Source organism: Somniosus microcephalus, chromosome 3 (genome assembly GCF_052327205.1).
Source record: "Somniosus microcephalus isolate GS21.2 chromosome 3, FLI_Smic_1.0, whole genome shotgun sequence".
Lineage (NCBI taxonomy): Eukaryota > Metazoa > Chordata > Chondrichthyes > Squaliformes > Somniosidae > Somniosus > Somniosus microcephalus.
In genome coordinates this window covers 40079310-40201807 of record NC_140989.1, presented here as the reverse complement: position 1 = coordinate 40201807, position 122498 = coordinate 40079310, and the positions used below count along the sequence as shown (strand labels likewise).

General features: G+C 44.2%; 2 protein-coding genes across 3 annotated transcripts in view; both read left to right on the top strand.

Moving 5' to 3' along the window:
* Nucleotides 1-21117: 21117 nt before the first annotated feature.
* mocs3 (molybdenum cofactor synthesis 3) lies at nt 21118-102887 on the top strand. Its single transcript, XM_085980201.1, has 13 exons — nt 21118-21481; nt 29493-29628; nt 31742-31834; nt 33426-33546; nt 39832-39910; nt 39993-40106; nt 45109-45217; nt 53773-53835; nt 55847-56010; nt 62955-63002; nt 63497-63593; nt 66670-66780; nt 102313-102887. The coding sequence occupies exons 1-13, from the start codon at nt 21389-21391 to the stop codon at nt 102468-102470; spliced, it is 1386 nt and encodes a 461-aa protein (XP_085836327.1). The 5' UTR covers nt 21118-21388; the 3' UTR covers nt 102471-102887.
* An 18046-nt stretch (nt 102888-120933) lies between these two features.
* The window catches only part of prkd3 (protein kinase D3), a 477301-nt gene continuing 475736 nt past the window's right edge, over nt 120934-122498 (top strand). For both annotated transcript variants that reach the window (XM_085980200.1, XM_085980197.1), the window contains exon 1: nt 120934-121194. The gene's annotated coding sequence lies outside the window, so the exon portion shown is untranslated. The remainder of the gene's footprint in view (nt 121195-122498) is intronic.

Genomic DNA, 122498 nt, shown 5'->3' with positions numbered 1-122498 from the left:
CTCCTCAAGTTGCTGACTCCCTCAGCGGGGTACTGTTCCATGGCCAATGATGGCCCTTCAGTAGCATGCCCAAGTTGCTATTATTCATGTGTTAGCCTTGACAATAAGTGCCAACAGCCTGCGGAAGAAATCACAGCTGAGCCTGATTCTGTGGTCACCTGATGCCCATATGTACACACTTCTAGTAAAGGCCACTACTCCGTCATTAATGCTGATCTCTTCCCAGCACAGACAAGGGATTAAACCTGTTGTCTTCCTGTTCTGTATGGCTAAGAGGTGTGGATGCTACCACTTAGCCATCAAGATGCCTAACACCCAGGCCGCGAAGTTGCTTGGGTCGTGATCCCAGTCAAGCTGGCATGCCTCATTCAGTGTATGCCGGCTCCTGGCTGAGGAGCAGGATCTCCCAGGGACATTTTCCCCGAAACACAGGAAAATCTTGGAATCAGCAGATTTCCTGCCAGAGTTACAGCAGAATCTTGATGGAATTTCAGACCAAAGTCTACAGCTGATATTAACATTTTCAGTCAGCACAATCACACTAAAAAGCTTTTTGTGCAGAATAATGCTCTAGAGAACACAAGGCTGACATTTTAGTATGCTGTCAGGCTCTTTTTTAAACTATTTGAATTTAAATGCAGACGGTCTTATTGGAAATTCCAACAAATAGCAAAGTTACAAAGTATCAGATTTGACACCATTTTTGATGATCTTGTTTTTCATCCATGTTGCCCCATCTCAAGGTATTTCATATATTCTGAAAACACAGCAGAATTCTACTTTTAAATTAAACTCCTCCAGGGCTGCTGTCACTTTGCAGCATTAAGATGACACTTTGTTGTTAATTGTCAAAATAACGTGAATTTAAAAAATAGCATTTTTGTGAAGGAGTGATTGGCAATCTACTTTGTATTTGTTTGCCAGCACACAATGTAATGATATGCAATGCATCATCAACTCATTTACGTGCAATGTTTTCAGGACCAAAGTTATTTTTTTTAATATTCATTCTCGGGGTGTGGGCACCGCTGGCAAGGCCGGCATTGATTGCCCATTCCTAGTAACCCAGAGAAGGGGGTGGTGGAACTTCTTGAACCACTGGGTCGGGGTTTGAGTGACTTGCTAGTCCACTTCAGAGGGCAGACAAGAGTCAACCACGCTGGTGTGGGACTGGAGTTACATATAGGCCAGACCGGATAAGGACAGCAGGTTTCCTTCCCTGAAGGACATTAGTGAACCAGTTGGGATTTTTCGACAATCCAACAGCTTCATGGTCACTGACGTAAGAAAACTACTAGGCACTTGGTCTGAGTATTAAACAAGGCTTTAATCAACTGTTTTTCAACATGGAGATCTAGTTGTGTCCTTCACTAGTTCCTGTTAAAGAATGTCCTGCACAAGCTGGGCCTATTCCAGAGTATTTATACTCTCCCTGGACAGCGCCACCAGCAGGCCACCCAGTATTACTTCATAAGTCATTTTCACATGAATGACAGATTCATGTCAGTCACTTTATGGATACCAGCTATGTATTCCCAGATTCTAAAAAAAAACAGAATTAAAATTCTCAGACAGCTGCGGTGGGATTTGAACTCACATTCTGTGAATTAGTAATCCAGGCCTCTGGACTACTACCGTAGCAAAATACTGCGGATGCTGGAAATCTGAAATAACAACAGAAAACGCTGGAAAAACTCAGCAGGCCAGGCAGCATCCGTGGAGAGAGAAGCAGAGTTAACGTTTCAGGTCTGGGACTCTTCATCAGAACTGGAAAAAGCTGGCAATGTAACAGATATTAAGCAGGTGCAGAGACAGGAGGGGATGAAGGAACATACTGTGCTTTTGTAAGAGGCAGGAAAGATAAAATGTTGCAAATGGGAATGGCAAAATCATACAGCATGAAAAATGGGGGCAGGGGTTATAGTTTGAAATTGTTGAACTCAATGTTGAGGCCAGAAGGCTGTAAAGTGCCTAATCGAAAGATGAGGTGCTGTTCCTCAAGCTTACGTTGAGTTACATTGGAATAGGCCGAGGACAGAGAGATCAGAGTGGGAGTGAAGTGGTGAATTAAAGTGACAGGCGACCGGAAGCTCAGGGTCACCCTTACGGACTGAACAGAGGTGTTCTGCGTTTGGTCTCCCCAATGTAGAGGAGACCGCATCGTGAGCAGCGAATACAGTATACTAAATTGCAAGAAGTACAAGTAAATCGCTGTTTCACCTGGAAGGGATGTTTGGGGCCCTGGACAGTGGGAAGGGAGGAGGATTTACTAGTCCAATAACATAACTACTACACTAGCATTCCCCACAATAACACATGGCTATTCTTGCTCTTCTTCATCCCCAAAGAAAAATAAATGACCAAGCCTTTTCTTTCATAAAGTTACTGCCCCTTTAAGGAATTCTGCTCTGCTCCCCGTATCTCTGATCTTTATAATATTTAGCAATAGCTGTTTACAGTAAATTACTTTTTCAGCTGTTATGTGATAGAAACCAGATGTGCATTGTGAAAACTGCATAAGCCATTTCATATTCGAAGGACTATGCTCATGAAATGTTTAACCAGCCAGTTTTGAAGTGCTCAAAAGGCCCCCAGTTCTAGTTTTTGTGAGGGTAGATTTTGTGAATTTGTGCTGACGAGGAGCTTGGCTTGCTGGAAGGGCATATTGGGAGTTCGGACAAGCAGCTCACAATTTTCCATCCATAATTTATGACTTTGACTGGGGTGGACTCAGTTCTGTAAACAGTGCAGGCTGGGAGATGGTCGGGAGAAGGGGCCAGCAGAGGCAGATACATGGATGCTCTCAACCTGAGAGATAAAGGCCTAGAAATTGGTTTGAACGATCCATGCACTGCAACAGGTAGGCCTGAGGCACACCCAATATTCGACTCAGGCCTCATTTACATGAGGCTGGTGTACTGCAGATGCCTGCTAGGCATTCCCAGGCAGCTTGCCGGTGACGAGAATTGGGAAGTGATTGGGAGGGAGAGATGGGGTGAAACGGGAGGGAGGGAGGGGGAAGGAAGAAGCTGATCGAGGGCCATCAACGGTGTCAGTGGATTTCCAGTATTTGCTTACGATACAACAACTTCCATTTGTATAATGGTTTTATTGGAGGAAATCATCCCAAAGTGCTTATCAGAGCCATATTTTTTTAAGTACTTTATTTATTTATCTTCCTTCCTCCCCTCCCAAAATCTTCCTCCTTTTTCCTCAGTAAAAACATATTTTTTCCTCTCCCTTGCTTCCCATGGTGGATCTGTAGTTCTTAATAATGCTGCAGCAGGAAAGTTTCCCTTACCATTTAGACTTCAATCTTGAACTGGTGGTCAGATGCCATGCTCCAAACTTGACCAACTTCAGCCACAGTGTCTGAACTCCGCATCGGAGTGCCACATAAATATTATCCTCCGCCCCGTGCAAACTCAGTCCTCCTTAGCAACACCAAAAAAACCTTCATCTCAAACAACACCATTAACTTAGAATTTTCATTTAATGGCTTAAATTGTAAAAAAAAAACGTACTGAAGATTGATTTTTGGTTTTTTTCCACCATCCCCTGCACCTCTTATTTGTGATTTGTAAATGTCTGTCTGGTTGTCCTGTGACACAGATAATTGTGATAAACTCTGGGTATTGAAGTTCCACAGAAGCAGGGTGAAAATTACAACTCCCGTGATGCAACACACACGCACACACACATTCTCAACCGGAGCTGAAAATACTCAGCACCCAAGGTCCAAGTGAAACTTCCCCAGGCCCCAGAGGGACAGGTCTGTTTGGAGAAAATCTCTTGCAGGACTTTCTAACATTTAATTTTTAGTTTTATGGGCAAGATTAATGATTTTGTTTCAAAATTGTGTATCTTTTATGTGTTTGTTTCCACACTCTGGCTACCATATACATTTAAAACAATTTAAAAATGTTATTAGTTGGTTTTTCGATGCTTCACGCAGAAGCATAGCTTAGTAATGTCATCCCCACATGCACTCTTCCTTCCTCTAACACCAGGCTTCTCCTTGTACTCCCTCTACTCCATTATTGGTGGCCACTTGTTCAGCCACTGTGCTCCTATCCTCTGGAACTACTGACCCAGTTCCTTCTACCTTGCCACCTTTCTCCCTTTTCTCAGGACCCTTCTCATCCCTTGACACTCTCCCCTTTTCCTGTTTCCTCTCTGCTCGGTGTCCATTGTTTGGTCTTCATAATGTTAAGTGCTTTGAGACATCTTCCTGCATGTGAAGAGTGTTACAGAAACGCAAGTTATTGCTTGCTCATTGTTGATTAGTAGTTTTCCTACCTATCTGAAGGAAAGAAGTGAATATTTATTTCTTGGCATTTGGGATAATGGGATATTTTGAATCAATTAGCATGTTAACAACAGTGGTTATTTTCCCATTTGTTTTGAGAGTTAACATTCACTTTGAGATTTGATGATTTACAAAGCATTGACATTGGCCAAGTACTTCTGCTAGACATTCTTCCCAATTTAAACACACGACTTCCTTTTGTACTCACTGGGTTGATGTTATAAGACAATAATTTAAGTAATTGTTGAACAAGGTGGTCCTGTTCTATAACAACAACAACTTGATTTTATATTGCACCTTTAATGTAGAAAATGTACCAAGGAGCTTTACAGATATAAATCAGGACAGGGGTGATAGGCGAGTGGGCCCTGGTGGAGGATAGGATACGGAAAGCACAGTTTTGCTGAGCTGAAGTTTACGAAGGATGAAGGATGGGAGGTTAGCCAGGGGAGCATTGCATTAGAGTCTGGAGCTGACGATAAGGTTTTCAGCAGCAGATGGACTGAGGTAGGGATGGAGGCAGGTGATATGGAGGTGGAAATAGATGTCTATGTGATAAGAACATAAGAATTTGGAGCAGAAGTAAGCCATTTGGCCCTTCGAGCCTGCTCCGCCGTTCACCAAGATCATGGCTGACCTTCTACCTCATCTCCACTTTCTTGCCCTATCCCCATATCCCTTAATTCCTCTGGAGTCTAAAAATCTATCTATCTCAGCCTTGAATATACTGAATGACTCAGCATCCACAGCACTTTGGGGCAAAGAATTTCAAAGATTCACAACCCTCTGAGTGAAAAAATTCCTCCTCATCTCAGTCTTAAAAGGCCGGCTCATTATCCTGAGACTAGCGGCTCGATTTTCATTGAGCCATGGAGTCGGGCTTGGAGGCGTGCGGGGGGTTAAAATCGCAAAAACTGGCGGGCGGGACCCCCCCCCCCCCGCCTGGATCCCGACTCCGAGCAATTTTAACTCAGGCTTGTCTGATGATCCCGACTCCGTCCCGAATCCAACAGGCAGGACTGGTCTTTAAGGCCCTTAACAACCACTAAATGGCCTCTATAATCCTATTTTGAAAGGCCCTTGTGAATTTAACCCTTTTCCCACATGAAACACGCCTGGTGGGAAACACGAATGTGAAACCTGGTGGGAGCACTATTGGATTGCTGACTATCAACTGCAGGTCAACCATTAAAGAGGCGATTTGATCAGCCATGATTTGCAGGTGCCAGGACTTAGTGGTCTCCGGTTTGGGGCAACTTTTAGAAGGCTTAACCACACCTGTGGAAGGTTGGAGCCTCACACCCATCTCCAGTGTGACCTGGGAAACCTCTCTCGCCACCTTCACTCAGCGCTTCCTCAACGGAGACATATACCAGAAGCATGGGAGCCATTTATTTCCTTCCCATCTGGGCATTAGAGGAGCTCGAGCACCAACCGAACCATGAGCAACAGCAGCACCAACAGCAGGAGCATCAGCAGGAGTGGCAAGCTGCTAGTCACCCACCTGAAGATGCATAGGTCAGAAGGCGCCAGCGCGTGACAACATTGCTGCCTGGGATGCAAGGGATGCACTCATCCTGGCCAGATTTGCTTAGCCTAGTCAAACAAACACTTTTGCCTCGCAGCTTCTTACCAGAGCATTGACAATGGCCAAGAACCAGAGGATTCCCAGCACTCTGACCACCATACTGACAGTTGCAAGTATGCCTAAGCCCTCAATGTGGAAGTCCCACTAGCGAAATGACAGACGATACAACTGCACCATTTGCCATCAGAAATTTTATGTACATTACCGAAGTGATGGCATTTTTGCAGTAAACACAAAATTGCACCCAAGTGACTACCCTTGTGACTATTTGTGCAGAATTTTCCTCTTACGCGTGCTCCTATGTGGTGCCTCCCCTGTGGCTTCAGCAGATGTGGAGGCCCCTTGCTCACTTTGCTGCTGCTCCTGTCTCGACACCTTTGGCAGGCGTCCTCTGGGGTGGCGAGCCTGTGAGGGTTCGTCAACAGTCTGCTGCTCCTGCGGCTGTGTAGGGGTTGAGACGCCTATCTCACTTGGGTGTGGACTCTGGTGGGGCTCTGACCGAGGGCTCTGCAGTGGCATGGAAGTGTGAGCGCTTGGAGAGGAGCCCCCACTTCCTTGAGGTCTGCCACCAACCTCCCTCTCATGGGTCAGGTCCCCCTCAGCGCCTGCAAGTGGCTGGAGAGCACCTTGCTGCACATCAGGGGGGCCATGGGGACCCATACCTGCAATGGCAGTCCTACTCAGAAGGACTTCCATGAAGGTCTGGTTTCTCTGTTCAATAGATGCCCATCGCTCCTCAAGAGATATCATTCTATTCTGAACAATGACCATGTTTTCCATACCCTGGCGACTAAGCTCCTCCATGGCCGTAGCCATCCTCTCCTCTACGGTAGCCATCCTTTCCACGGAGGTTGCCATCCTTTCCATGGTGATGCGTTCATGCACCAATGACTCCAGAAAGGCTCTGGTCATGGTCGCTATGGACTCCTCCATTCGCTCCACACTCGCAGCGACCCTAGAGACAAACCCTGCCAGAGACTCCTGCATCTGTTCCTGGAGTTCCATCACTGCTGATCTCATGGATGGACCCAGAGGCAGAGGGTCGACATGCTGCTGAGCCGAGCTGGCAGAGTCCTGCGCCCTCCGACTAAGACTCTCCACTGCTGTCCCTATCTCCACAATCTGCTGATGCTCACTTGTGAGCTGTGATACACCAGGTGACAACACTAGTCTATGTCCCGAAGGTCCCACCGAGGTGTGAGTGTCTGCGCTGGTGCTGGGTGTGTTGAATTCTGGTGATGTTGCGCCCTCAGAGGTTGCAGCTTCCTCTGAGGAGTCTGGCTGCTCAGCCTCTTCTTCCTGGCTAGGGGGGACGGATGCTTGTAATGGTCCTGTGGGGGAGTAAAGGAAAGAGTCAGAGATGTGATGCAAAGGCTACATGCACATAGCTTTTTGCAGATGCTCATAAGTGTATCTGTTACAGCTTCACAATCATTATCAGCGACTCTTGCAATGTCAAAGAGAGAAATGGGAAACTTTTCTGTCACCAGCTTGATGTGTTGCACCCATCTGTCCATCCCCCACGCGCGAATCATCCTCAATGCCCATAATTTCCAGGACGGCCTCCTCCCAGGGGGTCAGGTGGGCTATTGCGGCTGTCCCTCCTCCTGTCCTGGCTCGCTCTCTTTTGTTGTGAGCTCTCTTTTCCTGCAATGAGGGAGACAAGTGGAGGTTGAGTGAGAATGAAGGAGTGAGTGCAGAGATTGCATAGCATAGATACTTAGAAGGAGACAAAGATGGAGTGAGGTTGCAAGACCAAGGGCCCTCCCTGTGTGTTGTCAGTTGTGTTCAAAGCATCAGAGTGATAGGGAGTGTGAGGGCTGCATGGTGGAATAGTTATGTGAATGTGAGCATAGAGAGAGAGGGAATGGGTAAGGGTGCATGGATGTCAGTGTCAAGTGGGATGTGGAGGAAGAGATTGCTAAAGCTGAGTGCTGGTGAGGAAAGGCAATGGGGATCAGATTGAGGGTGATGGGAAATTCATACTCACTTTTCCAGTGCGCTGAAGGTCATGAAATCTTTTCCTGCACTGTATCCAGGTTCTGCGGGTGACTCCCAAGGAGTTGACCTCCTCAGCCACCTGCATCCACACTGCCTTGGTCTGAGTGGGAGGCCTCTTCCTCCCTGATGAAGGGAACAGCACCCCCCTGTTGGCCCTAGCCCCATCGACTAATGCCTGCAGTGCTGCCTTGTCAAAGCGAGGAGCTGATCTTGCCCTCCCGCTTGTCACTTTTGCTGCAGCTCCCTCACACTGCACAGTCAAGAAGCTTGGCAGTCTGCAGAAGAAGCAAGGCTTGCTGTGGACCTTAAATGCAGCAGCAATGATGACATCATCGGAGGGGACTTTCAGTCATGGAAAACCCATTTGCAAAGGCTTCCCACACGCTGGAAATCAATTGGCCACTAAAGTTAAAATTGCATCAATCTCCCACATCCATTTAGATTCGTGTGGGAAACACAAAATTCGGATAACACGACACCATCCCGCACCCGAGTTAAAATCCCCCCCTATGCTTCCTAGTTCTAGATTCTCCAGCCAAGGGAAACAACCTCTCAGCATCTACCCTGTCAGTCCCCCTCAGAATCTTATATGTTTCAATGAGATCACCTCTCATTCTTCTAAACCCCAGAGAGTATCGTCCCAATCTACTCAATCTCTCCTCATAGGACAACCCTCTCATCCCATGGATCAATCCAGTGAACTTTCATTGCACTGCCTCTAAGGCATGCATATCCTCCCTTAAATAGAGACCAAAACTGTGCACAGTACTTCAGGTGTGGTCTCACCAGAGCCCTGTACAATTGTAGTAAGACATAAGAACATAAGAAATAGGAGCAGGAGTCGGCCATTTGGCCCTTCGAGCCTGCTCCACCATTCAATAAGATCATGGCTGATCATCTACCTCATTTCCACTTTCTTGCACTATCCCCATATCCCTTGATTCCCTTAATATTCAAAAATCTATTGATCTCTGTCTTGAATATACTCAACGACTGAGCCTCCACAGCTCTATGGGGTAAAGAATTCCAAAGATTCACCACCCTCTGAGTGAAGAAATTTCTCCTAATCTTAGCCCTAAATGGCCGACCCCTTATTCTGAGACTGTGACACCTGGTTCTGGACTCCCCAGCCAGGGGAAACATCCTCCCTGCATCTACCCTGTCAAGCCCTGTAAGAATTTTGTATGTTTCAATGAGATCACCTCTCATTCTTCTAAACTCTAGAGAATATAGGCCTAGTCTACTCAATTTCTCCTCATAGGACAATCCCCCCATCCCAGGAATCAGTCTGGTGAACCTTCATTGCACTTCCTTACTCTTGTACTCCAACCCTCTAGCAATAAAGGCTAACATGGCATTTGCCTTCCTAATTGCTTGCTGTACGTACATGCTAACTCTGTGTTTCTTGTACTAGGACACCCAAATCTTTCTGAACACCAACATTTAATAGTTTCAAACCATTTAAAAAATATTCTTTTTTTCTATTCTTCCTACCAAAGTGAATAACCTCACATTTCCATACATTATACTCCATCTGCCACCTTATTGCCCACTCACTCAATCTCTCTATATCCCTTTGCAGGCTCTTTGCATCCTCCTCACATCTTACTTTTCCACCTAGCTTTGTATCGTCAGCAAACTTGGACACATTGCACTCGGTCCCTTCATCTAATTCATTAATATACATTGTAAATAGCTGTGGCCCTAGCACTGATCCTTGCGGCACCCCACTAGTTACAGCCTGCCAATCTGAAAATGACCAGTTTATCCCTATCTCTGTTTTCTGTCTGTTAACCAATCCTTTATCCATGCTAATATATTACTCCCAACCCCATGTGCCCTTGCTCAACAGCCTTTTATGAGGCACCTTATCGAATGCCTTTTGGAAATCCAAATATATTACACCCAATGGTTCCCCTTTATCTACCCTGCTAGTTACATCCTCAAAAAACTGTAATAAATTTGTCAAACACAATTTATCTTTCATAAAACCATGTTGAATCTGCCTAATCATATGATTTTATAAATGCACTGTTACCACTTCCTTAATAATGGATTCCAGGGGATGAAGGGGTTGGAAGCAGAACTTGAGGTCAAATAGGATGCCAAGGCTATGAACAGTCTGGTTCAGCCTAAGACAATAGCAAGGAAGGGGGTGGAAACCCAATGGTTAACTGGAGGAAACTGCAGTTCATCCAAAACTGGATGTCAGGCAAGCAGCATGGCAACAAATAAGCATTGGAGGGGTCAAGCGAGACGGTGGAGATGTAGGGCTGGTTGTTGTCAGCGTATATGTGGAATCTGACCCCACATCTTGCGATGTTGTCATCAAGGGGTAGCAGGTGGCTGAGGAAGAGGAGTGGGCAAAAGATCTAAGTAATTGTTAAACAAATTGATCTTATTCTAGTTCGTAGGAAAATCTGTAATCTTTGTCAATGATGTCACAGTGTTATGCATTGTTACTATTTCATGCTTTTTGGGTCACTCTGTGCTGCTAAAGGATACAAAGAAAGAAGAGAAAATCCCAGTTATAACAGATAGCATACAGTACCTGCCGAAACGGGGAGAATAGTCGTCATGTGTTGCGCACTGTTCATATTACAAAGATAAATGCAAAAGTAGAAGAGTAACTGCATAGTTTCAGTTACTATGTTGTGTTTTAGTTAGGTAAGCATCAATGTATGTTTTAAAGTGACGTGCTGCTATGTTTCCCGTTGTGAAATGTGTACGAAAGAGAAAAGAAAGAACCAGCATTTAAGTTTTACATTCTCAAGACATTCCAAAGTGCTTCACAGTCAGTGGACTACTTCTGATGTGTATTCCCTGTTGTTATGTAGACAAATTGCTCACAGCAAGAGTTCACAAACAGCAAATTAGATCAAACTATTTTTGATGGTGTTGGTTGAGGGAGAAATATTGACCAGGACACAGGGAGACATCCCTGTCCTTTTTCCAATACAACAACAATAACCTGTATTTATACAGCACCTTTAATGTAGTAAAATGTCCCAAGGTGCTTCACAGGACTATTATAAGACAAAAAATTTGACACCGACCTACATAAGGAGAAATTAGGTCCGATGACCAAAAGCTTGGTGCAAGAGGTAGGTTTTAAGGAGCATTTTAAAGGAGGAAAGAGAAGTAGAGAGGCGGAGAGGTTTAGGCAGGGAATTCCAAAGCTCAGGGCCTAGGCAACAGAAGGCACGGTCACCAATTGGTGAGAGATTATAATCGGGGATGCTCAAGAGGGCAGAATTAGAGGAGCACAGATATCTCGGGGGCGGGGGGGGGTGGCGGTAAGAACATAACATAAGAAATAGGAGCAGGAGTAGGCCATTCGGCTCTTCAAGCCTGCTCCACCACGCAATGAGATCATGGCTGATCTTCTGCCTCAACTCCATTCACCGTCCCTATCGCCATATCCCTTGATGCCCTTACCAGTCAGAAATCTATCGACTACTGTTTTGAATATACCCAATGACTGAGCCTCTGGAGTAGAGAATTCCAAAGATTCACCACCCTCTGTGTGAAGAAATTTCTTCTTATCTCAGTCCTGAATGGCCTACCCTTTATCTTGAGGCTGTGGCCCCTGGTTCTAGACTCCCCATCCAAAGGAAACATTCTCCCAGCATCCACCCTAGCAAGCCCTGTAATAATTTTGTATGCTTCAATGAGATCCCCTCTCATTCTTCTGAATTCAAGAGAATACAGGCCTAGTTTACTCAATCTCTTCTCATACGACAGTCCTGCCATCCCAGGAATCAATCTTGTGAACCTTTGTTGCACTCCCTCTATGGCAGGTATATCCTTCCTTAGGTAAGGAGACCAAAATTGTACACAGTACTCCAGGTGTGGTCTCACCAAGGCCCTATATAATTGGAGTAAGACTTCTTTACTCTTGTACTCAAATCCTCTTGTAATGTAGGCCAGCATACCATTTGCCTTCTTAATGGCTTGCTGCACCTGCCCATTTACTTTCAGTGACTCATGTACAAGGACACCCAGGTCCCTTTGAACATTTGCATTCCCAAATCTTTCACCATTTAGGAAATACTCTGCCTTTCTGTTTTTTCTACCAAAGTGGATAACTTCACATTTATCCACGTTATATTCCATCTGCCATGTTCTCACCCACCCACTGAGCCTGTCGAGATCCCCTTGAAGCCTCTTCACAGCCTCTTCGCAACTGACACTGCCACATAGCTTTGTATCATCAGCAAATTTGGAAATGTTACCTTTAGTCCCCTCATCCAAATCATTGATATAGATTGTAAATAGCTGGGGCCCAAGCACCGATCCTTGCGGTACCCCACTAGTCACAGCCTGCCATCCAGAAAAAGACCCGTTTATCCCTACTCTTTGTTTTCTGTCTGTTAACCAATTCTCAATCCATGCTAGTATATTACTCCCAATTCCATGTGCCCTAATTTTGTTTACCAACCTCTTATGTGGGACCTTTTTGAATGCCTTCTGAAAATCCAAATACACCACATCTACCGGTTCCCCTTTGTCTACTCCACTAGTTACATCCTCAAAGAACTCCAACAGGTTTGTCAAACAGGATTTCCCTTTCATAAATCCATGTTGACTCTGCCCAATCTTACTATTAGTTTCTAAGTGCCCAGTTATTGCATCCTTTATAATAGATTCCAGCATTTTCCCAACTACTGATGTGAGGCTAACAGGTCTGTAGTTCCCCGTTTTCTCTCTCCCTCCTTTCTTAAATAGCGGGGTTACATTTGCTATCCTCCAATCTGCAGGAACAGTTCCAGAATCTATAGAATTTTGGAAGATGACAACCAATGCGTCCACTATCCCAATGGCCACCCCTTTCAAAACCCTAGGATGTAGGTCATCCGGTCCTTGGGATTTATCGACTTTTAGTCCCATTAATTTTGCTAGTACTGTTTTTTACTAATAATAATATCTTTAAGTTCCTCATTCTCACCACACCCTTGGTTTTCTCGTATTTCTGGGAGGTTTTTGTGTCTTCTTCCGTGAAGACAGGAACAAAGTATTTATTTAATTTCTCTGCCATTGTATGTCCACCTTCATACCTTTTAGTGTAGTCTCCCAATCTACCATGGCCAACTTGTCCCTCACACCCTTGTAGTTTCCTCTGTTTAGATTAAAGACCTTAGTTTCAAATTGGACTACATCACTCTCAAACTTAATGTAAAATTCAATCATATTATGGTCACTTGTCCCTAAAGGCCCCTTTACCACAAGATTATTGATTAGCCCTTTCTCATTACACAGTACCAGATCCAGAATAGCTTGTTCCCTGGTTGGTTCCTCCACATACTGATCCAGGAAACCATCTCGCATGCATTCCAAGAATTCGTCCTCCACACCATTAGTGGTACTGTAATTTGATTTGCCAAGTCAATATGTAGATTAAAGTCTCCCATGATTACCGTATTGCCCTTGTTACAAGCACTTCTAATTTCTTGATTGATACTGTGCCCTACATTACCACTACTGTTTGGTGGCCTATACACAACTCCCACCAATGTTTTCCACCCTTTGCTGTTTCTTAGCTCCACCCAAACTGATTCCAGTTCTACTTCACGATCTGCTGAGCCAAGATCTTTTATCTCTACCGTACTGATCTCATCCCTTATTAAGGTGGTTGTCGTGGGGCTGGAGGAGATTACAGAGATAGGGAAGGGCGAGGCCATGGAGGGATTTGAAAACAAGGATGAGAATTTTGAAATCGAGGCATTGCTTAACCGGGAGCCAATCTAGGTTAGTGAGCACAAGGGTGATGGGTGAACGGGACTTGGTGCGAGTTAGGACATGGGCAGCTGAATTTTGGATGACCTCAAGCTTACGTAGGGTAGAATGTGGGAGGCCAGCCAGGAGTGCATTGGAATAGTCAAGTCTAGAGACAACAAAGGCATGGATGAGGGTTTCAGCAGCGGATGAGCTGAGGCAAGAACAGAGACGGGCGATTTTACGGAGGTGGAAATAGGCGGTCTTAGTTATGCCAAGGATATGTGGTCGGAAGCTTATTTCAGGGTCAAATATGACACCAAGGTTGCGAGCAGTGTGGCTCAGCCTCAGACAGATGTTAGGGAGAGGGATGGAGTCAGTGGCTGGGGAACGGAGTTTGTGGCGGGGACTGAAAACAATGGCTTCGGTCTTCCCAATATTTAATTATGTAGGATGCCATAGGATCTTTCACATCACCTGAAAAGGCAGACAGGGCTTCAATTCAACGTCTCGTTCAAAAGACATCACCTCCAACACTACAGCAGTCTCTCAGTTATTAGCTGCTTGAGTCCAGAAATGGGGCTTGAACTCAGAATCTTCTGACTCCGAGGCAAGAGTGCTAGCAATTTAGTGAATAATACGAGTAATAAGCTTTTTGTTTACCAATAAAATATTGCAAATAAATGATCATACTGTCTGGTAATTTTCCTGTTTCCTTTCTTATTTTCAATCAAGATATTTACCAAGCAGCCACCTCAAAACCAGACTTTGCTTTTCCAGACTGTGCATAGCTGGTTATTCTCCCTTATTTTAATACTTTGATCATTGCAATCAGCGTAATAGATTAGTATTCAAATCGATTGCAAGCCACATTTTTCCTCAGCATCTGCCAATTCTTTAAACTTATAAAAAAATCAAATGCAGAATCACTCCCCCTCCCCCGAGATTGAGGGGTAAAAGTGGAATGCTCCAGCGGCTTAAATCATGTTAAAAGAAAGCAATGAACCCACACTGTGCAGCAGCAGAACCTGGCTTCCCCATCATCCTGTCCTATAATAGCCTTGTTTTAAAAATGGCAGAGACAGATTTCAACCTATTTCTGTACCTGGCACATTTATCAAGGGAAGGGTAGAAACAGAAATAACCTTATCTTACGATAGCAAAATACTGCGGATGCTGGAAATCCGAAATAACAGCAGAAAACGCTGGAAAAACTCAGCAGGCCAGGGCAGCATCTGTGGAGAGAGAAACAGAGTTAACGTTTCAGGTCGATGACCTTTCGTCAGAACTGGAAAAAAGCAGGAAATGGAAAGTAAGTTTGGGGGCTGGGAAAAGGGGAAGGGGATGAAAGAACAAAAGGGAAGGTCAGTGATAGGATAGAAAGCAGGAGAGATTAAGAGACATTGAGAGACATTAAGAGATATTCAAGGCGAGAGGAGGTGGTAATGGGACAGGTTAAGGAACATACGATGGCTCGAGATGGGGTGTGAATTGCGCTGGCAGAATGAAGGACAGCTGCCATGTGGGAGGGGGAAAAAAAAGGGCCAAACAAATGTGATAAGGGCCGAGGTTAGGATCTGAAATTGTTGAACTCTATGTTGAGACCAGAGGGCTGTAGAGTGCCCAATCAAAAGATGAGGTGCTGTTCCACGAGCTTACGCTGAGCTTCCGTGGAACAGTGCAAGAGGCTGAGGACAGTGAGGTCCGAGTGGGAATGGAGCGGTGAATTAAAGTGACAGGCCACCGGGAGCTCGGGGTCCCCCTTACGGACTGAACAGAGGTGTTCCGCAAAGCGGTCACCCAATCTGCGTTTGGTCTCCCCAATGTAGAGGAGACCACATCGTGAGCATCATTGCAATCAGTGTAATAGATTGGTATTCAAATCTTATCTTAATGTTTTAACACAGGGTCCACAGCCAAAACATCAACTCCTCTGTACTCTCCACAGGTGCTGCATGACTTGAGTATTTTTAGCATTTTCTGTTTTAGTTTCTTATCTCGGTGTGATCAATAATGTCCATTTTCTGTAACCAATTTAATTGATCATTTTTATAAATTAAAGTGAAAATTGCACATTTTTTTATTCCAACATACACATAGCATTTCCTTATTTTTTATGAATTTAAAGCTGGAATTTCTTTCCCCTTCCCCACGAAAATGAGACTGATGAGAGTGAGATTGTGAGGGAACAAAACAGAAGGCTGACAGAACAGACTTGAGATTGGGGACTGAACAATCAGTCAGAATAGTGTTTTTTTTTGCAAAAAGCTCCTGAAAATTTTTACTTTTTTCCCCCCAGCTTTTAATCAAATGAATCAATGGTAGCCAATACCAAAACTGGATGGTGGTGTTCAAAACCAGACCAGTACTGGTCACCTTAGGCTCACTGCAAAATAATAAAGCAAAAAGCAAATTACTGCAGAAGATGGAAATTTAACATAAAAATAGAAAATGCTGGAAATACTCAGCAGATCAGGCAGCATCTGTGGAGAGAAACATAGGGTTGACTTTTCAGGTCAATGAACTGTTGTTCATCAGCAATGGAAAAGCTAATGGATGAATTCATTTCTTGACAGTTACTGAAAGAAAGTGATGTACCTGATAATGTATGGAAAAAGGCTGCAGTAATCCTTGGTGATTCTTACAATCAGGAAAAGCAAACACCTACGCAATGGACACTGTAAGGAAATACCTTGGCACCAGGAGTAATGCAGATGGCAAACCCCCATTTTTTTTGTTTGGTCAGGTTGCTCAACTAGTTTTAACTAGGACGCATTTCAATGCTGTTGAAGAATGTCTGTTTTCCATGATTAGGAAAAACAAAAACCCCCTTCAGGACAAATCTGGACACTGAAGAAATACTGGATGGGTAAAAAAAAAAGCAAGGGAATATAGTCAAACTCACAAGAGTGGCAGCTAGTGAACATGTAAGGATGAAAGCAGGCATCAGTTGGTACCCATATAGAGCAGCATCATAACTTCTATGTAGAATTGTAACCAGCATTGTTCTTAAAAAAAATAATTCAGGAACGCATTAGAAGAATAAAGAAAGACTTGCATTTATATAGCGCCTTTCACGACCTCAGGACGTCCCAAAGCACTTTACAACCAATTATGTACTTTTGAAGTGTAGTCACTGTTGTAATGTTCAAATAAACACATTATCTTATGTTCAAACAAACACATTATCTTATGTTCCAAGAGCGCATGAGGGCTCCACCCCGTAGACCCCCAACTCCCGCCTCCAACTGCCACAGTCCTTCCATTGGTTGCCCAAAGCATCCATCCTCATGGATCACCGCCTTTCCACGCCAATTGGAAAGCAAACAGACTCTTAGTTAGCTGAATGGGTGATTCTTCACTGTCAGTCAATCTGCCTTCCCCCTCCCATCTCTGATATTTTTATAACTAATAAACAAATAGAATCATAGAATGGTTACAGCATGGAAGGCCATTCGGCCCATCGAGTTCATGCCGACTCTCAGCTAGTCCCACTCCCCTGCCCTATCCCCGTAGCCCTGCAATTTATTTTCCATACTTATCCAACTCCCTTTTGAAAGATAAGATTGAGTCTGCCTCCACCACCCTTTCAGGCAGTGCACTCAAGATCTTCACCACTCGCTACGTAAAAAAGTTTTTTCTTATGTCGCCTTTGGTTCTTTTGCCAATCACCTTAAATCTGTGTCCTATAGTTCTCGACCCTTCTGCCAATGGGAACATTTTCTCTCTATCTACTCTGTCCAGACCCCTCATGATTTTGAACACCTCTATCAAATCTCCTCTCAACCTTCTCTGCAAGGAGAACAATCCCAACTTCTCCACTCTATCAACGTAACTGAAGTCCCTCATTCCTGGAATCATTCTAATAAATCTCTTCTACACCTTCTCTAAGGCCTTCACATCCTTCCTAAAGTGTGGTGCCCAGAATTGGATACAGTACTCCAGTTGGGGCCGAACCAGTGTTTTATACAGGTTCATCATAATTTCTACACTTTTGTACTCAATACCTCTATTTATGAAACCCAGGATCCCGTAAGCCTTTTTAACTGCTTTCTCAACCTGCCCTGCCACCTTCAACAATTTGTGCACATATACCCCCAGGTCTCCCTGTTCGTGCCCCCCTTTAGGATTGTACCATTTAGTTTATATGTCCTCTCCTCATTCTTTCTACCAAAATGTATCCCTTCACGCTTTTAGAACATAAGAACATAAGACATTTTCTGCGTTAAATGTCATCTGCTACGTGTCCATCCATTTCACCAGCCTGTTTATGTCTTCCTGAAGTCTATCACTCTCTTCCTCACTGTTCACTATACTTCCAAGTTTTATGTCATCTGCATATTTTGAAATTGTGCTCTGTACACCCACGTCCAACTCATTAATATATATCAAGAAAAGCAGTGGTCCTAGAACCGACCCCTGGGGAGTACCACTGTATACCTTCCTCCAGTCCAAAAAACAACCGTTCACCACTACTCTCTGTTTCCTGTCACTTAGCTAATTTTGTATCCATGCTGCCACTGTCCCTTTTATTCCATGGGCTTCAACTTTGCTGGCGAGCCTATTACATGGCACTTTGTCAAACGCCTTTTGGAAATCCATGTACACTTGTCAACCGCATTACCCTCATCAACCCTCGCTGTTACCTCATCAAAAAACTATCAATTTGGTTAAATACGATTTGCCTTTAACAAATCTGTGCTGGCTTTCCTTAATTAATCCACACCTATCCAAGTACTGTTAAATTTCTCCCTGATTACTGTTTCTAAAAGCTTCCCCACTACCGAGGTCAAACTGACTGGCCTGTAGTTGCTGGGTTTATCTTTACACCCTTTTTTGAACAATGGTGCAACATTTGCAATTCTCCAGTCTTCTAGCACCACCCCCGTATCTATGGAGGATTGGAATATTATGGCCAGTACCTTCGCGATTTCTGCACTCAATTCCCTCAGCATCCTAGGATGCATCCTTTTCTGCAACGTATGAGGTAGACAACGTTGGCCGAGTCACATGAGTATGTACCATGTACCTGGTGGGTGGTGTCCTCACGTGTGATGATGGTATCTGTGTTGATGATCTGGCATGTCTTGCAGAGGTTGCTGTGGCAGGGTTGTGTGGTGTCGTGGTCGCTGTTCTCCTGAAAGCTGGGTAATTTGCTGCGAACGATGGTCTGTTTGAGGTTAGGCGGCTGTTTGAAAGCGAGTAGTGGAGGCGTGGGGATGTCCTTAACGAGGTGTTCGTCGTCATCGATGACATGTTGAAGGCTGCGAAGAACATGGCGTAGTTTCTCCGCTCCGGGGAAGTACTGGACGACGAAGGGTACTCTGTTGCTTGTGTCCCGTGTTTGTCTTCTGAGGAGGTCTATGCGATTTTTCGCTGTGGCCCGTCGGAACTGTCGATCGACGAGTCGAGCGTCATATCCCGTTCTTACAAGGGCGTCTTTCAGTGTCTGTAGGTGTCCATCGCGTTCCTCCTCGTCTGAGCAGATCCTGTGTATTCGCAGGGCTTGTCCATAGGGGATGGCTTCTTTAACGTGGTTAGGGTGGAAGCTGGAGAAGTGAAGCATCGTGAGGTTGTCCGTGGGCTTGCGGTAGAGGATGCCCCGGAGCATGGTACATCGGCGAGACCATGCAGACACTGCGACAACGGATGAACGGACACCGTGCAACAATCACCAGGCAGGAGTGTTCCCTCCCAGTCGGGGAACACTTCAGCAGTCAAGGACATTCAGCCTCCGATCTTCGGGTAAGCATTCTCCAAGGTGGCCTTCGAGACACACGACAACGCAAAATCGTCGAGCAGAAACTGATAGCCAAGTTCCGCACCCATGAGGACGGCCTCAACCGAGATCTTGGGTTCATGTCACGCTACATGTAACCCCACCTGATGCAGGGTCATCCAGACTCGAGTCGACATTGGCTTGTTCTCTCTACACAGATGCGGCCGGACCTGCTGTGATTTCCAGCCAAAAAAAATGTTTTTTGTCTTTTTTTGTTTTTCGTACAGACCCCAGCATCTGCAATATTTGACCCCTTGTGACCCCACCTCATTGTTCTTTGATGTAATGTTTCCCTGACTGACCTGTTTGGGCACCATTCACACCTTTGACTGCTGTGATTATCTCTCTGCCGAGGTGTGATAAATGGCAGTTGGAAAGGTTACCTGTAAACATCTGACATGATTCTCTGACTATATAAGCTGTGTCTTTATGCATTTCTCCACTTCACCTGAAGAAGGAGCAGCGCTCCGAAAGCTTGTGATTTCAAATAAAGCTGTTGGACTATAACCTGGTGTTGTGTGACTTCTTACATTTGTCCACCCCAGTCCAACTCCGGCATCTCCACACCATGGCCACTATGTCTATGGCAGCATCCTCTTCCTTGGTGAAGACAGATGCAAAATATTCATTTTGTACCTCAGCCATACCCTCTGCCTCCATGCATAGGTCTTTTTGGTCCCTAATCGGACCCACCCCTCCTCTTACTACCCTTTTACTATTTATATGCCTATAGAAGACGACTTTTGGATTACTTTTTATGTTGGCTGCCATTCTATTCTCATACCCTTTTTTTGCGCCTCTTATTTTCTTTTCACTTCTCCTCTGACCTTTCTATATATAGCCTGATTTTCAGATGTATTTGCAACCTGACATCTATCATATACGCTCCTTTTCTGCTTCAAGTGTCTAAAAAAATAATGAAAAAAAACTTTTTTAATGCCCTTCTTATTTTTCTCCTGGGTTGCTTGCAGGAGATTAATCTTTAATTACTGGAGACTCCAGGACAATCCTGGAGGGTTGGCAACCCTAACTAGCTCCTGTGGATAGGCACCTGAACCCGGGCAAGTTTTTAATAGGGATATCTCACTGATTTCAAAACTTGAAGGTTGACATCTCTGTTGAATTGCAGTGCTGCTGTGTAGACAATCAGTGTGCAATTTTTCACAAAAGTCAGACAACGGGTAAATTGTGCCACTTGTTAAGAGACGAACAATGGACAATATGACGACAACCCTTTTATATCAACACAGGGTGGCAGCCATCTTCGTAAAGGAATTATTAGCCGGAGGGCGGCCACGTTGGCAAATGAATCGACACGCGGGTCGGCCATCTTTGTAAAGGACTCAGCAGACGGACGGCGGCCACCTTGGCAAATAAATTAACGGGGCGGGGCGGGGTGGAATCTTGGTAAAGGAATCAGCTCCAGGTCTGCCAGCCATATTGGTAAAGGAGCCAGTTCCAGGTCCGCCGGTTATATTGGTAAAGGCAGCATCTGTGAAGAGGGAAACAGTTAACGTTTCAGGTCGATGACCTTTCGCCAGTTCTGATGAAAGGTCATCGACCTGTAACATTAACGCTGTTTCTCTTTTCGCAGATGCTGCCTGACCTGCTGAGTATCTCCAACATTTTCTGTTTTTATTTCAGATTTCCAGCATCTGCAGTATTTTCTTTATAGGAATCGGTTCCAGGCCTGTCGGCCATGTTGGTAAATGAATCGGTTCCAGGCCTGTCGGCCATGTTGGTAAAGCAATCGGCTCCAGGCTTGCCGGCCATATTGGTCATCATTTTCGCAGAGGCCGGCCGTATTAGCAAAGAAGACCGCGGAACGAAGCAGCAGCGGCCCCGCTTGTTTTATACAATTCGCTGGCGGAACACGGAGCTCAGTGTGTTGTACTGTTTCTGGTCCTTCGGCTGAGTTCTGGGTTAAGGCCGGAGTGGCACGTGGAGCTGCGCGAGTTAAGCGCCCGTTTGTTGAAACCAAATCAAACCCCCCACCATGGAGGCGGAGGTGGCGAGGCTGAGGGACGAACTGTCCAGGAAAGAGCAGGAGGTGGAGAGGTTGAGGGCAGCGGCCGCATATCTGCAGCAGGTACACCGTGTGTCCGCTCCCAGACACCGCACCTGTCCGCTGTCACTGTTAGCAGCTTTTATTGCAGCTCAGACATCAGTGTCCTTATCCTAGGGAAAATTAAATGCAACATGTCGATTTAAATTGTTTTTAAACTTGCATATATATAGCGCCTTTTGCGACCACCGGACGTTCCAAAGCGCTTTGCAGCCAATGAAGTACTTTTTTTTTAAGTGTAGTCACTGGTACTTAAGGAAGTGGCCCTAGAAATAGTAGATGCATTGATGGTCATCTTCCAACATTCGATAGACTCTGGAACTGTACCCATGGATTGGAGGGTAGCTAATGTTACCCCACTATTCAAAAAAGGTGGTAGAGAAAAAATGGGGAATTATAGACCGGTAAGCCTGACATCGGTAGTGGGGAAAATGCTAGAGTCCATTATAAAAGAAAGTAATAGCAGAGCACTTGGAAAACAGTGACAGGATCGGATAAAGTCAACATGGATTTATAAAAGGTAAATCGTGCTTGACTAATCTACTGGAATTTTTTGAGGATGTAACTGGTAAAATAGATAAGGGAGAACCAGTGGATGTGGTGTATTTGGACTTTCAGAAGGCTTTCGATAAGGTCCCGCATAAGAGATTAGCGTGTAAAGTTAAGGCACATGGGATTGGGGGCAAGGTATTGACTTGGATAGAGAACTGGTTGGCAGACAGAAAGCAAAGAGTTGGAATAAACGGGTCTTTTTCCGAGTGGCAGGCAGTGACTAGCGGGGTACCGCAGGGATCGGTCCTTGGACCCCAGCTATTCACAATATATATTAATGATCTAGACAAGGGAACTAGATGTAATATCTCCAAGTTTGCAGACAACACAAAGCTGGGTGGGCGTGTGTGCTGAGGAGGATGCCGAGAAACTCCAGTATGATTTGGACAGGTTGGGTGATTGGGCAGAAACATGGCAGATGCAATATAACGTGGATAAATGCGAGGTTATCCACTTTGGTGTCAAAAACAGGAAGGCAGATTATTATCTGAATGGCAATAGATTGGGAGAAGGGGAAGTGCAATGAGACCTGGGTGTCCTTGTGCACCAGTTGCTGAAGGTAAGCATGCAGGTGCAGCAGGCGGTTAAGAAGGCAAATGGTATGTTGGCCTTCGTAGCAAGAGGGTTCGAGTACAGGAACAAGGATGTGTTGCTGCAGTTGTACAGGGCCTTGATGAGACCACACCTTGAGTATTGTGTGCAGTTTTGGTCGCCTTATCTGAGGAAGGATGTTCTTGCCATGGAGGGAGTGCAGCGAAGATTCACCAGACTGATACCTGGGATGGCAGGAATGACGTATGAGGAGAGATTGGGCTTATACTTGCTGGAGTTTAGAAGAATGAGAGGGGATCTCATTGAAACTTATAAAATTCTAACAGGACTAGACAGACTAGATGCAGGAAGGATGTTCCCAATGGCAGGGGAGTCCAGAACCAGGGGTCACAGTCTAAGGATAAGGGGTAAGCCATTTAGGACAGAGATGAGGAATTTCTTCACCTAGAGAGTGGTGAACCTGTGGAATTCTCTACCACAGAAGGCAGTAGAGGCCAATTCATTAAATATATTCAAGAAGGAGTTAGATATATTTCTTAAGGCTAAAGGGATATGGGGAGAAAGCAGGGACAGGGTACTGAATTTGGATGATCAGCCATGATCTCATTGAATGGCGGTGCAGGCTTGAGGGGCCGAATGGCCTATTCCTGCTCCTATCTTCTATGTATGTATGTATCTATGTTGCAATGTAGGAAATGCCAATTTGCACACAAGAAGCTCCCACAAATAGCAAAGTGATAATGACCAGATAATCTGATGTTGATTGATAAATATTGGCCAGGACACCAGGGATAACGCCCCTGCTCTTCTGCAAAGTGTGCCACAGGATCTCTTATGTCCACCCGAGAGAGCAGACGGGGGCCTTGGTTTAATGTCTCATCCGAAAGACAGCAACTCCGACAGTGTAGCACTTCCTCAGTACCGCAATGGTATGTCAGTCTGGATTTTTGTGCTCAAGTCTCTGGAGTGGGACTTGAACCCACAACCTTCTGACGTGAAGGTGCCACGGCTGACACGAATAAAGACTGGCAAGATACCACCCCCCCCAAAAAAACTGTTGAGACTAGGTCAATTGAAAATTTCAAAACAGATTGATAAGATTTTTAGGTAAGGGTATTAAGGATTACAGGCAGGTAGATGGAGTGAAGTTACAGATCAGCCATGATTTAATCTAATGGCAGAACAAGCTCAAGGAGCTGAATGGCCTACTCCTGTTCCTAGATTCCTTCCACTGTGCTGCCTATTCTTTACCGCTATCAGGCCGTGGATAAACAGGAACTTAATTTATCAGCAAGACCAAAGCAATCCTGTTCTGCTCCCACCTAAAACACCTGACCCTCTCTCTCTCGGGCCCGTTCCTCAGACTGAACTCAACGGTGCCTGTTTGATTCTCAGCTAAATTTAAAACCGAACATCTTTACCACCATCGAAATTGCCTATTTTCAACCTCAGCATCGCCCTGCCTTACTCGTACTACTGCTAAATGTTTATCCACACTGTTGTCACCTGCAAAGTTGGCCTTCTGAGTTCTTCCCTTCACAAATTGCAATTCATCCAGAACTTGACTGTCTGCATCCTCTTAAAGACATCTCCTCTGGGCTGGAAAGAAACTTGCAGTGGGAGGGGGTGGATCCAGTTGTCGTGGTCCATGTTGGTACAAACGACGTAGATAGGACTAGGAAGCCGGTTCTGTGAAAGGAGTATGAGCAGCTAGGGGTCAAATTAAAAAACAGAACCTCAAGGGTAATAATCTCTATTACCTGAGCCACGAGCGAATTTGGCTAGGACAAATAAAATTAGAGAGTTAAATGCGTGGCTCAAAGACTGGTGTGGGAGAAATGGGTTTTGCTTCCTGGGACACTGGCACCAGTACTGGGGCAGGAGGGAGCTGTTCCGTTGGGACGGGCTTCACTTGGCCAGTGCTGGGACTAGAGTCCTGGCCGATCATATAACTAGGGCTGTAGAGAGGGCTTTAAACTAACTAGTTGGGGGGAGGTTCCTAGAGAGCAAATAATAAAAATGACAACAGAGAAGGTCATAGACTTAGGTAGCAGTGGGGAAATTAAAAACCAGAGCGTGTCAGGAAGGGGCAGAAGGTATGGAGTAAAAGGTAAAGTAATAAAAAGGGCAAAAGCAGGAACTAAGTGTCACAAAGCATATTTGAAAGTTCTCTATCTGAATGCACGTAGCATTCGTAACAAAATAGACGAGTTAATGGCACAAATAACTACATATGGGTATGATCTTGTGGCCATTACAGAAACATGGCTGCAGGGTGACAATGCCTGGGAATTAAACATACCAGGTTATTTAACGATCAGGAAGGACAGGCAGGAAGGAAGGGGAGGTGGGGTGGCTATGTTAATAAAGGAAGGAATCACTAATACAGAGAAATGATATTGGGTCAAAAGATCAGGATAATGAAACAGTTTGGGTGGAGGTAAGGAATAATAAGGGGAAAAAAACACTAGTGGGCGTAGTCTATAGGCCTCCGAACAGTTGCAACTATGTTGGACGGAGTATCAATCAGGAAATAGTTGAGGCTTGTAATAAGGGAACATCTATAATTATGGGGGATTTTAACTATCATATTAATTGGACAAATCAAATTGGGCAGGGCTGCCTTGAGGATGAGTTCATTGAGTGTATTAGGGATGGGTTTCTTGAGCAGTATGTAACTGAACCGACCAGGGGGCAAGCAACCTTAGATCTGGTCCTGTGTAACGAGACAGGATTAATTAAAAATGTCCTAGTAAAGGATCCCCTTGGAATGAGTGACCATAACATGGTTGAATTCCATATTCAATTAGAGGGTGAGAAGGTTGGATCTCAAACAAGCGTGCTAAGCTTGAATAAAGGAGACTATGAAGGTATGAGAGCGGAATTGAGTAGAGTGGATTGGTAAAATAGATTAAAGGGTGTGACGATACATGATCAGTGGTGTACATTTAAGGAGTTATTTTACAACTTCCAAAAAATATATATTCCACTGAGAAAAAAAGGGTGTAAAAGAAAAGACAGCCATCTGTGGCTAAGTAAAGAAATTAAGGATAGTATTCAACTAAAAACAAGGGCATATAAGGTAGCCAAATCTAGTGGGAGGATAGAGGATTGGGAAAACTTTAAAAGACAGCAAAAAATAACAAAAAGATTGATAAAGAAAGGGAAGATAGATTATGAAAGTAAATCAGCAAAAAATATAAAAACTGATAGTAAGAGTTTTTATAGTTATATAAAAAGAAAAAGGGTGGCTGAAGTAAATGTTGGTCCCTTAGATGATGAGACCGGGAAATTAATGGTGGGAAATATGGAGATGGCAAAAACACTGAATGAATATTTTGTATCAGTCTTTACAGTAGAGGACACTAAGAATATCCCAACACTGGACAAACAGGGGGCTATAGGGGGGGAGGAGCTAAACACGATCAAAATCACTAAGGAAGTGGTACTCGGTAAAATAATGGGACTCAAGGCGGATAAATCACCTGGACCTGATGGCTTACATCCTAGGGTCTTGAGGGAAGTGGCGGTAGGGATTGTGGATGCATTGGTAATAATTTTCCAAAACTCCCTGGACTCGGCAAAGGTCCCGGCAGACTGGAAAACTGCAAATGTAACACCCTTATTTAAAAAGGGCAGTAGACAGAAGGCTGGAAACTATAGACCGGTTAGCCTAACATCTGTGGTAGGTAAAATTTTGGAGTCCATTATTAAGGAGACAGTAACAGGACATTTGGATAATCATAATTTAATAGGGCAAAGTCAGCATGGTTTTATGAAGGGGAAGTCATGTTTGCCAAATTTGCTGGAGTTCTTTGAGGAAGTAACATATAGGGTGGATAAAGGGGAACCAGTGGATGTAGTGTATTTAGACTTCCAAAAGGCACTTGACAAGGTGCCACACAAAAGATTATTGCTTAAGATAAAAAATCACGGGATTGGGAGTAATATTCTGGCATGGATAGAGGATTGGCGATCTAACAGAAGGCAGAGAGTTGGGATAAATGGTTCATTCTCAGACTGGCAATCAGTAACTAGTGGTGTTCCGCAGGGGTCAGTGCTGGGTCCCCAACTCTTTACAATCTATATTAACGATTTGGAGGAGGGGACCGAGTGTAACGTATCAAAGTTTGCAGATGATACTAAGATGGGAGGGAAAGTAGTGAGTGAGGAGGACATAAAAAACCTGCAAGGGGACATAGACAGGCTAAGTAAATGGGCAGAGATTTGACAGATGGAATACAATACTGGAAAGTGTGAGGTTATGCACTTTGGCAGGAAAAATCGTAGAGCAAGTTATTATCTTAATGGCAAGAAACTGGAAAGTACTGAAGTACAAAGGGATCTGGGGGTCCTGGTGCACGAAACTCAAAAGGTTAGTATGCAGGTGCAGCAAGTGATTAAGAAGGCCAATGGAATGTTGGCTTTCATTGCTAGGGGGATAGAATATAAAAATAGGGAGGAATTGTTTCAGTTGTACAAGGTATTGGTGAGACCGCACCTGGAATACTGCATACAGTTTTGGTGTCCATACTTAAGAAAAGACATACTTGCTCTCGAGTCAGTACAAAGAAAGTTCACTCGGTTAATCCCGGGGATGAGGGGATGGACATATGAGGAGAGGTTGAGTAGATTGGGACTCTACTCATTGGAGTTCAGAAGAATGAGAGGCGATCTTATTGAAACATGTAAGATTGTGAAGGGGTTGGATCGGGTGGATGCGGGGAGGGTGTTCCCGATGATGGGTGAAACTAGAACTAGGGGGCATAGTCTTAGAATAAGGGGCTGCTCTTTCAAAACTGAGATGAGGAGGAACTACTTCACTCAGAGGGTGGTAGGTTCATGGAATATGCTGCCCCAAAAAGCTGTAGAAGCTACATCATTACATAAATTTAAAACAGAAATAGACAGTTTCCTAGAAGTAAAGGGAACTAAGGGTTACGGGGAGCGGGCAGGAATTTGGACATGAGTCTAGGTTTGGATCGGACATGGCCCTGTGGGTAGCGGAGCGGGCTCAGGGGCCGTGTAGCCTGATCCTGCTCCTATTTCGTGTGTCTAATTCTGTTAGATGCAGGAGATGGTTTTGTGATAGCAGATTGGCGGTTAGGATCAGATCAGCCATGATCTTATTGAATGGCGGAGCAGGCTCGAGGGGCCGATTGGCCTACTCCTGCTCCTATTTCTTATGTTCTTCTTATGTTTTTATCCCACACTAAGTCCCATTAGTGTTGTCCAATACATTAGCCACTAACCACATGTGGCTAATTGGGAATCCAGATGCGGCCAATTGCATTTTTGATTAGTAGCTAAAAAGAGTAATAGGCACTGTTGTTGAGCATGTGATCTCAATGCTCATTTGCATTGTGTGTACATGTGTACTTTAACCGTTTGGGGGATTTGTTGGTCAAATGATAAGACAAAAGTAGTGTGTGCAAGTGTTTCTGATTGTTGTTTGTGCTTTACTTCCCTTGTTACTGCTTATTGGTTATTTGCTAAAATAGTGTGTAACATGGTTGACAATGTCAGACTTCAGCACCGTGTAAACACCAGCAACATTGCATGGAGGTGGAGCTGTCCATGTGGTCAACTTACCCAATCGGAATAACTGTTCCAAGCCAATAACGAGCAGCTTTAACAGGGCATGCTTTGGCCAAGGCCATCCAACCGCTTTTTGATGGTGCACAGGGGTCGGTCTGACAGATCTTGTGAGAGTCAACATTCTCAGCAATCACTCTGATGAAGTCGAAATACTGCTTGCAACTGCTGGACAAAGACCTAGAGCTATACAAAGATGTGCTGTGTCTAATAAATTCATGCCAGAACTCCAAACTTTGGTGACAGAGAAAGTCTGCAAAGATTGTCACTGAATGGTGGTAGATGTTAAGTAAATATACAAGTGAGTGAAGTACATGTAACTGTATTTCGTGTAAAGCGTTTTTGCTAAATTAGGGAATGTGGCAAGAGTGGTGCCTGTGGCTAGTCAGCAATTTATATTGGACAGTACTGCCCTATTACCCCTGTGCTCGCCCTGCAGCGGGTAGTCAAAACTGCACAACGCATTACCGGCACCCGGCTACCGACCATAGAGCACATATACCAGAAACGCTGTTTACGGAGGTCACGGTCCATCATCAAAGACCCTACCCACCCCAGCCACAGTCTGTTCGCCCTCCTGCCATCTGGGAGACGCTACAGATGCATTCGCACCCGTACGACCAGATTTAGGAACAGCTTCTTTCCCAGGGCTGTCATCCTACTGAACTCCACAAATAAACTCTAAAGCCTGCACATCTGCCAATGCACTTTATTATGGTTATGTTTATGTTAATGTATTACAAGCCAAATGTATGTTGAATGTTTAAATGTCTTAATCTAAATGTACACTCTCGGGAGCCGCAAGCCTACATTTCGTTGTACTGCACTTGTGCACTAACAATGACAATAAAAGTTGATTTGATTTGATATCTGCCTACAGATCAGTTTAAAAACCCATATCCTTTCCAAGGACTCGTAAAAATCAACATTTCATTGTGCAGTACACATGTCTGCTGCATATATGACAAATAAAATTGAATTGAATTGAATTTAAATCTCTCTATGGTCTTGCCCCTCTCTACCTCTGCAACTTCATTTTGCTGTATATTCCTGCATATGTATTTCAGTTCTTTGACTGGCCTTCTTTCCGGTTCACTCTTGGCTGTTGGCGAAGCATTGCAGCGGGATCCATTGTTTTAAAATCTTTGTGTGCTTTTTTTTCTGTCCAGATTTTATTATGACTGAAAACATCAAATCAAGTGGGTTTAGAGGTGTTAAATTGACTCATTTTGGTCATTTAAATTTTGTCTACGATGGATATTAAAAGATTGATGTGCTAGGGTAGGCTACATTTTTTTTGTTCTCCCAGTTTGGTAAATGTCTGTTTCCTTTTCAGAATTCTCATTCTGGAAATATGTTTGTATTAGTTAAGCAACTGACAGAGGTGCCTCCATTGGAAGAAAAATCTCTCTCAAAAGAAGAGATCATGAGGTACAGCAGACAGCTTATCATTCCAGAGATTGGAGTCAAAGGTATTGATAGAAACATTAGAATGAATGTATAAATTGTATAGTTTTGCACAGAAAACTCTTTTAACCGGCACCTAAATATCCGGAAATCTCTCTTAACCGGCAAAATTCAGGAGTAGGTTCAGGTAAGTTTTACTGTATATTAGTGGCCGTGTAACCGGGGTTCCTGCACCTGTGGCCGTGTAACCGGGGTTCCTGCACCTGTGGCCGTGTACGAGGCTCTCGTACCTTGGTAAGTATACCTCTCTGTAATCCGGACTTTTTGATCAACCGGCACCATGCTGGTCCCGTCGGTGCCGGATGAAAAAGAGTTTCCTGTATTATATAATTATACTAAGGCTATGGTAGCCCAGTGGTTATAGTACTGGACCAGTAACCCCAGAGTCATGAGTTCATGACAAGTTGTGAAATTGAACTTAATAAATCTAATAATTTGTGGGCTAGCAAGTGAGATTGGAATTCAGTTTGGGGAACATTGCAGGCTCAAACTACTTCCTACAACTCTGGTAGAACACGTCGGTGCTCCAACATGCAATGTTCCCCATTTGTTAGCTATCTGAATTAACGTAGTGTATAGACCACATCTAACTGACCTCCTTACCATTAACAAATTTGTTTTCTCAGTTAACAATTATGTTGTAACTAGTAAATTGTCCCTCTCTGCAAAATATGTTTAAATTAACTTTTAATATTGGATGGTGTAACAAAGTGCTGCCGAAAAGCTTGTCGTGAGGAGCTTCAACCTGCTCCCGTGCATGCTTGAACAACCCTATTTCAGAAAGTGCTAGTGCATTTGCACTTCTGCGTGCGAGGGGCAGCGTTCTTGCTGATGCCTTAACCAGGGAAAGAGTTCCATGGGCAAAAGCGCCATATGTAGCATTGCTGCTTTTACTCGTTAAGTACTTTTTGGTTTAAAACACAATTCGGAGGTACAGCTGCTGAAACGTTCCTATGAGGACGACAGACCTAGCGATTTTGATTAAGCACTGGCTGTTATGGTGATTTCCTTCTGGAGGACGGACTGACTGCTTGGCCACGTTTCTGATGTTATAGAGTTCGGACTATTGCCCCAAATTATTGGTGGATTTTATTCAAGCAATAACTGCCAATGTTTTCCAAAGAAGAAATTCCCGTCCATCTCCTTATCAGTATTGCAAAACTGCAGTTCTGTGTTTCACAGTATATTAAAGATTATTTCCACATACTGGAAGTCTCAGCAAGAGAAATAAACCCAGCAATTAATTCATAGCATTAGTGCAATATTCTGTATATTGTACATTTGAAATGCAATTTAGTTTTAGGTCTCCATAAACATTTTTTTGAGCCATCCGCACAGAAGTGTTAAAATATAGTCGGGGTGGAGGAAGCACCTAGCATCAGATTAGCACATTCCCAAATCAGGAGCTGAGTGAAGAAAGCACTACGTGATGCAAGAAGAAATGTTAAAAAATGACTTAACCTTGAAGCTTACATACCTCAAACCGGAAAAACAACATGGAAACCTAGCACAAAGGAACACATGAGATTTTCTCCACAGTTCCACCCAGTGACCAGGGCCTGCATTCAGATTCGAGGCAACTTTTAAAAAAAAAAAAAAGAAAATCCTGTACCTTTACCCTCACTATAAAATAGCAGCTATTGTGTGACACTCAGCATTATGTGACAGGGAAGCCATGACCGCATCAACATTGAAAACACCAATCATAACACCACTTAGAGTTATAACATATATTTCAGGTAAATGTGCAAACTTTTATAATGCGATTTCCTATTGGAGAAATTGCATAGTATTACATGGAAATTAGAACACAGAAGCAGACTGTTCAGTCCAAGTTGGTGTTTATTTTATTTTCCTTTACTCGCCTATCTAACCTATTCTTCAATGTTGACAGGGTCTCTGTTTCAGTCACCAATGCTAGTAGTGTATCCCACATCCTTACAACCCTCTGTGTAAAAACAAATAGGAACATTCAGTGTAATGCGTGCCCCCTGAACCGAATTAATATATAAACTATTGGCTCCATAATCTGCACAGTGTAGTTAAGTGCTTAAAATGTTTCAAACTTTTACTTTAAATTAAAATTAAAATTAAAAAAAAATGTTTTAATGCTTCTAGGTCAACTGAATCTGTCCAAGAAAGCTGTTCTGATTGTGGGATGTGGAGGACTAGGCTGCCCTGCAGCACAGTACTTGGCTGCCGCAGGCATTGGTAAGATTATAATCTAAGTTTTAAATGTTGTTTTCTTTGACCTTTTTTTTCTCCAATAGGCTTTGTTATTGAGGCTTGAGAGAGACTTGACCTGAGCCTGCTATGGGTCAAGAAAACAAAAAAAAACTTGGATGACTGTGACCAGAATAAATATTGCTTGCATGAGTTGTACTGTCACTCAAGAGTAGGGATGAAGAGTTTGTTCTCGAGGTGTTCCCCAGGGATCCATTCTGGGGCCTCAGTTTTTCACTACATATATTAGTAACTTGGATGAAGGAATAGAGAGTTGGTCTATCCAAGTTTGCAGAAAACGCCAAGTTAGAAGGCTCAGTAAGTTGTGTAGATGGGAGGAGGAAAGGGACGTAGGTAGACTAAATGAGTGGGCAAAACTGGCAGACGGAGTTCAATATAGAGAAAGTGAGGTCATCTGAGAGACAAATTGGAATATTTTCTTAATGGTGAGAGACTAGGAGCTGTGGTCGAGCAGAGGGATTTAGGTGCCATTGTACACAAATCACTAAAAACTAGTGCACAGGTACAAAAAGTAATCAAAAAGGCTAATCAAGAATGTTGCCCTTTATCTCAAGGGGGTGGGAATTCAAAAGTGAGGAAGCGATGGTTCAGTTGTACAGATTCTAAGTCGGAACCCATCTGGAATGCTGCGTTCAGTTTTGGGCACGCAACTTCAGGAAAGATATACTGGCCTTGGAAGTGGTACAGCCCAGATTCACCAGAATGGTATCGGGGCTTAAAGGGTTAAATTAAGATAGTTTGCAGAAACTTGTCCTATAGTCCCTTGAGTTCAGGCAGTTGAGGGGTAATCTAAATGAGGTATTTAAAATGATGATTAAGAAATTCGATACACAAAGACTAATGGAAATCTGGAACTCTCGCCCTCAAAAGACTGTGGATGTTAGGACAGTTGAAATTTTCAAGACTGAGCGATAGATTTTTGTTCGGTAAGGGTATCAAGGGAGGGTAACCAAGGCGGGTGAATGGAGTCAATGTACAGATCAGCCTTGATCTAATTGAATGGCGGAACATGCTCGAGGGGCTGAATAGCCTACTCCTGTTCCTATGTTCCATTTTCATTTGGATTTATAATTTGCTGACAATATTGACATCTGGGAGTAGACTACATGCCCATTTCTGATCGCGTCCTTGTTCGTGCATTGGAACAGTGTTTGGATCATGTGTATAGTAACATTTTATTCCCCCTTTATTTTCCTTTGATATGCTGGAGTTCCTGGTCCTGTGGAACACAGTCCATTTACATTGCAGGGCAGATTTCACAGCATGTATAGCAACAGCAACAATTGTGCATTAATAATTTAAAAAAAAAATTAATCACTAGTCTCATCAGTTACAACAGCCCTCCCTGAACTCTTGGATGTTCTGTAGAGGCCAACGATATGAAAACGCTTATCACTGGCCTTGTTGTAGGGTGACTCTTGTTTTGAGCATCTTTTGCAAATTGGATCTGCTATAAGCAAAACTAAGTTCAGCAACATATTTAAATAAAACTGAGGGATGGGGAGAGATTGGCAAAGCTTTTGTGGGAATATGTTGTAATGTGCGAATGTCCGTTTAGGTCGATTGGGACTTCTTGATTATGATGATGTGGAGCTTAGTAACCTACAGAGACAGGTTCTCCATGCAGAAGATAAGGTGGGCATGTCAAAAGCATTGTCTGCAGCAACCACAATAAATCGGTAAGTATAGTTGTTTATGTCTCAGTTTCTTTTCGGAGAGTGCCAAAATGAACAGTTTGTTTCTTCTCGGGTGCAACACAACAACAACTTGTATTTATATGGCGTCTTTAACGTAGTAAAATGTCCAAGGCACTTCACAGGAGTATTATAAGACAAAAAATTTGGCACCGAGCCACAAAGGGGAAATTGGGGCAGATGAAGATGTAGGCTTTAAGGAGTGTCTTAAAGGAGGAAAGAGAGGTAGTGAGGCAGAGAGGTTTAGGGAGGGAATTCCAGAACTTAGGGCCTAGGCAACATAAGGCACGGCCACCAATGGTTGAGCGATTATAATCAGGGATGCTCAAGAGGGCAGAATTAGAGGAGCGTAGATATCTCGGGGGGTTGTGGGGCTGGAGGAGATTAGAGATAGGGAGGGGGGCGGCAAGGCCACGGAGGGATTTGAAAACAAGGATGAGAATTTTGAAATCGAGGCATTGCTTAACTGGGAGCCAATGTAAGTCAGCGAGCACAGGGGTGATGGGTGAAAGAAACGAGTTAGGACACGGGCAGCCGAGTTTTGGACGACCTCAAGTTTACATAGGGTAGGACGTGGGAGGCCAGCCAGGAGTGCATTCGAATAGTCAAGTCTAGAGGTAACAAAGGCATGGGCAGCAGATGAGCTGAGGCAAGGATGGAGATGGAATTAGGCGGTCTTCGTTATGCCAAGGATGGGTTGCGTAATATGACACCAAGGTTGCAAACAGTGTGGTTCAGCCTCAGACAGATGTTAGGGAGAGGGATGGAGTCGGTGGCTAGGGAATGGAGTTTGTGACGGGGACCGAAAACAATGGCTTCGGTCTTCACAATATTTAATTGGAGAAAACTTCTGCTGATGTCGGACAAGCAGTCTGACAATTAAGGCAGCAGCTTCCATAGCTGACCGATTTTGGCAACAGAATATAACATTTTTAATTTAAGAGCTTTCCTCTAACTTTTTTTCCTCAACGGTTTTCTCCCTTTATTAAATCTTCTTAAGGTGTTCTTTTAAGGTATACAGTTCCACGGGTGTAGGTCACCTTCTGCAAGCTCACCAAAGTGGCCATTATTCATGTGTGAGTGTTGGCATGCTATTCAAATGTTACAGGTTTCATCTTGTCCCTGCCAGATGGCCGCACTTCCAGCAAAATTGCTGGATAGTGATCAAGCCCTGACCATTTTTTTCTCCTCTGTAAACTGGGGGCATTGAGATTTCATTGTAGTACCCTACTGCTGTCCTGACTGAGATTCGCTAATTTAACACAGATAGAAAATGGAATCTAGGACCTTCTGGGTGTCTATGGCTCAGCTGCTCGTTAGATAAACTTACTGAAGCATAAATGGAGCCCACCAAATTAATCTTCGTCTGGAGAGGAGAAGAAATCGTTATGATAGAACAAATATTTGTTGACTATGGAAAGAAAGAACAAACTTGCATTTATATTGCACTTTTTATGTCCTTGGGACTTTCCAAAATGTTTTTCAGCCAACAAATTATTTTTTTGAAGTGTTGTCACTGTTGTGTAGCCAAATGTAGCAGTCAATTTGTGCAATATATATTTAAAGTGGTCATTCTATCATTGACATTTAAATAGGTGCGTGTGCCCTCTCAGGTGGATGTAAAAGATCCCATGGCATTATTCAGAGAAGAACAGGGAAATTCTCCTCGGTGTCCTAGCCAATATTTATCCCTCAACAAACATCACCAACAAACTAATTCTTCTTCTTCTTAGGCAGTCCCTCGGAACTGAGGATGACTTGCTTCCACATTAAAAATGAGTTCTCGGGTGACTGATTAGTCCAATGCGGGACCTACAGTCTCTGCCACAGGTGGGGCAGACGGTGGTTGAAGGGGCCGGTGGGTGGGGCGGGTTGGGTTGACGTGCGCTCCTTCTGCTGTTTGCACTTGGCTTCCGCTTGCTCCCGGCGAAGAGACTCGAGGTGTTCGGTGCCTCCCCGGATGCTTCTCTTCCACTTTGTGCTGTCCTGGGCAAGGGATTCCCAGGTGTCGTTGGGGATGTTGCATTTTTTCAAGGAGGCTTTGAGGGTGTCCTTGAAGCGTTTCCTCTGCCAACCTGGGGCTCTCTTGCCGTGTCTGAGCTCCGAGTAGCGCTTCTTTTGGGAGTATCGCATCGGGCATGCGGACGATGTGACCCGTCCATCGGAGCTGATCGAGCGTGGTCAAAGCTTCAATGCTGGGGATGTTGGCCTGAGCGAGAACACTGACGTTGGTGTGCCTATCCTCCCAATGGATTTGCAGGATCTTGCGGAGGCAGCGTTGGTGGTACACCTCCAGTGCTTTGAGGTGCCTGCTGTACATGGTCCATGTCTCTGAAGCATACACTAGTGCTCTGTAGACCATGAGCTTGGTGCTGGGTATGAGGCCCTGGTCTTCAAACCCTCTCTTCCTCAGGCGACCGAAGGCTGCACTGGCACATTGAAGGCGGTGTTGGACTTCGTTATCGACGTCTGCCCTTGTTGACAGTAGGCTCCCGAGGTATGGAAAGTGGTCCACGTTGTCTAAGGCTTCGTCGTGGATTTTGATAATCGGGGAGCAGTACTGTGTGGCGGAGACAGGTTGGTAGAGGACCTTTGTCTTACAGATGTCTAGTGTAAGGTAGTGTAAAGTAGTCATTCTATCATTGACATTTAAATCGGTGCATGTGCCCTCTCAGGTGGATGTAAAAGATCCCATGGCATTATTCAGGGAAGAACAGGGGAATTCTCTCCGGTGTCCTAGCCAATATTTATCCCTCAACAAACATCACCAACAAACTAATTACCCAGTCATTATCTCATTGCTGTTTGTGGGACCTTGCTGTGTGCAAATTGGCTGCCGTGTCTCCTATATTACAACAGTGACTGCACTTCAAAAAGGACCTCATTGGCTGTAAAGCATTTTGGAATGTCCTGAGGTTGTGAAAGGTGTGTTTAATATATTCTTTGTTTTCTTTCACTGCTCCGTGGAATAGTAAAGGTGCATTCTCTCCTGTGATACTCCCACATGAAGGTTACTGTCTGACTCTGATGGTTTGGTTGGTGTCAAACAGGTATAATGTTCCCTTCCCTCTGCTGAGGGAAAGGTTTGTGGGGAATTTGTTCTGCTTGTTCTCCTCCAAAAAGCATAATTGTTAGGGTAGGAGCCTGCAGATGAGTTTTTTTACACACACTCTTTAATTATCTCTTTCGTTCTCTCCCTTCCACTCTCGCACCGAGGAGAATGGTGTGTGGCATGGGGTAGAAGGGATATATGTACAAACAGACGTGAAAATTTATTTTTCAGTGAAGTGCTGAAGGCACCAGCAAATTCGAAGTACAGTAATTATATTGGTTAAATGCTTATGATCTGAATAGTTAAAACAGTTTTATTATGGGAGAACATAACGAGGATGTGAGGCACATGAATGATTTAGTAACAAACCTAATGTTTTAGAAACAAAACTCTCAGGAGTGCAGATTTTAAATGTTGTTAACATTCATCATCTGGGACTATCCTGTGAAACATGGGCATGCTGTTAAATTTTAACAACATGCACCGTAGGAAAAACAATATTCTTAAAATGGAGTTCCTTGTTTTCGGACATTCTGTTCCCACAGCATCTTTAAAAAGCTGCATAATTGTTGCACACAATTCTAGATAATGTTCATTGGGGAGACCAAATGCAGATTGGGTGACCGCTTTGCGGAACACCTCTTCAGTCCGTAAGGGTGATCCCGAGCTTCCGGTCGCCTGTCATTTTAATTCACTGCTCCATTCCTACTCGGACCTCACCGTCCTTGGCCTCTTGTATTGTTCCACGGAAGCTCAACGTAAACTCGAGGAACAGCACCTCATCTTCCGATTAGGCACTTTGCAGCCTTCCGGACTCAATATCGAGTTCAACAATTTCAGATCATAACCTCGGCCCCTATTACTTCTTTACTTATATTTTTTTCCACCCCTTTGTTTTGGGTCCTCCTTCCCCCCCCCCCCCACCCCTTTCCTTTTTTTTCTCTCTCCCACCTGGCAGCTGTCTCTTATCCTGCCAGTACACTTCACACCTCATCTCAGCTGTCTTTTATCTCCACTGGCCTATTACCATCTCGTCTGGTTTCGAATACCTTTTAATGTCTCTTTTACTTCTTTTGTTCGATCGCAGCCCTGCCTTCGATCTATTTTATTTCCTTTCCAGTTTTGAAAAAGGGTTTCAACCCGAAACGTCAACTCCAATTTCTCTCCACGGATGTTGCCTGATCTGCTGAGTTTTTCCAGCATTTTCTGTTGTTATTCTAGATAATGTTCAGTCAGACAAGGGAAAACATTTACAGGACTATGGGGAACGAGCAGGGGAGTGGGATTAATTGGATAGCTCTACCAAAGATCCGGTACAGGCACGATGGGCTGAATGGCCAGCCTTTGTGCTGTATGATTCTGTGATCCTGGTTCCTGTATTGATCAACAATGTCTCTCCCAAGTAGATTGCTGTGCAAACCAGAATACCAATGGTACAACACGCGTGGAATAGAGGTGTGTCTACCAACACCCCTAGGGGAACAAACCCCATTTCAAGATTGCTTTATAATAAATTGCAAATGGTTAATGTTGTTAAAACCTTAGCATTACTAATTTATTTTTTAAAATGTAACTATAAAACACCAAAATTGCTGAGTGCTTAAAGTCCAGTGGTTTAATAGTAATTAACATATTATAAATTGTGTCTAAAAACAAAGCAAAAATCTCTTCAAAACATCTTTTTGCTGACCTGGTTGGAAAGTCTGCATGCATAGTTTCGTAATATGATGCCGTGGATAAGATACATCATTTAGCTTTATCTTCTCGCACAGATTGCTGACTTAGAGCTCTACTTTCAGTTTTTTTTGTAATCAAAATAGTAGATGTTGAAATTTCAAATAACTCTGCTTTAGAATCACTTGCTTTTATTAAGCTTTCTTGCTCCTGTTTCCTTGCCAATTTTCTCTCCACTCCCCCATCTCATTAAAATGTTGTCTACCTGTTGGGTTAGGGTTCCATAGTCACTAGTCACCTTCTAGTACTGTGCCCAGGTGGCCATTGTTCATGTGTAAGTCTCGACAGTGAGTGCCAGCAGGCAAAGCCATCTAGATTACAATATCGAGCGCTCGATTGATGTCCTCCTGAGGGGCGTGCTTGTCCTGGTTTGATGTAGCTATGGTAGCCCATTGGGTGCCCCCTGGTAGGGTTGTGAAGGTTTTAACTTCCTTTGACCAGATCACCCAATTTCTCAATTTATGCCATGCTAGTGCCACCCCCTCCATTATTAAGGAGGTTTTAATTGGAGCTGTTCGTCCTTTTCCTTGTGATGTTGAGATTCCATTCAGCAGTTGCTCTACTTTTTTTTTTAGGTCCTTCCCTTAACTTTGCATATCTTTCCTTAGTCCAGATTGATGATGGGGATATCCCAATCATTGAACGTTTTAATTTTAAAGTTTTATTTTTAAATTATATTGGAGAATGGGCATTTTGGGGCCATTAAGGTAAAGAATGCCAATGCTGCAAATGGATGTTCAATATTTCTTATCTGGCAGTCAGTGTCAGCAGCAAGGTCAGCTATGGGGCCGGTGGAGAATAAAGCTTTCTCTACACTAACCCTTTAATGTGCATTAATTCCAACTTCCAACTCCCTACCACACCAGTGTAAATCCTTTCCGTTTCTTACACTGGCCATGTGCATCCCTGTGAGAAAGATTGACAGTTTTGTGCCAATTAATGCTAAACCATGGCAGTTTTCTGCTTTGGACCAATGCACATCGTGGAACTACCCAGGCATATTTCACACAGGAGTCCTACAGCCAACTGAGAGAGGAGGTTTACACGGCATCAGTTTGGGCTGCATTCAAAACCTCATCAGAGATGAAAGGATTGTGCGAAACTGTGTCACACAGCCCTTCAAAACATTTCAGTTTGTATTGCCTTCCACTCTCTGGCCACAGAAATAACCTACTTTCTGCCCTCGACTGTACTACTGGCCTACTATAGGCCATTAAAGGATGTGCAAGGGATTTAAAAATAACTATTTGCCTTCTGATCACATGGAGAAGCAACAGATCTCTGCTGGGTATCTCACTGACAACTGAGATCAGTAATTGTACACACTAACAAGTATTGTACCATTTTAGCAGTAACCACTTTGTCCTCTTATATCATTGTTCCAGGTCTGCCCAGCTGTCAGTTTAGAAAGGTGACAAACAAAAGTGGTTAATTTTTTTTTACCTACCCTGTATTAATTTTCAACTACTATTTCTGGTCTGCAGGTTAAATTCAAATGTTGAATGCATACCATACCACTTTCAATTGAACTTCAAGAATGCAAAACAGCTTATTCAACAATATCCTTTTTCATGTTTTATTTGTGATTAGAATTAAACTGTATTTTTGATCATCTCGATTTTTCTTAACTCATTTCTTCAAATATGACATTGTAGTAGATTGTTCTGACAATGTCCCCACACGGTTTCTTGTCAATGATGCCTGTGTTCTGAGTGGGAAGCCGCTGGTATCAGCTAGTGCTCTAAGAATGGAGGGACAGGTAAAGAAGACATAACAAAATAGTCATTTTAAACGTTTATTATGTTGCAAATGTTTTCGTTAAAGGTGTAAGATCGACGTAGATTGAATTGAGTGATTGCTGGAAATTCCTCAATGTATGTCCCCATTGAGAGACTATACAAGTTCTGATTGTTGTACAGTTTACTATTAAAATACAAAACTTTGAACAACCAGAATGATGGATACCAGGGGTGTATTATAAGAAAGAAATTTGATTGAGGGATTCAAATCACATTATAAATGTCTTGGTTTGCTACTGTCAACTGAACTCCAATGTAAGAGAGAATTGTTTGTTTAAACTTGTGCTTGGGATGTGTGGCACTTTCAAGACTGCATTTATTGCCCATCTCTCGTTTCGCTGAGAGACGGTCGCGAGCTACCTTCTTGACACCCAATTGTTTTTACAACTGAGTAGCCTCTTAGGCCACTTCAGAGAGCACTAAAGAGTCAATCATGTAGTGAGATTGGAGGAACATGTAATGGTGGAAGGTTCCCTTCTCGTAACCATTACACAATGATTCCTGTCTGTGTGATATTATTGCTGCAGGTTTGTTGAGTGAGCAACAAGAACAATTTACATTTATATAGTGTTCCTCAGATAAAAGAACACATCAAGTGGGAGAAGTTGATATGAGCAGGAAGTAAATGTATGGGGGTAGGGGAAAGAGACTGAGGATTTAGTTGAAGATAGTAGAGAGTGATGACAAGACAAAGTGGTTCCAGAAGGTAGGGACGTAACTGCTGAAGGATTGGCGTATGTTTGTGGAATGGCGGGCAGCAGATTAGCAGTAAACTGGAGTCAGAGGAAAGGAGGGTGCAGGCTAGGGCATATAACTAGATGAATGTATCCAAATGTGTTCGGAAAGACCATGGGGTAATTTGAATACTAGGAGGAGAATTTTGATCCTCTGGGGTGTGCGCCAGTGGAGCTTGGTTAGGTACATTGGTGGTGGGAGTGATGGTTGTGTGGAACCTTATGCAAGAGAGGACTCCGGCTGTAAAATTCTGGATTAGCTGAAGTTTTTGGAGGGTGGAGGTGGGGAGGCTGATGAGAACATTGGAGATCCTTAGGTGATGAAAGCATGAGTGAGTTTTGGCAATACAAACTTTGAAGTAAGGGCACAAGTGGACATTGTCCAGAGGTGAACAAAAGTGGTTTTAGTGACTGACTGGATGTGAGATAGAACGCTCAGCTCAGGGTCAAACAAAACGCCAGGAATGTGGACCACTGGGCTTAGCCTGAGAGAATAGCCAGGGAGATTGATGGAGGAATGTAGGTGTAGTTGGAGCTGAATGGGATGCCTTCAATTTTATTGATGAGCTTTAGTAAGTTACAAATCATCCAGGACATGATGTCTAACAAGAATTCAGATAGTAACAGGCAGTTGCTTAGAGAGCAGTATAGTTTGTATATGTATGTAGTATTCATAGTGTAACCTGGGGGAATTTGAAGCCTGCCTTTTCCTATCTGGCTGGAAGATATAATGGCTTTATAAATTTGTTTAACTGCCTGTTTAGAAAGGATCTTGGGCTTTTTCGTAGAAACTTTCTTGACTCTCCCATCTGGATGAGGAAAAGTTGCTTTGAATCAATGTATGAGAAACTGCCTGAACCAGGTGTAATTGTTGTCGTGTTTTTGTCATGTATTTAGCCCACTCCATTCCTTTGTATTAGGCAAGACAGAACTTGAAGCTCAGAGGCAAGTGCTTACTTTGAACAACTCTGAGAATTTATAGCACTGACTATTTTGGTCTCAGAAAGTATTAGGGACAATTAAGTACTGTTTTGCTGTTTTAACTGCTGATTTAACTTGGCTCTTTGTATATTACTTTCTTATAATAAACTTGATTAGTAATTTTAGCCTGACCTGTAAGCATGGTGTTTTCCCTCCTATCCGAGAGATAGGCCTATAGTCGGCAACCCCTATGGTGCATACCCCATTGGTACAAAAGTGGTTGTTAATCCTGAAGCATGCTTTTTCATTTACTTCACACATAGGATTGAGTTTCGATTCTTGAAGTTGCAGGTCTACCTATGGAAACTGCTTTTTACAGTGAGCACAAATACAGTGTTGGAATAAAATCACAGAGATGCATGAGGTAGAAGCAAATAGAGATTCTCCAATCCTTAACCACACTGCAATCTCCCTCGATCATTAGCATGAAAAAAACAGCTGAACTATAAAAGAACTGCTGAGCAGAAATAATTATGTGCGCTCTCAGGCTAAACCAAACAATTAGTCCAGTTGTTCACTGCTTCATGATCTTAACATTTAGTTGCATCAGTGTCTGTCTGCTGTTCCTTAGCATATTATCTGATAACAAAATCAAGAAAATTTCAGAGCACATGGATATTAACTGCCTCAAAATATTGTTTTATTTTTCTTGAAAAAACATAGATTAAGTCCAGCCTAGATTTGTAATAGGCACATTTTGTCTGACAAATGTAATAGACAGGGTAGCACTCCCTGTGTATTGCACTGAAGTATGAGTTCAGACCATGGTTTTTGAGACATGCACCAATAACTTCTGACTCCGAGGTGAGAGTCCTTCCAACCAACGAAACTGCACAATAAAAAAATGGTCCTGAATGGGTTTGATGGAGTAAATAAGGAGAAGTTGTTTCCAGTGGCAGAAGGGTCGGTAACCAGAGGACACGGATTTAAGGTGGTTGGCAAAAGAACCAGAGGTGACATAAGGAAACATTTTTTTTACACAGCGAGTTGTTGTGATCTGGAATGTACTGCCTGAAGCAGTTCCTGATGGTGGAAGCAGATTCAATATTAACATTCAAAAGAGAATTGAATAAACACTTGAAGGGAAAACATTTACAGGGCTATGGGGAAAGAGCAGGAGAGTAGGATTAATTGGATAGCTCTTCCAAATCCGGCACAGGCATGATGGGCTGAATGGCCTCTTTCTGTGCTGTATCATTCTGTGATTCTAAATGTAGGATAATGAGTAGATTTGAGTGTTACAAGATAGTAACACATCAAACGATCGAGATGATATCTGTGTCATTCAACACTAAGATAAGTTGTGTCCTTGAAACACATTTCAGCTGACGTGTTGTCCTATATATAAGTAGAAGTAAGGGATTGATTATTCTTTTGCGTAAAAGTATTTTTGCTGGTATTTTTGCAACAATGGATGCAAGCTTATGCAATTAAAATGCATTATGTGACGTGAAGTGATACTGGATTTTATTTGCTAAGTTTGGCTGGACCGAGTGGTGGCTGGGCAAGGGGAAGGTGATTGAGACTGGTTCTGCTTTTCAGTTTTTAGTATGGGTTCCATGGCTTTCAGAACATGCAGTGCGTTCAGTGGCGTCAGTCCCATGTTACTGACCGCATTGACTAAAGAAAAACACAGTGGGCCAGATATTCCGATCCCTACGGGTGGGTACGCGCTGTGTACCCACCCGTAGGGACATCGGAAATGCTGGTTTTAGGCATGCACTGTGCATGCGCTGGAAACCGGCATTTCCAATCTGTCAAGAAAGCTCTTGACAGATCCTCCGGCTGCCCAGGAGATGGGCCTCTGCGGGCGGCGAGTTCTGCTTTTTGGAGACCCTCTGCCCACAGGAAACACTTAAAATTCTTGCGCCTGGTAAAAGCAGGCGTAAGGCCTGCTTTTACTAGGATAAGAGTTGAAAAAAGTTTTTAAAACATTTTTCCACTGGTTTATCATTTAAAATACTTTTTTAAAAAATGGTAAGTTTATTTTTAGCCCCGTAAAAAACTTAAATTTTTTTCAAAAATTTAAAGTTTTGTTTAAAATAGTTAATTTATTGGACTTTCAAGTCATTTTAAAAATGTGATTTAAAAAAAAAATGTATTTAAAGTTTTACTATGTTTTGGGGGTGATCTCCATTCATATATTTGACAGGTCTTCCTGTCAAATGTATGAAGGGAGATTCCCTTCTTTGATTGGCTCCCCATGGCCCACGTGATCCCAGGGACGCTGCGAACTACCTGCGCCTCTGGGATAGGTGGGCCCTGCACACCGGCAGTTTGGAGAGGCCCAGCATCGGAATTGTGCGCCTCCCGGGAGCCCTCCGGCCAGGGCGCAGATTTTTTCAGATCGCAGTCCTCCACCTGCGATCGGAATACCTGGGCCAACATGTTGACTGTTATAGCAGTGGTGCTAAATTTAAATGGTTCCATTATAGGTTACACATTTGTATAGAATATGTGGAACTGCTGGAAGATGTCTGCTTAGAATAGTACAGCACAGAAGGAGGCCATTCGGCCCATTGAGTCTGCGCCGGCTCCTTCTAAGAGCATTCCAGTTAGTCTCACTCTCCGCCCTTTCCCCATATGCCTGCAATTTTTTCTCCTTCAAGAATTTATCCAATTCCCTTTAGAAGGCTACTAATGAATCTGTATCCATCACCCTATCAGGCAGTGCATTCCAAATCCTAACTACTCGTTGTGTGAAAAAGGTTTTCTCACGTCGCCTTTTGGTTCTTTTGCCAATTACCTTAATTTTGTGCCCTCTGGTCATCGACCCTTCAGCCATTGGAAACAGTTTCTCTTTTATTTATTCTATCTAAACGCTTCATGATTTTGAACACCTCCATCAAATCTCCTCTGAGCCTTCTCTGCTCCAAGGAGAACAACCTCAGCTTCTCCAGTCTATCCACGCAACTGTAATCCCTCATCCATGGAACTATTCTAGAAAATCTCTTCTGTACCAGCTCCAAAGCCTTCACGACCTTCCTAAAGTGTGGTGGCCAGAAATGGACACAATACTCAGAGAAATCGAGGTGAAGGGTCAACTCGTAGACTAGTGCAGGATACCACCATGAAAAGAGTAGGAGAAAAGATGAGGTAAATCAACAAGTAGTGATTTAGGGGCCAAAATTACAGTCTGGGTTGGTGGTGGTGGTGGTGGTTAAAGTATTCATAATAACTTTTATGTTTATTTTTGTCATTTCTATGAGAGAGTTTTAAAATGTAACTTTTTGTGTTAACTTCTCAGCTAACAGTATATAACTACAATGGTGGCCCCTGTTACAGATGTCTCTATCCAAAACCACCTCCAGCAGAGACCGTAACTAACTGTTCAGATGGAGGAGTCTTGGGAGTAGGTGAGTCTTGTATTGACAACTATTGATTTTAACTACATAAATTCAATGTTATGCACTCTGGTGAGAAAACTCTATTAGACCCATATGTGCTTGCCCCACTTCATAGTGGACTCATCCCCATGACCCCGACCTTCCTTGCGTCCTACGAGAGGCAAACAGAACCCTGTTAGCAGTTAAGGAAGCCTCTGTGGGAAAAATTCCCCTCTCAGCCCTCAAAAGCGATAGGCAAGTCCTAGGAGGCACTCTTATTTATTACCCAAAATCTTCTGTTGTGATCTTGTAGTTTTCCAAAAATACACTTAACACCTTCTTGAAGGGACTGCAAGGAGTCAGTCCTCACTACCACCTTTGAAATGCTGTTCCATAGGTGGATCACACTCTGAGAAAAATAAAACTTACATACATCCAACCACACTCTAATTTTAAATGGCTGGTCCCTATTTCTACCCAGCACCATCGCCTCAAAGCAATCTATCCACTTGTATATTATAGATGCCCTTAATAATTTTAAAGACCCGAATCAGATCCTCTCTAAGTCTGTGCACCTCCAGCAAATCCAAACCTAAGACAAAGTCTATCTCCATAGCCCATGTACTTGGGCCGGGATCATGCTTGTTGCCCTTCTCTGGGCCAAGTGCCCTCCTTGAAGTGAGGGGACACACCAAAAGGCTACACAATACTTCAGATGAGATCTCCTTAAAGCCTTATATAAATAACTCTTATTATAATGGCCCTAGTTTTTTGCTGGACAATAAAGCCCAGGACCCTGTTCTCTGGCAATCGACATAGCTTGAACCTTTATGGAGCGATTTAAAGACTACTCTCAAATCTCCTTCCTTTTCTGTCACCATTCATGCTATACACTATACCTGAATTCTGTGTACCTGTATATACGACAATGACAGACAGGAAAAGACCCACTGGTTCATCCAACCTGTCCCGCACAACTGCAGTGCCTTGGCCTGTACTCCCAGGTTCTTGTCTTTGGTGCTTTGTGATTGGCTAGAATGGAGGTGTACGAGAGTGATGTTGATTGACTCTTGCTTGGCACTTCCTCATGACCTGTCATTTTGGTACACTGGTGTGCTTCTATACCAAGTTCCCCCTTGCCCCCCCACCCCTGCCTACCCCCACCCTCAGCAGAGTTGAAACATATTGTACCCCAGTCATTTCTGCAATCCACAACTTGTCCTTCCCCTTGAATGGCAAAACATCACTCACTTTGATAAAACTGTCTTAACCCCAGATACATAGGTGCTTAAGAAACTGCATGAACGTTCAGTTTGTGTGTACTGGATTTTACGTTAAGGATGAAGGAAAATACTTCATGTTCAAATTACTCCCCGATGTCTATTTAAAAAAATATATAGATATAATTGAAACTAACAGATCATCATGGTACTTGTCATATTGAGTCAGAGTATATGCTGTTTTTATAACAATAGGAGTATTATCAGCAAAGTGTGACAGGAAGTAAATGTCACATAGGAAGTGCATGCTATATACAAGACTTTTAATATTTTATAGATATTATTCCATTCTGTTGAAAGAAAACTTCTAATTTCTCACCAGGGAAAAGCCTTTCTTCCAAGCCATTCCATTGATATCATTGATTGGGAAGAACTGCCTACTTTCCCGCGTGGCTCCACTCATTTTTATAGGGATTGCCAGTATCCAAACTATCACCGTATTTTCCAGGGTTTAGGTAGATCTGGATCAGCTCCCAGGCCGGTCGGATATTGTGGTCCCCATGAAATGAATAGAGCTGTAAAACTGACAGCAACCTCTGACGTCCACACATACGTAGTTAGGCGGATGTTGCTGTCGGTGATACCCTGCTCCTCCACAGGGTGCGCTGTTGCAGTCTTTGCAGATGGACTCATTTAGAAATCACTGATTTGTTGTGAATTTCAACTATTCTTGCTGTAAAGAGCAATGATGAAGTTAAAAATAAAAACCGAAAATGCTGGAAATACTCAGCAGGTCAGGCAGTATCTGTAGAGAGAGAAACAGAGTTAACGTTTTAGGTCACTGACCCTTCGTTAGAACATTTCCAGCATCTGCAGTATTTTGCTTTTGTATTAATGATAAAGTTAAGCCTTGTTCAATCAGGAGTAACTGAGTTTTTAACGACGTACTAAGCCATAATTACCGCTAAAGAACCTCTCTGGCCCTGAAAAACTAATTTTACAAATGTGGCGTCTCGTTCCCTCAGAAGAACTTTTAAAAATGGCAGATTTTTAATAAAATAAAGTTTTTGTTCTGATATTTACTTTTCTCCCTTAACCCCATGTGTATGTCCCAATCCTTATTTCGCTTTATGATTTAAATGTGATTTATATTCCCTGCTTTTTACTTCCTGCTTTGCTTTTTGTGAGAATTCATCATAGAATCATAGAAATTTACAGCACAGAAGGAGGCCATTTGGCGCATCTTGTCCGTGCCAGCCGACAAAGAGCTGTCCACCCTAATCCCACTTTCCAGCACTTGGTCTGTAGCCTTGTAGGTTATGGCACTTCAAGTGCATATCCAAGTACTTTTTAAATGTGATGAGGGTCCCTGCCTCTACCATCCTTTCAGGCAGTGAGTTCCAGACCCCAACCTCTGGGTGAAAACATTTCTCCTCAAATCCCCTCTAAACTTCCGACCAATTACTTTAAATCTATGCTCCCTGGTTATTGATCTCTCTGCTAGGTCCTTCCTATCCACTCTATCTAGGCCCATCATAATTTTATACACCTCAATTAGGTCTCCCCTCAGACTCCTCTGTTCCAAAGAAAACAACCCAGCCTATCCAATCTTTCCTCATAGCTAAAATTCCCCAGCCCAGGCAGCATCCTTGTAAATCTCCTCTACACCCCCTCTAGTGCAATCACATCCTTCCTGTAATGTGCTGACCAGAACTGCACACAGTATTCTAGCTGCGGCCTAACTAGTGTTTTATACAGTTCAAGCAGAACCTCCCTGCTCTTATATTCTATGCCTTGGCTAATAAAGGCAAGTATCCCGTATGCCGCCTTAACCACCTTATCTACTTGTCCTGCTACCTTCAGGGATCTGTGGACATGCACTCCAAGGTCCCTCTGATCTTCTGCGCTTTCAGTATCCTACCATTTATAGTGTATTCCCTTGCCTTGTTAGCCCTCCCCAAATGCATTACTTCACACTTCTCCAGATTGAATTCCATTTGCCACTTTTCTGCCCACCTGACCAGTCCATTGATATCTTCGTGCAGTCTGCAGCTTTCTTCTTCATTATCAACCACACGGCCAATTTGTTTCGTCTGCAAATTTCTTAATCATACTTCCTACATTCAAGTCCAAATCATTGATATATACCACAAAAAGCAAAGGCCCCAGTACTGAGCCCTGCGGAACCCGCATTAGAAACAGCCTTCGTCACAAAAACACCCTTCGACCATTACCCTTTGTCTCCTGCCTCTGAGCCAATTTTGGATCCAACTTGCCACTTTGCCTAGGATCCCATGGGCTTTTACTTTCATGACCAGTCTGCCTTGCGGGACCTTATCAAAAGCCTTGCTAAAATCCATATAGACTATATCAAACGCACTACCCTCATCGACCCTCCTTGTTACCTCCTCAAAAAATTCAGTCAAGTTAGTCAGACATGACCTTCCCTTAACAAATCCATGCTGACTGTCCCTGATTAATCCGTGCCTTTCTAAAAGAAGATTTATCCTGTCCCTCAGAATTTTTTCCAATAATTTTCCCATCATCGAGGTTAGGCTGACTGGCCTGTAATTACTCTGTCTATCCCTTTCTCCCTTTTTAAGCAAGGGTACCACGTCAGCAGTTCTCCAGTCCTTTGGCACCACACCTGTAGCCAGAGAGGATTGGAAAATGATGGTCAGAGCCTCTGCTATTTCTTCTCTTCTCTTAACAGTCTGGGATACATTTCATCCATGCCTGGGGATTTATCCACTTTCAAAGATGCTAAACCCCTTAATCTCCCTCTTTCACTATGTTTATTTCATCTAATATTTCACACTCCTCCCTGATTGCAATGTCTGCATCGTCCCTCTCTTTTTTGTGAAAACAGACACAAAGTATTCATTAACAACCATACCCATGTCTCCCGCTTCCATACACAGGTTACCTTTATGGTCCCCAATAGGCCCACTTTAGTTATCCTCTTGCTCGTAATGTATTTATAAAACATCTTTGGGTTTTCCTTGATTTTATTTGTAAGTTTTTTTCGTATCCTCTCTTTGCTTTCCTTCCCCCCCCTGCACTTTCTATACTCCTGTAGGCATTCTGCAGTATTTAGCTCTTGGTATCTGACATAAGCTTCCCTTTCTTGCCTTATCCTATCCTGTATGCCCCTTGACATCCAGGGGGCTCTAGATTTGTGAGTCCCACCCTTTTTCTTTGTGGGAACATATTTGCTCTGAACCCTCACTATCTCCTCCTTGAATGCCTCCCACTGCCAGATTTACCTTCAAGTAGTCATTTCTAGTCCACTTTTGCTAAATCACATCTCAGCTTAGTAAAATTGGCCTTTCTCCAATCGAGAACTTTAACTTCTGATCAATCTTTGTCCTTTTCCATAACTACAGTATTGAGTCCTCGGTATCTGTAATTGGCTTCCCTTTTTATCTTTATCCTACCCTGTATGCCCCTTGACTTCCAGGGAGCTCTAGATTTGTTAGTCCCTCCCTTTTTCTTTAAGGGAACATGCTTGCTCTGAACCCTCACTATCTCCTCCTTGAATGCCTCTCACTGCTCTGACACTGATTTACCTTCAAGTTTCTGTCTTCAGTCCACCTTGGCTAAATCACCTCTGCGCTTATTAAAATGAGCTTTTCCCAAATGAGAACTTTTACTTCTGATCAATCTTTTTCCTTTTCCATAACTACCCTAAATCTAACTGAATTATGATCACTACCACCAATATGCTCTGATATCCACTGATACTCTTTCCACCTGCCCAGCTTCATTCCCTAAAACTAGGTTCAGAACCGCCCCCTCTGTTGTTGGGCTTACTACATACTGGCTAAAAAAGTTCTCCTGAATGCATTTTAAGACTTCTGCTCCCTCTATGCCTTTCACACTAATTTTATCCCAGTTAATATTAGGGAAGTTGAAATCTCCTACTATTACTGCCCTATTTTTTCACGTCTCAGAAATTTGCCTACATATTTGCTCTTCTCTCTCCCTCTGATGGTTCGGAGGTCTACAGTACACTCCCAGCAGTGTGATTTCCCCTTGTTTCTTTTTCAGTTCAACCCATATGGCCTCATTGGATGTTCCTTCTAAGATATCCTCCCTCCTCACAGCTGTAATTGATTCTTTAATCAATATTGCGACCCCCCACTCCTTTTTTATTCCCCTCTCGATCTCGTCTGCAAACCCTGTAACCAGGAATGTTGAGCTGCCATTCCTGCCCTTCTTTCAGCCATGTCTCAGTAATAATAGCTATAATATCATACTCCCACGTGTCCATCTGTGCCCTCAGCTCATCTGCTTTATTCCCTAGACTCTGTGTTGAAGTATATACCATTTAGCACTGCCAAACTCCCCTGTTGTCTATTTTCTAGCCTTTGTTTCCTCTGCCTACCAAACTCGCTTACTAATTTTCTGCCTTCCATTTCCAGCTTTCCTTCTCTCCCTTCTGAATCCACTCTCAGGTTCCCATCCCCCTGCCAAGCTAGTTTAAACCCTCCCCAACAGCACTAGCAAACCCCGCTGCGAGAATATTGGTTCCAGTCCTGTTGAGGTACAACCTGTCCGGCTTGTACAGGTCCCACCTCCCCCAGAAACGGTCCCAATGCCTCAGCAATCTAAAGCCCTCCCTCCTGCACCATCTCTCCAGCCACGCATTCATCTGGTCTATCCTCTTTCTACCTATGTTGTTGGTACCGATGTGGACCACGACCTCTGGCTGTTCACCCTCCCCCTTCAGAATGCCCTGCAGCCATTCAGTGACATCTTTGACCCTGGCACCAGGGAGGCAACATACCATCCTGGAGTCACGTCTGCGTCTGCAGAAACACCTGTCTATCCCCCTAACTATCGAATCCTCTACCACTTTTGCTCTTCCACTCTTCTTCCTCCCCACCTGTGCAGCTGAGCCACCCATGGTGCTGTGGACTTGGTTCTGGCTGCACTCCCCAGAGGAACCATCGTCCTCCCTAGTATCCAGAACTGAATACTGGTTAGCGAGTGAGATGCACTCGGGGGACTCCTGCAGTACCTGCCTGGTCGGAAAAGAGGAAATCTATAATCCAGAACCTGCTAACTCTTTGTGGGCAGCTTTTTTTGAGGTTGGTGACATTTGCTGCTGACTGAAAAATCTGGGCCATTAGGTTTCCATTAGGGTGAGAAGTTTTGAAATTGGCTTTTGAATGGAATTTATTTCTAATTTTTATTATACATAATATATTTACTCATTAGGGGAGAATTTTGAACAAAATTCCTAAAATGTTGTTCTTGGGTTAGAGAAGTGAAAGTGCAATTATTCCAAGATGGAAGCATACATGAAAGTTGTGGAACAGCATCAGTCTCAACCTTCAGTTGAGGAAGAAATCATTGATCCTGTGTACTGCTCTCCTAGGTGGCCTTTATAACATAATTATAACAGTCCAAGAACAATAGTTTTCAAAATGTCAAAGCTGTAGTTTAATGGAAGAGAAATTACTTGATTGATGTTTGCAATGTAAAATCACATGTTTGCCTTTTTCACTGCCAAGCTGGTTTATTTTTTTTTTGAAACAAAATGCCTCTGGTATTATCAAGTGCTCCACCTAGTGGTCAGGTCAAAATGGAGAATTGTTTACAATTTTTCAAGAATTAATTTGAAGAATACTCTTGTCGGCAGAAATACAAAGCAACAGTTTCCAGTTGCAGCATTAATAGAACAGCTTGTTCTTTATCAGGGTGCAAATAAAATTCTGAGCTGTTTCCTGTCTTGTGAAATGGCAATCTACTGATACAATATCTGAATTTATTACCTATCGTGCTTTGCAGTTACTGTATTATGTTTACTGTACTTTCCTTTGTGCTCCTCAAATCTATTGTACATTATACTTGCCAGACCTGGGTATCACTAGGAGGAGCAGAATGGAAAAAGGTTATGTTGCACTGGGGATGTACTTTGTAGAAGGTGAAGAACAGTGGGGTGGTGTGAGGGGCTGAACAGTTACACGGTATATTTTACATGTGTTTAACATCACTCTCGGGATGAGAACTCCTTCAGCAGGTATTCTCTTGTGAATCTAATGAACGTAATTTCTGTGATTATTCATTAATTGGTCGAGAAACCACTTTTTTAAAACTTATAATTGTGTTAACTCTATCTCTGTCACCTCTTTGCCCACAGGTTATTTGAAGTGTGTATATACACATGCCACTCTCGCTCTTTGTTTCCTCTTCTCCCCACACCTCTCTTTCTCTTTAAATATATAAAATTAATGCAGATTCTGTTATAGTATCAACAGTCAGGAAGTATTTGTCTTTAGTATAATATGAACTTCACAATGAAGGAATTTCAACCCAGATGGTTGTGGTTGTTGGAGGCCAATCATCTTAGCCCCAGGACATCGCTGCAGGAGCTCCTCAGGGCAGTGTCCTAGGCCCAACCATCTTCAGCTGCTTCATCAATGACCTTCCCTCCATCATAAGGTCAGAAGTGGGGATGTTTGCTGATGATTGCCCAGTGTTCAGTTCCATTCGCAACTGCTCGTAATGAAGCAGTCCATGCCCACATGCAGCAAGACCAGGACAACATCCAGGCTTGGGCTGATAAGTTGCAAGTAACATTCGCGCCACACAAGTACCAGGCAATCTCCAACAAGAGTGTCTAACCACCTCTCTTTAACGTTCAGTGGCATTACCATCATTGAATCCCCCACCGGCAACATCCGGTGGGGGGCGGAGGTCACCATTGACCAGAAACTTAACTGGACCAGCCACATGAATACTGTGGCTACAAGAGCAGGTCAGAGGCTGGGTATTCTGCAGCGAGTGACATGTCTTCTAACTCCAAAGCCTTTCTACCACCTACAAGGCACAAGTCAGGAGTGTGATGGAATACTCTCCACTTGCCTGGATGAGTGCAGCTCCAACAACACTTGAAGCTCATCATCCAGGACAAAGCAGCCCGCTTGATTGGCACCCCATGCACCACCTTAAACAATCACTCCCTCCACCACCGCAACATGGCTGCAGTGTGTACCATCTAAAAGGCTTCTTTGAAAGCAACTCCCAAACCCATGACCTCTACCACCTAGAAGGACAAGGACAGCAGGCGCATAAGAATGCCACTACCTCCAAGTCACACACAATCCTGACTTGGAAATATATCGCCATTCCTTCATCGTTGCTGGGTCAAAATTCTGGAACTCCCTACCTAATAGCACTGTGGGAGTACCTTCACCACACGAACTTCAACGGTTCAAGAATGCAGCTCATCGCCCCCTTCTCGAGGGCAATTAGGGATGGGCAATAAATGCTGGTTTTGCCAGCGATGCCCACATCCCGTGAATGAATAAATTAAAAAAAATCAAGTGTAAGCCTAATTTTTTTTTCATGTTGTAGTGCCTGGAATCCTGGGATGTATTCAGGCCCTGGAGGTGCTGAAGATTGCGTCAGGAATAGGATGTATCTTTTTATTTCCTTACCAGTCTGTATTTATTTTTGGGAAACATAAACCAAATGTTAGTTCCTCAGCTGCAAAAGTCAGCATTTGAGAAAACCGAAAAGTACCTATGGAATGTTCCGCATTGGGGGAAGCCAATGGCTAACAGCAACTGCTAAACTTCAAAGTGCTGGTTGTAATCTTCACCAATTGCAAGGGTGAATGAATTCCAGTAGATTTTGAAAATCTAGCATTTTGAGTTAAATTACACCAAAGACAGAATAACAGCAAAAGGGTGATTCAGGGCAATACTGCCACCATGTGGCAGTTGTCAGCTTTTGGTTGTAGCGTCCCATCAGCTTTCCACCTTTAAAATTTTTGTACAATATTTAAACACTAAGTGAGGGATTAACCTTTTTTCACTTTTTTTTCTCCCCTTTTCCCCCCTCTCTTCCCAATGTGCTGGTTTGATGTGTAAAAATGCATCAAAGGTTGATCTGGTCACAGCTGTGTCCATAACAGTCCTTAGATTTGTGGCAAAAGCAAAATACTGTGGATACTGGACATCTGAAATAAAAACAGACAATGCTAGAAACACTCGCAGGCCACGTAGCATCTGTGGCGAGAGAAAGAGAATTCACGTTTCAGATCGATGAACTTTCATTTGTGGCACTTGAATGACTCCAAAGAACACTTTTCCAGCCAGGTTGGTGGCGATTTCTTTGGACGTTATTCCCACCTTAAATATGGGAGGCAAGAACGACGGGAAAGCAAAATGCTTTTACTTATAGCAACTTTTCTCCAGCCCCTTCCCATCTCTCCTGAAGGCACTGACTCCTTGCTGCCTTACAGTTGCACAGATGCCAGTTGCCCTCTACTACCTTATCCAGTTGGCCACTGTGTGAAGCCGTGACATGGACTGACATGTATTTGAACTTGTATTCTTTTTCTTAAAATAGCTAAATAGATAGAATAGATTCTGAGATAACATGAAGGCTAACCCAATATTACTAATGCTACTTCTGATATTTGAGTACTTTAATCACCATAAATGATATTATTTGTTGCAGCATTGGGATACATTAGAGTGGTTAGTCCAAGGAACCTGGAATTTCCTTGAACCTGCAGGAAGTCTCTGGGCAAACACACCTTGAAAATGTCCTACATTATTTACCAAGTCAGGTAGTAATATCAAGTGGTGAAAAGTAGATTCCCCAGCCACTTTTAATTTTATTTCCACCTACTGCGGTCTGTTCAGATAAAGTTTACTTTATATATTTCTCCCCTGCTTTTTGCTGGGCACAAACCATTCCCTGGCCATGAGGTTGGGCTGCAATTGTGGGCAGAATCTGTATTCTACAGCTCCATACCACCAACAGCTGCACATTGTACTTTATTTGTGTGATTTTGATTTGTGCTGATCAAGATGAAAGATGTTAATGTTAAGCAATAGAATGCCTTCAGTATCATGCAGTTTTAGGTTAAGCATAGCATACCAAACGATAGAGTAAAGCATTTTATCATGCATTCACGTGTCATTTCCTGTACCGGCCATTCCAAAGCTGTCTGAGCTAGATTGTGAATTGATGTCAAATTATGCTAAATTTTGTGATGTGGATCTACATCCATTAATGATGAACTAGGCTGAGATGGCCCAAACTTAGCTCATGTGAGAACCTTTGCAGCGAGCAGGGAGGAAGATTTTCATCCCATTGTCAGGTTGCATTCCAAATCAAGTCCCAGAGTGAAAGGAAATGTGCTAGCTCAATGCACCACCCAGTCCCTGTACACCTTGTACTATCTTATTAAATCCTATTCGAAGACAAAAGATTCCCTAGCAGATAAGAATTGATCTTATGAGGGCTCTTGTGTATTGCTAAATCAAACAGCTTTCTTGTTTAAGTAGCTGAGGGATGCATTTTATCAGCTACCAGCTGTCTACACAGCTGGAGTCTTTCGCTGGGAATAAGTTAACCTGTTTCCTGTGACAGAAATATGTTTTCCCAGCATGGTCCTTAACGATAACCTCTTCAGCATCTTACAGCCAACAGATGTTAGTATTTGATGCTCTGGAAGCTCGATTTCGCACCATTAAGCTTCGACCCAAGCAACCAACATGTGCGGTTTGTGGTGAGAATCCAACAGTGAAAGATCTGATCGACTACGAGAGATTTTGTGGCTCAGCAGCAACAGATCAGGTCAGAGCACTGTATTGTCAGACCATAGAATGCATTAAAGAGGTCCAGCTGTGAAACAGCTTTTGTTTTTAAGCAACATTCAAAACCAAATGAAAACATTGACTGCAGATGGGCCGTTTGCTATAATTGCAATTTATTTCTCAATAAGATAAACTAACTTTTGTTTTCACTTTCATATTTGAATCTGCTGCAGCATTTGTGGATGATAGTCATAAATAGTTTAATGCTTTCTTTCCCGATATCTTTAATCTCCTGCCTCCAGTCATTTCTTTTATTTCCTCCTTTCAGTTTTCACCTCTGTTATGTCCCTTTTTTTGGGTTCTCCAGCACTGGCACCATTTTTCAGCTGAAATCAAAAGAAGGTAACCGATTCCCAGGTCTCTGGCAGTGCTGTTCTGTAACTGTCTGGGTGGGTGCGTGGAAGGGGGAAAACGGGGATGGGGAAGTGTAATAATTTCTTTTTGGGGAGAAAGAAAAATAGGAAAGTCTTCCTCCCTCCGTGTAAATACCATGTTTAGTGCCTCGCCTTGATGGAACACAGGAAGATCAAAACAGGAGTAGATCATTCAGCTCCACGAGCCTGTTCCGCCATTCTATTAGATCATGGCTGATCTGTACTTCAAAACCATTTACCTGCCTTTTCTCCACATCCCTTGTTGCCAGTCTTGAAAATTTTAACCGACTCAGCATCCACACACTTTTGGAGGCGAGAGTTGCAGATTTCCCCTACCCTTTATGTGGGGAAAAAATGCTTCCTGATTTTGCTCCTAACTGGCTTGATCTAATTTTAAGATTATACTTCCTTGTTCTGGATTCTCCCACCAGAGGAAATTGTTTCTTTGTATCTACCCTATTGAACCCCTTTATCATTTTAAATACCTTGATTAGATCACCTTTCAACCTTCTAATCTCAAGGGAATACAAACCAAGTTTATGCAATCTGACCTAATTTAACCCTGGTATCATTCGAGTGAATCTGCTCTGCACCCCCTCCAAGGCCAATTTATCTTGCCTGAGGTGCGGTGCCCAAAACTGAACAAACTCTTCCAGATAGGCTCTGTACAACTGAACCATCGCTTCTTCACTTTTGAATTCTAACCTCCTTGAGATAAAGGCCAACATTCTATTAACCTTTTCGATTACTTTTTGTACCTGTGCACTAACTTTTAGTGATTCGTGTACATGGACACCTAAATCCCTTTGCTTTTCCACAGCTCCGAGTCTTTCACCATTAAGAAAATATTCCGACTTGTACTTCTCAGATCCAAAGTGGATGACCTCACACTTCCCCACATTCAACTCCATCTGCCATTACTTAGTTTTTTTAGCTTCCTGCTCCCATCTACACAACTTACTGTGTATCCTAACTTAGTGTCATTTGCAAACTTGGATATATAGCTCTTTATTCCTTCATCCAAGTCATTAATATATATACCGGGGTTTAAAATATATTAATGATCTAGACGAGGGAACTAGATGTGATATCTCCAAGTTTGCAGACGACACAAAGCTGGGTGGGCGTGTGTGCTGTGAGGAGGATGCCAAGAAACTCTTTGAACAGGTTGGGTGATTGGGCAGATGCATGGCAGATGCAGTATAATGTGGATAAATGCGAAGTTATCCACTTTGGTGGCAAAAACAGGAAAGCAAATTATTATCTGAACGGCAATAGATTGGGAGAAGGGGAAGTGCAAAGAGACCTGGGTGTCCTTGTGCACCAGTCGCTGAAGGTAAGCATGCAGGTGCAGCAGGCGGTTAAGAAGGCAAATGGTATGTTGGCCTTCATAGCGAGAGGGTTCGAGTACAGGAACAAGGATGTGTTGCTACAGTTGTACAGGGCCTTGGTGAGACCACACCTTGAGTATTGTGTGCAGTTTTGGTCGCCTTATCTGAGGAAGGATGTTCTTGCCATGGAGGGAGTGCAGCGAAGATTCACCAGACTGATACCTGGGATGGCAGGAATGACGTATGAGGAGAAATTGGGTCGATTGGGCTTGTACTCGCTGGAGTTTAGAAGAATGAGAGGGGATCTCATTGAAATTTATAAAATTCTAACAGGACTAGACAGACTAGATGCAGGAAGGATGTTCCCGATGGCCGGGGAGTCCAGAACCAGGGGTCACAGTCTAAGGATAAGGGGTAAGCCATTTAGGACAGAAATGAGGAGGAATTTCTTCACCCAGAAAGTGGTGAACCTGTGGAATTCTCTACCACAGAAGGCAGTTGAGGCCAATTCATTAAATATATTCAAGAAGGAGTTAGATATATTTCTTAAGGCTAAAGGGATCAAGGGATATGGGGAGAAAGCAGGAACAGGGTACTGAATTTGGATGATCAGCCATGATCTCATTGAATGGCGGAGCAGGCTCGAGGGGCCGAATGGCCTACTCCTGCTCCTATCTTCTATGTTTCTAAAAGCTGAGGCCCCAGTGCAGATATCTGAAGAACACTACTTGCAACCTTCCTCTAATCAATCAGAGAATGTTCCCTCTATCCCAATTCGCCATCTCCAACAATCCCAACCATTTACCAACCAATGTCACAAAGTTATCTCCAATTCGGTGCGCTTTCATTTTTTGGTAATAATCTCTTGTGCGGAACCTTATCAAATGTCTTCTCAAAGTCCAATTGAGAACATCCATAGACAGTGGCTGGGATTAGAAACTATTACTTAGATAATTGTGGTTGGGAACTCGCCCTACCACACAGTGATGCAATCTTTTGATACATCAGTGCACTGTACCCCCACTAAATATTGTCCCTGCCTAATCTGTGTGGAGGGGGGGCGGGGAGTTTTCCTCGATTTGGTATTTGTAATTAATTCATAATACATTTTTTATATAAAAGGTTAAGATTTTATTATAAATAGTGACGAGAAGAAATCATCCACTGCCTTCCAAGTGGCTTAATGAGATGCAGCTGGAGGCCGCTCCGTCAAATATACTGTCTTAGAAATTTGACCCTGATGCTTGCTGAGAGGATAGAAATATATTCAGAAATTATAGCTGGCTACCTTGTGGGCAAGTCACACGTGCTGATCCAGTCACAATCTTAGAGGATTAAAAGCTCAAACACATCACTCTAATGGGTAGAGAATGAAATTTGAAATCTGCCAGAGTACACCACTGTTCTCATATCACTTGGTTTCCATCACTTTGGCCTGTCCTGAGCCCAGGGACAAAACCAATCTCCTCAAATTTTTTGAGGGACACCCAGACTAATCTTGATTTTTTTTTAAGAAAGTAACAGCCTAAGTGAATGCTGGAAAGCCCTATGATATAGTGTACTTAGACTTCCTTGTGAGAGGCTGGTTCACAAGCTTACGGCAGTAGTTTTCTAGATAAAATTTAGAAGTGGATAAGGAGCTGGCTGAAAGAGAGGTAGCAGTTGGTACTAGTTAGGGGAATGATTTTGGGGTATAGAGATGGACTGAGCGAATTACTCCAAATATCAGTGTTTCTCATTTGCATGAACAGCCCGGATTCAGAAATGCAGTGGAAGGTAGTCAAATTTGCAGATGCAACTAAACTAAACTAGCGGGGGACACTCGTAGTGGTGTAGTGAATCAATCAAGGAATTACAGAAGCACCTAGATAAAATTTCCAAGTGTGCAGAACTAGAGCAGACCGTTAACTGCAAGGTGTTACACATTGAATGAAAAAACGCAGGGGCATACTTAATGGCCCGGATTTTGCGGTATGACGGCATACTCTGAGTATGCCGTCATACCACCTTTGAAATCCAACGCAAGTTCAGGATTTCCGCATGCATTTGTGCATGCACTAAATCCCGAACTTGCGGTCTGTCAACATACGCGTTGACAGGCCATCCGCACCGCCACTGAAAACCTAATTGCTAGCGCAGAATTGAGCTATTTGCCCACCAACTGCCCAGCAATTATGTACGGAAATTTTATGGCTGGTGGAAACAGGCGCAGGGCATAGTTGCACATAGTAAGGGGATACCCGAAATGAAAAAAATGCTTTTTAAAAAAATTAAATAACACCAAGAAACATTAAGAGCTTCAATGAGAAGCAATCCGAGTGTATGTTAAAGCTGCCGGTTTAAAAAAAAAAAATAACGTTTACATTTCATAACTTTCTGCACAGTTCACAGAATTTGTTTAGAAGTGGGAATTATGAATAATGAATTTGATTCCCACGATAAAAGTTAAATCTTATGTATTTTAAAAGCTGTAGTAATGAAGTAATTTAAATGAATGAAAGACAATCTGTTTTCTGATTGGAGGACCAGGCCCACGTGGTCCCAGTACGCTTCCGCACAGGCTGCATCCCTGGGATCTGTGGGCCATTATGTTCCCCTCGCATTGTCGGAGCACAAGTTTACGCAGGAGGGTGTGTATTCTTTTTGCAGTACCTCTGGCAATTTTTGGCTCAATGATTGGCATTCAGTGAGTTAGAGGGGATGTTGGGAAAGATCTGAGCATTATTTCAAGTTAAACCACAAAGGCAGGACAAGACAATACAGATACAAAGCAGTGAAAGGAATGCTCAGGATTGATGTCATGAAGCACTTAAGAACATAAGAAATAGGAGTGGGCCATTCACCCCTTCAAGCCTGCTCTGCCATTCAGTAAGATCATGGCTGATCTTCTACCTCAACTCCACCTTCCCACACTATCACCATATCCCTTGAGCCCCTTAGTATCCAAAAATTTCTCTCTCTCTCTCTTGAATATACTCAACTACCGAGCATCCACAGCTCTCTGAGGTAGAGAATTCCAAATATTCACAACCCTCTGGGTGAAGAAATTTCTCCTCATCTCAGTCCTAAATGGCTGACCCCTTATTCTGAGACTGTGACCCCTAGTTCTTCTACACATATCATCAAAATTAGAAGCTCAATGATTCCTCCAGCAAAACAATGTGATCAAAAGTGTAGGAAATATTCAAAAATTCTATTTATACAAAATGTACTCAAACTGCCATGATCGCTTTGTGTCACCCTAGCCTTCCCTGGTGCTTATGTTTACCAGTGCTAGCTGGAGGCAGTTCAACACACACATTTGTATAGCCTTGTCCTGTCAATATCGTGATGCTCTATTCCAGTGGTATTATGAATAAGGAGTGCTGCTGTGGCCTTCAGTCTCATTCATTACCACTGTGGGATTTAAATAACATAATGGTGGCCAAGGCTAATGGAGTTGTCAGCAGTGCAACTGATATTTTCAAACCTCTACAGAGTCCTCTGGGTTCACCTGAGATTTCTTTTATTCTACACAAAGTCATGGTTAGTACAGAGATTTCAAGAAAATCAGTGCAGTTTATTGTCCACAGTTTCTCTTAATTAGTTTGAATTGAACAGATTGTTAAAGATGATAAAATAATTGATATGTGGAGAATAACTCGGGAGATGCATGGATTTACAACAACTTGGGGTGACGCACATGAACCCACTTAAAGTGAGCACTTTATTTATAGCAGGAAACTTTTTTTTATCCGGCACGGACGGGACCGACGTGGTGCCGGTTCATCAAAAATTCCAGATAACCAAAAGCTGTAGTAAAAGATACGGAGCTGAGAGCTCCGTATAAAGCAACAAACCCTGTTGCTTAGCAACAGCTTCAGAACAATGGCCACAAGTTGCAAGCGTCTCTGTAGCTTAGCAACAGCTGCAGCCACACCCTTGCACAGCAACAAATGGAGGAAGGCAAGTAATAAAAGTTACCTGAACCTACTCCTGAATTTTGCCGGTTAACCGAGATTTCCGGTTATTTAGGTGCCGATAAATCGAAAGTTTCCTGTACTCTCATTTCGAGATCGATGGTCAACTTGCAATGCAAGCTGGATTTCCTATGGACTTAAATTTATACAAGGCATCTTTGTGAAGGAAATTCTTAAGTAATTTTAAATGTGATGAATTAAAAGATCATGGCCCGGATTTTGTGTAGATAATAAAGGTAAGGCTATCGGCGCTCACCATTGTAATGGAGCAACCTCTAGCATCTGCACATGCGCAGTTAAATGTGAAAATCCAGAAGTTGCTGTCAGAGATACCCTGCTCCTCCACAAAGTGCACTGTAACAGTCCTCGCTGATAGACTTGGCACTTAAATCAATGCAATGGCGTGAAGTTGGGGTACTTGCCCACTAGTTCCCCTCTAAAGATGCCAGAAAAAGATAGGGCTGGTGCATTCAGAAGTAAGCGAATTTTGAACGGCGTGATAATTACTGGCAAACAACCTCCCTGGCCCTGAAAATTTAATTTTACAAACATGGAGTCTCATTCCTTCAGAAGTTAATTTGTATTGGAGATTTTTTTTTTTTTTTTTCTGTCTATCTCTCTCAATCTCATCTGTTGTTCCCAATCTTTATTTCGCTTTCTGCACATGATTTAACTGTAATTTATATTTCCTGCGTTATACTTCCTGGTTTAGACTCTGCGTGTCTCAGTGAGGATTCTTCAATCTGATTGGTTGAAGAGCCTCGCTGTTGCTTTGCCTGCTCCCAGGTGCCCACCGTACTGGTTCAGACACTGGATTAGAGCAAGTCTCCACTCAAAAGCCTGTGAAAACTTTGTGGGCACCTGTTAGCAAGGTGAACGGAGAGCACTGTTCCTTTGCCACTAACCACAAAATCCGTTTTTGTAGCATATATTTGAGGATGACTGCTTTGGATACTTTCTTTCTAAAACACAAGGATATATTACATTAGGCCCTTTATGTGATCAGATGACTGTGGGTAGTACTTTATGGAGAGCATTTCTATTGGAGATGACAGCACATCCTAGTCTAATTTTAGTTGGTTCTCATAAGTAGAGAAGGTGGTTGCAATGAAAGTGTCTGGCCCATGGTTATGTTGCATACCATTTGAAGAAGCAGCATTTAATAGCTCTCAATTCATAAGTTATATGTGTGGTGCCCCATTAACCTGTTAATTATTCTGACTCCTGACCTCTTCCATTGCCTGTGCTTTCCAATTCTAGTGTAGGACACTTCATTTGCTAACTGGAGAACAAAGAGTAACTGTACAGGTAAGATTGCTCATTTTTATTTCCATACCGAGGATGTATTTTTTCCTTAGTTTTATATGTATTTTATATGTATCCCACATTCCACCCTACGTAAACTTGAGGTCATCCAAAACTCGGCTGCCCGTGTCCTAACTTGCACCAAGTTCCGTTCGCCCATCACCCCTGTGCTCGCTGACCTACATTGAATCCCGGTTAAGCAGTGCCTCGATTTCAAAATTCTCATCCTTGTTTTCAGATCCCTCCATGGCCTCGCTCCATTCTATCTCTGTAATCTCCTTCAGCCCCACAACCCCTGAGATATCTGCGCTCCTATAATTCTGCCCTCCTGAGCATCCCTGATTATAATCGCTCAACCATTGGTGGCCGTGCCTTGTTGCCTAGGCCCTAAGCTCTGGAATTCCCTGCCTCCTTACCTCTCTTTCCTCCATTAAGACGCTCCTTAAAACCTACCTCTTTGACCAAGCTGTTACAATTTTTCTACCCCATCATTATAGGAATATAAACAAATACTGGATCGAGATGTTCCTCATGTCCTAGTAGATGTTCGTCCACAAGTGGAAGTTGACATTTGCCACCTACCTCATTCTATTTGTATCCTTTGTTGGTCTTGTTTTGTTTTGATCACCATTTATACATTGGGTAGGCTCCATGATGGAACAAAATGAGCGTGATTCGTAAAAGGAATGGAGAAGACAAATAGCCTTCCAATTTGTGTTTCATGTTTATATAAACTTTCAAAACTTTGCTCTCAAGCAGCACTATTCTTTTTCTTAGGTTTTTTTACAGACCGATGTTTAAAAGTGCAACCAAATAAAACCATGCTGTCAACTGGTTAAAGTTTCTGTATTCCATTTCATCCTAATTTGTTTGTCTTCCAGTGTAATTTATACCTAATTGCATTAATCTCTTTACTGACAGTTCTATATTGTAAATCAGCCCAGCTGTCCAAAATCTACCTTTTGATGACTTGCAGGGATTGTAAGGGTTAGGGGAGGTCCTATTTTTCCCATGGTGATGATCTGTTGGGACTGCAGTGACGTTCTGAGCAAGAGTTCAATTGTGATCATTTAATAATTAATCTGACTGCTGTAATCCATTAAATCCATTTTATAAATTACTAAAACAACAACAGAAAATGCTGGAAACACTCAGCAGGTCAGGCAGCCTCATGGAGAGAGAAACAGAGTTAACATTTCAGGTCGATGATCCTTTGTCAGAACTGAAACGTTAACTCTGTTTCTCTCTCCACGATGCTGCCTGACCTGCGGAGTGTTTCCAGCATTTTCTGTTGTTGTTTCAGATTTCCAGCATCGGCAATACTTTGCGATTATAAATTACTAATTTGATTGTAAAGGAAAAATAAATTGCATTTGAAGATAAAACTAGAAAATTAAAACAGTAAGACTGCATAACATTTGAATTTGCAATGCTTTCATATTTTACAGTGTTATCTGACTTTTTATATATAGTGATTCTTCTTTAGCTAGTTTTCTCATTTTTTTAATGATGTATCCAACCTGAACATGGTGATTCTGGGCAACCATCTAATTTTGCAGAATAGAATTTATTCATGTAGTGATTCTAAAGCAGCAATTTAATTGATGACTTCAAGGGACGTCAAACAGTAAGCGTGAAGCAATGTCAGCTTTTAGTTGAACATTCATTACTGTTTCCAGTGCTAGATTAAAGAAATCAGGTGACAGTGTACATCCTTGTCTCACCCCAACTGTTGATCTAAACTATTCCATCAGTTTCCTATCCACTTTAACAGTGTTCAGGGACTTGTTATAGATGTTTTCTATCAGTCTGACAAGTCTCTCGGGAATACCATACATCTTCAAGACATGCCATATCACTACTCGCCACACACTGTCAAAGACCTGCTTAAAATCTATGTTGTACAATGGATGTTGTGTTCTAAAAATTTCTCCGAAATCTGTCTTAACATAGACGGTTGATCTATCGTACTTCATCCTGGTGTAAAACTAGCTTGTTCATCATGTACCACTTCTACATATCTTTTCATTCTCCTCTGCAGTGTCTTAGTAAATACTTTTCCGGGTATACTCAGAAAGCTGATTGCTTTGTAACTGCTGCAATCTCTCTTGTCTGCTTTTTTGAAGATTGGTATTATTATTGCCTTTCCGCGGTCTTCACCTACTTACTCTTCACAAATTTTGTTAAACAACCTTTGCATCACTTTCACAGTATGTTCCTCACCCGCCTTCAACAACTCTGCACTTATATTATCGATGTCAGCAACCTTGTTCTTTTTCAAACTATCGATAGAAATCTTTACTTTGTCTTCCAAGAAATCCAGCATCAACACCCCTATATTCCTACAGGGCAGTTTCTCCAGAACTGATTAATTCACCATGCTCTGTACAGGAAACTTTGTGTTATCCAGAGGCTAGCTCAAGCCACTGGCAAAAAATCAGGAGCCGTTTTTTTTTCTTTTCGTTGCTTTTTTCTCAACAGTCAAGTTCTGCAAGGTCTGTAGCTAAGCAACAGCTTCAGCTAGAGACGCTACAGAGACGCTTGCCGACTGTTTAGAAGCTGTTGCTAAGCAACAGGGTTTGTTGATTCACACGGAGCTGAAAATCTCCGTATGCTTCAACATTAACTCTGGAGTGTCTGGCAGTTTTGAGGGAACGGCAACAGCTCGGTCCCGTCGGTGCCGGATAGCACAAAGTTTCCTGTACATTGTATAGATCTTCAAAATATCCTTTCCACCGCTTGCTGATCACCTGTTCGGCCCTGTGTTTCATTTCTTTTGGCGTAATCCTCTGCTTCTTTGCACTGGTCGTTTATCCAGATTTTCTTATCTTGGTTTTAAGTTTTATTTCTCTGGTTAACCTGTTGTATTCAGTCCTCATTATTAAGATCTGCTTTTATGCTCGCCATAAGCTTAATTTGTTGTTGACTCAATTCCAGGACTTTTACCGTTATTCATGTATGCTTTTTGGTGTTGTTTTTGAGACCCAATTCTTCTTCTGCATTTCTTAATATTCAATTTTTGATGTTCCACATCTCTTCTACATCCATTATTGCAAGTATAATGTTACTTTCAACAACACCTTTGTAGTTGTTCCTGATGTCGGGTTCTTTCAATTTGTGTCGATCGCAGATTTTTGTTTCAAATGCTTTTCTAGCAGCTCTCATTCTTAGCTTTACCAATGCCAAAACATACTTCTGGTCAAAGCCGATATCAGCTGTAAAAGATCTGCATATGACAGAACGCTTGATTGGAGTTCATTAACCTACCTTAATTTTGTATCCTGGATTAAGACCTGATTTAGTCTGGTTCTAATTTGGATTAGATTGGATTGTGTTAACATGAATTATGTTAGATGCTTACCTTTCATTAAGCCTGCTGTGCCTCGTATTTGAGGAAGCTTACATGTTGAAACAATTTCACTGCCATATATTGTAGTGGTTGCACTAAATTAAAATCTACTTTTATCTTTGTTATTTCAGTTTATTTATTACTTTACCATTAAAATTTATAAAAGTTTGTGTGTGGAGGGGAGGAATGTCGGCAACAAGGCAGTGACTTTAAAGGCAGCCATTTAGTTTGAGCAGGAAATCTGTTTAATTTTTGTATCAATTTATATTCTTGTTTTCAAATGAAAAGACCACAGTAATTGTTTCCTATGCACAATGTCAGATTTTCCATTGGCTAAATTAGAGGAAAAGACTGCTGAATACGTGACGCTTTTACAGAATAACATCAACACGAGTAGAAAGGAGACAGCGGCGGATATAGTCACCTTCCCAGGTACATAGGATATACGGCACAGAAACAGGCCATTCGGCCCAACCAGTCTCTGCTGGCATTTATGCTCCATTCGAGCCTCCTCCCGTCTTTCCTCTTCTAACTCTGTCAGCATAACCCTCTATTCCCTTCTCCCTCATTAGAGTCATAGAGTTATACAGCACAGAAAGAGGCCCTTTGGCCCATCGTGTCAGCACCAGCCATCAAGCCCTATCTATTCTAATCCCATTTTCCGGCACTTGGTCCGTAGCCTTGTATGCTATGGCGTTTCAAGTGCTCATCTAAATGCTTCTTGAATGTTGAGGGTTCCTCCCTCTACCACCCTTTCAGGCAGTGAGTTCTAGATTCCAACCACCCTCTGGGTGCAAAAGTTTTTCCTCCAATCCCCTCTAAACCTCCTGCCCCTTACCTTGAAACTATGCCCCCTGGTTATTGACCCCTTGACTAAGGGGAAAAGTTCCTTTCTATCTACCCTATCTATGCCCCTCACAATTTTGTACACCTCAATCAGGTCCCCCCTTGGCCTTCTCTGCTCTAAGGAAAACAACCCCAGCCTGTCCAGTCTCTCTTCATAGCTGAAGCGCTCCAGGCCAGGTAACATCCTGGTGAATCTCCTCTGCACCCTCTCCAATGCAATCACATCCTTCCTATAGTGTGGCGACCAGAACTGCACACACTATTCCAGCTGTGGCCTAACTAGCGTTTTGTACAGCTCCATCATAACCTCCCTGCTCTTGCCTTCATTAGCCGAGGCATAGAATATAAGTATCCCATATGCCTTTTTAACCACCTTATCTACCTGCCCTGCTGCCTTCAGGGATCTATGTACATGCACACCAAGGTCCCTCTGATCCTCTGTCCTTTCTAGGGTCTTACCATTCATTGTGTATTCCCTTGCCTTGTTGGTCTCCCAAAATGCATCACCTCACACTTTTCAGGGTTAAATTCCATTTGCCACTGTTCTGCCCATCTAACCAACCCGTCTACATCGCCCTGTAGCCTGAGGCTTCCCTCCTCGCTATTTACCACTCCACCAATTTTCGTGTCATCTGTGAACTTACTGATCAGACCAGCACCGATCCCTGTGGTACACCACTGGACACAGGCTTCCAGTCACAAAAACAACCTTCGACCATCACCCTGTGCCTCCTGCCACTAAGCCAATTTTGGATCCAATGTGCCAGATTGCTCTGGATCCCATGGGCTCTTACCTTCTTGACCATAAGAACATAAGAAATAGGAGCAGGAGTAGGCCAATCGGCCCCTCGAGCCTGCTTCGCCATTCAATAAGATCATGGCTGATCTGATCCTAACCGCCAATCTACTATCACAGAACCATCTCCTGAATCTAACAGAATTAGACACACGAACTAGGAGCAGGATCAGACTACACGGCCCCTGGGCCCGCTCCGCTACCCACAGGGCCATGACCGATCCGAACCTAGACTCATGTCCAAATTCCTGCCCGCTCCCCGTAACCCTTAATTCCCTTTACTTCTAGGAAACTGTCTATTTCTGTTTTAAATTTATGTAATGATGTAGCTTCTACAGCTTTTTGGGGCAGCATATTCCATGGACCTACCACCCTCTGAGTGAAGTAGTTCCTCCTCATCTCAGTTTTGAAAGAGCAGCCCCTTATTCTAAGACTATGCCCCCTAGTTCTAGTTTCACCCATCATCGGGAACATCCTCCCCGCATCCACCCGATCCAACCCCTTCACAATCTTAAATGTTTCAATAAGATCGCCTCTCATTCTTCTGAACTCCAATGAGTAGAGTCCCAATCTACTCAACCTCTCCTCATATATCCATCCCCTCATCCCCGGGATTAACCGAGTGAACCTTCTTTGTACTGACTCGAGAGCAAGTATGTCTTTTCTTAAGTATGGACACCAAAACTGTATGCAGTATTCCAGGTGCGGTCTCACCAATACCTTGTACAACTGAAGCAATACCTCCCTATTTTTATATTCTATCCCCCTAGCAATGAAAGCCAACATTCCATTGGCCTTCTTAATCACTTGCTGCACCTGCATACTAACCTTTTGAGTTTCGTGCACCAGGACCCCCAGATCCCTTTGTACTACAGTACTTTCCAGTTTCTTGCCATTAAGATAATAACTTGCTCTACGATTTTTCCTGCCAAAGTGCATAACCTCACACTTTCCAGTATTGTATTTCATCTGCCAAATCTCTGCCCACTTACTTAGCCTGTCTATGTCCCCTTGCAGGTTTTTTATGTCCTCCTCACTCACTACTTTCCCCCCCCATCTTAGTATCATTGCAAACTTTGATATGTTACACTCGGTCCCCTCCTCCAAATCGTTAATATAGATTGTAAAGAGTTGGGGACCCAGCACTGACCCCTGCGGAACACCACTAGTTACTGATTGCCAGTCTGAGAATGAACCATTTATCCCAACTCTCTGCCTTCTGTTAGATAGCCAATCCTCTATCCATGCCAGAATATTACCCCCAATCCTTTGATTTTTTATCTTAAGCAATAATCTTTTGTGTGGCACCTTGTCAAATGCCTTTTGGAAGTCTAAATACACTACATCCACTGGTTCCCCTTTATCCACCCTATATGTTACTTCCTCAAAGAACTCCAGCAAATTTGTCAAACATGACTTCCCCTTCATAAAACCATGCTGACTTTGTCCTATTAAATTACGATTATCCAAATGTCTTGTTACTGTCTCCTTAATAATGGACTCCAAAATTTTACCTACCACAGATGTTAGGCTAACTGGTCTATAGTTTCCAGCCTTCTGCCTACTGCCCTTTTTAAAGTCTCAACTACCACCTGTGGTAGCGAGTTCCACATTGTCACCACTCTCTGGGTAAAGAAGTTTCTTCTGAATTCCCTATTTGATATCTTGGTGACTATCTTATATTGATGTCCTCTAGTTATGCTCTTCCCCACAAGTGGAAACACTCCCTCTGTATCCACTCTATCAAAACCTTTCATAATTTTAAAGACCTCAATTAGGTCACCCTTCAGCCTTTTTTCAAGAGAAAAGAACCCAGCCTGTTCATCCTTTCCTGATATGTATACCCTCGCATTTCTGGTATTATCCTTGTAAATCTTCTCTGCACCCTCTCCAGTGCCTCTATGTCCTTTTTATAATATTGTGACCAGAATTGTACGCAGTACTCCAAGTGTGGTCTAATCAAGGTTTGATACAAGTTTAGCATAACTTCACTACTTTTCAATTCTATCCCTCTAGGAATAAACCCTTGTACCTGGTTTGCTTTTGTATGGTCTTGTTAGGGTTGAGCTGAGAAATACCAAGGGACAGAAAACATTAGTGGGAGTTGTATACAGACCCCCAAACAGTAATGCTGAAGTTGGGGATGGCATTAAACAGGAAATTAGAGATGCGTGCAATAAGGGCACAGCAGTTATCATGGGTGACTAATCTACATATAGATTGGTCTAACCAAATTAGTAACAATACTGTGGAAGAGGAATTCCTAGAGTGTATACGGGATGGTTTCCTGGACCAATATGTTAAGGAACCAACTAGAGATCAGGCCATCTTAGGCTGGGTATTATGTAATGAGAAAGGATTAGTTAGCAATTTTGTGCGAGGCCCCTTGGGGAGGAGCGATCATAATATGATAGAAGTCTTCATTAAGATGGAGTGTGAAGTCGTTGATTCAGAGACTTGGGTACTGAATTTAAATAAAGGAAACTACGATGCTAGTTGGCTAGGATAGATTGGGGAATGTTACTTAAAGGGTTGACGGTGGATAGGCAATGGCAAACATTAAAAGATCGCATGGATGAACTACAGAATTTGTTCATCCCTGTTTGGCATCAAAATAAAACAAAAAAGGTGACTCAACATTGGCTAACAAGGGAAATTAGGGATAGCATAAGATCCAAGGAGAGGACATATAAATTGGCCAGAAAAAGCAGCAAACCTGAGGATTGGGAGCATAAGAACATAAGAAATAGGAGCAGGAGTAGGCCAATCGGCCCCTCGAGCCTGCTCCGCCATTCAATAAGATCATGGCTGATCTGATCCTAACCGCCAATCTACTATCACTGAACCATCTCCTGAATCTAACAGAATTATGTGGTAAACCACTGTTTGTATTCCTGTTTGTCCTGTTTGTATTCCACTGTGTACATGCCTGGACATGCCTCGGCTGACTCCTCCCACAGGTCCTAGTATAAAGGTGACTGCTCCCCAGCCCTTAGTATCATGGACCGGTCGACCACGCGAGGCAGACCTCCATTCTGTTGTTAATAAAAGCCTTTAGTTACTCTTCTAACTCTCAGTCTTTTATGAGTAATTGATAGCGCATCAAATTAGACACACGAAATAGGAGCAGGATCAGGCTACATGGCCCCTGGGCCCGCTCCGCTACCCACAGGGCCATGACCGATCCGAACCTAGACTCATGTCCAAATTCTTGCCCGTTCCCCATAACCCTTTATTCCCTTTACTTCTAGGAAACTGTCTATTTCAGTTTTAAATTTATGTAATGATGTAGCTTCTACAGCTTTTTGGGGCAGCATATTCCATGGACCTACCACCCTCTGAGTGAAGTAGTTCCTCCTCATCTCAGTTTTGAAAGAGCAGCCCCTTATTCTAAGACTATGCCCCCTAGTTCTAGTTTCACCCATCATCGGGAACATCCACCCGATCCAACCCCTTCACAATCTTATATGTTTCAATAAGATCGCCTCTCCTTCTTCTGAACTCCAATGAGTAGAGTCCCAATCTACTCAACCTCTCCTCATATATCCATCCCCTCATCCCCGGGATTAACCGAGTGAACCTTCTTTGTACTGACTCGAGAGCAAGTATGTCTTTTCTTAAGTATGGACACCAAAACTGTATGCAGTATTCCAGGTGCGGTCTCACCAATACCTTGTACAACTGAAGCAATACCTCCCTATTTTTATATTCTATCCCCCTAGCAATGAAAGCCAACATTCCATTGGCCTTCTTAATCACTTGCTGCACCTGCATACTAACCTTTTGAGTTTCGTGCACCAGGACCCCCAGATCCCTTTGTACTTCAGTACTTTCCAGTTTCTTGCCATTAAGATAATAACTTGCTCTATGATTTTTCCTGCCAAAGTGCATAACCTCACACTTTCCAGTATTGTATTCCATCTGCCAAATCTCTGCCCACTTACTTAGCCTGTCTATGTCCCCTTGCAGGTTTTTAATGTTCTCCTCACCCACTACTTTCCCTCCCATCTTAGTATCATCTGCAAACTTTGATATGTTACACTCGGTCCCCTCCTCCAAATCGTTAATATAGATTGTAAAGAGTTGGGGACCCAGCACTGACCCCTGTGGAACACCACTAGTTACTGAGGGATTAATTAAGAGGGGGAAAATAGAGTATGTGAGTAACCTTGCAGGGAACATAAAAACTGACTGTAAAAGCTTCTATAGATATGTGAAGAGAAAAAGATTGGTAAAGTCAAGCGTAGGTCCCTTGCAGTCAGAATCAGGGGAATTTATAATGGGGAACAAAGACATGGCAGACCAATTAAATACATACTTTGGTTCTGTCTTCACAAAAGAGGACACAAATAAACTCCCAGAGATGTCGGGCAACATAGGGTCTAATGAGAGGGAGTAACTGAATGAAATCAGTATTTGTAGGGAAATGGTGTTCGGGAAATTGACGGGATTGAAGGCCGATAAATCCCCAGGGCCTGATAATCTACATCCTAGGGTACTTAAGGAAGTGGCCCTAGAAATAGTAGATGCATTGCTGGTCATCTTCCAAAATTCTATAGACTCTGGAACAGTTCCCATGGATTGGAGGGTAGCTAATGTAACCCCACTATTTTAAAAAGGTGGCAGAGAGAAAACAGGGAATTATAGACCGGTAAGCCTGACATCGGTAGTGGGGAAAATGCTAGAGTCCATTATAAAAGATGTAATAGCAGAGCACTTGTGACAGGATCGGACAAAGTCAACATGGATTTACAAAAGGTAAATCATGCTTGTCTAATCTACTGGAATTTTTTTGAGGATGTAACTGGTAGAATAGATCAGGGAGAACCAGTGGATGTGGTGTATTTGGACTTTCAGAAGACTTTCGATAAGGTCCCGCATAAGAGACTAGCGTGCAAAGTTAAAGCACATGGGATTGGGGGTAAGGTACTGACTTGGATAGAAAACTGGTTGGCAGACAGGAAGCAAAGAGTTGGAATAAACGGGTCTTTTTCCGAGTGGAAGGCAGTGACCAGTGGGGTACCGCAGGGATCGGTGATAGGACTCCAGTTATTCACAATATATATTAATGATTTAAACGATGGAACTAGATGTAATATCTCCAAGACACAAAGCTGGGTGGGCGTGTGTGCTGTGAGGAGGACGCCGAGAAACTCCAGTATGATTTGGACAGGTTGGGCGATTGGGCAGAGGCATGGCAGATGCAGTATAATGTGGATAAATGCGAGGTTATTCACTTTGGTGGCAAAAACAGGAAGGCAGATTATTATCTGAACGGCAATAGATTGGGAAAAGGGGAAGTGCAAAGAGACCTGGGTGTCCTTGTGCACCAGTCGCTGAAGGTAAGCATGCAGGTGCAGCAGGCAGTTAAGAAGGCAAATGGTATGCTGGCCTTCATAGCGAGAGGATTCGAGTACAGGAGCAAGGATGTCTTGCTGCAGTTGTACAGGGCCTTGGTGAGACCACACCTTGAGTATTGTGTGCAGTTTTGGTTGCCTTATCAGAGGAAGGATGTTCTTGCCATGGAGGGAGTGCAGCGAAGATTCACCAGACTGATACCTGGGCTGGCAGGAATGACGTATGAGGAGATATTGGGTCGATTAGGCTTATATTCGCTGGAGTTTAGAAGAATGAGGGGGATCTCATCAAAACTTATAAAATTCTAACGGGACTAGACAGACTAGATGCAGGAAGGATGTTCCCGATGGCGGGGGAGTCCAGAACCAGGGGTCACAGTTAAAGGATAAGGGGTAAGCCATTTAGGACAGAGATGAGGAGGAATTTCTTCACCCAGAGAGTGGTGAACTTGTGGAATTCTCTACCACAGAAGATAGTTGAGGCCAATTCATTAAATATATTCAAGAAAGAGTTAGATATATTTCTTATGGCTAAGGGGATCAAGGGATATGGGGAGAAAGCAGGGACAGGGTACTGAATTTGGATGGTCAGCCATGATCGCATTGAACGGCGGAGCAGGCTCGAGGAGCCGAATGGCCTATTCCTGCTCCTATCTTCTATGTTAACATATGTCGCTACTTTTAGTGATTTGTGTGTTTGTACTCGGAGATCCCGTTGCTCCTCTACCCCACCCAGACTCGCACCCTCCAAGTAATAAGTAATCTCCCTATTCTTCCTACCGAAATGTAATACCTCACATTTATCTGTGTTGATTTCATTTGCCAATTATATGCCCATTCTGCAAGTTTATTAATGTCCTCCTGTAATTTGTTGCAGTCCTCCTCAGTATTAACTATCCCCCCAGTTTGGTGTCATCTGCAAATTTAGAAATTGTGTTTTTGATCCCAGTCTAAATCGTTAATATAAATAAATTGTAAACAACAGTGGTCCCAGCACTGATCCTTGAGGAACACTACTACCCACCTTCTGCCACTGTGAATAGCTACCCTTAACCCCTACTCTCTGCTTTCTGTCTTGAAGCCAGCTAGCTATCCAATCTACTACTTGTCCCCTGACTTCCCATTCTCTAACCTTACTCATTAGTCTATTATGGGGTACCTTATCGAAGGACTTTTGGAAAATCTAGATAAATTACATCTACTGCATTACCCTTATCTATTCTCTCTGTTACCTCTTCCAAAAATTCAATGAGATTGGTCAAGCAAGACTTTCCCTTTTGAAATCCATGCTGACTATTCATTATATTTTTGGCTTCTAGATGTTCTTCTATTTTCTCCTTTAGTAGGGATTCCATTATTTTTCCTACCACCGATGTTAAACTGACTGGTCTATAGTTCCCTGGACATGTTCTATCTCCCTTCTTAAATAGAGGTATTATGTTAGCTACCCGCCAGTCCTCTGGGACTACACCTTTTTCCTAATGAATTATTAAATATAGAAAGAAAGACTTGCATTTATATCGTGCCTTTCACAACCACCGGATGTCTCTTACCGCTTTACAGCCAATGAAGTACTTTTGAAGTGGAGTCACTGTTGTAATGAGAGAAACGTGGCAGCCAAGTTGCGCACAGCAAGCTCCCACAAACAGCAATGTGAATATGACCAGATAATCTGTTTTTGTTTTGTTGGTTGAGGGAGAAACATTGGCTAGGACACCGGGGATAACTCCCCTACTCTTCGAAATAGTGTCATTGGATCTTTTACGTCCACCTGAGAGAGCAGACGGGGCCTCAGTTTGACGTCTCATCTGAAAGATGGCACCTCTGACAGTGCAGCACTCCCTCAGCACTGCACTGGAGTGTCAGCCTAGCTTTACGTGCACAAGTCCCTGGAGTGGGACTTGAATCCACAACTTTCTGACTCTGAGGCGAGCGTGCTACCAACTGAGCCACAGCAGACACTGTAGTATATGTAGCAATGCCTCTGCTATCTCTTCCCTAGATTCTTTTAAACTGCATGGATGTAATCCATCCGGACCAGAGTTTTTTTTTCTTCTTTGAACTTGATTTAGTTTATTTAATATATCTACTCTTATTTTAAATGCAGTTATTTCATTACTAATCTCATGATCCAATGTCATGTCCACCTGTTCTATCTCCCTGGTAAATACTGAGGCAAAGTAATTATTTAATATTTCTGCCATCTCTCAATCACTGCCTGTGGTATTTTACTGTTCATCCTTTCGTGGCCCTATTCACATCCCAACATTTTTTTATTGATGTGCCTATAAAATATTTTACTGTTTTGTTTTATGTTCCTTGATAATTTAATTTCATAGTTTCTCTCTGCCTTCCTAATTGTTTTTTTTTTACTTTTTTCCTAATCATGCTCTCCCCTGCTGTCCCGTGTACTTAATGTATGCCTCTTTCCTTACCCTCAATTTTTCCCTTATGGCTTTATTCATCCATGTTCTTACTACATGTAAAAATACATTGGTGACTATTGTAAAGGACAACTGTGGAAAATGTATCTCCCTTTTAAAGCTGAAAGCTTCATATGAGGGAGCTGCTGCACAAACCCTTTCAGTTCTTTTATCCACAAGAGGTGTGTAGCATAAGATTCAGCAACACAAAGTCTAAATGTGCCATTTCTGTTATCATGGGAAAGGGAGAGTTTTCTTTGTTCGCAGTGGCTAAATCTGTCCTTACACACTCCAGGCTCTCTCTTGTTTACTTTTGCAGCCAAGATGTACAGAGACTTATTACATTGTTTATAATTAGGCAGCAAGTTCAGTGTGCAGTAGCAAGGGAAGTTACAATTATATATTTTGAAGTATGAGTACATTGGAGCAATTAAATCATCAAAAACATTTCTTGGTACAGTACACAATGTCACATGTGCATAAACACTCATTAGGTTTTACATGGGCCAGAGGACTGGAGAATTGCAAAAGTTACACCCTTGTTCAAAAAGGGGTGTAAGGATAAACCCAGCAACTACAGGCCAGTCAGTTTAACCTTGGTAATGGGGAAGCTTTTAGAAACGATAATCCAGGACAAAATTAAGTCACTTGGACAAGTGTTGATTAATTAAGGGAAGCCAGCATGGATTTGTTAAAGGCAAATCGGGTTTAACTAACTTGATCGAGTTTTCTGATGAGGTAACAGAGAGGGGTTGATGAGGGCAATGTGGTTGATGTGGTGTACGTGGACTTCCAAAAGGCGTTTGATAAAGTGCCACATAATAGGCTTGCCAGCAAAGTTGAAGCCCATGGAATAAAAGGGACAGTGGCAGCATGGATACGAAATTGGCAAAGTGACAGGAAACAGAGAGTAATGGTGAACGGTTGTTCATCGGACTGGAGGAAGGTACACAGTGGTGTTCCCCAGGGGTCAGTACTCGGACCACTGCTTTTCTTGATATATATTAATGACTTGGACTATGGTATACAGGACACAATTTCAAAATTTGCAGATGACACAAAACTTGGAAGTATAGTGAACAGTGAGGAGGATAATGATAGACTTCAAGAGGACATAGGCTGGTGGAATGGACAGACATGTGGCAGATGAAATTTAATGCAGAAAAGTGCGAAGTGATACATTTTGTTAGGAAGAACGAGGAGAGGCAATATAAACTAAAGGGTACAATTCTAAAGGGGGTGCATGAACAGAGAGCTGGGGGTATATGTGCACAACTCATTGAAGGTGGCAGGGCAAGTTGAGAAAGCAGTTAAAAAAGCATACGGGATCCTGGGCTTCATAAATAAAGGCATAGAGTACAAAAGCAAGGAAGTTATGATGAACCATTATAAAACACTGGTTCGGTCTCAACTGGAGTATTGTGTCCAATTCTGGGCACTGCACTTTAGGAAGGATGTGAAGGCCTTGGAGAGGGTGCAGAAAAGATTTCCAAGAATGGTTCCAGGGATGAGGGACTTCAGTTATGTGGATAGAAGCGGTGGTTGTTCTCCTTAGAGCAGAGAAGGTTGAGAGGAGATTTGATAGAGGTGTTCAAAATCATGAGGGATCTAGACAGTAGATAGAGAGAAGCTGTTCCCATTGGCAGAAGGGTCGAGAACCAGAGGACAAGATTTAAGGTGATTGGCAGAAGAACCAAAGGCAACATGAGGAAAAACATTTTTACGCAGCGAGTGGTTAGGATCTGGAATGCACTGCCTGAAAGGGTGGCGGAGCCAGATTCAATCGTGGCTTTCAAAAGGGAATTGGATAAGGGGGAAAAAAAATTGCAGGGATACAGTGAAAGGGCGGGGGAGTTGGGACTAGCTGAAGTGTTCTTGCAGAAAGCCGGCATGGGCTCAATGGGCCGAATGGCCTCCTTTGTGCTGTAACCATTCTATGATTCTATGACGCTATTTAAGCACATGCTTCTGCATCCCATTCTGTACTTTTAAATTAGCTTCTGATGTTCTTTTCAAAATCAATTCTAAATCATGCTGCTCAAAATGAACCAGGATTCTTAACAAAATACAACTCTTGATTACACTGCACTCAATATTTTTTAGCAGATAAAATATTTGTAACTCGAGCAGTTTTGACAATTTTTAGCATTTTCTTACTTTCTGACTGCAGGCGTTATGCAGCACTGATAACTCAAAAATTAGATTTTCCTTTTCATACCAGCAAAATTACATCATTTTAACTGTTCTAAATTAGCTGGGTACTAAACTGTTCTGTATTTATTATGCACTTAAGTGTTACAAAACTGTTTTGGTAAGGAATTACGTGTTCACTGTTCTCTGCTTGCAAAATACATTGTACATAAAGCTGTAGCTTTTTATACAAAACTAAATTTAAACAACAATTTCATAGAAATCATAGAAATTTATGGCACAGAAGGAAACCATTCGGCCCATCGTGTCTGCTGATTGATAAAGAGCTATCCAGCCTGATCCCACTTTCCAGCTCTTGGTCTGTAGCCCTGTGCATATCAAGTGCATATCCAAGTACTTTTTAAATGCGATGAAGGTTTCTGCCTCTACCATCCTTTCAAACAGTGAGTTCCAGACCCCCACCACCCTCTGGGTGAAAATGTTCTCCTCAACTCGACTCTAAACCTTCTACCAGTGACTTTAAATCTATGCCCCCTGGTTATTGACCTCTCTGCTAAGGGAAATAGGTCCTTTCTATCCACTCGATCTAGGCTCCTCATCATTTTATACTCCTCAATTAAATCTCCCCTCAGCCTCCTTTGTTCCAAAGAAAACAACCCCAGCCTATCCAATCTTTCCTCACAGCTAAAATTCTCCAGTCCTGGCAACATCCTCGTAAATCTCCTCTGTACCCTCATCACGTCTTTCCTGTAATGTGGTAACCAGAACTGTACACAGTACTCTAGCTATGGCCTAACTAGTGTTTTATACAGTTCAAGCACAACCTCCCTGCTCTTATATTCTATGCCTCAGCTAATAAAGGAAGATATCCCGTATGCCTTCTTAACTGCGATGTCCACCTGTTCTGCTACGTTCAGGGATCTGTGGACATGCACTCCAAAGTCCCTCTGTTCCTCTGAACTTCTCGGTATCCTACCATTTAATGTGTATTCCCTTGCCTTGTTAGGCCTCCCCAAATGCATTAACCTCACACTTCTCCGGATTGAATTCCATTTGCCACTTTTCTGCCCACCTAACCAGTCCATTGTCTTCCTGTAGTCTACAGCTTTCTTCCTCACTATCAACCACACAGACAATTTTTGTATCATCTGCAAACTTCTAATTTATGCCCCCTAAATTGAAGTCTAAATCATTGCTATATACCACAAAAAGCAAGGGACCTAGTACTGAGCCCTGCGGAACCCCACTGGAAACAGCCTTCCAGTCACAAAAACACCCGTCGACCATTACCCTTTGATTCCTGCCACTGAGCCAATTTTGGATCCAGCTTGCCACTTTCCCTTGGATCCCATGGGCTTTTACTTTTCTGATCAGTCTGCCATGAGGGACCTTGTCAAATGCCTTGCTAAAATCCACATAGACTACATCAAATGTGCCACCCTCATCGACCCACTTTGTTATCTCCTTAAAAAAAAATTCAATCAAGTTAGTCAGACACAACCTTCTCTTAACAAATCCATGCTGACTGTCCTTGATTACTCCGTGCCTTTCTAAATGACGAATTTCAATAGAGAAACTGTTTGAAAACTCACATTACTGTGTGACATTTACATTTACACAATAATCTATGTTTTAAACCACTTTTAATGATTATAAAACATTGTGGAAGCCTGCCCCCATTCAAAGAATGAGGAGATCGAGATCTAAAAGTTAACCGTACTTCACATTCATGAGCAGTTTCTCCCACGGAGAGCAGTACATTCATCCAATCTACTATGTTGCTTTTTGGAAATGGCCACTAAAGTTCTAGTTCCAAAAGACACCAATTGTTGAAGGAAAATTACAAAAATTGCTTGTCTAATCAGTTAGCACAAGAGCTTTTTACATTCATATTGAAGATATATATTTGTTGTCCATTTGGGTTGACTTAAGTTGTAATTTATATTTCTTAATGATTTAAAGAATTTGAGCTCCAAGCAAAGAAGCAACCTGTCTTTATGCCAAAAAAGGTATGGAGGCCCAGCTTAAAAAAAGTGCAATTTTTTTTTAATAGCATGCTCCTGAGCCAAAGGAGAGATGTCTTCATGACAGTTTTGAAATCTTCGGTAGACATGTTGAAAGGGAAGCTGCGTGCAGTTGTGAAGTAGCAGATTTATGCTTCATGCAAGAATTAGAAGAGTTTAGTTTGCCAAGTCCCTTTTCATAAAGTGGGAGATCAGAGTGCAGCCCTAAGTTCCCATTCATGGGTGTGTTTAAAGTTCGGATCACAGCTGCATACATGCTGAGTGAACTTAGTTTTAGCCCTTCATCTGGCATCCTTGCAAATAATACTGAACTTAATCAACTTCACAAATTAAAGAAGTCGAGTCCTTGATACAAGCAGCACAGGGTGAACCTATTTCATTGGTTATTTAATTCCTGAACAACTGGAGAACAGGACAGCACCTTCAATCTAGAGAAATAGCTCATGCGAGGCTGGATTTTCATGTTTTAAAATTCAGCCTGTCAAGCAAGCTGGTTTGAACCTGATGTCAAAACTCTCCTTGCATTTAGGAGAGAAAATATCAAATAATGCACATCTATTGACAGTTCTTGAATTCTGGCTCACAACATTTGATTTAATGCCAATTCATAAGGCTTTGAAATGTATGTAGAGTGCAGCAATGTGTTTTCTATCACAGGTCACAACTCATAGTGCCTCCAATGCCTTCTGATGGTTTAACAACTTTGCAACAAATAAATTCTACCAGAAACTTCAGAGCAGGTCTAAGGAAGGCAGGCTGTGGGGTTGTGCAGAAATGAAATAGTGGAGGATGGTTGAAACTGAGATTCCTTTGTAGTTACAGCCAAGAATTGCACAAAATTGTTTTCTCTCCTACAAGAGAAAACTACAGAAAGAGCATCTGGGTAATTGCATTGATCAAAGTGTTTTTGCTCAAGTGCTTAGTGGATGCCTACTTCAAGCGTAATGAGCGCATGTGGTAGACATAAACCTAAAACGAAGTACTTAGAGTTTAATTTCTTTAAAAAAATATACCGTTTTACACTCTTAGAATCATGCATTACTCATGTATGCATCACTGGCCATGAGGGCAAGTCAATGTTCTGCTTCTAGGTGTGAGTCTGAGTCTTGTCACTCCACTGCACAGTGTTGGTCTTCCAACTTGATGCACCACCATGCTTGAGATTAAATCTTACATCCAGATCAAAGTTTCCCCTGACAAATAAGTATTAATCTTGGTGACTGTGATGTATTGCCAAATTCAAAAGTCATGTAAATAAAGTGTTGTTGCTATTGGAGTGTTTCGCTGGGAAATGGTTAACAAATATTTTCCCAGCAAGCTCAGATTAACATCAAGCATAATTGGCAACAATTATTGGGAAGCTAATGGCCCTCATCATCTCACTCAGAAACTGAAAAAATGGATAAATCTTCGAATTTCTGCAATATTAATCACTGTCTGACTTAATAACACTATAAGACTGTTTTGCGTAAAGCTGAACTTTGTGTAAATGTCATTAGGAGATTGTTGGAGATCTGCGTTGAAATTCAAGACATGCAGTACTCATTTTAATATTCTCTGATCTGTATATGTACAGTAACAAAGTTTGCACGCCATTATTAAAAGTATATTTCAGAGTTCATGTTCACTAAGGTGATTTCTTTTATTCTAGGAGACAATATTGTTATGTTTATCTGGGAAATTAAAAACATGATGGCTTAGAAATTACTGTTGACATTATTAGCCAGCGAACACTGACATTTCTTTGTCCACTATATTACTGTAGGGGTGAACTTATTTTATTCTATATATCAGATAGCGGATTGTCATATAACTATGCTAAACATTTGCCGACTAATATTGTCAACAGTAACTTCTAGGCCTCTGCATTAATTAGGACATGGATCAGATCTAATTCCTAGTGGGAGCAAAATTAATGCATGATTTAACTCAGTCACTTTTGAATATTGCAAATGCCAGAAAGCCACTTTAAAAAGACAGATGCATTGGAACATGATTTCACAAGACAGGTTCAGATGAAGAAGGTTCTTTGGCTCATGTAATTTTATTCTTCTAGATTACCGATCCTATTTTTTCCCATTATAGCATATGAACGAACAGCTGAATCTCATCTGTAGGATATCGCCTATCAGTCTCTCCCAAGGATTGGGAGACACAGATAGTACTAGAGTAAGAAATAATACGGTATTAGGTGGGGTCAGACTAAAAGAGAACTTAAGAAGGTCTAAGATAGGTTTACAGTGCGTGTGTGTGAATGCACGAAGTGTGGTGAACAAGGTTGGTGAGCTGATAGCCACATGGGAACATGATGTCGTGGCGATAATGGAGATCTGGCTCAAAAAAGGGCAGGATTGGGTACTAAATATTTCTGGATGTAAGGTATTTAGGAATGATAGGGAAGGAAAGAAAGGAGGTGGGGTGGCAGTATTGATTAAGGAGAATATTACAGTGCTGAAGAGAGAGGATGTCCTGGAGGGGTCAAGGACAGAATCTATTTGATTAGAGTTAAGAAACAATAGAGGTGCCATTACTCTAGTCGGTGTATTCTATAGGCCACCAACTAGTGGGAAGGATATAGATGTGCAAATTTACAGGGAAATTACAAAGAGATGCAAGAACTATAGAGTAGTGATAATGGGGGACTTCAACTATCCTAATATAGACGAGGATAGTAATAGTCTAAAGGGCAGAGAGGGGGAAGAATTTCTGAAGTGTGTTCAGGAGAACTTTCTTGATCAGTATGTTTCTGGCCCAACAAGGGAGGAGGTGTGGACCACTTTCCGTACCTCGGGAGCCTACTGTCAACAAGGGTAGACGTCGATGATGAAGTCCAACACCGCCTTCAGTGGGCCAGTGCAGCCTTCGGTCGCCTGAGGAAGAGAGTGTTCGAAAACCAGGACCCCATACCCAGCACCAAGCTCATGGTCTACAGCGCAGTAGTGATTCCCGCCCTCCTGTATGCTTCAGAGACATGGACCATGTACAGCAGGCACCTCAAAGCATTGGAGAGGTACCACCAACGCTGCCTCCGCAAGATCCTGCAAATCCATTGGCAGGATAGGTGCACCAACGTCTGTGTTCTTGCTCAGGCCAATATTCCCAGCATTGAAGCTTTGACCACGCTCAATCAGCTCCGATTCCACATTGTCCGCATGCCCGATAAGATACGTTGTCCAAGGCCTCGTGGATTTTGATAATCGGGGAGCAGTACTGTGTGGCTGGGGCAGGTTGGTAGAGGACCTTTGTCTTACAGATGTTTAGTGTAAGGCCCATGCTTTCGTATGCTTCGGTGAAGATGATGATGGTTTGGAGTTCGACCTCCGAGTGTGCGCAAATGCAAGCGTCATCTGCATACTGTAATTCGATGACAGAGGGTGGGACGACCTTGGAGCTGGACTGGAGGCGACGGAGATTGAACAGTTTCCCGTTTGTTCTGTAGATTAACCCCACTCCAGTGGGGAGCTTACTGAGGGTGAGATGGAGCATTGCAGCAAGGAATATCGAGAAGAGCGTTGGTGTGATGATACAGCCTTACTTGACCCTGGTCCATACGTGAATTGGGTCTGTGGTGGATCTGTTGGTCAGGATCACAGCTTGCATGTCATCGTGAAGCAGGTGGAAGATGGTGACAAACTTTTGAAGGCAGCCGAATTTGACGAGGACACTCCATAATCCCTCACGGTTGACAGTGTCAAAGAAGGCCATGTACAGCGGTTGGTACTGTTCCCTGCATTTCTCTTGTATTTTAAAATGGACTGGGATCAGCTACTTGTAGGAAAATCCACATCCGAGCAATGGGTGTCTTTCAGAAAGGAAATAGAGAGAGTACAACGCCAACATGTTCCCATGAAGGTCAAGGGTGGGACCAACAAGCCCAGGGAACCCTGGATGTCAAAGGATATACAAGAATGGATTAGGAAAAAAAAAGGAGGCTTTTGACAGATACAAAGGACTAAAAACAGTGGAAGCCCTAGAGGAGTATAGAAAGTGCAGGGGAGTACTTAAAGAAGAAATTAGGAGAGTGTGGTAAACCACGTTCACTATCGTATCACTGTTAGTAGTTAGCACTGTTCACCACTGTTCGTTATAACTGTATCACTGACCACTATTGTATCACGGTACGAGGTCGCCTCTTGCCACACTGCTATACCTGGGATGACCACTGCCGACTCCGCCTTGGCTCCACCCACCAGGCCAGGTATAAAGGTGAGCGACTGGCTGGTATTCCTCCTGCTTGGATCGGATCACCCACGAGAGTGGGCTGTTATTTAGTCAATAAAAACCTTTAGTCACCTTCGTAACTCTTCGCCTTTTATTGGAGGAATTGATAGGTATATCAATTTTATTGACTAAATTTAATGATGTCCGACAACGAGTCACAACCGGCGGAGGAGCCACCAGCGCAGCTCCCAGGAGCACAGCCACACCAGCCAGCTTGGCTGCGAGCCCTCAGACCGCCGTACCTGGACCTGAACCCACGAGCAGCAAACTCAGCCGCAGACTTTAAACACTGGCTGGTCTGCTTCGAATCATACCTGAGAGAATCCAGCGTCCCTCAGGCATCCAAACTAAGTGTCCTGCAGGCACAACTGAGCCCGAGAGTATACACTCTCATCGAGGACATGACTACCTACGAGACCGCCATCAACCTGCTGAAACAGAAGTACCGGACCCCGGTAAACTACATGTACGCTAGGCACCTCCTAAGATCACGGCCGCAACAGCCAGGAGAATCAGTAGCCGAATTCTCACAGGCGCTATATGCACTCGCCAGGAACTGTGACTTTAAATCGGTGTCGGCAGCCGAAAATACTGAAGATAATATCCGCGACGCATTCCTGAAAGGCCTACGGTCCGAGTACTCACGGCAAAGACTGCTGGAAGCTAAAGACCTCAGCATGGAAAAAGCTGAAGCCCTCGCTATCTCCCTGGAAGTGGCCCACCAAGATCAGGAAGCATTCACCAGGTACTGCTCGCGACCCTGGGACTCGGGCCCGACCCCTACCACAGCACCCTTCCCAGCGCCGCCCCCGGGACCTACCTCTGCGTCGGCGTCCCGGACCCGACCGGCCCCGCCACCCCCGGCACCGGCCCCGACATCGGGCATCCGCGATCGGGCCGCCGGCTGTTTTTTTTGTGGCCAGGAGAAGCACCCGAGGTCGCGCTGCCCAGCCAAGAACTCCATATGTAAAACCTGCCTGAAGAAAGGCCACTTCTCCAAGGCCTGCAGGAGCGGATCCTCAGAGGCCAGCAGTGCCGCATGCGAACTATGGGGGCGGCCATCTTCGTTTAGGGCAACTGAGGCCAGCATCCCCACACATGAGTCATGGGGGCGGCCATCTTTGTTTAGGGCAACTGAGGCCAGCATCCCCACACATGAGTCATGGGGGCGGCCATCTTTGATTAAGGCAACCGACCCCAATAGTGCCTCATGGGGCCCTACCTCGTGGGAGACGCCATTTTACTCACCACGCCCGACCGCCTCGCCCGCAGATGACAACGACTCGCTCAGCTACACACTAGCTTCCGTCACCCTGGACCAAGCCCGCCCGCACCATCTGTCCAAGTCAATGATGGACATCAAAGTGAACGGCCACGCCACGACCTGCCTGTTCGACAGCGGAAGCACGGAGAGCTTCATCCACCCAGACACGGTGAGCCACTACTCCCTCTCTGTCCTACCAACGCGCAGCCGAATCTCGATGGCATCGAGGTCCCACGCCACGGACATCAGCGGCTACTGTGTCGTGACCCTGTCGGTTAAGGGCACGGAGTATAAAAACTTTAAACTCCTCGTCCTCCCCCATCTCTGCGCTGCCGTCCTACTAGGGCTGGACTTCCAATCCCACCTCCAAAGCGTAACCCTAGCATACGGTGGACCCCTCCCCCCACTCACAGTCAACAACCAGCAAACGTTAAACCGCCCACCGCGTAACACCTGCAGCCTCTCCACCCTCAAGGTCCCGCCACCCTCTCTGTTTGCTAACCTTACCCCTGACTGCAAACCCGTCGCTACCAAAAGCAGGCGGTATAGCGCCGGGGACAGAGCCTTCATTAGCTCTGAGGTGCGGCGCCTCCTGAAAGAGGGCATTATCGAGGGGAGCAGCAGCCCCTGGCGTGCCCAGGTCGTAGTCGTAAAGACCGGCGATAAAAACCGCCTGGTCATCGACTACAGCCAGACCATAAACAGATATACCCAGCTGGACGCATACCCCCTCCCCCGCATATCTGACATGGTCAATCAGATTGCACAGTATAAAGTATTCTCGACCATCGACCTGAAGTCGGCCTACCACCAACTCCCTATCCACCCTGAGGACCGCCAGTATACCGCCTTCGAGGCGAATGGGCGCCTATACCACTTCCTTAGGGTCCCCTTCGGTGTCACTAATGGGGTCTCGGTCTTCCAAAGGGAGATGGACCAGATGGTTGACCAGAACGAACTGCAGGCTACATTCCCCTACCTAGATAACGTCACTATCTGCGGCCGCGACCAGCAGGAACATGACGCGAATCTGGAGAAATTCCTCCGTACGGCCCAACGGCTGAACCTCACCTACAATAAGGAGAAATGCGTGTTTAACACCACGCGCCTTGCCATCCTCGGCTGCGTAGTGGAGAACGGAATCATCGGCCCCGACCCAGAAAGAATGCGCCCCCTCATGGAGCTACCCCTCCCCCACTGCCCTAAAGCACTTAGGAGAACCCTGGGGCTTTTCGCCTACTATGCCCAATGGGTACCCAATTACGCGGACAAAGCCAGACCCCTCCTGAAAGCCACTTCCTTCCCCCTCACGGAGGAGGCGTGCGCGGCCTTCTCCCTCATTAAGGGAGACATAGCCAAGGCCACGATGCACGCAGTGGACGAGTCCATCCCCTTTCAGGTGGAGAGCGACGCATCCGACTTCGCCTTAGCCGCCACCCTAAACCAGGAGGGGAGGCCAGTGGCCTTCTTCTCAAGGACCCTACAGGGCCCCGAGATCCGACATTCGTCGGTCGAGAAAGAGGCCCAGGCGATCGTGGAGGCAGTACGGCGCTGGAGGCACTACCTGGCAGGCAAACGATTTACCCTCCTCACCGACCAGCGTTCGGTGGCTTTCATGTTTAATAACAAGCTGAAGGGCAAAATCAAGAATGACAAGATTTTGAGATGGAGAATCGAGCTCTCCACCTACGATTATGAGATCTTGTACCGGCCAGGCAAGCTGAACGAATCCCCTGATGCCCTTTCACGAATGACATGCGCCAGCGCGCATATCGATAGGCTTCAGACCCTCCACGACCAGCTCTGCCACCCCGGAGTCACCAGACTCTACCATTTCATTAAGGCCCGCAACCTGACCTACTCCATCGAGGAGGTCAGGACCATGACCAGGAACTGCCAGACCTGTGCGGAGTGCAAACCGCACTTCTATAGGCCGGACCGAGCAAGCCTGATCAAGGCCACCCGCCCCTTCGAGCGCCTGAGCATCGACTTTAAGGGGCCCCTCCCGTCCTCTGACCGTAATGTGTACTTCCTCAACATCGTTGATGAGTACTCCCGTTTCCCCTTTGCCTTCCCCTGCCCCGACATGACCAGTAGCACGGTCATTAAGTGCCTGAATGCCCTCTTCGCCTTGTTCGGGTTCCCGAACTATATACACAGCGACCGGGGCTCCTCCTTCATGAGCGAGGAACTCCGGCAATTCCTCCTAGAGAGAGGTATTGCAGCAAGCAGGACCACCAGCTACAACCCCAGAGGTAACGGTCAGGTGGAAAGAGAGAACGCGACGGTATGGAAGGCCGTCCTCTTAGCCTTAAAGTCTAAGGGCCTCCCAACCTCCCGCTGGCAAGAAGTCCTCCCGACAGCGCTGCACTCCATCCGGTCATTACTTTGCACGGCCACTAACACCACCCCCCATGAACGAATGTTCGTTTTCCCCAGGAAGTCGACTACGGGAACCACTCTACCAACCTGGCTGACCGCCCCGGGGCCGGTCTGGCTGCGGAAACACGTGAGGACCCATAAAACGGACCCCCTGGTCGAGAGGGTGAACCTCCTGCACGCCAACCCCCAGTACGCCTACGTGGCGTACCCAGACGGGCGGGAGGACACTGTCTCCCTACGAGACCTCGCACCCTCAGCCGATCCGGAAACACCGCCACCACCCCCCCCAACCTCAGTCCAGGTAGACGGCATGCCGGAACCCCACGAGCCCTCGCCGACCACGCAAACACCAGCATCAACACCGGATAAGGCACCAGCACCGGATAAGGCAACACCACCGCTGCGGCGATCGGAGAGGCTTACGAAGCCTCCGGACAGACTGACCTACCAGAATTAGTAGTACACTTCACCCCGCCGGACTTAATTCTAAACAAGGGGTGAATGTGGTAAACCACGTTCACTATCGTATCACTGTTAGTAGTTAGCACTGTTCACCACTGTTCGTTATAACTGTATCACTGACCACTATTGTATCACGGTACGAGGTCGCCTCTTGCCACACTGCTATACCTGGGATGACCACTGCCGACTCCGCCTTGGCTCCACCCACCAGGCCAGGTATAAAGGTGAGCGACTGGCTGGTATTCCTCCTGCTTGGATCGGATCACCCACGAGAGTGGGCTGTTATTTAGTCAATAAAAACCTTTAGTCACCTTCGTAACTCTTCGCCTTTTATTGGAGGAATTGATAGGTATATCAGAGAGCGAAGAGGGGGCATGAAAAAACACTGGCGGGCAAAATAAAGGAAAATCCCAAGGTGTTTTATAAGTATATTAAGGGCAAGAGGATAAACAAACAGGGAACGAGTAGGGCCCATTAGGGACCAAAGTGGCAATCTGTGTGTAGAGCTGGAAGATGTAGGTGAGGGACTGAGATGAGGATAAATTTCTTCACTCAGGGTGGTGAACCTGTGGAATTCTCTAACACAGAAGGCTGTGGAAGCCAAGTCACTGAATATATTTAAGAAGGAGATAGATAGATTTCTAGACGCAAAAGGCGTCAAGGGGTATGGGGAGAGCGCGGGAATATGGTATTGAGATAGAGGATCAGCCATGATCATGTTAAATGGCGGAGCAGGCTCGAAGGGCCGAATGGCCTACTCCTGCTCCTATGTTTCTATGTTTTAAATTAATATTTTGCATCTGTGGGCATAGAATATAAGAGCAGGGAGGTTATGATGGAGCTGTACAAAATGCTAGTTAGGCCACAGCTGGAATACTGTGTGCAGTTCTGGTCGCCACACGATAGGAAGGATGTGATTGCATTGGAGAGGGTGCAGAGGAGATTCACCAGGATGTTACCTGGCCTGGAGCGCTTCAGCTATGAAGAGGGACTGGACAGGCTGGGGTTGTTTTCCTTAGAGCAGAGAAGGCTGAGGGGGGACCTGATTGAGGGGTACAAAATTATGAGGGGCATAGATAGGGTAGATAGAAAGGAACTTTTTCCCTTAGTAGAGGGGTCAATAACCAGGGGCATAGTTTCAAGGTAAGGGGCAGGAGGTTTAGAGGGGATTTGAGAAAAAACTTTCACCCAGAGGGTGATTGGAATCTGGAACTCACTGCCTGAAAGGGTGGTAGAGGCAGGAACAACATTCAAGAAGCATTTAGATGAGCACTTGAAACACCATAGCATACAAGGCTACGGACCAAGTGCTGGAAAATTAGATTAGAATAGACAGGGCTTGATGGCCGGCGCAGACACGATTGGGCCGAAGGGCCTCTTTCTGTGCTGTATGACTCTGCGCAGTGAAGATCATGTCCATTGTGCACCTTAGTGGACGGAATCCGCATTGCGACTCTGGGAGGAGCTCTTCAGCCATTGGGAGAAGGCGATTGAGGACGATTCTTGCGATGACTTTCCCTGTGGCAGACAGCAGGGAAACTCCTCTGTAATTACCGCCAATCGGACTTGTCACCTTTCTTGAAGATGGTCACGATTACGGCATCTCCGAGATCCCCTGCCATTCTCTCCTCCTTCCAAATAAGAGAAATGAGTTCATGTATTCACACCAACAGTGCTTCTCCGCCATGCTTTAGTGCCTCGGCAGGGATTCCATCTGCTCTTGAGGCCTTGTTGTTTTTCAGTTGTCGGATAGCCTTTTCAACCTCATGCCGGGCTGGGTTTGTGCTGAGGTGGTGGCGGGTAGCATGCTGCGGGATGGAGTTGAGGACACTCGCGTCGAAGACGGAGTCTCGGTTAAGGAGATCTTCGAAGTGCTTCTTCCAGCGGGCACTGACTGCCTCTCTGTCCTTGATGAGTACCTCTCTGTTCTTGGCCTGCAGTGGGGTAGGACATTGGGTGCTTGGGCTGTAGGTGGTCTTGACTGCGCTAAAGAATCCACGCACGTTGTGGTTGTCGGCTAGCTGCTGGATCTCCTGCGCTTTCTCCACCCACCATCTGTTCTTTAGGTAGCGAGTTTTTTGTTGGACCTCGGCCTTCAGGCGTCTGTAGAGCTACTTTCTTGCTCTCGAGTTCTGTTGCTGTTTCCAGATCAGGAATGCCTTGCACTTGTGGCTTATTAGCTCCTGGATCTCCTGGTCGTTCTCGTCGAACCAGTCTTGGTGTTTCCTGGTCGAGTGACCGAGCGTCTCGTCACAGGTGCTGATTATGGAGGCCTTGAGTGCAGATCAGGTGCTGTGGACACTCTGTATCTCTGAATCACTGGGAGTCGTCAGGTTGATTGTGAGGCGCAGGCTGAATAGAGCTTTCTTAGCAGGGTCTTTGAATGCTCCAGCGTTGATTTTCCTGCGACATTGTTTCTGTTGCCGCTGCTGTTTTGTGGCTACATAGATGGAGATGACCGAGCGGATTGGCGGTAGTCTGTCCAGCCACCAATCCGCCTCCATGCCATCTTCCCAGGAGGCAGGTACCCGACCTGCGCCGGCTCCTGGGTCCTGGAGGCGGGAAGGGGATTACAGCCACTTAACTGCCTGTTAACAGGTAGTTAACAGGCAGTTAAGAGGATTATCACCATTTTTCCAACAGAGGTGCAGGCTTCCCGACGTCAGGTAACCCCGCCAGGGTCAACGAGGTGAGCAGTAAGTCTGCGGGGGTGAGAGGGGTCCAAAAGTGCGCTGTGGAGGTGAGTGATGGGTGCAAGTGTGGAGAAGTAAGTATGTGAGGTGAGTAAAAAGTGTTAGAAAAAGTTTACTTACCTTTGTTTCTTCCGGCAGGCTTCAATCGTTGGGGATCTGGAGGCTCCGTCATCTCCACGGCACAGATGACACAATGGCTGCTGCACTCTCCGATGCAACAGCCATCTGCTTTCTGCTCAGGAAATAGGTTTGGTGAGCCTTGAGTACAAGAACTCACCAAACAACAGAGAATGTCAGTGTTTGACAGCTTGTCAAAGCTGTCAAACTATGACAATTCATCTGTCAAAAATTTTTGACAGATGAAACGTCATACGCTGATGTTCTCTGTCACCAGCTTTCCCTTAATTAGCCTGCTAAGCCCGCTGGGCGGACTTAACGAGATCAATCAAGGGAAAATAGCGTGGGTTGGTTCGACATCGATGGAGGCGGGGCTGAAACCCGACAAGCAGCAGTCCCGCCTCCTAAATGGCGAAGTCACCCCCAAAGTATTCATTAAGAACCATACCCACGTCTTCCGCTTCCACACACAAGCTTCCTCTTTGGTCTCTAATAGGCCCTACTCTTTCTTTAGTTATCCTCTTGCTCTTTATGTATTTATAAAGCACCTTTGGGTTTTCCTTGATTTCACTTGTCAGTATTTTTTTCATACCCTCTCTGCTTTTCTAATTTCCTTTTTAATTTCACCCTTGCACTTTCTATACTGTAGGCTTTCTGCGGTATTTAGCTCTTGGTATCTGACATAAACTTCCCTTTTTTGCCTTATCCTAACCTGTATGCCCCTTGATATCCAGGGGGCTTTAGATTTGTGAGTCCCACCCTTTTTCTTTGTGGGAACATATTTGCTCTGAATCCTCACTATCTCCTCCTTGAATGCCTCCCACTGCCAGAATTACCTTCAAGTAGTCGTTTCCAGTCCACTTTTGCTAAATCACATCTCTGCTTAGTAAAATTGGCCTTTCCCCAATCGAGAACTTTTACTTCTGATCAATCTTTGTCCTTTTCCATAACTACGCTAAATCTAACTGAATTATGATCACTACCACCAAAATGCTCTCCCACTGATACCCCTTCCACCTGCCTAGCTTCATTCCCTAAAACTAAGTCCAGAATCACCACCTCTTTTGTTGGGCTTGCTATGTACTGGCTAAAAAAGTTCTCCTGAATGCATTTTAAGAATTCTGCGCCCACTATACCTTTTACACTGATTCTATCACAGTTAATGTTAGGGTAGTTGAAATCCCCTACTATTACTGCCCTATTGTTTTTGCACTTCTCAGAAATTTGCCTCCATATTTGTTGTTCTATCTCCCCTCTGGCTATTTTGGGGTCTATAGTACACTCCCAGCAGTGTAATTGCCCATTACAAGCATAAAATGTTAAAGGATACTCAAAGAAGGGGTGGGCAACTTCGAGACAAAGGGGGTTCATCTTGTACTTGAGAGTGGAAGAATAACAGTGATGTACAATGAGTGGTTTGCCACAGTTTTTGCATAAGACAAAAGTAGGATTGTGGTACTACCTGAGTATAATGTGGAAAGGGCACTCCTGGAAATCAATATTCAAAAGGAAACTGCAATAAAAAGTTAATGGAACTAAAAGTAGAAAAGTCACCAGACCCAGATGGCATGCCAACAAAAAAAGTTAGGTAACCATTATTTTCTTAAAAAATCTTTGGCACAATTCCTGTTTTTAAAGGACTGGAGGGTGGCAAATGTTACATCCCTGTTCATAAAAGGGAAAGGGATAAGCCAGGAAATTATTAGCTTATTGGTTTTACCTTGTTTGTGGGTCACCTCCAAACTGAATTAGACTATTGAACGTTTAGAAAGCCAAGAGCTGATGAGTGATAAGGACAGGTTGTGCTTGACTAATTGAATTGAATTACTTGAGTAAATCACAAGTGTCTATAGATACAGGGAATACAATGGGTGTTGTATATATCGATTTTCAGAGGTTGTTCGATAAGGTGCCACCCAAGAGACTAGTTATAACAATGAATGTGCATGGTATTGAGAGAATGTAGCCTCTTGGATAGAAATATAGCCAAGGATCAAAAGGTAGAAAAAGGGATTAAAAGATTTGGGGGGGATTTCTGGGCTGTGGGTAATGGTATCCCTCAGGAATATATGTTGGGACCTCTTTTGTTTGCCATTAATATAAATAATTTAGACAGACACGAGAAATTATATTGAAGTTTGCTGCTGCTATTCAATAAGGAGCCGTAGCCAAAATGAAGAAGAATGCAGGAGGATATGGACAGGCTAATGTAGTGGGCAGTAGATGTCAGATGCAGTTCAATGCAGATAAATATGAAGCAGTATTTTGGGGACAAGCAGTGAAAGGAAGTATGCCCTTATTGGTAAAATTATTAAAAGTGGAAGGACAGAGATTTAGGGGTACAGATAAGTATGTTCTTAAAGATGAGAGTTTAAGTAGAAAAGCCATAACAGGCAAATGGGATTCTGCATTTTATACATGAATATAAAAGCAAGGAAGTGATATTGAATTTGTCCAAGACATTGGTTAGACTACAGTTAGAGTATTAAAGAAAATAATTTGCATTTACAAAATGCTTTACAGCCAATTAATTACTTTTGTAGTTACTGTTGTTTTGTAGGCAGACATAGCAATCAGTTTGTGTGTGACAAGGTCCCACACACAGCAGTGAGATAAATGATTAGACTGACTCAGCCTTCTGACTCGGGCGAGAGTGCTCAATTGGATGCAATTCTGGGAAACCCATATAAAGGATATTAGAAAACTGGAAAAGGTATAGTAAAGCTTCATTAGAACTATGCCAGGAATGAGAGGTTATAGTTATGAAGAAAGCCTTTGGGGGAAAAATTCAGTTGCTTTGCAACTAGCGCCCAGGCACGGCGCGGCGCCACTAACACCCCCCGCGAAATTCAGCGGGAGGTTAGTGGCGGCGGTAGCTGGTAGCGCCCCACGGCGCTACCTCCGGCGATGACGTCATTGCCGTGCGCAGCACCCCGCTCACGTCCCGGCCGCAAACTTGGCTCACGCCCCCTGACCTACCGCTGGATGCTATGTCCAACAGGGTCAGGGGGGGTGTTCTTGCGGCTGGGGCGACGATAATTAAAGGGCAGGTGCCGGGCGGCCATTTGTTTTTTGGGCCGCCTGGCAGCACCTGCCCCCTCTGGCCTCCTGCTGCGGGGTGCTGACCACGATCCGTCGGCCCGGTACTCCTCTTGAGTGCCTGGCTCTTTTGCCGGCTCCCTGGTGGCCCAGCAGGGCCCCGGTGCATGCTGCGCTAGGCCCCTCCCCTTTAATCAGGGGAGGGAGGCCTGCAGTACTGCGGCGCTACGTGCTGGCACACGTGTCACTGCTGCATGTAGCGCCGGGAGGGGGAGTGCTTTCAGTGCGCTACCATTGAATTTTGGGCGCGGGGGCACTAACTTTTTTGGGGCACTAAAAGTAGCACCCCAAAGTGGGCGGGAGCCAATTTCCCCCTCTTTGGAAATGTTTTTTTTTCCAATGGAACAGAGAAAGTTAAAGTATGATCCAATAGAGGTTTAAAAAAATGATGAAAGGTTTTGAGTAGATAACTGGTGAAAGGTTGTTGCCACTGGTGGGTGAACAAGAGGCACAAACTCAGGACTGTCACTGGAAGAACAAAGGAGGAAGTTAGAATACATCTATTCACACAGTGGCTTAATAGAATATGCAGTGCTTTGTAATTTCAAGTGATGTATGATAAATATGGTATGACTGCATTTTGAAGGTGAATTTTGTTTTAAATATAATAATTTCTGTCTTTTCCTTTCGTGTGTTGCAGTCACAGGTCCAAACCCATATTCATTGTACCATCTAGCTCGGACTTTTGTAATGAACATAAATTGTTTGTGCACTTTTAATGTGGGAGATAGTCCATATATGCTCACTTTATTATCTGTTTGTTTTCATCCTTTAAACTCCCCTCCACCACCACACTATTTATTGGCTATTTCCTAGCCTCTGACAATAATACCTTGTAATGACCTGCCAGAGAAATACTCGAGTGATTGGGGCAACATACTTTATGGTCTTTTTTAAAAAAAAACTGAGTGCATGCAGGCACAGCAACTGGCACCACATAGTTTAAAATAGCAACAACTTGCATTTATATAATGCCTTTAACATCGAGAAATGTCCCAAAGTGCGTCATAGAGCCATGACCATACAAAATTGGACAGTAAGCCAAAGAAAGCGGGGTGATGAAAAGCTTGGTCAAAGAGGTGGATTTTAAGGAGGGTCTTAAAGGAGAGGGAGGTGGAGTGATTTAGGGAGGGAATTCCAGAGCATGGGGCCTGTGGTAAACCACTTTTATCGTTACACTATAGTTATCACTGTTGTATTGTTATCACCGTTATCACTGTTGTATCACGATACGAGGTCGCCTCTTGTCGCGCTGTTATACCTGGGCTGACCACCTCCGACTCCGCCCATGGCTCCACCTACCTGCCCAGGTATAAAGGTAGTCGACTGGCTGGTATTCCTCCTTGTTGGACCCGATCACCCACGAGGGTGGGCTCTGTTATTTAGTCAATAAAAACCTTTAGTTACGTTCCTAACTCGTCGCTTTTTATTGGACGAATTGATAGGTATATCAATTTTATTGACTAAATTTTAAAGATGTCTACTACTGGCCAGCCAGAAGCCCTCCCAGAAGCACAGCCACACCAGCCGGCTTGGCTGCAAGCCCTCAAACCACCGTACCTGGATCTAAACCCACAGGCAGCAAACGCAGCCCTCAACTTCAAACACTGGCTGGACTGCTTCGAATCCTACCTGGAAGAATCCGGCGCCCCGCAGAGATCCAAACTAAGACTTCTGAACGCCCAAGCGAGCCCGAGAGTATACGCACTCATACAGGACACGACTACGTACGAGGCCGCTATCAACCTACTGAAACAGCAGTACCGCAGCCCGGTAAATTACATGTACACCAGGCACCTCCTAAGATCCCGCCCGCAACAGCCAGGAGAGTCTGTAGCTGAATTTTTACGGGCGCTAAGAGCACTCGGCAGGAACTGTGACTTTAAAGCGGTGACGGCTGTTGAAAATACGGAAGATAATATCCGCGATGCCTTTGTGAAAGGCCTACGGTCCGACTACTCACGGCAAAGACTGCTTGAAGCTAAAGACCTCGACCTGGACAAAGCTGAAGCCCTCGCTCTCTCCATGGAGGTGGCCCATCAGGACCAGGAGGCGTTTTCCAGGTACTGCTCGCGACCCTGGGACTCGGGCCCGACCCCTACCGCAATACCCTTCGCAGCGCCGCCCCCGGGACCTACCCCGACCCCTACCGCAATACCCTTCGCAGCGCCGCCCCCGGGACCTACCTCAGCGTCGGCGTCCCGGACCCGACCGGGCCCGCCACCCCCGGTACCGGCTCCGACATCGGGCACCCGCGATCGGGCCGCCGGCTGCTTCTTTTGCGGCCAGGAGAAGCACCCGAGGTCGCGCTGCCCAGCCAGGAACTCTACCTGCACAACCTGCAGGAAGAAAGGCCATTTCTCTAAGGCCTGCAGGAGCGGATCTTCAGAGGCCAGCAGTGCCTCATGCGAACTGTGGGGGCGGCCATCTTCTTTCACGGCAACTGAGGCCAGTATCCCCACACGTGAGTCATGGGGCGGCCATCTTTGATCAAGGCAACCGACCCCAATAGTGCCTCATGTGAGTTATGGGGGCAGCCATCTTCTCCGCCATTTTGTCCTACCTCGTGGGAGACGCCATTTTACCCACCACGCCCGACTGCCACCGGGCCCCCGGACCCGACGACCGCCTCGCCCGCAGACGACAACGACTCGCTTACCTACACGCTAGCCTCCGTCACTCTGGATCAAGCCCGCCCACACCACCTGTCCAAGTCGATGATGGACATCAAAGTAAACGGCCACGCCACGACCTGCCTGTTCGACAGCGGAAGCACGGAGAGCTTCATCCACCCAGACACGGTGAGCCACTACTCCCTCCCTGTCCTGCCAACGCGCAACCGAATCTCGATGGCATCGAGGTCCCACGCCACGGACATTAGCGGCTACTGTGCTGTGACCTTGTCGGTTAAGGGTACAGAGTATAAAAACTTTAAACTCCTCGTCCTCCCCCAGCTCTGCGCTGCCGTCCTACTAGGGCTGGACTTCCAATCCCACCTCCAAAGTGTAACCCTAGCATACGGTGGACCCCTCCCCCCACTCACAGTCGACAACCAGCGAAGGTTAAACCGCCCACCGCGTAACACCTGCAGCCTATCCACCCTCAAGGTGCCGCCACCTTCCCTGTTCGCTAACCTCACCCCCGACTGCAAACCCGTCGCTACCAAGAGCAGGCGGTACAGCGCTGGGGACAGAGCTTTCATTAGCTCTGAGGTGCAGCGTCTCCTGAAGGAGGGCATCATCGAGGGGAGCAACAGCTCCTGGCGTGCCCAGGTCGTGGTCGTTAAGACCGGCGATAAAAATCGCCTGGTCATCGACTACAGCCAGACCATAAACAGATACACCCAGCTGGACGCATACCCCCTTCCCCGCATATCTGACATGGTCAATCAGATTGCACAATACCGCGTATTCTCGACCATCGACCTTAAGTCGGCCTACCACCAACTCCCTATCCACCCCGAGGACCGCCAGTACACCGCCTTCGAGGCGAATGGGCGCCTATACCACTTCCTTAGGGTCCCCTTCGGTGTCACCAACGGGGTCTCGGTCTTCCAAAGGGAGATGGACCGGATGGTTGACCAGAACGGACTGCAGGCCACATTCCCCTACCTAGATAACGTCACCATCTGCGGCCGCGACCGGCAGGACCACGACGTGAATCTGGAGAAATTCCTCCGTACAGCCCAACGGCTGAACCTCACCTACAATAAGGAGAAATGTGTGTTTAACACCTCGCGCCTTGCCATCCTTGGCTGTGTAGTAGAGAACGGACTCATCGGCCCCGACCCCGAAAGAATGCGCCCCCTCATGGAGCTACCCCTCCCCCACTGCCCTAAGGCACTTAAGAGAACCCTGGGGCTCTTCGCCTACTATGCCCAATGGGTGCCCAATTATGCGGACAAAGCCAGACCCCTCATGAAGTCCACATCCTTCCCCCTTACGGAGGAAGCGTGCGCAGCCTTCTCCCTCATTAAGGGAGACATTGCCAAGGCCACTATGCACGCAGTGGATGAGTCCATCCCCTTCCAAGTCGAGAGCGATGCATCCGACTTCGCCCTAGCCGCCACCCTTAACCAGGAGGGGAGACCGGTGGCCTTCTTCTCAAGGACCCTACAGGGCCCTGAGATCCGACACTCGTCGGTCGAGAAGGAGGCCCAGGCGATTGTGGAGGCGGTACGACGCTGGAGGCACTACCTGGCAGGCAAACGATTTACCCTCCTTACCGACCAACGTTCGGTCGCTTTTATGTTTAATAACAAGCTGAGGGGCAAAATCAAGAATGACAAGATCTTGAGGTGGAGAATCGAGCTCTCCACCTACGATTATGATATCTTGTACCGGCCAGGTAAGCTGAACGAACCCCCCGATGCTCTGTCACGAATTACATGCGCCAGCGCGCAAAGTGATAGACTTCAGACCCTCCACAACGACCTCTGCCACCCCGGGGTCACCAGACTTTACCACTTCATTAAGGCCCGCAACCTGCCCTACTCCATCGAGGAGGTCAGGACCATAACCAGGAACTGCCAGACCTGCGCCGAGTGCAAACCGCACTTCTTTAGGCCGGACAGAGCAAGCCTGATCAAGGCCACCCGCCCCTTCGAGCGCCTGAGCATCGACTTTAAGGGGCCCCTCCCGTCCTCTGACCGTAATGTGTACTTCCTCAACATTGTTGATGAGTACTCCCGTTTCCCCTTTGCCTTCCCCTGCCCAGACATGACCAGTACCACGGTCATTAAATGCCTGAACGACCTCTTCGCCTTGTTCGGGTTCCCAAACTATATACATAGTGACCGGGGCTCCTCTTTCATGAGCGAGGAACTCCGTCAGTTCCTACTAGCGAGAGGTATTGCAGCAAGTAGGACCACCAGCTACAACCCCCAAGGGAACGGCCAGGTGGAAAGAGAGAACGCGACGGTATGGAAGGCCGTCCTCTTAGCCTTAAAGTCTAAGGGCCTCCCAACCTCCCGCTGGCAGGAAGTCCTCCCGACAGCGCTGCACTCCATCCGGTCACTACTTTGCACTGCCGTTAACGCCACCCCCCATGAACGAATGTTTGTTTTCCCCAGGAAGTCGACTACGGGAACCACTCTACCAACCTGGCTGACCTCTCCGGGGCCCGTCTTGCTGCGAAAGCACGTGAGGGCCCATAAAACAGACCCCCTGGTCGAAAGGGTGAACCTCCTGCACGCCAACCCCCAGTACGCCTACGTGGCTTACCCAGACGGGCGGGAGGACACTGTCTCCTTACGAGACCTCGCACCCTCGGGCACTCCGGAGACACCACCTTTACCCCCCCCCCACCACCCCCCCAATTCCAGCCCAGGTAGACGGCATGCCGGAACCCCACGAGCCTTCGCCGACCACGCAGACACCAGCACTAACACCGGATAATGCAGCACCGCCGCTGCGACGATCGGAGAGGCTTACGAGGCCTCCGGACAGACTGACATACCAGAACTGGTAGTACACTTCACCCCGCCGGACTCAAATCTAAACAAGGGGTGAATGTGGTAAACCACTTTTATCGTTACACTATAGTTATCACTGTTGTATTGTTATCACCGTTATCACTGTTGTATCACGATACGAGGTCGCCTCTTGTCGCGCTGTTATACCTGGGCTGACCACCTCCGACTCCGCCCATGGCTCCACCTACCTGCCCAGGTATAAAGGTAGTCGACTGGCTGGTATTCCTCCTTGTTGGACCCGATCACCCACGAGGGTGGGCTCTGTTATTTAGTCAATAAAAACCTTTAGTTACGTTCCTAACTCGTCGCTTTTTATTGGACGAATTGATAGGTATATCAGGGCCGAAATGGCTAAAGGCACTGACTGGTGGGGCAAAGGGAGGGAAGGATGCACAAGAGGCCAAGAGCGGAGAGTTGGGGGTGGGGTTTTAGGGCTGGTTGAGGTTACAGAGATGGGGAGGGGTGAGTCCATGAAGGGATTTAAACACAAGGTTTAGAATTTGGAGAAAACGTGATGGAATGAGCAAAAAAGTGGCAGATGGAATTCAATGTCAGTAAGTATGAGGTGGTATATTTTTGTTAAAAAAAAAAGTAATAATTATACTTTGAATGGGGGAAGGTTTGGTAATGTAGAACGGCGAGATTTAAGGGTTCAGCTTTACAAGACATGAAAAAACAGCACCGCAAGTGGATAAGGCCCTAAAATCTCTAATGGAATATTTGGTTTCATAGCAAGGGCTATAAACTATAGAAATGGCGAATTGATATATAAAACCTTTAGTAGGACCACAGATGAACTACTGCGTGCAGTTGGGAGTTTTTAGTGCACCCATAGAACAACCGATTTAAATGCTATTTATGCTGCAGTTGATGGCAGGAAGACTCCTTTTTAATTTTTAAAAAGAGTTGTTTTGGGTTCACTATATGCGAGTTGACCCATTATTGCAGAACCATAATAAATATTTAGCTTGCTCTTTGAGGATTACTGTTTCATTTTGTTATGCATGGAGCTTAGTGTAGTCAGTCACCAGTGCTTCAGTACAAGTAATCTGATCTCTCAAATCCATGTGACTTGATAGGACTACAATGCAATCATGTCTGAATAAACTGAATACTTGCTTCTGTTTGATTAGCAGAGCTACATAGGGATAAAATTAAGATTTTCTTTGGAGCATCTTTATGGGTAACCTGAGCACTAAATTCAATCTACTGTAATTAATATTGAACACTTTGTGGCTAAAAATCTTTCTCCAAGCTCGGAGGTCAGAGTGAACTGATTGTTAGATAATTAATGCCTTTGAAATAAAGACATACAGAGAAAGCAATATTGTGACACATTCTAATTTACCACATATCTGACTGATAATTAGAGTGCCAAAAGTTGTGTTTTCATAACTAGATAAAAAATATTTTAGTACAGGTGAGGATAAAAATGGCATTTTTTGGAAATTTCTATATTAAGATAAAAACATAATATATACTGCCTATCTACTGACTCCATCCTCCTCGCTGGCCATGTCTGAGGCTGAACCAGACTATTCGCAACCTCGGCATCCTATTTGACCCTGAGCAGAGCTTCTGACCCCATATCCTCTCCATTACCAAGACCGCCCGTCTCTGTCACTGCCTCAGCCCATCTGCCGCTGAAACCCTCATCCATGCCCTTGTTGTCTCCAGACTCGATTATTCCAATGCTCTCCTGGCCGGCCTACCACCCTCCGTACACTTAAGCTCATCCAAAACTCTTGCCTGTATCCTAACTCGCACCAAGTCGCCTTCACCCATCACCCCTGTGCTTGCTGACCTACTATGGCTCCTGGTCTGGCAATGCCTCAATTTTAAAACTCTGATCCTTGTGTTTAAATCCCTCCATGGCGTCGCCCCTCCCCATCCTTGTAACCTCCTCCAGCCTTACAACCCTGCGTGATGTCTGTACTCCCCTAATTCTGGCCTCTTCCTCATCCCCGAGTTCCATCGCTCCACCATTGGCGACCGTGCCTTCAGCCTCCGAGGCCCTAACCTCTGGAATTCCCTCCCTAAACCTCTTGCCTCTCTACCGCTCTTTCCTCCTTTAAGACGCTCCTTAAAACCTACCTCTTTGACCAACCTGTCCTACTATCTCTTTGTGGTTCAGCATCAAATTTTGTCTGATAACACCCCTGTGAAGCATCTTGGAACGTTTTACTGCATAAGAGGCGCTACAGAAGTGCAAGTTGTTGTTGCCAAGTGCGTGTCATATCTTGCTTTCTGTCTTGGATAAATCAGTTTGAACTTTCCTCACCAGAGGGCGCCCCTGATTTACCTTGCTGCAGTGCATTTTGGGTAGAATTTCAATCTGCCAGGAACACAGTAAAAAAAAAGTATAATCTTACTGATGAAAAATAATCTACATTTTATTTTTTCACTACAACAGAACATTCTTCAGAACACTTAAATGTCAACTGACTATATACAGCATTACGTTATCATCCTAAGAAAGGGCTGCTGGTCCCTTGCAAATGCTGCAGTGTAGTAGCCCTGGCAATAAATTGTGTGCTGAGTTTCAAATGATACCTCCTAACTCTTGAGCCACCATTAATAATGGTACTCTGTAATAATATAGTGCCTTGTTCCAACAGGTGAAACAGCCTAATTTCATTCTTTTTTTTACTTCCAGTGTATGTTATCTGTAAACAAGGAAATGATTCCCAGAAGGCTGTTAAAATCCTGCAGGAGATACTAGACAATGAGCTCTGCTCGTTATCGGTGAAGGATATCCAGGGTGGACTAATGGCCTGGGCTCGTAAGATTGATCCAACCTTCCCACAGTATTGATTGCTGGAAAGGGGAGGAAGGGAAGAAAGAAAATCATTTAACATAATTTTTCAAAAAGTAGTGCTTAAAATGTATTAATTGTTCAATGTGCTGCTAATTCTTTGTATATGTCAATAAACGCAAGTGGAAAGTTATTCTGTCAGGGTTGCTCAGTAACTGGAAAGGAAACCTCTCGCACATTGTTTCAATTGAAGTGCTAGCCATTTAAGGGCAGATAATGTGCATGCTAATTTCTGTATTGCATACATTTATACTGGTTAATAAGGGCACAAGCAACTAGTAACTAAATACAAGTGTATGGAAAATCTCTCTGCTTATTGAGTTGATTCATTTTATTAAGTATCTTATGTTACAGACCAAATACTATGCTACTGAATTACTAATAGTGGAATATTGTGAGAACTAAAAGATTAACCTTTAAGTGGCAATTGATATGGCATCACAAATAAATGAAGCAAATGACCCGTGCAGAAATTCTGGCAATAGAAGTTTGCAGTAATCTGCTGCCAAGTAAACTCGTATCTTTTAACAGTCATGATGTTGGTACAAGTATAGCAAATCTCCTGATATTGGGACAGTTAGTGTACACTATACCATAACCATCAAGCCAGGGGACCAACCCTGGTTCAATAAGGAGTGTAGAAGAGCATGCCAGGAGCAGCACCAGGCGTACCTAAAAATGAGGTGCCAACTTGGGAAAGCTGCAACACAGGTCTACATGCATGCTAAAAAGCGGAAGAAGCATGCTAAGCATCCCACAGTCAACGGATCAGATCAAAGCTCTGCAGTCCTGCCACATCCAGTCGTGAATGGTGGTGGACCATTAAACAACTAACGGGGAGAGGAGGAGGCTCCATGAATATCCCCATCCTCTATGATGGTGGAGTCCAGCACGTGAGTGCAAAAGAGAAGGCTGAAGTTACAACACTGGCATCTATCTGACAATGTGGAAAACTGCCCAGGTATGGCCTGGCCACAAAAATCAGGACAAATCCAACCCGGCCAATTACCGCCCCATCAGTCTACTCTCAATCATCAGCAAAGTGATGGAAGGTGTCATCGACAATGCTATCAAGCGGCATTTACCAATAACCTGCTCACTGAGGCCCAGTTTGGTTTCCGCCAAGACCACTCGGCTCCCAATCTCATTACAGCCTTGGTCCAAACATGGAACTGAATTCCAGAGGTGAGGTGAGAGTGATTGCCCTTGACATCAAGGCAGCATTTGATCGAGTGTGGCATCAAGGAGTCCTAGTAAAACTGAAGTCAATGGGAATCGGGGGGAAAACTCTCCACTGGCTGGAGTCATACCTAGCACAAAGGAAGATGGTTGTGGTGGTTGAAGGTCAACCATCACAGCCCCAGGACATCGCTGTAGGAGTTCCTCAGAGCAGTGTCCTAGGCCCAACCATCTTCAGCTGCTTCACCAATGACCTTCCCTCCAACATAAGGTCAGAAATGGGGATGTTCGCTGATGACTCTGCAGTGTTCAACGCCATTCACAACTCCTCAGATAATGAAGCAGTCCATGCCCGCATGCAACAAGACCTGTTGCAGGTAACATTCGTGCCACAGAAGTGCCAAGCAATGACTATCTCCAACAAGCGAGAATCTCACCACCTCCCCATGACATTCAACGGCATTACCATCGTCTAATCCCCCACCATCAATATCCTGGGGGTCACCATTGACCAGAACCTTAACTGGACCAGCCACATAAATACAGTGGCGACAAGAGCAGGTCAGAGCCTGGGTATTCTGCGGCGAGTGTCTCACCTCCTGACTCCCCGAAGCCTTTCCACCATCTACAAGGCACAAGTCAGGAGTGTGATGGAATACTCTCCACTTGTCTGGATGAATGCAGCTCCAACAACACTCAAGAAGCTCGACGCCATCCAGGACAAAGCAGCTCGCTTGATTGGCACCCCATCCACCACCTTAAACATTCACTCCCTCCACCACCGGCGTACCCTCACTGCAGTGTGTACCATCTACAAGATGCACTGCAGCAACTCGCCAAGGCTTCTTTGGTAGCACCTCCCAAACCTGCGGCCTCTTTCACCTAGAAGGACAAGGGCAGCAGGCGCATGGGAACACCACCACCTCCAAGTCACACACCATCCTGACTTAGAAATATATCGCCGATCCTTCATTGTCGCTGGGTCAAAATCCTGGAACTCCCTTCCTAACAGCACTGTGGGAGTACCTTCACCACACGGACTGCAGCGGTTCAAGAAGGCAGCTCACCACCACCTTCTCATGGGCATTAGGGATGGGCAATAAATGCTGGCCTTGACAGCGATGCCCACACCCCATAAACAAATTTTTTTTTTTTAATTTCAATTTGTATTTCCAATAATGGCCCAGATTTATTAACCCTGTTTATCTTGGTGTGTAACCTAAGTGCTGTCTTTAGGTTTTCCACAAAAACAAAAACGAATACCATGGATTCCATTAATGTAGACAATGACTCGGCACTTGTTTGATATAATTTTGTCTGTTATGGTAACCTCTGTGTTTCAAATCACCCAGCCAGACTGGTTGGCTACATTGTGTTTTTTTTTTATTTAAAAATTCTTTTTAAATATGTACGTGCAGAATGAATTATATCTTCACCAGCATAACATCACAGTGGCAAAGTCACTTCCAAAGCACTTTCATCTTTTTATGGTGTGGATCATTTGGAAAACCTACTGAAAGTGTTAAAATAGAATATTGATGCATTATAATAATTTCATTTTTGAGGCTGGCTGTGACTCTCATGACTCTGTTACTTTTGATTGACACTATTTAATCACATTTGGAAATATCTGTTGCAATGCTGGCCATGGTATGAATAGTGGATAGAGGTTGAGTAGCCCTTGTGTAAGATTTATCCAGTGAGAGACCTAATGTCATAAAACATGTAATTCTATCAGGTCTTCTTGTCATACCCACTGATTTCACAATATATGTCTCTACACCACAGATGATGTCATGTATATGAAATAAAATTTCCATTCACATGACCACATTGTAATCCTTGTATTACCTGTGTAAAGTGTACATTATATTTTTTTATCAATCAAGCCTTTGATCAGTCATTGGTGATTTTGGAATTCTAATAGTTGACGTAGACTTCATGTATAGAAAAGATAGAACAAAAACACTCCTTCCAGTAACTGCTATGCTTTCTGTTTCTTTCTAAGGGAAAATATACATCCATCCTTCAAAATAATCTAGATTTTTTTTTAAATCAAAAAGGCTCAAAATAAATCTTCAGGCCTAGTGCCCAACATATCCCTTGCAGCTCTTCTGAAGGTGTCTCTACTCATTATCTTCAATCATGGACTTAATTTGTGTTGAAGGCCCTAGTACTGAGTGATATTACAAAATAATTCTGTACAATGAACCTTACAATTATGGTTTCTATTACTGTATAAGGAAATATTCTGTGATGAGCAGTATACTGTATTTGTAAGAAAAGGGGATTTGAGAAACAGTTTTATGGTCTCTGTTATGGATTAGTTATCCACACTGGTGAAATATATGGCCCCTTGCCCCACAGTTTCCTCTTGTATTTGTGCTACTCCATACTGTATGTGTGTCTCTGATATATAAGTTAATTCTAGATGGTAGCCAAGTTGCAGTAAAGAACTGTTATTTGTTGGCCTGCTATAAATGCCTTGAAAATTGTAATTTTGTTTTCATATGCTACAATATTAAAAACTGGATAAAAAGTAAAATTGCAAAACTAATGGGTAGTAAATGTTAGCTGATTTTTAAAGCTATTATCTACTTGAAGATTTTCATTTGTTTCAATTTCCTGAATCACTATATAAAATCATTAGTTTTCTGAAATAAAATGACAATGTATATTGACTCAGCTGTCTTTTGCTCATCAATGCAAATCTGTTACACTTAAATACATTTTTTTTTTAAAGTTGAACAACTGAATGTTATTAAATTTATCATTTGTTTATATTGCACAGTGAAAAAGCTGAGCCTGGATCTCCCATTTGGGTGGAATAGAACTAAATACAATGCAAGCAAAAAAGGTGGGTAAATGTATTTAAAATCTGCCCCATGGATGTTTGCACTGGTTAGTCATTTGCCTAGGAAATGATAATGGAATATAATTTAATAATGGAGATAAAGTTGATGATGGAACATAAAGACTAGAAAGAAACTGGTTCCACACTGAGGATTGAGAGAGATGGTGAGCAAAAGACACATCCTCTGGTGTCAAGAGTAGAATTATGCTTAACATTCTGAACCATTCTGGTAACTCTTTAAAGTGGCATTTACAGAAGCCTGGGAGCAGAATGTCAACTCATTCTGACATGAGTACTGGTGCATAGTATTGGAGGGAAGGAGGTCTGAATAATAGCCAAGATACATCTGACTTTGTTAGGATCGCCAACCCTCAGCGATTGTCCTGGAGTCTCCAGAAATAAAGATTAATCTCTTGGAAACTGTTGAGAAACCCAGGAGAAAAATCAGAGGGGCATTAAAAAAAAGTTTGTTTTTTTCATTTTCTTCAAACACTTTTGTTTATTAGTTATAAAAATATTGGAAATGAAATAAAAGATTGTTTGACTGACGGAGTAGCTGGAGGCCATATGATGAAACTTCCAGGAATACGTCCAACTAGAGTTGGCAACTCTAGACTTTATAGTAGCTTTTCACTCTGAGCAAGTTTGATGAACTTACTCAGATACTGTGTGTATGTGTGATAAGGAAACGGCGCCATGGCTGTATCTTACCATAATGGCCTACAGCAGCCTAGATTTCTCGCCTGTTCCTCACTTTTTTTGGTAGATCTGAGGTGACTGGGATTAAAAGGTGCTTGTGAACATGCTCCTTCACTTCCCAGCATTCTGTAGCGCACTCCCCTCTCCACTTCCCGCTTCCCAGACTCGGCATTATTCAGTACACCCACCTATAGCTAGGCTGGTTAAGATAGCATGCAAATGAGGGAACTGAGTTAGCCAGCGTATTTCCTGCAATGTCATGTTTGAATGCGGAAGCAAGTTACAGCTATTAGATGCAGATGTCCAGCATTCTAAGGTTGGCAGAGAAGGCCCAGAATTGTTTTATTAAGCTGGGGCCTATGCAAGTGAGGCCTCACACAACCCGAAGTTATAAAATTTTCAAGAATTTTTTTTGCCTTTCGCAGGCAGCGTAGAGGCTGCTTATGTCCCGCTCAGGCATGCCATAGCAAAACTCCACTCCCAATCAGATGCACCTCCCTGGTTTGAAATATGAATGACTGCAAGGCTGGAAGATTGGCTGGGCTTGGTGCATCACTGTAGCACGCATAATTACTATTCTCCACCCACAGCGATGCATCTTGATCAAGAGAGTGCAAGATCCTGTCCAACATGTTTTGGAGGCTAACACTTTTAGTATTTGGCTTTAAGCAAGTTCCTATTAGTGGGCTGTCCTTTTGGTCCTTTATTTTAAAAGATCCAATTTCAACAACAACAACTTGTATTTTTATATAGCGCCTTTAACCTAGTAAAACATCCCAAGGCACTGCACAGGAGTATTTTAAGACAAAAAAATTGACACCGATCCACATAAGGATAAATTAGGGAAGGTGACCAAAAGCTTGGTCAAAGAGGTAGGTTTTAAGGAGCGTCTTAAAGGAGGAAAGCGAGGTAGCGAGGCGGAGAGGTTTAGGCAGGGAATTACAGAGCTTAGGGCCCAGGCAACAGAAGGCACCAAAAAGGAAAGCTTACGTTATCATCTTTCAGCACTTTGCACAAATTATGGAAGCAAATGTAGTAGCCATTTTGCATGTCATAAAACCCCAGAGACAGAAAATAAATGATCAATCTGTTTTGGGTGATGTTGGTTGAAAGAAGATTTACGGCAGGATGCAGAGAGAACTCCCTGCCACAGGATCTTTAATGTTCACGAACGATAAGCACCTCTGTTTAAAGTGACATCGTCCAAGGCATGGGGTCAACTTCCACATATAATTTTGATGACATCCAACTCTACTTCTCTATCACTTCCCTTGATTGCCTTTGTGCTGCTAGAGTGCTTGTCCAACATCCAGGGGTTGATTTTGACTCCAGGTGGGTTTCGGGGGGCGCGAATGCAAAACGCACCAGCTGCAGAAAATTTGAGACGCGGGTTATTTTGAATCCAGGGCCTCATTAATATGCTGTTGGTCCACTTTTGGAAAATTGGGTGGTTCTTTGCTGCCTGCCAGCATAAAGGTAGATGTGAGGAAGGGGGTTCCGAGAGGAAAGGAGAAGGGGTGAGGAGGCTGTGACTGCCTTGTGGGGCCCGGAGGAGCATCCCTGTTCCCCCGATTGCACAAAGAACAGCTGTTTGAACCTCTTCACCTTCCTCAACGTCCCGATGCTCTTCTGCCTAGTGGGAACGCCGCTCAGGCCTTAGTTAAAATCAGTCAGCGCCCAGTGATGTCATCAGACCTCAATCTGAATATGTAAAGCACCATGTACTCTGCTCCCAAAATGTAGGTGGATGCCCTTTTATGGTTACTCGGTTTAACTGATTTTTAGTAAGCACTGGTAAGTTCATTCAAACGTTAATTGCCAGTCATTAGAACCCTGGCTTTGTGGAAGAAGAACTTGCATTTATATAGCAAGTGATCGCATCCTCAGGACTTTCCAAAGTGTTTCCAGTCGATTGCTTATTTTTGAAGTCACTGTTAAGTAGACAAATACAGTGGACAATTTGTGTACAGCAACATCTCAAACAACAAATGATATAAAAATCAGTTACTGTTTTGGTGATGGTGGAGAAGGAAGAAAATTTGACCAAGACTCCCTGTTGTTCTTCAAAAAGTGTCATTGGATTGTTGATGCCCTCAACGAGCAGACTGGTTTAACGAATCATCCAAAGGACTGTGCCTCTTCAGTGCGACACTCCCTCAGTCAGGGAAAATCAATAAAAAGGCTTTGATATTTTCTGTTCCTGGAGAGTGTTTCTGTGCTTTCAAATTAATTGCGTGAGTTTTGTCGAGTGTAATGCCTAAGTGTGACATAGGAACTGTGATACACGACAAGAAACTACACAGATATACCTGTTTTATATTACTAACTGTTCTCCTGTGGCATTGCTCATTAGGTTGAGGGATACACTTTTATAATAATAGATGTATTAATGTAGCACATTTCAGAACATCCCAAAGCGTTCACAACCAATTAATTTTAAAAGTCAAAGTGTGGACAAACTCGACAGACAACTTGTGCACAGCTATATCCCACAAACAGCAAATGTGATTAAACAACCAGATAATTTGTTTTTGGTGGTGTTCGTGGGAAGATGAATATTGGCCAGGATACCAGGAAAACTCCCTATTGTTCTTTGAGTAGTGTTATGACGTGGTCGAAGAGATAGGTTTTCTAAAGGAAGGTGGAAAGGTTTAGTGACGGAGCTCCAGTAGGGTGGCGACAGCTTGAAGGTTCTGCCACTGACGGTGGAACACAGAATGGGTGTGGGGTTTTGCATGAGAGAGTAAAGTCAGAGGAAAGGGCACGGGTTAGGACATAGGATAGGAGTAGGTTGCGGAGGAAGGATGAGGCAGGCCCGCGGAGGAATTTATAAACAAGAATGAGGATTTTGAATTCAGTGCTTTGGGGAATAGGCAGCCAATGCAGACTGGTGAGGAGGACTTAGTGCAAGACAAGATTATACAGTGGACTTTTGGTTGAGTTTGAATGTATGTAGGGTGGAGCTTTAGAAGACAGGGAGGAGGGCCTCAGAGACACTGAGTCTGGACAAAAGTTTCAGCTGTAGCAGGGGTGAGGTGCAGGTAGAGGCGGTTGATGCTGCGGAGTTGGAAATAAGTGATCTTGGTGATGGGTGGGTTGCACCCGATCTGGTTCATTCAGTGCAAGCAGGAAGGGAGTAAAATGCAATCAGAGGCCAGGGGAAGGAGTTTTGGTGGGACTGAACAAGATTACTTTGGATTAACCAGTGTTCAATTGGAGAAAGATATTTATGACTTGATGTCAGACAAACAACACGAGATAATTATGAAGTTGAAACTGGTGAAGAGGCAGAGCTGGGTAATGCCGCCATACAAATGGAAATGGACCTCCTGCCTACAGACAAGGTAATCATGGGTTATTAATGCATTGCTTCAGCATAATGACAGTATTTGTACTATGCGACTGTTATGTAGGATCAAGCCACCTTTATTTGTAACCTTTAATACCCTATTTACGTCGCAGCACTGCCTCTGAAGGCAGAACTGCAATATAGAAACATAGAAGATAGGAGCAGGAGTAGGCCATTCGGCCCCTTGAGCCTGCTTCGCCATTCAATGAGATCATGGCTGATCATCTAAATTCAGTACCTTGTCCCCATATCCCTTGATCCCTTTAGCCTTAAGAAATATATCTATAGGCCTCAACTGCCTTCTGTGGTAGAGAATTCCACAGGTTCACCACTCTCTGGGTGAAGAAATTTCTCCTCATCACAGTCCTAAATGGCTTACCCCTTATCCTTAGCCTGTGACCCCTGGTTCTGGACTCTCCCGCCATCGGGAACATCCTTCCTGCATCTAGTCTGTCTAGTCCTGTTAGAATTTTATAAGTTTCAATGAGATCCCCTCTCATTCTTCTAAACTCTAGCGAATATAAGCCTAATCGACCCAATCTCTCTTCAAACATCATTCCTGCCATCCCAGGTATCAGTCTGGTGAATCTTCGCTGCACTCCCTCCATGGCAAGAACATCCTTCCTCAGATAAGGTGACCAAAACTCCACATAATACTCAAGGTGTGGTCTCACCAAGGCCCTGTACAACTGCAGCAAGACATCCTTGCTCCTGTACTCGAATCCTCTCGCTATGAAGGCCAACATACCATTTGCCTTCTTAACCGCCTGCCGCACCTGCATGCTTACCTTCAGCGACTGGTGCACAATAACACCCAGGTCTCGTTGCACTTCCCCTTTTCCCAATCTATTGCCGTTCAGATAATAATCTGCCTTCCTGTTTTTGCCACCAAAGTGGATAACCTCGCATTTATCCACATTGGGCAGATGCATAGCAGATGCAGTATAATCACCCAACTTGTCCAAATCATACTGGAGTTTCTCTGCATCCTCCTCACAGCACACACGCCCACCCAGCTTTGTGTCATCTGCAAACTTGGAGATATTACATCTAGCTCCCTTGTCTAGATCATTAATATATTGTGAATAGCTGGGGTCCTAGCACCGATCCCTGCGGTACCCCACTAGTCACTGCCTGCCACTCGGAAAAAGACCCGTTTATTCCAACTCTTTGCTTCCTGTCTACCAACCAGTTCTCTATCCAAGTCAGTACCTAGCCCCCAATCCCATGTGCCTTAATTTTGCACGCTAATCTCTTATGCGGGAGCTTATCGAAAGTCTTCTGAAAGTCCAAATACACCACATCCACTGGTTCTCCCTTATCTATTCTACCAGTCACATCCTCAAAAAATTCCAGTAGATTAGTCAAGCATGATTTACCTTTCGTAAATCCATGTTGACTTTGTCTGATCCTATCGCTGTTTTCCAAGTGCTCTGCTATTACATCTTTTATAAAGGACTCTAGCATTTTCCCCACTACCGATGTCAGGCTTACCGGTCTATAATTGCCCGTTTTCTCTCTACTACCTTTTTTAAATAGTGGGGTTACATTAGCTACCCTCCAATCCATGGGAACTGTTCCACAGTCTATAGAATTTTGGAAGATGACCAGCACTGCATCTACTATTTCTAGGGCCACTTCCTTAAGTACCCTTGGATGTAGATCATCAGGCCCTGGGGATTTATCGGCCTTCAATCCCGTTAATTTCCCCAACACCATTTCCCTACAAATACTGATTTCATTTACTTCCTCACTCATTAGACCCTATGTTCCCCGACATCTCTGGGAGGTTATTTGTGTCCTCCTTTGTGAAGACAGATCCAAAGTATTTATTTAATTGGTCAGCCATTTCTTTGTTACCCATTATAAATTCCCCTGATTCTGACTGCAAGGGACCTACGCTTGACTTCACCAATCTTTTTCTCTTCACATATCTATAGAAGCTTTTACAGTCAGTTTTTATGTTCCCTGCAAGCTTACTCACATACTCTATTTTCCCCCTCTTAATTAATCACTTTGTCCTCCTTTGCTGAATCCTAAATTGCTCCCAATCCTCAGGTTTGCTGCTTTTTCTGGCCAATTTATATGTCCTCTCCTTGGATCTTATGCTATCCCTAATTTCCCTTGCCACCTTTTTTGTTTTATTTTTATGCCAAATAGGGATGAACAAATTCTGTAGTTCATCCATGTGATCTTTAAATGTTTGCCATTGCCTATCCACCGTCAACCCTTTAAGTAACATTCCCCAATCCATCCTAGCTAACTCACACCTCATACCATCATAGTTTCCTTTATTTAAATTCAGGACCCTAGTCTCTGAGTCAACTACTTCACTCTCCATCTTAAAGAATTCTATCATATTATGATCGCTCCTCCCCAAGGGGCCTCAGACAAGAAGATTGCTAATTAATTATTTCTCATTACATAATACCCAGTCTAAGATGGCCTGATCTCTAGTTGGTTCCTCGACATATTGGTCGAGGAAACCATCCCGTATACACTCTAGGAAGTCCTCCTCCACGGTAGTGTTACTAATTTGGTTAGCCCAATCTATATGTAGATTAAAGTCACCCATGATAACTGCTGTGCCCTTATTGCACGTGTCTCTAATTTCCCGTTTAATGTCATCCCCAACCTCAACATTACTGTTTGGGGGTCTGTATACAACTCCCACTAACGTTTTCTGCCCCTTGGTATTTCTCAGCTCTACCCATACAGATTCCAGATCATCAGAGCTAATATCCTTCCTGACTATTGTGTTAATCTCCTCTTTAACCAGCAATGCTACCCCACCTCCTTTTCCTTTTTGCCTGTCCTTCCTGAATATTGAATACCCCTGGATGTTGAATTCCCAGCCTTTATCACCCTGGAGCCATGTCTCCGTAATCTCAATAATATCATATCCGTTTACTAATTCATCCACCTTATTACGAATGTTCCTTGCATTAAGACACAAAGTCTTCAGGCTTGTTTTTTTAACACACTTAGGCCTAGAAATTGGGTATAGCCCCGCTTGGGGCATTAGAATTGGCACAGCACAAAGTTTATAGCCAGACGCAACTTATCGCCACCTGGCGCGATATTGGGTTGCATCACCCCTAAAGGTGATTGAGGCGCGAATTCAGGCATTACACGGGACTCCTAAGGCACTAAACTTCCGGCGCAACCCAATATCGGAGCGGATGGGCGCAGCGCAGGTGCTCTCAATTACCGATGACCATGAGACTTCCAGGCGCCGGCCAGCTCTTAAAGGGGTAGGTCAGTCAGCTTCAGCATCCACACTCTGCGCCTTGCAGGCCTCAGAATCAGCGCAGGCCCTTCTCTGGCGCTAAAAACTTGGACCAGATGGAGAAGGTGAGACAGAGAGCAGAGCGCTTCGCCAATGAGGCTCTGGAGCAATTGGTGGCCGCAGTGGAGCGCCGGCGAGATGTTCTCTACCCAGACAATGGCAGGAGGCTGAATCATAAGGACTACCGATGAGCTTGGAGGGATGTATGCCAGAGGGTCAACTCCAGCAGCATAGTGACCAGGAGCCCTGTCCAATGCAGAAAGAAATTCAACGACCTCACTCGGGTCGTGAGGGTGGGTGTTGTTTCTGCAAACTTCTGCATCCCTTCATTTGCACCTGACTTTATGGCTACAGGGTGGCCTGTGTCCCATTGGCCATCTGCCAGCAAGCACCCATGGCCCTTTCTGGGCACACATGCACATTTGACTCAAGGCGTCATGTAAGGGCTCTTGTACCATGGGGGGCATGAGATGATAACTCAGGGCATCAGGTAACATAACTTCCCCTCCTTTCCCCTGCAGTCCAAGCTGGCGAGGATTGGCAAAGACCAGCTTCGCACCGGTGGAGGACCTCCACAAGTGGTCACTCTCACGGATCTCGAGGAGAGAGTCCACCAGATTCTTGGAGGACGTCTGAGTGGTCCTGTAACCACTGCAGCTGCCGACCCCATTGTCGACAGCGATGGTAAGGTTCTCACCTTTTACAACTGCCTCCTTCCACTTGTTCCCCCCGCCAGCATGCTTTCTCACTGTGGACCCATGTCATAGCCTTGCCACAATCTGGCATCCCTTGCTGCCAAGCTGTCCTTTTGCTAAAGCCACTCTTCCACCTCCCTGCTTTCAGATGCTGCATCACCAGCTCGGGAGCCGGGCCCTCAAGCTGCCAGTGCCAGTGCCTCCAAAGACTCAATGAAAAAAGTACTGTCCAACAGAAGGTCAGCAACTCTCTCCAGCAACAATCAGAATGGCCAGCCCAAATGGCTGCAGCTTTTATACTAGTGCTGTCCCCTTTAAATAGCGCCCCCCAAGTCCGAGAAGGGCCTGGGAACGCTCCATCCAACTGTCACTAATAGCGCCAGGCAGAAAGGTTGCGGGCGCTACCGAATATCCGGTCTGGGGCGCCAAAAAGGCATTGCACACTGAAATTACGTCATGATCTGCCTGCGCCTGCACGCAAAGAGTTAGCGCCGGCGCTAAAAGGATACTCAATATGGGAGGTGGCGCTATATTCACTGCGCCTGCCTGAAAATTGGGTAACGCCCCAATTCTCGGGCTCTTTAGGCGCTATTCGCTGGCGCTACCAACCGAATTTCTAGGCCTTAGTCCTTTTAGAATTATTATTTACTGTGGCCCTGATTGATTTACACCCTTGATTTCTCTGCCTTCCACTTTTGCTTTTCTCATTCCTGTCTTTTGCTTCTATCCTTGCTTCCCTTTCCTCTGTCTCCCTATACAGGTTCCCAACCCCCTGCCATTTTAGTTTAAACCCTCCCCAACAGCACTAGCAAACACTCCCCCTAGGACATCGATCCTGCTGCTGGCCAGGTGCAAACCGTCCAGTTTGTACTGGTCCCACCTCCCCCAGAACCGGTTCCAATGTCCCAGGAATTTGAAAAAGCAGAAGTGGAAGGCAGAGAAATCAAGGGTGTAAATCAATTTTTTGAGAATGTAACTGGTAAAATAGATAAGGGAGAACCAGTGGATGTGGTGTATTTGGACTTTCAGAAGGCTTTCGATAAGGTCCCGCATAAGAGGTTAGCGTGCAAAATTAAGGCACATGGGATTGGGGGCAAGGTATTGACTTGGATAGAGAACTGGTTGGCGGACAGAAAGCAAAGAGTTGGAATAAACGGGTTGTTTTCCGAGTGGCAGGCAGTGACTAGTGGGGTACCACAAGGATCGGTCCTAGGACCCCAGCTGTTCACAATATATATTAGTGATCTGGACGAGGGAATTGGATGTAATATCTCCAAATTTGCAGACGACACAAAGTTGGGTGGGAGGGTAAGCTGTGAGGAGGATGTTGTGAAACTCCAGTACGATTGGACAGAAACATGGCAAATGCACTATAATGTGGATAAATGTGAGGTTATCCACTTTGGTGGCAAAAACAGGAAGGCAGATTGTTATTTGAATGGCAATAGATTGGGAGAAGGGGAAGTGCAAAGAGACCTGGGTGTTCTTGTGCACCAGTCGCTGAAGGTAAGCATGCAGGTGCAGCAGGCGGTTAAGAAGGCAAATGGTATTTTGGCCTTCGTAGCAAGAGGGTTCGAGTACAGGAACAAGGACGTCTTGCTGCAGTTGTACAGGGCCTTGGTGAGACCACACGTCGAGTATTGTGTGCAGTTTTGGTCACCTTACCTGAGGAAGTACGTTCTTGCCATGGAAGGAGTGCAGCGAAGATTCACCAGGCTGATACCTGGGATAGCAGGAATGACGTATGAGGAGAGATTGTGTCGATTGGGCTTATACTCACTGGAGTTTAGAAGATTGAGAGGGGATCTCATCGAAACCTATAAAATTCTGTCAGGCCTGGACAGACTAGATGCAGGAAGGATGTTTCTGATGGCCGGGGAGTCCAGAACCAGGGGTCATAGTCTAAGGATAAGGGGTAAGCCATTTAGGACTGAAATGAGGAGGAATTTCTTCACCCAGAGAGTGGTGAACCTGTGGAATTCTCTGTCACAGAGGGCGGTGGAGGCCAGTTCATTAAATATATTCAAGAAAGAGTTGGATATATTTCTTAAGGCTAAAGGGATCAAGGGATATGGGGAGAAGGCAGGGATGGGGTACTGAATTTGGATGATCAGCCATGATCTCATTGAATGGCGGAGTAGGCTCAAAGGGCCGAATGGCCTACTCCTGCTCCTATCTTCTATGTTTCTATGAATCCCTCCCCCTTGCACCATTCCACTAGCCACGTATTCATCTGAAATATCCTTCTATTTCTACTCCGATTAGCACGTGGCACTGGTAGCTATCCTGAGATTACTACCTTTGAGGTCCTATTTTTTATTTTACCTCCTAACTCCCTATATTCAGCTTTTAGGACCTCATCCCATTTTTTACCTATATCGTTGGTACCTATATGCACCACGACAACTGGCTGTTCACCCTCCCCCTCCAGAATGCCCTGCAGCTGCTCCGAGACAGCCTTGACCCTAGCACCAGGGAGGCAACATACCATCCTGGAGTCTCATTTGCGGCCGCAGAAACGCCTATCTATTCCCCTTACAATAGAATCCCATATCACTATAGCTCTCCCGCTCTTTTTCCTCCCGTCCTGTGCAGCAGAACCACCCATGGTGGCCAGGAAGTTGGCTGCTGCTGCCTTCCCCCGATAAGCGATCTCCCCCAAAAATATCCAAAGCGGTATATCTGTTTGAGAAGGGGATGGCCACAGGAGACCCCTGCACTACCTGCCTGCGCCTACTACTCTGCCTGGCGGTCACCCATTCCCTTCCTGCCTGTGCAGCCTTTACCTGTGGTGTGACCAACTCCCTAAATGTCCTATCCACGATGTCCTCAGCATCGCAAATGCTCCAGTATGTATCCATTTGCAGCTCCAGCGCCGCAATGCGGTCTGCCAGTAGCTGCAGCTGGATACACTTCCCACACACATGGTCGTCAGGGACACAGAAAGTGTCCCTGATTTCCCACAAAGTGCAGGAGGAGCATGCCATGGGGCTGAGCTGTGCTGCCATGACTTACCCTTTAATTAATTCAAATTAAATTAAATAAATACCACTAATTACACTACAATTAAATGATATACTCAAGGGCCCTTGTTTACTAGCACTCCCCGCGACACAACAGAGACCTTAGAAACAATAAACCACAAAAATTAAGATCGTCTAAACTTTATAAACTATTAACCTTAACTGTCAAACTATAGAGTAATTTAAATACTCACCCGGCCGTACTCACCCAATCAGCTGCTTCCTCTGGCCAGCGTCACTTTTTGAATTGTGACGTGGCTCTGGAATGCCGCCGCCAGTCTGCGAGATTGGTAAGTCTCTGAAAAAATCCCGCGAAAGTGAGTTTAAATACTCACTGTAATGCCGCTCTCCTGCTGCTCCCGACACTGGCCTCCAGGAGGCACAAAAAACACCTCAGCAGGTAAGACCCAGTGTGGTGGATCACACACAAATGGGAAACCCAGTGACTTTGTCTGCAGGTTGCCAACTCTGGTTGAATGCATTACTGGGGGTTTCATCAGATGACATCCAAACCCCCTAGTCAAACAGCATTTTTGTATCCCCAGTATTTTTAGAACTAATAAACAAAAATGCTCAAAAGATAATTAAAAAAACCCACATTTTTTGAATTCCCCTATGATTTTTCTCCTGGGTTGCTTGTAGCAGTGTTCAGGAGATTAGTCTTTAATTCCAGGAGGTTTGGCAATGCTACTTTGTAGTAACTACACATTGGCAAGAACACAAGTGTGCATTTGCTTTAGAGTTGTGCTTGTGGTGTATGGCAATTGTGCTCATACAAATCTTGTGTATGCACAGTTCAGGCTTTGTTGAAAACACTCAAAACATAAATTAGCTGAATTCAGCACAGGAACCAGGTCATATAATGGAATTGTTTCTATAATATAAATTCAGCCTAGCAGTGTTTTCTTAAAGCACCATCAATCTATCAAAAGGATGTTCATTCAACATGAACTTTATCATGGTCTTTAAAAAATGCTGCAAAGTTATTCTTCTCTTCCCATGTTGGTAGATGTCTAAACCCTGAAACAAGCATGCTTCCTTCTCCTTTTCCTTGTGGACATCCAATGACTCATTACGTTATTACTGTTTGACAGTGGACATAGACCCAACAATACATTTGACATACTGATTAGTCTAATCACTTTGGATTGCTATTACGCAACCATTAACACTGTAACCTTGGTGAATTGTAGAGACACCATCATAAGAATCATAGAATCTTGCAGCTCAGGAGGCCGCCATTTGGCCTGTTGTGTCTGTGCCAGCTCTTTGAAAGAGCTGTCCAATTTAGTCCCGTATCCGAGCTTTTTCCCCATCACTCTGCAAATTAGTCCTCTTCAAGTACATGTCCAATTGCCTTTTGACGGTTACTATGGAATCTAATTCCACCACACTTTCAGGTAGTGCATTCCAGATCTTAACAACCCCCTGTGTGAAGAGATATCTCCTCATTTCCTCTCTAGTTCTTTTATCAATTATTTTAAATCTATGACCTCTTGTTACCGACCCACTTGCCAGAGGAAATAATTTCTCCCTACTTGCTCTAGCAAAACCCCTCATAATTTTAAATACCTCTATTAGGTCTCCCCTTAACCTTTTCTGCTCTAAGGAGAACAATCACAACTTCTCCAATCTCTCCACATAACTGAACTCTCTCATTCCTGGTATCATCCTGGTAAATCACCTCTGTAGTCAATGCCCCTATTTAAAAAGCCAAGTATCCCATACACTTTCTTAACCACCTTATCAACTTGCCCTGCCACCTTCAAGGATCTGGGAATATGCAACCCCAGGTCCCTCTGCTCTTATACCCCCTTCAAAATAGTACCATTTAGATTATACTGCCTCTCCACATTGTTCCTCCAAAGTGAATCACTTCACACTTATCCGCATTAAATTGTATCTCCCTTGTGTCTGCCCATTTAACCAGTCTGTCTATGCCGTCCTGAAGACTGCTATTATTCTATTCACTATTATATCACCCGCAAACTTCAAAATTGTACTCACTATACCCAAGTCCTGGTCATTTTATATAATATATATATATATATATATAGAAAAGCAATGGTCCTAATACCGACCCCTGGGGGACCCCACTGCATTCTTCCCTCCAGTCAGAAAAACATCTGTTCACCACTACTCTCTGCCTCCTATCCCTTAGCCAAATTCGTACCCAAGTTGCCACCATCCCTTTAAAACCATCAGCTTCTATTTTCCGAATAAGTCTGTTATGCGGTACAGAATTGTTCAGCAAACTTTTGATTGTTTTCGATCACGCTCCGATAACGTAAATCTCACTGAAAGGCATCAAGTCACTTAGATATGACTTAATATGGTCTGTATTGAATCGCAGTCAAAAGATTTGCCATTTAATAGATTTCCGTTGTATTTCAAAAAATGAACCGCACATCACAGAGCTGTCAGGTAACACATTCATGCAACTAAAAAAAAACAAAAAATGCTTGAAATACTCAGCAGATCAGGCAGCATCTGTGGAGAGAGAAAAACAGAGTAAATGCGTGTCAGTCGTGGCTCAGTGGGTAGCACACCGGCGTCTAAGTCAGAAGGTTGTGTGTTCAAGTTCCACTCCAGCACAGTACTGAGGGACTGCTGCACTGTTGGAGGTGCCATCTTTCGCATGAAACGTGAAACCGAGGCCCCGTCTGTCCTCCCAGGTGGACATAAAAGAACCCCACGGCACTATTTTGAAGAAGAGTTATCCTCTATGTCTTGTTTAATATTTAGCCCTCAATCAACATTGTTGTTTGTGGGAGCTTGCTGTGTGCAAATTGGCTGCTGTGTTTCCTACATTACAACAATGACGACACTTAAAAAAGTACTTCATTGGCTTTAAAGTGCTTGGGGAGGTCCTGTGGTCATGAAAGGTGCTATATAAATGCAAGTCTTTCGTTTTATTTTTAACATTTCAGGTCGATTACTTTTCATCAAAACAGACCGTCTATGCAAATCTAGATAGCCGTGTTTATTTGTTTTAAATGATGCATATCCAAAGACAAGTTACTGTATTCCTAGTGCAGGAGACTGGCGAGCTGGTCTAGTGCAGCAAATCAACAGTGGCTCGGAATTGTGAATGGCAGCTAGAGCCACAGGGCGGCGGGCGGTGTATGTTCGTGGTTTCCATGGAAACAGCCCCGCTATTCGGCCGAGCCTCGCCCTCCGCTCCTCGTTTACTAGTTTACCTCGATACGCGCGAAGGAGAGCGGACAGTGGATGTCTGTCCCTCGGTACAAACCTCTTCTCTTGCAGTATTTGCCATGAGCCGGCAGCGCGCGGTTGCAGGGCCCAGCCGCTCCCCGCTGAACCGTTAGAGGTCGCGCCTCCACCCCGGCCATAAACGGGACGCTGCTGCTGGTCGTGCTCAGCTGCGCAAGCGCGGCACGAAAAAAATACCCGGAGGACGCCGGGAGTTGTAGTTCGTCGATGACGTCACTCCCTATGGTACGCGAGTGGAAACGTCCTCCCGCTGGACTACGAATCCCGGGATGCAGTGCGAGAGCTACGCCCGCTCCCCCCCACCGTGGTTACGCAGTTGCGGGGTGGAGGAATATGAAGCACAAATGAAGTGGAATGCACAAAGTGGTCTGAAGAAAACTTCAGCAACTCGGCGGAAAAGAGTGAGTACTTTCCCATCAGAAACTATTTGCTGCTATTAAAAGTGAATAAGGTAAACTTTTGCTGCTGAAAAATCTCATTGGAAATCAAACATTAGTGCTTGTAGCCTGTATGCAGCATCAATGGGCTAGAGTGCTGATGTGAAGACAATTGGATCCACTTTTCCTTTATAGTTAATGCAAATGTTGGCTGCGTATTCCTGACTCTTTTTTGTACAAATACTATAATCGTGAAATCAACACGAGCATTGCATTATATTTCTACTTTCATGCAGTCGAGTTTGTTTCTAACGGAATCCAATACAACGCGAATGTTTTAACCAAGCGTTTCAATTCGTGGCAACTTTTCCGTCCGGTGTGTAGCTAAGTGACATGTTGCAAAGGTGTAGAGTGCAGAGCATCTCCCCAGCACATCTTTCTGTAGCTTAATCTTAAGGGGAAGGGGCGGGAATTGAATTGTAAGAGATTGAATACGGTTCTCCTTTTTTAAACATTTACTACTCACATAATTGGATTTGATATGGAAGCGTTCATTAGACTTTGCCTTTCCATGGACCAAGTTAAGCACTGCTCTGATCCTGGTTAAGTTTGTTGCTTTTAGTGGCGTGACGAGATTAACCGATATGGGAAATCCCCATGGAATAACATTGGTAAGTAGTTGGAAGTGGCGTCTCTGGTTACCACTGGCCCCTTTAGAAAATAATCAAATTAATTATTTTTAAATCAGCACGTATTCGCATTATGAAATTGGATTTTGTATATCCTTTCTCGTTTCTAGCATTTTCTAAAGCGTTTCACACACAAGCTTTGTTTATTGCGCCGATAAGAAAATGCAGCTTCTCTAACATATAAACTATAACTTTAGTCCATAAAGGTATTCGCCAAAAATGGTAACATTTTAACGTGAATAACGTAGCCATATAATTCCACATCATTATATACTTTGAAAGTGAACTCTTATTTAAAAAAAACACCTTGATATAAATACTATACCAAAGAAAAGCCTTATTGTTCTTGACTCAGTTGTGGTAAAGCCCCTGTCATAAATATGCAGGTCTGGTTTATCAACTTTTATCTTTTAAGCGCAGTTGTATGCTCATTGACTCATTCTTTAAAATTGCAGAGGTCATTATATCTCTCGTCCAGATTAAATTGATTCCTTTTTTTGAGAACTATTAATAAAAAAGTTACTTGACTAACTTTTGAGATCCATACGTGTGTATCTCAGCCAGCAAAGCTGGCCACACAAATATACTCGCAACCTAAATGCAGACTTGAGTACAGCTGTGCATTATTGACAATTGTGT

Coding starts and splice junctions, on each gene's coding strand:
- mocs3 (XM_085980201.1), top strand. CDS start 21,389: ATGGAGGCGGAGGTGGCGAGGCTGAGGGACGAACTGTCCAGGAAAGAG. Junction 29,629..31,741: donor TCCAGAGATTGGAGTCAAAG/GTATTGATAGAA, acceptor TAATGCTTCTAG/GTCAACTGAATCTGTCCAAG. Junction 33,547..39,831: donor GCAGCAACCACAATAAATCG/GTAAGTATAGTT, acceptor TCTGGTCTGCAG/GTTAAATTCAAATGTTGAAT.